Below are 144,179 nucleotides of genomic sequence, written 5' to 3' on the forward strand. Positions count from 1 at the left end.
TTTGAAATTAAAAACAAAGGATTTACACAAACTGTAGAAGTCATGTCTTAGACTCAGAAATAACAGATGAGTTTTTGTTACAGGGAGGTAAGGAGGCAAAAAGGAATGAAGGAAAGAAAGAAACAGTGCTACTTCAGGACAAATATTTTTTCAAAACATAACTGACATTCTTAACCATGGGATTCATGCGGACCTGTAGCAATGATTAAGGCATTTCACCATAAACCTGTGGTACACAATGAATCCTCCCTCCAGATTCATGCCAAAGGCAAGTTGACCCAGCTGTCATATAATCATCCAGGCTGAAACTGGGGGAGCCAAGGTAACTAATCCTGATACTGGCCATACTGCTGCCTTTGGCTACACAAACTAGAATGTCCTGGCGATGCTAGTCATACAGACTTGCATGGATCACTGGCCCCTTTTGATAAAGGATCATATTCTTATGCATGGGAATGATTTTACCTGAACATCTGGGCTTCAACTGCATACCAAGAATATTGATAGCGGTTTGTCATTAGGAGGACAATTTTGGTATACATGTGTGTGAATCCAGCACCCTTTCCCATGGAATATTGGCAGGGAATTTAATATTTTCCTCTTAAAACACTGACTATGGATCATATTTTTATAATCTCTGGATATGTGCCTATAAAAGAGGGAAGGATGATCATTCTATTGTAATATGAGTGCTTTCCACCCTTGGATCACAAATTATTGGTTCCAACAACATTATTATTTACTACTCCTACTGCAACAGCAGAGGCCGGCCTTAGCAAGGTAACAATTCACTGTGAGAACTTCTGTACAGACATAAAGTTAGTTATAGCCCCTTTTATCAAAATATATATTACACTGCAGTCAAGTGTATTATAAGATTTTTTTCATGTTATATAGAACTACTCTGCTCTTTCATAACACCTCACTGTCTTTATGTATCTTAAGATAAGAATTTCAGGTGACCTTCCATGGCTCCAATCCTAAGTGAAGGAGAAGGAGAAGGAGAAAGGGAAAGGAGCTTTATCTGCTTGTTTATCAGTCATATGAGGAAGGTTTCAGATGAATTTAGATACCTCAGTGATATGTATCCTGTGTAAGCCAAGCTTCTAGCCTTCCTCTGGTCTTAGTGGAGAGGGCTAGACACCTCCAGAAGGTGAACCATCCCATCTTTTCCAGATACCTCTATTAGGAAAGACCAAATCAGCTCTTGGAGGTGTCTAGATCTCTCCATTGGCTCTCTCCATAGTTATAAAGTTAATCTAACTGATTTCCTTAGATTAGAGCTCAAAATCCATTCTAGAGCACAAAGGGGTATTTGAGATGCCTTACAGGGTGTAAGACATCCATCTGGGGCTAGCAGATGTGACACAACTCAATTGTACGTTCACCTTTCTGGACTGGCAGCTGAAAATCGAGTGGGCAAAGACCTGCTGTAGATTCAGCGCACCCAGAGGTGGGTGAAATTGTTCCCACTCCTGCAGTTAGAAGTAATAAATTTTGCCCTTGGTTTCTAACCTATGCCTTTTGATAGCGGTTGCAGGAAGCTTGCACCAGCCTGAACCACCCCACTGTTTTCAGGACCTAACTTACTAAAATACACGCAACAAATCAATTGGACGTATATAGAAGGTTGTCTCCAAATAATGTTTCATCATTCTGCACGTTAATTCCTCCTCTGAAAAATGAGAATAATTGTTTCTCTCATCGCTTTTGATTGCGAAGCCTTTGGGGTAGTGAAGACTTTTTTTTTTTCTATATGTCTATCTACAGCAGTGTGCACAGCAGACACCCGATTTCACCTGGGACCTTGTAGCACTGCTGAGCAATATGCATTTAAAATAAAAAATGTCAGGGAGTTCTTAAATTCTGCAAGACCCTGTATTGTACTGAAATGTCTCAGTCCAAAATTTTCAAACATGTTAAAAATATCAGTGTCTGGGAGATATGGCTTTTTTTTTTTTTTTTTTTACCTCTCCCCTGTAGAGCTACAGTCGCTTGAGACATTGTGATTTTGCAGCTTCAAAAAACATGAGGCTATCTTGCTTGCCATGCTATTGTACTTGGTATGGACTGCCAGGCAATCATTACATTAGAAAAAAAAAATATATATAAATATCTTAAAGAAATAACCAGAGAAACTCATGATACTCTGGAAGTAAAAGTATGATCCATCACCTGAGCCATGCCATTTAAGAAGCCTCATGCATTAAACATAATGGAAGGGAGTAGTACAGCTCCAGTTCAATATGTGACTTGTGAGCTATCACAGGGCTTCTGACTCAGTATTACTAAGAAATGTTCACTGACTGTCACTGCAAAGGTATGCAAGGGAGATTCTCTAAGGACCAATTAATGGGAATGGAAGAAAATTCTGGTAGATTGGTTGCCAGTGGGAGGAAAGCGGGTGGAGAATGGTGAAGAATAATGTATGTTTGCAATTTACTTATTAGCCCTGCGAAAAAAAAAGCAACACATGCCAAATGAAATAATAAAAGATCTTAGCGGCATTTGTAAATACCTTTTGAATTATTTAAGCTGAATGTGAATAGGAAGCTGCTTTTTTTTTTTTTTTAAGGGACACTGTTGCTAATCAACTCAACAGCCCTATTTTATGTCATAAAACCACAGTGTTCTGCCACGGAGGAAGCTCACTGATGCAGTTTCTTAAAGCTTGTATCCTTTAATCACAGCTGAAATAATGGCATCTTAACTCTCACAAGCTCATGTAGAGATTTATTATTTTCCTGTTTCCCTTTCTGTTGATTTGTTTGTTTTTTCCACTTATGTATCAATTTCTTTTATCTGAGGATCTCCAACCACAATACAAAGGCTCATTAATTAAGCCTCACAGTATCCCATGCGAAGCAGGACTCTCAGCATAAAATTCACCCAGTGTTGCATTGCTGTAGTTCAGTTTGATGGCAAAGTGTTTTGTGATTAATTATTGCACATATTTGGTCGGCGCTGTACATTTTCTCTCCTGTTTCCATTTATGTGGTTGGTGTTGCACCTTTTGAAGGCTTCATAACCAGTTTACTCTAAATCTGATGTGCTCTTTGTAATGGAAAAAGAGTTTTTTTTCAAGCTTCTGTATTTTCAGGAAATAATCCAGCTAGCCTAATTCTATCTGAGGAAGGTAAATTGTTGTCATAAAAAAACACTTTGCTTTTGAGAGTGGCAACCCAAAGCCCAATTCTTCTTTCAGCTACACCTGTGCAAACCATTTTGTTCTCATTAGAGCTTAGGTCCTGATGCAGTCAAGTACATAAGCATGATCTGAACTATGATAATCTCATTTTTCAAGTCCAGAAGGATCGTTATTGTCATCTTATCAGGTGAACAGGATTGCAGATTAAGAATTTTAATGAATTGCTGCTATAATGTGGCCAATAGTCTAACAGGGTAATTAAGCATGAGGCTTATTTTGAATTTTGGCATTTAAATCTGGCCTGCTTTGGAAATGGTCCACTGTCACTATGGCTGGTTTCACTCAACTCCTAGTCTCAATCATAGGCAGAGTAGAAAGTGAGACGGCTTTGGCATCTGGTCCCTTAGGAAACTGCTTGCTGTGCTTATACCTGCTGCCTGCCGTGACAGTGGGAAGGAAAAAGAAAGGATCTGCTGCAGTTTCCACCAGCTAGGGAGTGACCCAGGAGATTGTTGTGGGGTTTTTGTCAATATAAACTTCCTCTGAGTTAACGTGAGAGATATGAAGCTGGTGACTTACCAAGGTAAGGGATGAGGATTAGTTCAACTAAGAAATGCCACTTCCTTTACTTTTCAGAGAATAGTTTTGTTGGCATGCTAATAGATGGCACAGTGTCTTCTGTTGCTTGCAATTTCATATAAAAAGTTATATAAAATCAGTCTTTCCTACTTAGCTGGCAAAGACTGATTTCAGTAGGCTTACTGTGTGTGGTATGAGGGCATGTGTGTATATATATGTGTGAATCAGTTTTCTCCACTTGGGAATTACAGTCAAAAAACACAATTACAAGAGACAGGACTCATCAGGGGAAATAGATGTCCCTCAAATATTGACAAATGGTGTGAATTCTGCTCTTTCTCTCAGAAACCTTTTCCTTGGGCAGAAGCTCTTACAACAAAAAACATGATTAGCAGTAAATTGAATGTAGAATGAAACTGGTCTCTGTTTGGACCTAAGTAGTCGCTAAACTTCAAATTCATGTAGAAAGAGTTAATTTGAAAAATATGAAAGTAGCAATAATAGGTTTTGGAATTATTTAGCTTAGGTATTTATGGTCTTATTTATATTTATATTCCTACAAATATGACATCTCTGTGGATGTGAGTTCTATGATTAGGAGTTCCAAAGAGGAAAAAATTGGTTTCTACAGCCCCTGTTGGTGAAAAGTGAAACAGTAGGTTTGATTCTCAGATAATAGTTCCAACAAAAGGAACAAAAATAAGAAAGAGGTCTTATCTGGTAAGAGATATATATAAGCCTGGAAGCCACCACAGTATGATTGATATATGACCTAATATTTTAGGTCTTTTCTGTTTTTCCCATCCTAAATTATGAAAATTCTTCCAAGCAAGTTTTCTTCCCTGGTTTCAAGAGGTCAAGATTTTCAGTCTAATGGAAGAGACAGAAAAAAAGACTAGAATTACTAAGTGGTTGCACCAAATACTACAGATGAAGTAACAACTATTTTAAGCAAAATTTTCCCAGTACTACACTCCCGGGAGAGGTCTCCAAGGATATCAGCAATAATGATGGACCTGTATTCTAAATGGTGATCTCAGTGAGTTGCACTGAGTTGAGAAAATTCATTTATGAGGTGAAGTCTGATGACCGGCAAAGGACCCATGATATAAAGACAGTAAGGATGGGAATGTCCATTCCAAAGATAAAGTTGAATCCTGGTTTCCCAAATCCAACTGCTTCTATTTAACTACAGCATCATTTGTTTTGCTTTCTGGTAGTACAATGGCTGTTCAACTGTGTTAGTACTGTAAACGCAAAGCAAGGCAGAAGTGAGCCAGGACTGCTACAAAACACCCCTGAGTCATTTAATGTATTGAGTAGTATTACAAAGGAGAGAAACAATCAGTTTGGGCAACTCTTTCTAAAGGTCTTTAGATGCTTTATAAAAAACATAATTACTAACAAGGTAATTTCCCCACATCAATGAATCAAAGCCAAAAACTTGAGGACAGCTTCTCTTGAAATAGAATATTAAATCACTCCACTGAAATGGTGCCATAATCTATTTGTTTGGTAATTGAAAAGCAGTTGGCAGTCATCTGCAACAAGAAGGAACACGAAGTACCAACAAGCAGTGAAAAGAACAATTAGGAGCAAAGTGGGGGAAAGTTTTATATTTGCAGCTTCCAAAATATAAAATTGCCAATTTAGGATGAGATTCACCCCCTTTAAACAGAGCCATTTGAAAGTCAGATGTTTTGTTTCATGTACGCAAGCATGTGGGATGCCTCTAGAGTTATTGGAGAGACAGGCATCTTCAAGGGCCAATTCACCCAAGCCTAAACAGATGCCTAGGCAGATGAGAAGCAGAAAACAGCCATTCATTCACAATGGTGTAAACCTCAAAGGCAATATGGAGCAGGCCCGGTGGAGGCATTTCTAGTTCCTTTAACCACCAAAAATATCTTCTAGAAAATTACTGAAAAGGATTCAGCCAAGGAGGAAACCTAGGACTACGCAAGAGTGTGGCCCTGATTGTGTCCAAGATAACTCCTGTTGGTCATGTACAGCTAAACTCAGCTGACTGACAATAAAACACAAAACATTCTGCTTTCTGGCACAAAAGTTGTCAAGCATCACTAAAGATCAAGCCTGTGGAAATCTGACCAAGCAAATTATTTCCTTTGGGGTATTCGCTTGAGGGCTGAGGATCTGAAGAAATGCTGAAGGGATATGAGTCATATACGAATATTCATTGAAACAGATGAGCAGTATAAGCTTTTCTTGGGGCAGCCAAAAGTTATAGATGAGCTGCCCATGGGCTTGAGATGGGCTTCAGATGATTTACGGTCACTAAAAGACCAACTCTTCCAACAAGGTGGAGAAACTGGATAAGCGAGATAAGCAAGAAAAACAGACCATAGATTTATCATTTTCCCTATTATGTATGGACATTTTTCTCTCAGAAACATTAATATCTTCCTAAACAGCTGGATGTGCCCCCAACATGGGCAGTAAGACACTTGGCCTTTTTTTAGAGCATTTTACACACATACAAGTGTGCGCATGCACACACACACATGAAGACCTTCGGAAAAACTCCAGAAACTCATGTTTTCCTACATGTCTAAAGATCTCCTCCACCCATACCTTCATTTGAACCTTCAGCCGTGCAATGAAGAAGATCCTAGGTCATGATGTCTGTATTCAGACCAAAAGGGCAGAAAAGGCAGGGTTAGTCCTCTTTCTATGATAACACCTGTATGGGCAAAGACCCAACAGTGACTATGTCTTGTTTCATTTCTTAGCTCCGAAGGATTAAATCCAACTGACTGCTTCACTTATTCTTGCCTGACATCCAGATGTCAGGTACATGGATTGTCTGTGCCTGGAGATATCATACACTCTTCTGTCCTGTCAGACCTCAGATACACAGGATACCTGATCGTGGCAAAGGATGTTCCTGTCTCATAGTCTCTTTTTCGCTGCAAGCACTTGTCCTTTCTTATTCCTTCAGCTCTTGGGGAAGCGAAATTTCTTTACTTTTTTATAGATGCAGCATGACCTAGAGATATACTCAGTCTTTGTGAGCATACTGCAGAGTGCTACCAAGCTGGTGAGAGCGGACTACCAGAATCTGATAACCCAAAAAGGCTCATTTAATAGAGAGCAAGCAATGCAATGAGACTGACTGTTGCATTCCAAAAATAAGATCTGAGAGTGTCTTGAAAGACAAAGAAGAAAGAGAGCAGAGAAGGCAGGGAGAAGAAATTTTCGACGTGAAATAAGTGTCCATATCAGAACAGGTCAGCCATGGCACTGGCCAATAAACTCCTGCTGTCTTTGGACAGGTTTGTGAAAGGAAGAAAAGGTTGCTTACCTGCAAGTTGTCCATATGAGGAAACCAACCGTCAAACCAAATGTTGTAGAATTCTTGGCTGAAGTACGAGTGGCTGGATGGGACAAGATGATGATGTGCATATACCATGGGAATCTGGTATAGGTGAGTGAGTGCTAAGTATTATGAATATTGTACAGGTGATATCACAGCCATCCTATTCATGCTGGATGCCACCTGGAAGCTGATGGAGGAAATGAAACCTGAGGACACAAGGGAGAGACAGACAGACACCATAGGCAAAGGCATCTTTAAGATGATGAACTGAAATGGGGGGGGGTGTCAGAAAACAGGCAACAAAAATTGCTAGAAGATTAAGTTCTGAGCAGGTATGCAAGAAGTCATTTAGGAAATTGAGGAGCTTTACACATCTAAATCTGATAGTTAATGGATTTAAACTGATAATAAATTCTCCAAATATTCCAGGAAGAGGGAAGGGAATGGTAGGCAGCATGAACTAGAGAAAGAAATTGAACTACCTAGACCGCTCCTAGGCAGATATATGTGAAATGTGAGTATGAACATCAGTGTACATCGACATGAATTTCAGATGTGTTGGGATGCTTTAAACTGGAGCAAGGATATTTAAAGCCAGATAGGAGGTGTTGGTTTCAAAGCTAATAGGATTTCATAGTCTTTTGAGTTTAACAATGTCAAGGGGATTTTGACCTCTATATGCCTTTTAGATCACTCCAAAACTTTAAGCTTGTGGCTCTTCATACAATGGACAGATTGTGATCCAGTGTTTTTCACCTAATTAGAACTGCTTTGCTTTCAGGTTAGGAATCCTTGTTAATGAATATGACCTGAGGCTTAAAGAGGGCTTAAAACTCAAAATCTGGTGACCATACTACTATTAAGGTAAAGGAAACCTCCAGTATCAGACAGCATAGCTCCTAAGACTATAAACACGATTACCTTTAAATAGTGAATTAAATCAGTATTGTTGGGATTCCATCTGCCTAATTTCAGCCCCCTAAACAAGAGAATTGATACAATATACTCATTAGGCTCTCTACCATCAATAGAAAGATGCAGAAACTCCAAAAGGTAATTCAGCAGATCATAAAATTTGTGCCCAAAGTGAACAGGGTAAAAAAAACCTTCTGGATGCACCTGTATGTTTCCATTGACTGGAATCTAGATAGCTATTTAAGGATAATTAATATTAGACTACATTCTTTTAATTGGCTTTTATGTCATGAGATGGAGTCATAATCGTAACATTAAAGCTGTCCATGTTACCTGATTGACAACCAACTGGTGCCTTTTTCGTGTGGCTACCGTGTCATGCTCCTGAAGGGACTCTTGAACCTTTATCAACAAGAAGAAGCAAATAATTTGATGGACAAAAAATAAGCCTTATAGAGGTCTCTAGGTATTAATTTGACTGATCTCAGAATAAATCAGTTGTCAATAACATATGATAAATGTTATCACTTTTCCATCTATAATCTATGCCAACCATGCTATTCAGATAGAGATTTGTTCTAAGACATCATCATCCCATAAGCATATCCAAACATTCCCAATAGTTTATATAATAAATTATTTGACTGAGCTGTTATCTTTCTAAAGAAAAACTACCTTCTTCTACCCTACCCCCAGCCAAAACTCTGGTTTCAGAACATCTCTTTTTTCGTGCTTCCTAGAAGTGTTGGGGATGAATCTCAGACAGAATGGTGATGAGTGTAGTATTAAACGCCAGGTCAAATCCTCAACTGGAGTAAATTGGTGTAATTCTATTGAAGTTACTGGTGCTTTGCTGCCAGAGTCTGATTCAAAGCCTTTGGGAATCTTTTCATTGACTTCCCTGGGCTTTGGCAGAGCTAAAGATCTGATCCTTCAAGAGAGAATTGACAAGATAAACAAGGTTGGCAGTTGTGGGAAATGTGGGAGGGTTTTCTTGCTATGGGAGCTGTGGTCAAATATATGTCAGAAGAATTAGTCCCAGTTCAAAGGTGAGACTAGTCCAGTACAAAAAAGTATGAAGGTGTGAATTTTAATGGTAGCAAGTGAATCCTTCTAGCAAAAGCAAATGAACACAAAATACTTAGCTAGGAAAATGTAAGCTTTGTCTACTTCTCATTTTGTATGAACACATTCATTTTGCAATCCTCTGTAAATCCTATTGAAACAAAAATGTGTTTACAATGTTACATATTCCATAAAACATGTTTGCTACTCAGCAATCTGCTTGCTTCTCTTAAAATGTATTTTTGTGACAAACAATCATTAAACCTCACAACCACCGTGTGCAGATAAATGAAACTAGCGCAGATATTACCATTTGGTTGACACATTTGTTTTGACATTGTAAAAAAGCGTTACGGATTTTTTTGTATAAAACTCTTCGGTTTTTTCTCAGAAACAATAATATGTTCCTGCAAGTGCTGCAAAAGATCAAAAGCTGTTCAGATCATATTTACAGTACTAAAAGCACAATGAATGCCCCTGTAAATGACATGTAAATTACCGAACGATGATTCAACTTCAGTCAGCTTTGCAGATGAATTGAAGGACCTTAATTCCACTTTAGCTTAGAAATCTGATTATTCTACTGCTTGTAAGAAATCAGCTTTAATCCTCTTTTAAATGTCATTCAACAGGTTCTTTCTGCACAAAAGATGTAAATGAATTTTCCTTTACAATATCTTTTCAAATTCATTTTCTTTCCACAGGATGTTCTTAGAAATAATTTAAATCTGGGCTATCAAACCAATAACTCTCCTTTTCTACATCTGTTCAGGAATAATAGTCAGGATGCACATCTTAGCTTTATGATAGCATAACTCCATTGACCTGCTCTTTATTCCTACTGATGGAAATGAGATCAGAATTCAGCTCCCTGATAACATTTGCAGCTGAATATATACTCAAGAAAACAAAAGAATTATCTTCCTTCACAGTTAAATCCCTAAACAAGTCATGTCCACATAAAATTGAACACTTTAACATTCTTTCATTATCACTTCGTTTTATTCCTTCAATTTCCTGCTTTCATGGAGTAATTCTGTGCTACATCGAGATGCTTCTAAATTAAGGACTGTCTTTTTGGCACCTAGCGGTACAGTAGATCCCAGTTCCTGATTAAAGATATCCTTATCACAGGCAAATGATAATGTTATTTTCTGTTCATGAAGAAAATGAAGTGCTAAAAATCACAGGCTGGCTGAGCCACATGTCCAGTGGGTGTAAAATCAACACATGTCCTTTGGGAGTTGTGCTGATTTACACCAATGGTATATCTGGTACCCCAGGTTAGAATGCTGTTATTTAAGAGAAATGTCCTAGATGATCCACTTATGCAAAAAAAGTGCAACTCCACAGACCATGTGGCATTTCAACACTTGTGCCTCCCATTTCTCACCAGAGCTTTTGCTCTCCTGGTGGCTGAAAGAAAGAAAACTCAGTCTTGGGTTAGGACTTCAAACAATGCAAAACTGCAAATGAGAGGAAGTTCGCTCCTCATTCACATGAGTTCACTCCTCATTCACTTGAGGAAGCTTAATCAACACCTGACATAGATTTATGCCGCTAGTAGTACGTAGGTAGTAGCAGGGGAGCAGTGTACTGTCAAAGAAATTCTAGGTGGCTAGAAATTCAGAGCCAGGGAGAATGGACATGGGACCAAAGGTGGGGAACTGGCACAGGTGACAAGGACTTCTAACTTCAAGCCTTATTGGGTGGAGGAAGGAAAAGGAAATATCTTTTTCCATAGAGTAAGAATATTGCTTTTGTGATAGCCAATTCAAGGGCCTGGCTGTAATTGTAATCATAGAATCATACCTAGTGGCCTTCTATGATGCAATGACTACATCAGTGGACAAGGGAAGAGCTACAGATGTTGTCTATCTGGATTTCCGTAAGGCCTTTGACATGGTCCCCCACAACATCCTTCTCTCTAAATTGGAGAGATATGGATTTGATGGGTGGACTGTTCGGTGGATGAGGAATTGGTTGGATGGTCACATCCAGAGGGTAGTGGTTAACGGCTCAATGTGCAGATGAGGATGGGTGACAACTGGTGTCCCTCAGGCATCCATATTGGGACCAGTACTCTTTAATATCTTCATCAATGACAGACTGTGGGATCGAGTGCACCCTCAGGAAGTTTGCAGACAACACCAAGCTCAGTGGTGCAGTTGACACACCTGAGGGACAGGATGCCATCCAGAGGGACCTGGACAAGCTTGAACAGTGGGCGAATGTGAACCTCATGAGGTTCAACAAGGCCAAGTGAAGGATCCTGCACCTGGATCGGGGCAATCCCTGGTATCAATACAGGCTGGGGGATGAAGGGATTGAGAGCAGCCCTGTGGAGAAGGACTTGCGGGTACTGGTGGATGAAAAGCTGGACATGAGCTGGCACTGTGCGCTCGCAGCCCAGAAGGCCAACAGTATTCTGGGCTGCATCAAAAGAAGGGTGGCCAGCAGGTCGAGGGAGGTGATTCTGCTGCTCTACTCCACTCTGATGAGACCCGACAGCTGGAGTACTGTGTCCAGCTCTGGAGCTCTCAGCACAGGAAAGACATGGACCTGTTGGAGCATGTCCAGAGGAGGGCCACTAAAATGATCAGAGAGGTGGAACACCTCACCTATGACGACAGGCTGAGGGAGTTGGGGTTGTTCAGGCTGGAGAAGAGAAGGCTCTGGGGAGACCCTATTGCGGCCTTTCAGTACTTAAAGGGGGCTTATAAGAAAGATAAGGACAAACTTTTTAGCAGGGCCTGTTACGAAAGGACATCACAGAAGGCCACTAGGTTGGTCAGGCAGGACTTGTCCTTGGTGAAACTATGCTGGCTGTCTTGAATCACCTCCCTGTCCTCCATGTGCCTTACCTTAGCTTCTAGGAGGATCTGTTCCATGGTCTTCCCAGGCACAGAGGTGAGGCTGACAGGTTGGTAGTTCCCAGGGTCCTCCTTTCTACCCTTTTTAAAAATGGGTGCAATGTTTCTCTTTTTCCAGGCACTAGGGACTTCACCTGGCTGCCGTGACTTTTCACATATCATGGGGAGTGGCTTGGCAACTACATCAGCCAATTCCCTCAGAACTCTGGGAATCATCTTGTCAGGTCCCATAGACTTATGTATGTTCAGGTTCCTCAGGCGGTCATGAATCTGATCTTCTCTTCCAGTGGGAGGGACTTTGCTCCCCTAGTCCCCATCTTGCGGTCCATCCACTTGAGAGGTGTGGGAAGACAGATTGCCAGTGAAGACTGACGCAAAAAAGTTGTTGAGTACCTCAGCCTTCTCCTCATCTGTTGTTACCAGTTTGCCAGTCTTGCTCATCAGGGCGGGTACACTTTCTTTGACCTTCCTTTTCTGGCTGACATACTTATAGAAGACCTTCTTATTACCCTTTGCATCCCTTGCCATGTTCAGCTCCAGCTGCACCTTGACCTTCCTGACCCCATCCCTACACAACCAGGCAGTGTCCCTATACTCTTCCCGGGATACCTGTCCCTGCTTCCACTGCCTGTGCATTTCCTTCTTGCCCTTTAGTTTGATCAGCAGGTCTCAACTCATCCATGCCAGTCTCTTGCCTTCCTTTTGTCCTGGTTTCAGCTATGACAGAGTTAATTTTCTTCCTAGTAGCTGGTATAGTGCTGTATTTTGGATTTAGTAGGAAAATAACGTTGATAACACACTGATGTTTTCAGTTGTTGCTAAGTAGTGTTTATACTAAGTCAAGGATTTTTCAGCTTCTCATGCCCAGCCAGCAAGAAGGCTGGAGGGGCACAAGAAGCTGGGAGGGGACACAGCCAGGACAGCTGACCCAAACTGGCCAAAGAGCTATTCCATACCATATGACATCATGCCCAGTATATAAACTGGGGGAGTTGGCTGGGAGGGGCAGATCATGGCTCGGGAACTAACTGGGCATCAGTCAACGAGTGGTGAGCAATTGCATTGTGCACCACTTGCTTTGTATAGTTTAATTCTTTTAGTATTACTATTGTCATATTATTATTATCATTATCATTATTTTCATTCCTTTCTGTCCTATTAAACTGTCTTTATCTCAACCCACAAGGTTTTTTTTCTGATTCTCTCCCCCATCCCACTGGGTGGGGGGGGGAGTGAGCGAGCGGCTGTGGTGCTTAGTTGCCAGCTGGGGTTAAACCACGACACCTTTCTTGATTTCTTACACCCGGGGATCGAGAGCTCTTGCACTCTATGGAAAGCATCCTTAAAGATCTACCAGCTCTGTTCCGCTCCCTTGTCCCTGAGGGCAGTTTCCCAGGGAGTCCTATTGACTAAGTCCTTGAAGAGCTGGAAGTTTGCTTTCCTAAAATTCAGGGTCCTGACTTTACTCTTCGCCTGACCCATATCCCTCAGGACTGCGAACTCCACCAGTGCAATGATCACTGCAGCCCAGGCTGCCTCCAATCTTGATGTCACCAATTAGCTCACTTGCGTTGGTGACCAACAGGTCCAGTATCACATCCCCTCTGGCAGGGCTGTCTATTACCTGGCTTAAGAAGTTATCCTCAGTGCTCTCCAGGAGTCTCCTGGCTTGCCTACAGCTCGCTGTACTAATTTTCAAGCAGATTTTGGGGTGATTGAAGTCCGTCAGCAGGACGAGAGCCTGCGAGCACGATGCCTCCTGTAGCTGGAGTAAGAAGGTTTTGCCAATAGGCTCCCCTTGATTGGGTGGCCTGTAGTAGACACCAGACACAAGGTTCCCTTTGTTGCCTCGTCTCTAATTCTTACCCATAAGCTTTCAACCTGCTCGTGGCTATTCTTCAGAGACAGCTCTTCACAATTTATCTATTATTTCTTGATATAGAGGGCAATGCCTCTGCCCCTTCTTCCTCACCTGTCCCTTCTGAACAGCCTGTAGCCATTGATAGCCACACTCCAGTCATGGGATTCGTCCCACCAAGTTTCAGTAATGGCAACTAAGTCGTAGCTTGCTAGCAGCACGGTGGCTTCCAACTCCTCCTGTTTGTTGCCCATGCTGTGTGCATTGGTGTAGAGGCACTTCAGCTGGGCTGTTGGCTGTGTCACCTTCTTAGATGAACACCCCTTAATTCCTTTGAGGTATTTCACTGGTGTTTCCCTGTTGGCTCCTATTACCTCAGGATCCCCTGGCTCATCTCCGTAAGACTTCAAGTGTGCTGCAGTGTAGCCAGCATGCCTCAGAGCAACAGGCTGAGGGCCCTCACTAGCACCCCATCCCTCTAACCTTGACGTGTCATCCTACAGCTTGTCATGGGCAAGCCTGATATTATCTCCCTCCCCCTTCAAGTCTAGTCTGAATAACCATACTTACTGTGGCAGTATTTCATTTACCAGTGTAGACCAACCAACAAAGTCTAAACCTTTTATCGGACTCCTCATTTCACCTTTTCAAGCAATGGAATGTCTTTGTTTGCCAATCACAGTAGCAGACTCATGCTCTTTATATGGACCTACAGGCAGGCCGTGATACAGCAAAGTCTCTCAGAACAAGTTAAAGTGGAGCAAGTCTTTAAGCAAGTCCTGATGATTCAAGGTTTCATTCTGTATGTTACACTTCTTTTCTTTTTTCCCTAAAAAGATGCAAAACTTTTACTTTTTGTATTTTGAGTGGCCTCAAGCTCAAATCAAGGTTCCTGTTCTCTCAAGCAACGTACAGTCACACAGCAAGACTCAGTCTTCACCCTGAGGAGCTAACATTGCAAAGAGATAAGACATAAAAAGAAAAGAAGAAATGGATATACCACACATGCAAAACATGAGGAACATAGTAATAACTTGGGGGGTGATTTGTCCAAGGTGACACAGAAAGTCAGTAACAAAGGCAAGGAGTGATCTTCCATATACAGCCCCAAACCTTTACTGACCCCCGCCCCAATCATCCACTGTCCTCTAATCACATGCAGTGCTTACTATGCCACATATTGCAGCACACATCATAGTGACTTGGAAAATTCTCCCCTTGGTCTCTCAAGCATAAACTTATGAAGTGTTCCTGTAACACAGTTCTAAATGCTTTGAAAGCATTAAAGAGTCTGTCTGCTAAGGATGTGGTAAGGTCACAATACCAGGAGCTGCTGCTGAAGAGGAGACATTTTTCTGCATGTCTTTGACAACAAGCAGCATCCACCTATGCTGTGTAACAGGTGTAAAAGACTTGCACTGACATTTCTCTTCCCAAAGTCCAGGGGCACCACTTGAAAATATAATCTAGCAGAAGCTGATAAAATTCAGTGACATAAATCATGATTAGTGTGACAATCCAGCCTGCAGGATAACAATAAATAATGCAAAGAAGATGCAAATGCATTGCATTTTAGCAAGCGGTGACATAACCCTATTGAAAATACCTGCACCGAGTCGAGACTGAAAAGAGATTTCTTTCATTGCAGGAGGAGCTTTCACATTTAAAATGATTGTGTATAAATACTATTAGCCAAGCCTATCTTTGGCCTGATGCTTTCAGTTTGATATGATGTGACCCGAATTTCTGCCCTAATGTAACTCTCTTATCTAGTTGTCATCCAAGCAGTCTCATGGGCAGCTGCGTTTATGCTTTGAATACAAGAAACTATTCTGTGCTTTTGAGGGGGGAAAAAAAGCACAACAAGGCACAAAGCCTCACAAAAAAAATACCCTTTATGTCAAGGGCAGGGTGATATTCAAACACCCAGAAAAATTAAATCAGGCTAAGAGGTTTAGGAGGTATAAAACACCCTAAACCAGAGGGAGGGGTTCCACAAATAAAGAAATAAATAAATATAACAATAAAAATAACAATAGTTTATAAGAGGCAAAAAAATGTCTCTGGAGTCACTGTGTAGTGAATAATATTCCTTATGTTTCTTACATCACCCAGGCATTCAGAAAGTCTTCCGGTCAATTCCCAGGAATGCTCCTCTTCCATAGTTTGCAAGAATAATGATTGGGCAATCCTAGAATAATATGTTCTCTTCTGAATCCAAAACAACTGGGTGCCTAATTTGATGAGTCTTACCCAGGCCTCACCCCATACCTCAACACTGTAGAACAATGTATTGTTTAGCTCAGCTGGATAAAATCTGAGATTAAATCTCAGCACTGAAATTATATTCCAGAGTATTGGCAGATATGTGTGCACTTTGGAGATGGGGAGTGTGCATGGTAATTTTTCTTCTGTATCTCTACACAAAGCCAGTGACACTGTATTTTTATTACATTTTTTGACAGGGCAGTCTATGTTGCTATTTCTGTAGGTTGCCTGACTCAGGATGGTGGCCAAGAGGAATTACTATGAGATTAGGTTGTGACTTGTTGAAATCACAGCAGAACTTCCAGTGAGACTACTCTTGATAGTCATAATTCCATTGATACAATGAAAATGGTTGGCTATGGGTTGTTCTCCTGTTCAGACACTGCAAAGCAAACAAAGAACTTGATGATGGAACTTGTCTTGTCTTAATCCCTTCTTCCCTTTCTATGAAAGATCCAGGGCTTCTTTCTTGGAAATAATAAATGTATAACACTCCACTGAGTTTTTTCTTATGAAATTAACAGAAATCTGTGGCAATGCACTCATTCACTTAAATGGGACCAGAATTTCACCCTTAGCTCATTTTTCACCCAAACAGCCTGAAATATGAATAAACTAACTCTTTGTTTGAAAAGCAAAGAATTTCACTGATATCTCATTCCTTGAGGTCTTTTTGAATGGATACAGCTACAGTAAGGCTGTAGAAGGAATGTCAGGACTAAGTGCAGAAACCTCTACAACTTGAGGAAAGCTTTAAGCTGTAACAGTCCATCCTCTCTCATTAGTCACAAAAAGAGCCAAGTCTCACATGCCTATGTCCTCCTGCACACCAATTGCCCTCCCCATTGAAAAGTTCACAGTAAGGCATTTCTGTACCTGCCTTCATTAGATTTATGGCCCCTGTTCCTTTACTTAGTTGAAGACAACTTCTTTTGGACCCTTGTCAAAAATAGTGTATTTTTAGCTACTACACTGAAAAAGGAGTTACAAAGGAGCTGCACAGTCGCATAGGGAAACTGAGGCTAAAAAAGGAGATGGCTTTAAACAAAGCCACCATCTCCATGTCCCAAGACCTGTGTGATCTAAGTTATTCTGTTTTCCTAAGACAACAGCTCCTTACCCCTCTATCGTCATCATCAGGAATAAGCAACAGGCTGTGGGAAGGAATGCCATGCCCCAATTCATGCTGTTTTGTTTTGTTTTACCTTAAAAGTCTCTTTGATATTTCTATACTATCAGACAACAGCTAGCTCTTTTTATTTTTTCTTTTTTTTTTTTTTTTTAAAACTTCCTCCCTCTGGACAAGTAGGATATTAATATTATCCCTGTAACAAGCAGCAGAAGGAATAAAACATCTAGGTAAATACTGCAAGTGAGATTAAAACTCTCTAGCTTTCTGATGTAACCCTGTGACATAGCGTTTCTAGTGAATTAAACCAAATGTACAAGTATTTAACGACTAATCCTTTTAAGTATTTTAATGCCCCAATGAAGATTTCTTATAGGGAGAGGCAAAGCATATGTGGTTTCCGTTAGAGTCTGCCTGCAGGCAGAGGATTGAGCAGATTGGCTTTTTTTTTTCCTCTTTTTTTTTTTTTTTTTAGCTCTCCCCCCCCCCCCTCTTTTTAATTAATTAATATTTCCCTTCTTTTGTTTTGTGGGGGGTTTTTTTTTGGCGGGCGGGCGGGCGGGCGGGCAGGCGGTGGGCGCGGGGTGCTGAATGGACAGCTCCCGCCGGCGGGGCTGAGGGGGGCCGCGGGGGGGGGGGGATAAGGAAGGGGGGGGGGGGGAATGGGGAAGGGGGGGGGGTCTGCGTCCAAATCGCAGCCCGCTTCTTGCTGTGAGAAAGAAGAGGGATAGGAAACAGGCTTTCTTCCTCCCTGGGGTTACTACAAACAACTAACCTAGCTCAGGGGGCTCTTTGAAGACGGTAAAGAAAACTTTTCGTTTTAGAAACCCCTCCTGCAGGGCAGCAGGTATGAAGCTGATGATAACATTCCATGTATGTGTCTAAAAACATATATATAAAAAATACACACACATATATATTTAAATAGATTCAGACTAGATATAAGGAAGCAATTTTTTACAATGAGGGTGGTGAGGCACTGGCCCAGGTTGCCCAGAGAGGTGTTAGATGCCCCATCCCTGGAAACATTCCAGGTCAGGTTGGACGGGGCTCTGAGCAACCTGATCTAGTTGAAGATGTCCCTGCTCATTGCAGGGGAGGTGGACTAGATGACCTCTAAAGGTCCCTTCCAACCCAAACCATTCTATAATTCTATGAATTATAGCTTCTTTTTATGTTATAGAACTTCCTAGCCATAGGGACTAATATTTTCTCCTCTATTAATAGCCAGGCCAGTGTCACGCACTGCAGGGAGAAAAATCAATGCTCATTGCTATAAACAAAATTGATCTTCTGTTTAAGCTAATCTTTAAGGGTTGCAAATTTAGGGTCAGGGTTAAGGTTACAAGGAAAGTGAATGTTCATATTTCCATCTGAGGGAAATATATCCTCTTCCTATGCACTTTTCATGCACAATAACCAAAAAGGTAATTTGGGGGAATACGAGTGTGGGTGCAAAGTCTACACTATACACTTGCATACATGCAAGCAGATGAGATTGCTAACAGTATCTCAGCACTTCCCATTGATGTGATGAGGAACTGCAAGTGCATAAGGAGTGTGTTTCTATATTTCAAAATAGTAGACCAGAGGTTCAGCTGATGCAATGGGAGGTGAAGCAGTTGCATTAACCTAGCTGTGTTGATTCGTCCAAAACAAAGATATAAAATAGCTGCGCAAATTATTGCACAATCTCTCTCTTTCTCTATCATGTATACATATATAAGCGCATGATGCATCTGTATGATGTGTATATATGTGATACATGTTTATAGAGAGGAAGACACAGGGTCTTTATTGTTGTTACAGATTTGGTTCATTAAGGAAATGGAAAAATATACATGAGTATCGTTAGAAATAGCAATGTGGAGTTTTTTTATGATAAATAATATATTAATTTGGCTATCGTTTAATACATGGCCCATGTCCCTTGCCCCTAAAACATATGAACCAAAATTATATCCTGGCCTTTGCTAACCTGAATACGAGTTTCTGTTTTCATCCTGAGTGAATTTTGCTTACTGGTGCTAAATGCACTTCCTTGCATTTTTTTTTAACTCTACACTCAGAAATAAAGTTAAGCATTTGTTTCAGCTAAGCGCTTTGCTGAATGGGGTCAGTAAGCTATAGCCCATTGTCTTTAAACTACTGAAAACATTGTACTTCAATTGCAGTCATTTTATTGTACAATCACAAATTGTTGATTGTCCATGTTTCGTTCACTGGTCTGCAAATAATCATTTCAGAACAGGCAGCCGATATGAATTGAGGGAAATTACTGCTGAAAATCACACTTTAAGTCACAGTTTAGAAACAGAATAATTAGGCTGTCCACAGTGCTAGTACATACATGTACGTACATATAATGGTGTTACTATACAGGAGGGAGGGAGGGAGGGAGGGAGGGAGGGAAGGAAGGAAGGAAGGAAGGAAGGAAGGAAGGAAGGAAGGAAGGAAGGAAGGAAGGAAGGAAAAGGATTTTTTCTCATGGTTCTCAAAAATATAATAAATGTTTTTCAGCTCTCAGACTATGGAACTAACATTTTAAATCATTTTTTAAAGACATTTTCTAGGCAAACATTATTACATTCTTACTTTCCCTTTTATTCTTCTTATATTTTAGGCACAATACAAATCCAAATACTTGTTTAGGGCATTTTCCACAGCTCTTTGAATTCCAGGGAAAGAATTCCATTGACCTAAGATGATTTTTGGATCAGGTCCCTCATGCAAGAGAGTACTAGTCTTTTACCGCCTGACCCCTCCACCTTCAGTAGTGTGCTCAGGCCCACAGAGGTCAGAGAGACAACTGGCTTATACAGGGATTACCGACTTGAGTTGAGGCTGCGGAATGGAGCTCACAGGGAACTCTATCAGCACATTCATTATCAGTCCTTTAATAGCTATTGTCAGGTTGTGAATGATGTCTCCTCTATCAGAGATATCATTCCAGAATCAGATCCTGCAGACAAGATCTTATTTCTGGAAAGAAATTAAAAAAAAAAAAAATCTCCTTCTGCCAAATGAATTTTAATGCCCAATTTTAAAGTAATGGAAATCCTAAAATCTCTTGATTTTATGCATGAGCTATTATGATCAATTGGGAAATTAAAATATGTTTTTAAAGCATAAATACCTATTCCCTCAGTGGAATCTTATGTCTCTGAAGTAGCTGACTTCAGTTTTGGGGATACATCTTATGCATTTTAATAGCAAACGCCTGAATACTGAACCAATAAAAAACATATAGTGGTTTCTTCGCACCTACCCAGGATTCTTGGGTCAATACAAGTCCCATTTTCAAATATGTTAACAAATATATGTGTTCAGTGAAAATTATATATTACTTAACCTAAATACAGATTTATTTGAGCTATTCAGAGCAATCCTAGGCTCTTGAGGAAAGAATCTCTTTAAAATATTAATACTATTACACCTCATTTTAAAGTGTTAAGGCTACAAATTAAGTGTAAGGGGTAAAAAAATCCATGAAAATGTATATCCATGCAAACACGCAGGTGGAGAAAAAATGGACGAAGCCATCAATACATGACTCATGAGCTGGGGACAAAGATGTCAGCCTTACCTTTGAATTTACTCTTTTAAGTTTGTGACACAACCTTAATGCTAGTTAAACATATAATAGAGTGCAGTGTTTAATTAGGTAAGGAAACTTGCTCACTATTGCTGCCAGTGCATAAGTATATGAGCACAGTGGAGTACACTCAATAATCCAAAGAACCTGACACTGTATTATTTATTGGAATGTCTGCATTAATTATGGATGATTCTAATATAAGGTACATCTTTAATACATCACAGTCTACAGATGTTTTCATTCTCCACTACCAGAGAGAAGTTTAATGATAAGATTTTGCCTCATATATTGAAAGGCATTCAGAAAATAATGTGGATAATGTCATCTTAGCCAGTTCACGGTCAGGAAAATTTCTAAAGTCCTAGTTTAGCTGGTTACACGTGGAGAGTTTGGTTTAAAATCGCCCTGTGGGCTAAGACTGGCAAGAGAAAAAAAATCCTTTTAATTAGATGCACTAGCTAACTGTAAGATTTCCAGTTTCATCACCAGTGTTTTCTCTTGAGCAGCAAAATGTAAGGTTGTGATGACAGTTCCCACTGAACTTTGATGGCCTGCTACAAAATCCCTGTCACATATGGATTTTTCCTCTTGCCTTGGTTGAGCATGGATATTATGCTACATCAATGAGTAGGAATATCCCATACAGCTTCCTATAGTGCTTTCTATGAATTAAGCTTCATAACTTTTCTTTAGTAGCTAGTTTAAAAAAAGTCAGTGAAAGTGTCTTAGAAATTTTGTTGAAATCAGACTGTTTTAAGGAAAGTATGGACTTCACAGCTTACAGAGCAAAGTGGAAATGTCAGAGAATAGTTCTCTTAACTCCAAATTTTTCCACTGTTCCATTCTGGTCCTGCGGAATGTCCCTGTTGAAACCCGTAAGCTTTTCCACAAATTATTAGGTCTAGAAGGACTAGGTTCAAATGTCTATATCACAAGAAAAGGAGCAAGAATTTGAACCAGGACTCCTGTTAATTTTCAAGTCACTTTTGGGGGCTTTTCACTATCATGTGGTTTTCAAGAACCTGGTTTCATTCTGCTCTACCGTTAAATTACTAACCTCATCCCATTTCATGAACAGAGCTGGTTATGTCTGTGTTTCCTTTTAACAGTTTCCCAGTGTGGCGTTAATAGTGGAAATAATTTACAACAGCAATATTGCTAGAGAAATCCTAGGTGAAGCAGTTAGAAAGTATGGTCAGAGCAAGAAAATACGTGATCACAATTTGAAAAAAAAATTGTTATCATAGAGAAAGATTCTTTAAGGGACAATTTCTGGCTTATTCCTTGATGTAAACTTGAGGGCAACAAAACATTGCTGAGATATCTGTGACTGCCTCCTTTCCCAAAATTTAAAAGCATCAGTCGCTTACAAGCAAAGAGGAATTGACTGACAAGCTACTGATGTGAAGGAAGGCAAGGCTCTCACATAGAAGAGTAATTAGAGTCTAGTTAGGTCTGTGATTATAATCAAACATCCCCTTTCAGAACAGCAAAACACAGAATATGAGACATTTGACAAATCATTAGATAGACAGGAAAAAGAAAGGCATTATTAAAGGATTCTCCAAAAATATCATGATTCCGTTGCCCACAGCAGTAAATATCTTCAGATAGCCACAGAATCAGAAAAGGATTTAAGGGTAAAAAAGGTGACCTGCAAGAGTGAGATAGATCAGCTAAAGAGAAAAGAGGTCTGGGCAGATTACCTAATGAAGGGAAGTAAGTGTAAGATATGTAAGAGGAGCCAAGTTGAGGAATGAAAGAACTACACAAGAGAGCAAGATAAATAAAGTAATAGGACATTCTTCAAGTACAGAAGAGGTCAATGGAAAATAAAAATGACCTCTAAGAGATGGCAGGAGCAATTGGCAGAAGAAGTAGCTTTTGTTTTCAAGAGAAAGCTGGAAGGAGGGAGGGAGCTTTTTCACTGTCTTGGTGTTTGCAGAACTGGAGAAAGGACAGCTGCCACAGACAGTCGTCATATTGCCCCCCTCAGGGATGCCGTAGAGACGCTGAACGAAATTAGGAACATGGCAGTAAAAGGCACTGGTAAAACCACAGTGTTATGTGAAGATTGAAAGGGAGGAAATCCCAAAAGGGCAAGAGTGGAGGCAGCCTGTTTTTCTCAATGCAGGTGCCTAAAGGAGAGAGAAAAGGCAGGTAGACAGCTTGAAAACACAACCGTGGCGATGAAATAAATGCCTTAAAGCAGGAGTGTGTGAAAGACCAAGATACACCAGAGGCTATTGTCAAGGAAGACCAGGTGGAGAGGCCTCCATGGAGCCGGTACAGCCCTAGGAGCCATGTAAGAAGGGGCCCTAGGCAGCTTCCTCAGTAGGATCTCCACACCTCTACAAGCCTAAGCCAAGAGAAGCTGCTTTCTTGGGGTCTGGCTGGAGAGCAACGACAGATGGGATGGGGCACTCAGCAGCTCAGGGAGCTGTGAGGAAACAGCCAGGAGAGGGAGAAATGAGGTGGCTGCAAGATCAGTTGAGTGGAGAAGATAAACATGAGGAGCAGCTCCATGTAAGAAGTAAATGTGTGGTTGTGGGACAGGGTGCTTGAAGGAGAAAGCAGGGAAGTCACGTCACCAAGACTCTTATCACAAGAAATAACAGGGCAGGGACAGGGACTGTGGGGCTCACAGCCCCGTTTGGCCAGCAATAGGCAGCAGCCAGCAGGGAAGAGAGAGACTAAGGAACATGAAGACAGGAGGAGGTGAACCAGAAAAAGGAGGGGAAGAGGCTCTCTCATTGACAGGAAGTCAATGGATCATCCTTACCAAATGTCTGGAAAGTCACGTTGCAATGCAGTGGCCACAAACTCTGTCGTCCTGACCCTTGCACAGACTGGTATGAATGGCATTCACTCCAAGTGAGCATTCATCTGTTTTTTTGCAAGGCAATATTGATCAATATTGTCACCTTTGAAGCCATCTCACCTCTCCCTTTTGCATATACTCTGAGTGATGCCAGACACCTGGGTTGAAATATAGCGGCCCTTGAGTCTTCCTGAAAGCCTCAGCAAGCAGGACGTCTTGCTGCCATCAAAGAAAAGACTGGAGACTCCAGTTATCCCCTTTAATTTTTGACTAATGTATTCAAAGCATTTTAATTGCTTGCAAATGCATTTTCTCTGTCCCATTATGTTGCCTTTCGGCTGTTGCGGTGAGGCAGAATACAAATTTGCAAGGAGGAGGAAACATGGTGGTGGGCAGCGGAGAGGTTAGCTATGTTCAGAGGGAAGGGGAATGGGCAGGTTTTTGCAGGACATCTCTGGTCTTACAGCTTGAAGAAACCCCCTCCAAAACTCCCCACACTCATTGCCCACAGCTACAGTCTGTGAACTCCAGTGCCAAGTCTTCCTCTCGTCTTTTTTCCCTCCTTGGAAGAGAAAAAGCAATATAATGTAACTTGTACTCTCAAAATAATGATTCTTAAAAGGAAATGAGGAAAAAAAACCCAGAATTTCTCACTACGGTCTCTTTTTGTTTCCTCCTAAGAGTGTATAGGGTTTATTTACCAGACAGGGGTTGTCTCTCTCTGTTTGGATGAATGGAAGGGTAGGCGCACAGACAGGTTTGCCTGAAAATGAAGGTGGGTAGTCTGTGCGGGCATGGGCGGGGGTGCTACCAGCTCCCTCCCTCCAACCCACGGACATCTGGGCCTCTCCCAGGGTTTTCCCTGCATGCGAAGTTCAGGGAAGGGAGATGGGGTGGTGATGCTCAGCACAGAGGGGACCTATGTTCAGATTCACCCCCTCTGCCAGACAAGAGGGAGGAGTTCAACGGAGCAGGGGAGCAGGAGGAGAAAAAGATTTGCCGAGGGGGGGGGGGTGGGATAAGACAAAGGATCGACAACAATAGATCTGCAAACAATGGGCAGGCCCCAGTGATGCACAAAAACCACCCCAGGGCTGCTTTTATTTTAGGTCAGCTAAGTGTCCCCAAAGCTCACAGCCCCCAAACTTCAGGAACCGCAGAGGACAAAGGGGATGAAAAAGAGTATTAAGCGAACAGCCTTTGCTGGCTGCTGAAGGGGGACTTCTCTTGGGGTTCTTTGCAGAAAAGGGCATCGCAGAGGATGGACCCTGCTCCAGGAATGTCCTGGCACTGTTGACCCCAGCTGCCTGTGATGGCTTGAACTGCTCTCTGGTCTCATTCAGACACAAGAAACTCCAGGAACAGTCGTCAGAAGTTTAGGTCCAGCAAGGACCAAGTTTTGGTGACTCTCAGCGGAAGAGGAGGCTCTTAATGAGGAAATAAAATAAACAGTTATTGGGCGACCAGCAAAATGCAGGAGCTAAGGCAAGAAGGAAAAATGAAAGGAAAAATTGTAATTTCAGGCTCCTAAATGCTGGGAAACATTTGTAAGTCAAACACGAGGTGAGAGAGCTCTGTGAGTCCCGGGAGCTGCTCTCATACAGCAGCCATACGTCAAGCCCAGGCTCTGTCCCTGCAGCAACACCAGCCGCTTTGCACACTTCAGTGAACTACCAGGGAAACTGAAATGATCACAGAGAGGAAGCTTTTATTTTCTTGGTTTTTTCCCCCTACATCTCCATCCCTTCCAGCAGCCCAGTCAGTTTTTTTCCAGACCCCTTCAAAAAAAAAGAAAACCCCACCAGATCCAAAAAAAACCTTTCTGTAGCCCAGGAGCAGAAGCAAACTTTAAGCAGGGCGATAAACAACGTGCCCAGCCACAATGAAACTCAACACGAAGTCTGTCTGCTCTGACCAGTAGCTCATGGCGCTGGCTGGAAAACCAGAAAGCTCCCAATTAACTTTCCTGAAAGATTTTCTTTGGGAGCAATTAATAAGTGCTTTGCAGTTTGACTCGCGTTATTAATTGGATTGGGGGGAGTTAAAAGCGCAAACGGTCTATATGATTTTTTAGGGTCTGTAAGCGAAGCTAACAGATGGAACTGACCAGTAACGTGCATCTGGCAAGCCGGGTTTCTTATAAACTTTCCTCCAAACAAAACCATTTTGGTGGCTTTGTTGTTGTTTGAAGCGAAGTTGGGCTCCGAGCTGGCCGGTGTTGTGGCTGTGGGTTTGCCCGGGCTGCGTGTGCGTGGGAAGGGGGGATGGAGGGGGAAGGGGTCGGAGCGGGGCGGAGATCTCTGGCAAGACGGATCTCTTGCAGCGGGGTGATCTCCTGGCAGCTCGGGAAGCGAGGTGGGAAGGCATCAGCCCTTGCACCGTGCGTGTCTTCCCCTGCACTCACCGGGGCTGGGCAGCCCTCTCCCCGAGGCAGCGCTCAGGTGCGGTGTGATAACGGCACCCACAGGATTCAAAAGAAGGGAATCTGCTCCCAAATCCTTTCCCCGCCTCTCCCACACCCGTAGTTTTCTTTAAAAAAAAAAAAAAAAAAAATGGCATAGACGGACACAAAGTGTCCTGTGGAGGTGACTCGGTGGGAAGCGCTGCCGCCCTGGAGCGCCGTAAATCACGGCAGGGGCTGGGCTGCGCTCCGCGCTCCCCCTGCCCGGGGCACCCCGGTCGTGTCCCCTTTCTTGTTTATTCACTGAGCTGGGCTTGCCTTGGCGAGGTCGAGGAAAATATTCCCCACCTCCCCCCCCAAAAAAAAAGAAGACCCAGACAGGACTAAAGTAACGGTGTGCAAATAGCCGGCTGGGGGAAACGTGCCGAGCTGGGGGGTGCGGTGACCTGGCTATGTGGGAGGGGGTTTGCCTTCCTCCTCGAAGGGAAGGGACACTTCTCCCTCCGTCAGGAGGGTGTGCTCAAGGTGTCTTAACTTTTTTTTGTTAGGTCCAAGCCGTCCTGCTCAAGGCTGGGGTGGCTGCTCGCACTGTGCTCGCCAGGCTCCAACGGGGGGTTGGAAAGAGCAGGGTTTGCCCATTTCTATGTATTTTTTTATTCTCTCAACTACCAAAATCTTGAGGAGTACAAACAAAATCTGAACGTGGAAGATTTCCTAGAATTCTTTCAAATCTGTATAGGGGAAAAATATTTTTATTTCATTAACAACATTAGAACTGTAGGAAACTCAAGTGAAGAGAAAGAAACAATTCCTTCCTTCCTTCCTTCCTTCCTTGCTTCCTTCCTCCCTCCCTCCCTTTCCTCTTTCCTCCCTTCCTTTTCCTCCTTCCTTCCTTCTTTCCTTCCTCCCTCCCTCCCTTTCTCCTTCCTTCCTTCCTTCCTCCCTCCCTCCCTTTCTTCTTCCTTCCTCCCTCCCTCCCTCCTTCCCTCCCTTTTCTCCTTCCTTCCTTTTCTTCCTTCATTCCTTCCTTCCTTCCTCCCTCTCTCCCTTTCCTCCTTCCTTTTCCTCCTTCCTTCCTCCTTTTTCTCCTTCCTTCCTCCCTCCCTCCCTCCCTCCCTCCCTTTCTCCTTCCTTCCTTCCTTCCTTCCTCCCTCCCTCCCTTTCTCCTTCCTCCCTCCCTCCCTCCCTCCCTTTCTCCTTCCTTCCTTCCTTCCTCCCTCCCTCCCTTTCTCCTTCCTTCCTCCCTCCCTCCCTCCCTCTTTCCCTCCCTTTTCTCCTTCCTTCCTTCCTTTTCCTCCTTCGTTCCTTCCTTCCTCCCTCTCTCCCTTTCCTCCTCCCTTTTCCTCCTTCCTTCCTCCTTTTTCTCCTTCCTCCTTTTTCTCCTTCCTTCCTTCCTTCTCCTTCCTTCCTTCCTTCCTTCCTTCCTTCCTTCCTTCCTTCCTTCCCATTTTCCTCCTACTTCCCTTTCCCCTCCAGGAAAGGCGGGGCGGGGGCTCGGGGTGGGGGGGGGGGGGGGCACACAGCAGCCGCCGGCGAGGTACGAGCCGTTTGCCGCTGACCCCTCTGCACGCCTGGATAATCGCACTTTCCCGTCTCAGACAATGCATTTCCATTCCAGTCGTGTGCCTTTGTCCATTCGTCGAAAGAAAAGGGGGCTGAATGACAGCTCCTGTTAGCCTGCATGAACAGATACCAATAAACCCTCCCCAAACCCAGACTTTTAAAAAAAAAAAAAAAAAAAGAAAGAAAGAAAAAAAAGAGGAGAGGGAGAGAGCCACATGCCTGTTTGCCTGCGGCTTGTTATTAAGACACCTTCGCAGCTTAAACGCTTAAAAGCAACCCAAATTAAATGGCAATTAAAAGCAAGTTACACCCTCTCCTATCTCCAGGCTTATCATTTGTGGAAGCTAGCCACCAGCAGAGCCACCCTGCCGGGAAATGCCATTTGGGCTGGCATCTTCTCGGAGGGCGTGTGACTGCCCCCTCCTCCCCCCTCTCCACCCCCCCCACCCACCCCCCCCCCCGCCGCCCCGAGCTCGCCTGGCAGCGGGGGGGGGGGCCCCCCCGGCCGCTCCCCGTGCGGAGCCCGCAGTCACTTCGGGGGCTGGAGAGCCAGTACCTGGGGGCAGAGGGACAGGGGAGGGCTGAGTAGGCAGAGAGGACTTACTCCCCGAGTGGCAACTCCTCGGACCGGTGTCCCTAAATCAATAAATCACGTACCCCTTCGGCTTTGCAACCCGGGGCTGCGCAGCCTCCGCGCATTCCCATCGCTAAAACACATCGGCACTTCGAAATGTCGAAGGGAAAACAGCTATCGGTGGTCTTTAGCTCATACGTTCCCTTCCCCAGTTTCCTTTCTCCTATATAGACAGATGTAATTCTGTAGATCTATATGTATTTTATGTATAATTCCATATAATATGTCACTGCAGTGATACTTTGTGGTCTCACCCTAGTTTTATGTTTGAAAATGCTATTTAAAGAAGCCTGTAAGATAGCATGTTAGGAAGCTTTAAAAGCAGGTTGGAGTGTGGGGTGGACTTAAATTCGATGTAAATGCAAGGGTAAAAAAAAAAAAAAAAACCCAAACCAAAACAAACCACATAGTTTTCATTTAGAAAAAAAATACAGTTAAACAGACACACATACGAATGTGCAACCTTAGATTCTGGTCAGTATTTAAAAACAGTATAATCAACAGGAAGGAGCACTTACCTATTGAAAAGGATGGTTTAATAATATATATTAATATATATTAGCTTTATGTCTTCCCAATAAAATGTACACAAAATACCCCCTTCGATCAGATTAGCTCCCATATTAGCCTGGGTAAGAAAAAGCATTCTAAAGAGTGGAGGAAAAAATGTATAAAAATGTTGAAAGAACCTACAGTTCCTTATTAGGCGAAGATACAATATTTATTCCTTGTCTCCTGGGATGAAGCTCCTCTATCTATTGTCCTCCCAGTTCTCAGTGCTGATGCTTAATTTTCAAAACTTCTATATTACCAAGGGACCTACGACATCAGCCAAAGAAATACCCAGCAAGTACAAAATCTGATCCAGGGAGCAGCTTTTGTGCAGAGGGAAAATTTTGTTCCTACAGGTTTTTAAGGAGGTGCATGGAAAAGCGAGAGATCTGATCTATGCAGATACATTGCAAATTCTCTCTGTCTGTAGAGATTTTTTCTAAAAAAAATTGGGGAAATACATGAACTTTGGATTTTTCAAATTTTTTCCTTTTTCTTTTTTTTTTTTTTTTAAAGTTTGGAAAGGGGAATTTTATCCAGAGTTTTTTTTTTCTCTCTCTTTTTTTTTTTTTTTTTTTTTTCGGAGAACCAAAAAATGTCAACTACCTTTCCAGGTCTCGTCCACGATGCAGAGGTATTTTGTGTGTGTGAGTGTGTGTGTGTGTGTGTGTGTGTGCGCGCGTGTGTGGATGTGTGTGTGCGTGTGTGTGCATATGTGTGTGTGTATGTGCCTGTGTGGTTGTTTCCATTTTTTTTTAAATCCATATTGGACCGTTACATTTAATTATAATCCGGCTTCAGAGATAACTTAAAGAAGTATAGAGAGAAAATTCGTTATGACATCTGTCGCCAGAAAGGGCAACTCATTACCACGTTAAAACCGTTGCCAGAACGAAAATCAGAATAATACCCCTAATAATATAATGAAGTGGAGAGAAATCACCACCAGCTCGCCAGGAATGGGGAGTTCTCACTAAAAAGCAGGACTCCCCTTTTCTTTCGAAACGCAGGAAAAGGGAGGGGGGGGGGAAATTTTGGATCTGATTCGTTATTTTAAAAAGAAAGAAAAATAGGGGTTCAAAAAAAAAAAAAAGAAGGGAAGGAAGGAAGAAAGGAAGGCAAGCAGGCGGCAAAGCTTTCTCAATGTGTAACGCTGTAACATAGGGACGGGACTTGTGTGTATTCTCGATAGTTTCCTCTGTTTGATGACTTTTTTTGTGTCAGCCCCAGATATTGCAGCTGTGATCAGGAGGTGGATGGATAGATGGATGGATGGACAGACAGAAAGATAGTTTTTATTTCAGTGCGTGGATTCCTTTCGCTTGACGGTATTAAGGGCAGGCTGGGCTGTTTATGATTTTTTGAACAGACCTTTATGGCACCAGCCCAAGGTAGGAAAGGATCTTTTGTTGCTGGGGTTGCCGCTCGCAGGCTTAGACGCTTCTGCAGGGGGAGAAGCTATGCAGGACAGCGTGCTCGGAAGAACCGCACCCGGGGTTTTCAATGACAAACCTCCAGTTTTGGGGTCTTCTTTTCACTTCTTCCTTTCAGATACGTCATGACGGATCAAACAGTTACCGTTTGATGCAGCTTGGATGCCTGGAGTCTGTGGCCAACTCGACCGTCGCCTATTCCTCCTCATCTCCTCTCACTTACTCTACCACGGGCACCGAGTTCGCCTCCCCGTACTTCTCCACTAACCACCAGTACACCCCACTGCACCACCAGTCCTTCCACTACGAGTTCCAACACAGCCACCCGGCAGTCAACCCCGACGCTTACTCCTTGAACTCTCTCCATCACTCCCAGCAATACTACCAGCAGATCCACCATGGGGAACCCACTGATTTTATCAACCTGCACAATGCGCGGGCGCTCAAGTCCTCTTGCTTGGACGAGCAGAGGAGAGAGCTGGGGTGCTTAGATGCTTACCGCCGCCACGACCTGTCTCTTATGAGCCATGGATCCCAATATGGGATGCATCCAGATCAAAGACTCCTGCCAGGACCAAGCCTCGGGCTTGCAGCCTCGGGAGCAGACGATTTGCAGGTAAATAGCATGCGATCTCCTTTCGAGGCACCTTCTTTTCCCCTCCCCCTGCCCTGGTGTCCCCCCCCACCCCCCCACCCTCCCCATTTTCCTCTGCTCAGAATAGCTCATACAAAGGAAGGAACATTCACCCCAAATCCGATCCAGAGCCCGTCCCCTCCAGAATAGTAGCAACAAAAAAAAAAAAATGTGGAAAAAAAGCAAGTGGTCTTTCTTGGTCAAACAAACAAACAAACAAACAAAAAACCCCCTCGCGCCTGACTTCCCCGCGTGGGTTTGTGTCTTCTGTGATGGCTGAGACCGTGGGACTCATCCGGAGATCTCGGGGTGCGTGTGTGCCTGTGCGGGTCCGTGTGTGCGTGTACCAGCCCTTACCAAAGTCACAGAGAAACCAAACCGAACCCACCTTCTTGCTTTTCCTAAACTTTTCCTTTCTTTCGGCGAACGGAACCGTTTAAACAACTTGCACCGACAGAGCAGGCAAACGTGTTAAGGAAGGGATGGAGCGGGAAAAGAGAAAAAAGGCTGGGCAGGAGATAAATCTGCTTTCCGACATACATACAAAGGCAAACCTTCCTTTGAACTCCGAGGCATGAGGCAGGGAAGAAATAAACGGGAGCAAACGTTCGTCAGAAATACTCAGTATGATAAAAGTCCCTCGTAATATCCGATCTAGATGTTAATAGGGAGAGAGATACAAGCAGATAAAGCTGAATTCATCTATCTATGTGTCTAATCATTCATCTATTCCCCCCTAACCGGCATCTGGACCCATCAAAAAAATTCTATTTCTGTGTATCAAAACCTCAGCTTTATCCGCTCAGAAATCCTTTCCCCCGCACTAAAAATTCACCTCCGGTAAATTGAGCTGGTTGCTTAAATGAAATCGGTTTCCAAAACTGCAAACAACGCCCTCCTGGATCTAACATCCATTTCGAAAAGTCCCCCAAATCAAAAGCAAACCTTCCTTCTCCCGACGAGCTGAGGAACTAAAGGCTTCCCGACCAGCGGGGAGAGACAAATAGGATCGTATTTACTGTACTTACTTTTCCCCCAAATCTCGCTCCCAGTCATACAAAGCTCGCTATGTTGGTCTTTCCAAAAAGATGTAGTGGTCAAAGGCTCGGAAAAAAACCCGAAGTTTTGTAAAACTACGAAGGTTTATTTTCTTCCCTTAGAAACAAAACAAAACAAACAAACAAAAAAACCAAACCAAAACCTCTATTTATATCGGAGAAAAGAAATCTCTTTTTTTTTCTTTTTTTTTTTTTAATGGAGGAAAATAATCCAACAACCCAACAACAAAGAATGTTATCTTTTACATCTCTGAGAAGGAAACCCTAACTATTTAAACCTAGCTTTCTCCATTAAAATTCACTATATAATTTTATCCTCTCTGGCCATTTTTTGTTTACATTTTTCACAAGGATCTCCTTATGTTACCCCCCTCAAAAAAAAAAAAAAAATCTGCCATTCACTGCTCAGCCCAACTAAAACCTATTTACTCCTTTTTATAACCACGTCTGCTGCTGATTTTTTTGTATCTGTACAAATTTTTTTTCTTTGGCAGGCACAAAGCCTTGTATTTTTCAAAAGAGGGGATTAGGAACGTTTGCAAGACAGCAGACAATGCCTAAGTCCCGGGCAAAAAAGCACCATAGTTTATCCAATTTTCGACTTAGTGCCATTCAACTGGTCATTTATGCAATGTCATCCGACCAAACAACATGTTTCCCTTTAAAAAAAAAAAAAAAAAAAAAAAGAAGCGGTTGGTTAAGCTGCTAGAGGCACATTCTTTTTTTTATTTATTTAAAGAAGAAATAAATCGACAGCTTTTCTTTGCAAAACATCAATTTTTCGATCACACTTTATTCGAAAGTAAAAGACTTAGGTCTTTGTACCTAATCTTTTCTTTATTTTTCCTCCTCCCTCTTTTCCCGAACAGAAGAGGGAGTGTGCTGAGGTATCGAAAAGCCTGAGTGGTGAGAAGTTGAAAATATTAATATTTGTCGTTATGATTTAGATGATTCAGAACAAACTTGGACTCTTGCGAATGTCACCTTAGGCTTAGAGGGAAGCATTTTGGTGGCGAACAGAAACAGGACTGTAGACAAATACTTTTAAACCAAAATTGTGGTCTAACCAGTCTTCCCCTTTCTCCTTGGTCTTTCTTTTTAAAACGTTCATCAGCATATGCCTCATTTCAAATGCAACAAATGTAAATATACTTTTCCCTGCACAGAATTTTAAGTGAATGTCCAATAGTTTCGAGGGCGGTTTAAGTCAGCCTAACAGATGCAAACAGTCTTGGAGCTGGAGTGGCATCTTTCAGTGCCCTAAAAAGATTTTCCATGGGCAACAAAGAAAACTGTCACACCTTTTCCCATCACCGCTTTAATTTATGCTCAGTCGCCAAGTTTTTTTCATATTGATTTCATAATCACTTTAAGGCAGAACACTTAAAATAAAAAAGAGCCTTGAAAAGGAAGGTCTTACAGGGCCAGCGCCAATATGGTGAAAGTGGGGGAGAGAGCCAGGACTGTAAAGGTTGTTTTGTAAAGTGGGGTTTTTATTATGCACCGACTCTCTCCGCATTTACTTAACTCTTCACGGGCTGTTGAGTAGGTTAACACCCTTAAAGGCCTCTTTCATGTCCAATACCTCGTTTGTTTGTAGAGGAAAATGCGTCTTTAACACATTTCCACTGGGCAAAGATTTAGGTTTGGTTTGTTGTGTTTTTTTAACCCCAACATAAGGAAAAACCCAAAGAAAACCCAACCCTTTCAAGTCTTTTATCATTCCAACAAAAATATTTATTAAGGAGGGCGAAGATCCCCAAATAATCAGCCTTGTAACAGGAGAATAAAGAAGTGAGATCTCTTCGGATGTGCACCAGAAGCCCTAGGCAGGTTTTTGGATGGTTCTTCACCCCACACTCACACATGGGTGCCTCTGTGTGTGTGCACACAGATGCATATTCATCCCCACCTATGTGCAGACACACGCGTTGTTACAACACCCTTACGACTCTGTGTAGCCGGCAAAGCCCAATAGGTCGTCTGTTGTTTGTGCTCTTTGTCTACTTCTGTGCACACTTTGTAAGTTGGTATATGCGTGTCACGAAACATATACATGAATTTAGCTGTGTGTATATACAAATATACAGCTAAACATACAAAAGCACTGTGTAGAAGTGTATTTTTACCTTTGTGCGTGCAACTGTAGAGCGGGAACACACTTCTCTCAAGAGTACTTGTTTGTCTCTGTCCTGCCACGTAACTGCCGACCTAAGTCCCCAGTTCAGGAGAAACTGGTATTTAAATGGAAATGAAAGCGATAATTATTCTGCATTTCATGGGGTAGGGGCAGACTGCAGGATGGCGGTGGGATTTCGCCAGAGCCCTTGAGTTCGCTGAGAGTAACCGTGGTTTTCCAGTTCACCTTAACTATTGTTTCCGTGCGAGGCGTGAAACAAAGCAAAAGCTATGTGATCTCTCTGTGGGTTTCTGTATCTGATTTCTTTCTTTCCTTTCTTTCCTTTTTTTCCCCCTCATTACTTAAGAGCTCAGTGGAGGCCCAGTGTGGACTTGTACTGAACGGCCAAGGAGGTGTGATAAGAAGAGGTAAGAGGTTACAAATACTTGCGTCTATCAATTTTTGGAAACATAAACCCCTCTCCATTTCTCTCCCTCTTTCCCTTCCCCACTGTTTAGCGTAGTTTGGATTTACTGCCGAAATCGTGATAATTTGACATTTGACAGAAGTACGTTCAAACTAGCTTGGAGCACTTCACGTTTCACAGTCCATTTGCACTTTACAAATGATCTGTTCCTCGGTAGCTCTCGGATACTCCCGCTGAATCCAGAGCTTTCTTGACTCGTTTTATCATTCCCCGTTTAACCGAGTTGATCCCTGATAGTTTGAGAAACGTGTTCCCTGGCGCCGGGCTGTTAAATCGGCAGTTTGATCTCGTGTGGGGAAAGGAAGGAGCTTTTTTGGAAAGGTGGTTTCAGTAGCGCTACAGACCGGTGTGGAACTCGCTTTTGAGTGTCACTTCATTTGATAACCATCTGTCAATGCAAATATCTAACGTCAAAGTTAGAGGAAAGCTTTGGAACTCTTGTTAAATACGCATTTCTTCAGCGTTTGCGAAATCTGACTGTTCTGGGGAGTTTGTTATCACCGTCATTTACCCTGAAGAGAAACAAAAGTAGTCTAAAGGCCTAACGTAGGAACACAATTCTTACAAGCTTAAACGCATACTTTCATTCGCGGTACAAAACGAATCGTGCGGTCGGAGACAGGACACTTCGCGACTCAGCCTCTTGGAACGCGCATTTCTTCTCCCATTATTGCCTTCCCTTATTCATTATACCCACCATGGAAAAGCAGACACTTAGGAGACATTTTAGGCGATGCGATGCTATTGTGGCAGGGAGCTGGTTTTAGCCATCGCTTCCCTAGACAAACTTTACGCTGAAACAATAAGTCACACCCGACTACGGTGAGTGGCGACGGAGAGCAGGCGCACGGGCGGTTCCACCCGCAGGAGGGGACGTTTCGGGGTACCCTCTCCCCACACCGGCTCAGACCAAGCTTTATCCGGGCTTTCCGTAGAGCGGCCGGCGGGAGCCTCGGGGCGGAGAGGCGGGCGGCGGCGGGGCTGCCCCGGGGCCCGGAATGATGGCGGAGGCGGCGGAGCGGTGGTGCTGAAGGGACAGCTCCCCTCGGTCCCTCCGCTCCTCCCGGCCCCGCCTCGCCGCGGCGGGCGGCCCCCGGCCCCGCGCGGCCGGCGCAAAGCGGGGAGAGCGGTGGAGCTCGGCGGCGGGGAGAGGGACGCGGGGAAGGCGGGGGGGGGGACGGACACACACACACACACACACGGCAGATCTGCCGGCCCCTCCCCGGGCACCGCTGGCGGGACGGCTGCGGGGAGGGAGGGCTGGCAGCGCCGCGGGCTTGCAAACTACCGGCCAACTCGTGCTGTCGGTGCCTGTGGCTGCCCTAGGTCCCGTGCCTGCCTCGGTCGTGGTCTCTCGGGTTTCAGCGGATTCTGATTATCCCTAGGAAGAGGGAGAATTCTTTCGGGTTTGATCGGAGGGCTGACCTCCGAGAAGCGGAGATAGTTAGCTGAAAGAGAGAAAGACAAGAGTTCCCATCAGCTGGGGTCTGCGCCTGTGGTGTTTTGCCTGCGGTTCGCATTTCCCAGCTGAAAGGCGGCTCGAATCTCAGCTCAGCTCAATTCCAGTTTATTCAGCTCTCCAGCTCCTGTTAAGGAGATTCCAATTACCTGTGCAGATGATTGTAGTCAAGACTCTCTCTTCCTCTCTCTCTCCCCCCCCCCCTTTTTAAAGCGATCAAATTATTCAAGGATTTAAAGATTGATAGTAAAGGAAATCCAGCATGAAAATGCAAGGTTTTCTCTACCCTGATCTAAGTGCTGAACTACTACTGCACTGCTATCTATCTCTTGGCATATTCAGGGAAGATATCAAAGGCGAGAGTATAAGTTTCAAATGTATATTAAAAATACATAATAAATATTTTGTCCGACTTCAAAAAAAGCGATAGGTGTTAGCAGTAATCAAAACATCCTGCGCCTAAGCGCTATACAGTATCCCATATAAATAAATCACACTTCTTTTCTAGTAATACATCAATAAGAATATATTAACTCGAGAGTGGCTTCCCTAATATTTTAAACATCTCGTGTCAGATTTTTTTATTTTATTTTTGTTACTAATATATACATATATTTTTTAAAAGGTTGCTTTTGAGTGTTTTAGATGCAATAGCAGGAAGAAAAAGGAAGAAGGGAAGAAGGGAAGAAGGGAAGAAGGGAAGGAAGGAAGGAAAGAAAGAAGGAAGGAAGGAAGGAAGGAGAAAAGGAGGAGGGAAGGAAAGAGAAATGGAGGAAGAGGGAAAGGGAGGAGAGAGAAAGAGAAAGAGAGAAGGAAAGAGAGAAAGAGAGAAAGAGAGAAAGAGAGAAAGAGAGGAAGGAAGGAAGGAAGGAAGGAAGGAAGGAAGGAGAGAGGAAAGAAAACTTCCCATATACTTTCCCAGAGGAACACACCATTGCCTAGTCCTCTCCAAAAAAAGCAATCTCTAAACAGTGCCACGGTTTGCAGTCCTGCTATTAATACTGATAGGAATGACAAGTATCATAAACACGGCTCTTCCCTGCTTCCACCTCTGGCTGCCATTGTACATATCAGTTGCCTTCTAGATTGTTTAGTGCAGTGATTGGGGTTTGCTTTTAATGAGGCTCGGAAAGTAAAAGATTTTTGCAAGGCTTAGGTGCTGGCGAGCTAATTACTAGCTAGAGAAAATATTTGCCACCGATTCCAGGGCAGAGATCCCCATGCTATCACTTTCAGTTAATGGTGTGCAGGATTTAGCCCGGAGCTTCCCTGCTCTAACCATCAGAACCAATAATCTTTACTTTTCCTACTGCTCGTGTATCGATAGCTTCTCTAGCCTCGGGCAGCGGCTTTGATATGTTAATATTTCTGAGTACCAAATTCTGCAGAGATCATATTAATGTTGTACATACAGAGTGGAGCTTTGCCTTAAAGTTGAATATTCAGATCGCTCGTTTCAAAAGAAATCACTTGAAGAAATGAAGGTTCTATTTACAGGAGTCGTCTGTGTTTTTTAATCATTAAAAAAATCCCTCCCCTCTTATACTTTCCTATTAATCATCTCAGGCTTCTATTACATACTCATTCCCTTTTAATTCCTCTCTAGGTTGCCATTTTAAAAGCAGAATAACCTGATTCTTGTTTGATTTTTCTCTCTCTCTTTTCCCTTCTCTCTCTCCCTTTTTTAATTTCTTTTTCTTTTTTTTTGGGGGGGGGGGGAGTGGGGGCTTCTTTTTAAAATGCCCTCCAAGCTCCCTTCCGCACCCACCTCTTCCCCATCCCTCGGACATGAAGTGTATGCAGGCTTGGTGTCCTCACCTCCATATATTTGGATTAAAAAGACAACACGGTGACATTTGGCCTGCATCGTTTTATGAAATCGAGATGGCAAACTCCAAAAAAAGCTCTTGTTTCGCTTTGTGATCATCCATCGTTCCTGCCCCAGGCTAATTTCAGAAGCTTAAATACTGTTATCGCCTCTGGGCCATGAAGAGAGAAGGGCCAACCTATCGGCAATAGCTCTTTTTCGATTGCCCTTGGCAACATAAAATACAAACTACTTTGAATCAAAACATTTTTGGGGAATTAATATGATCTGAACTCTGCACGTTTTAAGAGATCTTGAGTTTGTCAAATCGCTTAGAGGTGACTGACATCCGAATGCATTAGTGCCTAGCTAGGAACAACCCTCAGATCTTATTTGATTAAAAAAAAAAATTTAAAAAAAAAAAGGAAGAAAAAGAAGAAGAAAAAAGAAAGAAAGACAAAACCACCCTCTTCTTAAAAGCTCAAGTATCAGTCACCATAAAGTCTACCAATAAAATCCGGGGAAAGACGCTCCCCTTTCTCGCCTCTGCCTTTTATGCACTTAGTCGTGGTATCACCTCTCATTTGAAAGGCACTCGCTGAGCCTTGATCCTCTCCCCCATTCTAATTTTAACTTTTGACACTCAAAACTACCGCCTAATGACTCAGTCATTAAGGGCGAGACTTTGGGCAAGAGGTTGGAGGAGGCGGGTGAAGGCAGGGGCGGAGGGCCTTGCACCTCTCCCCAGGAGAATCTTCTCCCCCTGCTATTTTGTGTGCAGATGAAAGGGAAAAAAATAGGGTGCTGGCTTGTTACCACCTCCCCGCCGTCTCATCCAGGCATCCCGGGATGCAGGAATGGGCAGAGGGGACATCCCCCTACACCTTGTTATCCCCTGCTCTGGCAAACCGACTGGAGTTACCTGGGCCAGACCCCCCCCCCCCTCCCCCCAAGGGTGCCTAAGGACCCCCTCGCCGCTCTGCCAGCACCCTCCACCCCAGAGCCCTGCCGTGTCCCGCCCCAGGGGAAGGCAGGGCCGGGCAGAGCCGGGCTCCCTGCCCGCTTGGCAGCTCCGGGCGGCGAGGGCGGTCTCGGTGTGGCGGACGGGGGTCCCCGCTGCTGAACCGTCTCCCTGCGCCCAGCCGGGAGCCCACCGAGGGCAGGGCAGATCCCCTCCTTGTCTTCCCTTTGTTATCCTCTTCCTTCCCTTTTCCCGGCTCTTCTGAACCTTACAAGAGCCTCGGGACTCTTGTAATAGCCCATCATTGTGTTCAGATCTTAATGCACTGTCATTAGCACTGTTGTCTTTTTCTCTTCTCTTCTTTTCTTTTCTATTCCAAGGGCCAATTTAAATCGCATTAAAATCCTAAATAATTGGCTTAATCAATGGCTCTCGCGGCTCCAGCTGAGATAATCTCCAGCCGACTAAAGCCAAATCGGTCGACGACTTTCAGCTCCCCGGGAGTTTCGGGCTGGGGAAGGGGCCGGAGGGGGCTGAGCAGCGCGTTAAAGCGGGCTCTGTCCGGACCCCGAGCGCTTCGCCGGGCCGGGAAAGGAGCGGAGCCGGCTCCCTTCAGCCCTGGCACCAGTAAGACCTTTGGGAGAAGTTTGGGGAAGAGACGTGAGGTTGGGTTTTGGGTGCTTTTTGTTTGTTTGTTTGTTTGAGAGCTTGTTTTGTTTTGGTTTGATTTTTTGGTGGGTTTTTGTTTGTTTGTTTGCTTGTTTGTTTGTTTGTTTGTTTATTTTCCCTGCTGATCTGCAAAGGGATATTTTCCGGCTGTGCACGGAGGGGCGATGGAAAGCCCCTGGGTAGGGATCTCACCCGCTTTGGAGGTCTGTGCTTCTCCCCTCTCCTGCTAGGGGAGAGGTTGTGTATTATGTGTTTTCTGTCTCCCTTTGCTCCGTTCCGAGCTGTGGGCTGTCGTGATCCGCACAGTCCCAGCTTGGCCTGCCTCAGCGGAGATTTCGGAGCCACGCACACACGGGATACACACCACGCAGAGCAGTCCTCGGCATCCCGCAAACTCAGGCATGCACGCAGGGAACAAAGTGCGTAGAAGCACAACACAAGTGGACACACACCACACACACAATACGCACGCACACAACACACACAACCTGCCAGTGCCTCCCGCGGGGAGCACAGCTCCCCCCCCCCCCCCCGCTTCATCATCATTCGCTCTGCCCCACGCAGAGCCCACTCGTGGGACACCACGGGCAGAGCCCCAAACCCTTACCACACCCTCACACACACACCCCCCCACAACCCACACCACACACAGCCTGCTCAAGCCTTTGTCCTGCAGCCCCGCAGGCTCACGCACGCTGTCCGGCAACGCACAGCTATTTTCCCAAACCCCTGCCGTAGAGAGGGCCCAGAGAGGCATTGGAAAGTGCCGATGTGTTCTTATGGCTTGTGTATAGGGAAGAGGAAAGAAGTAGATGTCCTTTCTTTTGGCTCTGGTTTGGGTCCTATCCTTCACCCCAGGAGCTGTAGAAGTGCTCCTGTATCAGCGCTGATCCATCTCGATAACGGAGGGCTGGTCCTGGGTGCCTGAGATTTAACATCCGTTGGCATATTGATACAACCTTTAAAGCTGAGTTCCTGTAACAATCCCCCTTATTTTATTATTCTGTTTTCCGCTATAATACTTTGCTTCTCCAAAGCTATTTTTGTAACATTGTCTAAACTTAAAACTCGTAACAGTCTTAATAGCCTTCAAAACTGTGTGTTGCTAAGAGGCTGGTCTTAAAAACTGCTCACCATCCCCTCAGTCCAACTGAATCTTCTGATTCATATTAAAAAAAAATTGTCTTGTGCATGCAAGCATGCCCGCCTTCCCTTAGCATGAATGTTGTAGTGAGGGACGTTACCTCAGAACTGTTTATGTTCATGGAAAGAGCTGGTTTACATGGCTAGTTACATGATGCAAAGTTTGTTAGCTTAAGCGAAACCAAAAGAATAACTGGGAAAAAAGCAGTACTTACTATTTTTCCTGACAAACGTAGATGGGTTTTAGAATTTTGAATATTTAGTTCCTGAGATTAATGACTGGGTGATGTGAGGATAATTTGTAGAACATTTTAAATTGATAATAGACCTTTGGGAACTGAACACAGGATTAAATAGTACTGATAAATTTTATACAGTTAACTGCTTGCTTAAATTTGCTGCTTGCTAGGAAAAAAAAAAAGCTAAGCAGAGGCAGATTTTCATGTCTTCATTTTGTAACATACTGTAAACTTGCCAGAATTTCAGAACAGTGCAGAAAATATACTATAAACTGGAGACTCCCACTAGCAGCACCTGTAGATATAAATAATAGACTAATAAAAAGCATAGCATGTTATTAATATTTTATATAAGACTAATCTGTAGGCACTCAGGCATGCTTATACTTGATAATGTACACAAGCACACAAACATGTATATATCCTGAAAAACGAAATAAACAGTACTTCTGTGCTGTTGTCACCAGTATATTATGATGTTGCCTTCCATAACCACATGATATTTATGTGTGAATGTCTTGGAGAAAGGGACTACCGCGTCTTGAAAGAACATAAAATACCCATCATATTGCAGCTGTTATGATTAACAAATAAGAAATGACCTTGCAGAGTGTAAGGATGTGTGTAGCTATACAAAATTATAGACACACATTTAAAAAAATGTTTGTATTTAAAGTGTGAAAATCATCCAGTGACATCAACGGATATTCCTCTCTCTCATTCCTAATAAAGCAATAACATTACTTATGAAAAGTATAAAATATGTGACAATATGGATTTTGTCAATGAAAAGACGCACAAGTATTTAACTCTGAGGGCGTCAGGGAGACTTACATTTCAGCAGATGCCCAAGCACATAACTAAATCAGAATAAATCATCGCACTCCAGCCAGCCTATTGTCCTCTTCATCTATACAAAGGGAAGCCTACAATCAAAACAGACCAAGCGCTTTTTGCATCATGCATTATTGGGATTTTCATTGTGTTGACAAGACTGTTGAGTTAGAGTATGGCTCTGTTGTTCTTGCTGCTGTCATCTACACAACCCATCATCAGCTTGCGTTGGCATTTTGTACTGACTTGTGCTATTTGATGGGGAGACAGGAATAAGGAAGAGAAAATACTCTCCCGATGTTTGCTGTGACTACTTTTTTCAGTATCAAATATCCTAACTTTTGTTCATTCTAGGTTTGGGAAACAAAGCAAAAGCGCAGTTCACACAAAGGAGTATGTTGTGTTGAGTATGAACCAGTCAGCTAGAGGGAAAAGGATCGAGCCCCAAAAGTAAGCTAGCAAAAATGAACATAGTCTTTTGTTATTCCTCTCCCTCAGACCACTTGACAATAATCATAGAATAGAATCATAGAATAGTTTCGGTTGAAAGGGATCTTCAAAGGTCATCTAGTCCAACCCCCCTACAATGAGCAGGGACATCTTCCACTAGATCAGGTTATATATGATCTCCTGAGGTGATTCAGTAGCTGAAGTGATTCAGTATATGGCAGTATCGGGCCCCGGGTCTTTCACCCAAATGTGGTCTGCTGCACAAGCCATATCTTTTCCTCACCCATCTTTTTCCTCTCAATCATGTTTGTTGAAATCAACATGAAGATGACAGATCAGAGGGTAAAACTCTGTCATGAAGAAAGAAGTAATTGAATAGAGTTGGATGAAAGAGAAGCCCTGAAGAAGCATTTGTGTGCCTGAAAGCTTCCCTTCTTTCCTTCTTTTTTTTTTCCCCAAATCCATCAGTTACAATATAAAAGATATTCCTCCTTCATCTAAATCTTGTCTTGCTTGTGTCTTTAGACCTCTGTGGCTGTAAGAGCACAACTATCACCATTTACAGTCATCTCTAACACAGTATCTTATGGCAACAGATGATGTCAGACCAGACCACGTAATCATTTCCCTGTGAGAATAAACAGTTGTCCTAAAAAGAGTCTTTTTAACATTCACAGGCCCATTTCAGGTGGTCCTCAGAGCACGAAATTGCTGAGGCAATCAGGTGGATGATCCTACCAGTTATCTCACTTTCTGCCTGCTCTCATATTCTTTTTCCCGACGTTGCAGCAGGACCGATGGTGTGCGTAACTAGTCACGGAGCAATGGCCACAGTTTTCCCTTATTATGTATGCTGGTGGGCACATTACTTCACCGTGGCTATGTGTGGGGCTCTTCACCTGATGAGCTGATGGGATCTTACGTATCCTGGCACCAGAAGCTAGTCTGTAAAGATTTCTAATGCAAGTAAAAGCTGCTAAGAGGAATAGGGATCTCCAGGTTGAACTGTCAGACTCATGAAAGACATTATTTCCATTCTGGTTTTGAGGGCATTTTCTTCTGCTTCTTCAGCCAGTGTTTGTTAGCATCCCACCTCTCAAATGCCCTGCTATGACAAGACCAGCTCAACGGTTGAACAAGGATTGACTTTTCCAACAGTAGCTACAGTGGCATTGGGTTGACAGGAAAGAAAAGCTGGTTGTTGCCACTGCTGTTTAATGCAACTTAAAACATACCTTGTCCTCTCCCCACTGAGCTGCACTTCTTCACAAAATCATTTGTTCACTCTAATGTATGATCAGAATATGGGGGAAGGAATACACTAAAGCGTGTATGTTTGGCAAGAAACCTAACCCTTCATCTTCATCATAAGTGTGGTTGCACTCATCCTTTCCTTTCTCTTTCCAGCAGCCCTCCCTTTGTTCACTGTCATGCCTTTTTCTGTTTACCACCTGGTGTAAAGGTCAGGACTTCACCCATCTCCTCTCCAAGGTGGTGTTTGTGGTAGGAGATCCATGCCTTCAAAACTGCACACAGTTTGTGACAAAGACATAGCTTCGTCTAGAAAGCACCACACCGCCTTCTGTTGCTGTGTCGATGAATAATTAATATAGTGAAATAATTATATGCAACAGATTGTACCTTCTTATAATTTGCAACTTTTTCTCCATGTTTCTGGAAAGCAAATGACTTAGACTTGTTTTCTTTTACTTTTAACACGTACCTGGCTTACCTGGAATTGCTTTGTTTAAGAGCATGTTGCATAGGCATGATATTTTTAAACATTTTAGACTGTAAACAACCTTCTACTAAATAGTAATGAGAAGTGTTGCAGTAAATTCTGGTTAGGGTAAGAGCAGCTGCAGGGTAACAGTTTTTTGGATTAAAGGAACAATTATTTATCTGGCATAAATGGTGCACATACTGGCTTAACCTGGCAAGAAGATAAACTTTAATATGACACTGATTTCGGTACAGTCTCACTCATTATAAAATTTACAGACTTATTGAAGTAAATAAATATGTACGCATTGCTACTGTTTTCTTGACACGTATATATGTACACGTGTGTACATGTATTGTGTCGCAGGAGATGCCAAACAAACAAATCTACTCAGTGTTAACACTCTTCACAAATGTACCTGACAGACAGGAAGTTTGAAAATGTTGATTGAAAATATTTATAGGTTTCTGTGCAGCCCTGCCTCAGATACGAAAAAAAAAAAAACCAAAACAAACCCAAACACCAAAACAACAAAAAACCCAAAAACATTTGAGGCATGTGGCACCACATTTCTGTATCTGAGCATATGAGCTCATGAATTGTAGCTTTGAGTTGTGCAAAAATGTGCGTAAGTGCCCTTGATGTGTCTCTGTGTTTGGTGATGCGTGATTTGTCACTATATTCTGCCTGAGAAGTGGACACTAATATCTATCCTGTAGCATAATTAAAGAAGTCATAAAATATCCTGCTGTACTGAGTCAGGATCTCACCCATCTGGGATTTATACCAAGAGATGTTCTTTTCTGGTTTTGCTGTCAGCACAAATGTTTAAATATACCTTCAAGAGCTGAAATGTTTGGAAAGAAATTCTGTTTGCCTTATGTAAGCAAGCAATAGTCTGCCTTTAATGAAGTTTCATCCTTCAGTTATATTCCTCTTTCTCTGCTAAAACTGGAACATACATAGTCACCTTAACTTTAAGAGGGATTACATGTGGAAGAAGATAAAGTAAAGGTGTTAGGATCTTGTCTAAAGTAAGCTATTCTTTTTCTATCCTATCCTATCCTATCCTATCCTATCCTATTCTATTGGATCCGATCCGATCCGATCCGATCCGATCCTATCCTATCCTATCCTATTCACATTACAGAATTAAGATTATGAACTAAAATTTTTAAGCATAATAAAGTGAGCTCTTGCAGTGCAAAAAGATTAGGGTGTTCACAGGAAAGAAGAAATTATCATGGTAGTTTAAAAAATACAGTATCTTTCCTTTAAACATGAATAATGAGCACAGATTCATTCTGCTGTAAGAAGGTCTTTATATCATTGCCCTCACAGAAACCATCTGAACTCCTTCTAGTAGTGCATTGAATTATATGATATTTTATATCACTGTCATATGCAGTTCATTCTTTTTTCTCATCTTTCCCCCAGGGAAGAACTGTGCATGCAGTGGTAAGATTTATTTCTTCCACAGAGTTTTTTATTGTAGTTAGGTTGGAGAAGGCAGGTCAAAGAAAAGTGTTTTGCACTTGGTGATAAAATATGTGTTAGTCCTTAAGATTTTTTTTTTCTCCCCTAGGAGTTTGTACTATTCTCTTGGATCAGCTGCAGAGAAAGTTTTCTCCCTTTCTCTCTCACATATTAACTTTAAGTTAAAAGCTCGATTTTGCCTGAGGAGTTATTGATCACAGTCTTCATTGAAAGATTTGGTGATCATTCAGCAGTTTCAGACCCAGGCCAAATAATTGCCACTTTCAAGGAATAAACAATTCCAGAACTAACCTGAGATAAACTGATGTAGCTTAACAGATTTCAATCAGTAACATCAGCTGAGGATTTGACCTAACTTTAGAAGGAGTATATGAGAGTTCAAAGGCACAGAAAGCCGTTCTGGCTGCAAATCACTGCAAACCTATAGTGCCGTTGCATCTTTGTTATCCTAAACACTGCTATAAGAGTTAAAATGAACATTTCTCATTAGAACCAATGTCCTGAACTTTTCACCAACTGCATTTTTTAAAATCCTGAGTGATACCTGAATCTGATTCAGTCTTACATTGTTAATCATACTAGGTACAAGACTTGAAAATCTGACAATATGTAATTTTTACTGAGCATGAAATCAAATGAGGTAGCCATAACGATCTAATTTGACTGTAAAGCTTATAAGATCTAATAGTTCACTTTTCTCGGACAGAAATTTCAATCTGTTCATGTTTCTCAAAGCAACAATGTGATGCAACATTTAAAAACAAAACCAAAACCACCACCCCCAAAATACTCCAAAAACCCAAACAAAAACACCACCAACAAAACCAACCACAGGTAAACAACAGAATTGTTCTTCACGATTGAATTTGTCAAAACGTGAAATATGAGGTTTCCCCCGCTCTAACATTTTTTTTTGTTTTGTAGGTGGCACCTGCGTTGTTAACCCCACCGACCTGTTCTGCTCTGTCCCTGGTCGCTTATCTCTACTCAGCTCCACTTCGAAGTACAAAGTGACCATTGCAGAGGTGAAGAGGCGCCTTTCACCGCCAGAATGCCTCAATGCTTCCCTCTTAGGAGGTATTTTGAGAAGGTAAGTTGAAGGTGAGAATAACAAGTCCTAGACAGTGCTGTAATTTTATTTTCTACAGATGGGCTTTGTTCTCTTCCCCCACTTGGATAGGTGGTCACAGTTTGGGAAAACAGAAGGAGATGGATTGGGAGTGAACACTGTTTCTAGGGAAATTTTCATTAAATGAGAAGAATGAAGATTGTGTTGATATTTTTCACAGAAAGCTTACATTTTTCAGTGAACTGATTCTTTTTTTTTACCCCCTCGGTTCAGTTACTCATCAGACATGAATAGGTGTTGCTTTGCCTTGTTTTGAATGAAAAAAAAGGAAAAAAAAAAGACCCTCAATGTGTGGAAAATTTCACCAGAGCTACAAATCTGACTTCTTGTTGAGAAACTATTTCAAAGTAAATTGTTTTACCAAGTGTAGTTACAGCCCTCACTCAACAAAAAACTAAAACACGGAGGTGTAGGGATGCCTTTTTCTTCCTTTCTCCTTTGCACGTCTTTTGAGTACAAAAAAGACAGAATACGCTGGTTTTATTTTTCTCATTGTGAGATACTGGAGGAGAAGCAAGTAATTACGTACAGGTTTGCCTCTGACACTTCTCTGACCAGAGTAGACACCTGCAGAGAGCAGTAGCAGAAAGGAGGGAAGTGGCAGACTGTGCCTCACATTGCAAGTGGAAAACAAGAAGGCAACTGTAATTCAGCCAGGCATATGTAAGTCGCAACGTCCCTGAGGCGTCAACTTAGATGGCATAAGCTACTGGAATGCCCTTTGATCAAAACTAGCTGGAAAGTCATAGGCTATTTCACTGCTGTCACTGAAGGCCACACTGATCCTCGTACTTATACTGAAAGTCATTTTAACCAACCTGAGATTTTCTAAGACATGTAGTAGTCCAAGAGCTGTCTTCGAGCCGTCTTGCGGAGTAAGGACTATAGATCACAAAATTGTTTCAGGGGCACAAGCCCCATTTACCTGCCTCTATAGGCATTGAAATCCAAAATCTACATCCACAAAAGTTTTCCTCTGTTACTGCTTCACCTTGGAGAGGCCTTCAGCTAACAGTCACAGAAATATTCGCTTTAAATACTCATACCACAGGCTTCATCAATACCAGTACAAGCTAGTAAGAATGCAAGGGCATCAGCCTAAATGTGGGGACTCATTTCTCTCTTCTGTTAAAATGCTAGAATGATCCCCATAAGTTTTTGACCCAGACTAAATATCACTTTTCAAAATCAACTCTGGGCATGGTTCAGGAGTTAGCAAAAGCCAGGGAGTACTCCCAGTCAGCAGTTCGTATGCACTAATTCTGTTTTATGAGGCAGAGAATGCAAATGAATAGATTTGGACAGGCTATACCTGTAGGTGTCACAACTAGAGAGCAGACTCCTACACTCTGCAGTTGACCAGCAGAGATGTAGCAAAACCAAATCTCATTCATGGTTTGCCTGAGACCTGGCAAGGTTGGTTTTGCATCCTGTCAGCAGTCACCATCTAGGTATTTCCCCAGCTAGTTTTTCTTCAGAATTAAGTGTTCTCAGAAGACACTTCCTGACATACAACATGGTCAAAGTTGTGGTATCTCTTAGTGCATAAAAATGACCATCCAGACAGTGGTATTCCAAGTTTGGTTCCTTCCTCTGCCTGAAGGAACTTGAACCTGCACCTCAAAACATCTAGTTAGGCATGTTTAATACTTGGTGATTGGTTATTCTAAGCTGAGGGCTCCTCAGTCTCATTTGGGGCTAATTAAATATTTGTTGGACAAAAGCAAAGGTGTAACTGTAGTGATGACTCTTATCTAGTGACCAGGTCATTCATTTGGGATGGGAGAGATCTGGGTTCCAATCACTGCTCTACTCAATATTCAAGCATTTTAACATTAGTTTTTCACTGCCGGCTGACTGCTGCATTTGTCTAAAAGACATGGGTTAAAATTCCCTCAGGCTGAGGAAGAAATTCAACCTACGTCTGCTGCATAAATGGATATGTCTCAAATGCTTCAAACGCTGAGGTACTGCAGAAAAGCAGGTGTGGGCTGCACCAGGAACCATTTTGTGAGAACAAAGCGATGTAGGCATCTGGGATAGGGGCATAGATAACTAACGACGGCTGGGATTTTAGTTTCAGCATTTCCTATTGCCTTATACTTCTTCCTTGTAAGTATCAGGCTTTGTAGACTACATTTCTAAGTACCTACATCTCTACATAAATTATAGCAGGATAGCTAGAGCTGGTTCCACACAGACTTCTACATTTATCTGGCTATCTGGCTTCCTTTTATAGTCAGGTGAGAGAGATGGGTAAAGTCCCCTCATCTTAGATATCTGTTTAATATCATTCTAGAAGTGCATGTTTCTCTCTCGATTGTCTTTGGAGCCGGGGGTGGCTAAATCAGATATAAGCGACTGCACTGTCAATATTTATATTCAGTCATTGCAATCCCAGGCTCTGTGCCCAAATTAGGACCATGGATTCCACTAGGTGGAAAGCTGTCTGAAGATCTGATGACCCTGTGGCAGACATTAAAATGTCTGTCAAAGGACCAATGTGAAAGACTCACGTAGGGTGAGCAGGACGTTAAGAATACAGCTCTGCAAGATTTTCCATTGATGTCATTAGTGCAGGCATTACCCCACACATTTGTGTATTGGGTTTGCATGGCAAGGTTTTGGTAGCGGGGGGCTACAGGGGTGGCTTCTGTGAGAAGCTGCTAGAAGCTTCCACTATGTCCAGTAGAGCCAATGCCAGCCGGCTCCAAGACGGACCCACTGCTGGCCAAGGCTGAGCCCATCAGCGACGGTGGTAGTGCCTCTGCAATAACATATTTAAGAAGGGGAAAAAATTACTGCAGGAGAGAGGAGTGAAAATATGTGAGAGAAACAACTCTGCAGACACCAAGGTCAGGGAAGAAGGAGGGGGAGGAGGTGCTCCAGGCGCCGGAGCGGAGATTCCCCTGCAGCCCGTGGGGAAGACCATGGTGAGGCAGGCTGTCCTCCTGCAGCCCATGGAGGTCCACGGTGGAGCAGATATCCACCTGCAGCCCATGGAGGACCCCACGCCAGAGCAGGTGGATGCTTGAAGGAGGCTGTGACCCTGTGGGAAGCCTGCGCTGGAGCAGGCTCCTGGCAGGACCTGTGGCCCCGTGGAGAGAGGAGCCCAGGCTGGAGCAGGTTTGCTGGCAGGGCTTGTGACCCCGCGGGGGACCCACGCTGGAGCAGTCTGTTCCTGAAGGACTGCACCCCGTGGATGGGACCCACACTGGATCAATTTGAAGAACTGCAGCCCGTGGGAAGGACTCACGTTGGAGAAGTTAGTGGAGGACTGTCTCCTGTGGGAGGGACCTCACGCTGGAGCAGGGGAAGAATGTGCGAAGTCCTCCCTCTGAGGAGGAAGGAACGGCAGAGACAACGTGTGATGAACTGACTGCAACCCCCATTCCCTGACCCCCTGCGCCGCTCAGGGGGAGGAGGTGGAGAACTTGGGAGTAAAGTTAAACCTGGGAAGAAGAAAGGGTTGGGAGGAAGGTGTTTTTAAGATTTGGTTTTGTTTCTCATTATCCTACTCTGATTTGACAGGTAATAAATTGAATTCATTTTTCCCCAAGTCGAGTCTGTTTTGCCCGTGACGGTAATTGCTGAGTGATCTCCCTGTCCTTATCTCGACCCACGAGCCTTTCATTATATTTTCTCTCCCCTGTCCAGCTGAGGAGGGGGAGTGATCGAGCAGCTTTGGTGGGCCCCTGGCATCCAGCCAGGGTCAACCCACCACAATTTGTCAATAAGGTGTGTACAATTTCTAGACTTACACTAACATGGGGAAAAAAGTGCAGAATAAAGACAAGTTTCTCTCTCCTACTGTTCTCTCATGATAGAGCAAAATCCAAGAATGGAGGACGCTGCTTGCGAGAAAAATTAGACAGACTGGGACTGAATTTGCCTGCAGGAAGAAGAAAAGCAGCAAATGTCACACTCTTGACTTCCTTGGTAGAAGGTAGGATTTATAATGTTGCCATATACTATAAACATAATTAAAATGTTTCCTTGTATACAACACTTTTCAGCCACAGTGTTACATATCATAATCTGTATTTTGTACAAAGAAGAGGAGAACTGACTTGCCTAAAGCCACAGACAGAATGAGTGGCAAAATGGAAGCTCACTCTGAGACGTCTCGGCTCCCGGCAAGTGGTTTGGTCCTGCAGTTTCCTCGGCATTGATCTGCGCTTTTTGTGCTGGGATCTGGCTTACAAATCGATGATCCAAGTGTTCTTGTGAGAGAGATGAATGTCTTATACCAACTCCACAAGTAGCGGGTTTTACCCTCCTTTTTTTTTTAAACTTGTGAATTTCCTGGAGCTGATCCAAAAATGTGATGATTTTTATTTTCTCCCATGAGAAGGCATAATATTTAGACAAGACTTTTCCCCCCACATGTAAATAAATGAAATCTGTTTTCAGATAAACTCTAGACAGGCCCAGGAGATACTTTCTTGGCCTTTATTTGTTGTTTAAATATCATTTACCAAACACTGCCAGGCTCTTCAAATCTTCAGCTGGGAGATGCAGGTTCAAACCCCTAAGGCAAAGGGAAGAAACTCTACCTGAATCTCTTCTATTCTGAGTGAATCCACTAAGTACTCAGTTCGTTGTCTGGCTGCGAGTAACAGCTCTGGGAATTTCAGATCCCTCCTTCTTGATGTTGAGAGCACTCAGCTGATCCTAAAGGTCAACACCTTCTAGGATCGTAACCTGAAAGGTCTATACAGATCTAGGCAAGTAGGCTGAGGTCTCAGCACATATTTCCACAGAATCACAGAATTACAGAGAGGTTGAAGGCTGGAAGAGACCTCTGGCGATCTTTTAGTCCAATCCTCCTGCTCAAAGCAGGGTCAATTAGAAGAGGTTGATCAGGACCTTGTCTACTGAGGTTTTTATTATCTCAAAGGATGGAGACTCCACAAGGCAGAAATAGTGCTGAATCCACAACAATGGAGGTTTTTCAGCATCTAAGAGGAGGGACTAAGGTTCTCAGGGGCCACTGAGCACACAGAACTACAATGGGGCTGCTCTGAAATACAGGTATGTCCATGTCACACCTGCTTGTAATAAAAAGAAAGCTGTAAAAGAGTTACAGTCTTAGAAAAGGTACCGTTTTAGAGGAGTAAGGGCTGTTCCTATCTTCATAATCCTTCATGCATCTTGGGTCTTAGCAGGGAAGAATAAACAGAGCTATGTGACCAGCTACTCATTCATTAGAAGAGATTGAGAGTGAGGAAGCCCTCTTTCAACTGCTGGCCTGGAATTGATGGCAAAGTACCTTTACTGTAAGTTAGAATTAGATTCCTTTTTCCCAGAGATGGAGCTGTGCTTGCCTCCCTGCCCTTTACTCAAAAGCCAATAACAAACCTGTTATCAAGCCTATGGTATTGCTTTTGTTCTTGGACTGCCTTACTGTGAGTCCTAAAGACACATACTGAGGAGACTGAGCTCACTTTGACAGAGACCTGTTTGCCTAGACATGCTAATCATGAATTTTTTCTGCTGGAATTTTTGGGGAAGGCACCACCATGTGCGTTAGCATTCCAGCAGAAAAGAAAATGAAGCTCGTTTTCTGTCTATGTAACCAATCCTCAGCCAAACTCGGCAGTAGTTGTTGAATTCTTCGTGGTATAAGCCGTCCTCCCTTTGTACACGCAGATATTACTTCCAAGTGGTACTAACTTGTAGCACGGTTCCTGCAAGGAAACCATCCCTCAATGGCTCCAGCTGCTGGAGGAGGCAGAAATGGAAAGACACAGGCTTATTCCAGGTTTTAGAGGACATGAAGAAAACAACATTGGCTTTTTCTGTGGGATGTCAATACACAAATTGACATCATGATTTGTTAGTCTTATTAAATCCCTAAATATCAGGTCCACTGTGTGGACTTCTCATAAGGACCTAGGATTGTGACACTCTTGATTACTTTAGATGGTTCTAAGTTTATTATTACTAAAGGTCCTCACAGTCTTCAATGTATCGAGGCCTTTAATATCTCTGTAAGGTAGGAATGTGCTCAACCTCTTGAATATCTGTTTGAGGTGAGAAAAGGCAAAATTAGTTGTATGGTGATTAGGTATATTGACCAAAGCCATCTCAAAAGTCTCTGGCATAACTAATACTTCTCTTCCTCTAAAATAGACTAAAATCATTGCGTTTTGGGGAGTACTGCTAGGTTCAACAGAGGAACGGCAATGAATTTCTAGGCTGTGGTGGTCATGTGAAGATCCAGACTTTATGAAAATTATTCTGTGGCCCCTTGTTTTCTGCAAACTTCTTTTGGGGTTCAGCGTGGCTGCTGGGTGTTTACTGTTATTCTTGTTTTGGTCGGGTTGTGTCTTTATTGTCTTTGGTAGGGACTTCTGGGCCCCAAAGTGGGAACTGTTTGACAGATCAGTTCTGTTCTTTACGTTGTCATCCACATAAATCAGCACAATGGGTGGAAAGACAGACTGGGAGAATGAACTCAGCATTGCAAGACTCTCCACAGCAGTATGGGACATATCTTTGTGCAACCTGTAGGTGAGGGATGCCCTCTAGTGCCTAGATTAGATGAAGGGAAAGGTCATTTTTCTTACCAGCTCTAAAAGGAAAATTCCTACATCTTGGCTAATACAATAAAGGCTCCTCCATTAAATACTAGCTTTGCCAAGGCTAAGCCTTACTGCTGGCTCAAAGGAGTCAAAAGCCTCCCCAGAGGGAGCAAGAAAGAATGTGAGAAGAGAGGAGATATCCCCTTCTGTTTGGACAGGTCACTTATAAGGCAGAGACATAGCATAAATGTGATTGCAGAAGCAGGTAAAAGTAATACATGAAGGATTTTAAAACCATCAGATTTTTTACAAAAAAAACAGAAAAAGCTTTTACAAAAAATCTGGAATTTGTTTTCCTGTCAAACCTAATTCAGACACTAAATTTCCTAGACACAGAGTTACTGGCATTCATAATTTGGGGACATAAACTCTTGAGAAAAATAGGTCAGCGGTTACTTTTTTCGCCCTGCTATCAACTGTCACACTTCTCCCCCACCAGCCTTTGTTTAAATATCCTTCCCCTTGTTCCTTCTCCCTTCACACCCTACAAATAGAAAACCTTTCCTTCCACCTCCTGCCTGTCCCTCCTCTCCCTGGGTGACATTTCTGCTGGATAGAGCATCCAGAGGAGGCAAAGCCAAGGAGAGAGGAGGTTCAGATGCCGAGTGTCCTTCTCCTGGGACAGAGCTTCTGCCTTCACTCTGCATAGGAACATCTCTCATTCTTGCTAGACCCAGGAGACACGCACGCTGCTCCTTGCACCTGCCCACAGAAACCTGTCAAGGTACGCGACTGGTCTCTCCACTGAGGCTTTCCAGAGCTGTCTCTGCCAATTCAGCTTCAGCAACTGTCCTTTTCCATCATGCAAAGCTCTCTGATCAATTGTTAAATTATATAGGAAAGGCAGCGCTACCTATAGCTGCAAAGCCGTGTGCTGGATTTAAGGAGAAAGAGTCAATGATCCCCAACACCTCTTCTTTGTCTCTGCAGGAGGAAAGAGCTGGGGATATTGCACATAGGGAAATTTGATTTTAGATCGAAACAAGGCAACTGGCTATAAAAGCGAGGGATTTTAGGGGCTTCTACCTTTAATATGACTCCTCCCTGATGTAAATAATAACTAGGCAGAAGAAGGCAAATCTAAGGTAAAAGAAAAGAGGTCCATTCATCCACATTTCCAACATTTCCAACATTTCCAACACTTCCACATTCTCCTCCAGAATAAATGTTTGTCCAAATTATAATGTAGAAAAAGAAAGAACATCTTTTATGACATTTTGTACAAATTACTTTCCCCCACCAAGCAGACTTATTTCCTACTGTGCAGTAATACAAGGGACCTCTATTTAATGAGACTGAGAAAAAAGAATACGTATAGAAGTATATCACAATCCACTTCTAAATACCAAATCATCGTTTGGTCCAGGTTCAAACAGACGTCTTTGTTCAACATTGAGATATGAGAAATCATGTTCTGCAGAGTGTTTTCATGTCCATATTTGTATTTTTATTTAGAATTTGATGTTGTAATTTAGAATGCCTACTCCTTATATCATACGGAAGTGTGTGCTTATATGAATAAATACACATAGTTCTAATGTGCATTCATAGTATACATCAGCTTTCCATTTCCAGTAAAAATATATTTTAAAAATATATTTAAAACATTTTTAAATTTATTATTTCACAAAACACAATAGGTAATTCGTATCTATATTTTTACATATCTATATCCACAAGCAGATAAGTCATTCTGTTTCTTTTTGCTCATGATTTTATCTCTTCACATACCATTAGCATTTAATCACGATCACAATCCCAGCTCCAGGTAAAATGGACAAGTTTTATACTTTTGTATAATTTTCTCAGATCATCAAAACAGTTCAGTATAATTTTCTCAGCTCTAGTAAATAATATACACCATCTTTGTAAAGACTAATTTGAGTGACAATTCATATTTTCATTCCCTTTTTTTTGACATTAAGTGAAAACATACAAATTTCGGTCAGTTTGTTGTTGACCACGTTAAATAAATGCCTACATTCCATCACATAAAGTTTTGCTCTCTTGAAGAAACCAAGACTTTACCAACGGCTAAATGTTTAAATTCTTTGCTGACTACATTCCTTGCATTGTTACTTGGGTCTGACTAGGACCAGGATAGAGCTGTCTGGAGAATGGTAATTCCACCTGATGACAGCTTCAATGGGTTTGACTTTTATCTTCTTTCCACGCTGGCATGAAAACCAACCTAACAAGTGTTTTGATGGAGTTTGGTTGAAAAACAAAACCTGGTACTCTTCTGCAATTGACTTACTCTTTAAGTCTTCGTTTAAGGAAGAGTAAAAGTGTAGCTGAAATAGAAATTTTGAAGCAGCTCTACAGAAATTCAGCAGCTATGGTTTAAATTTGTACCCTTTCTCATCCATGAGAAAGTCTGGGATAGACATTTTAAATACAAAACTGGCAGTCAGCTATATGCCTGTTCGTTCTGACTCACTGCTAACATACCACTAAAATCCGTTTTAATTTCACTGAAAATTATTTTACTTTTCCAGAAGCTGTAAACTAAGTGGAAACCATTTCTCCTTTCAACTCAGAGACAGTGGTTGTTTGTTAACTTCTTATTCTTTTTAGGCATACTGGAAATAATGTTTAAAAAATCCCAATAATGCAGATGATTTTGAGTATAATCTTCAATTTTTGCATATAAAATTGTTTACAGCTGTGAAGATTGTTGTTGACTGGTGTCAGCAAACAAATTTCTTGGGAGTAGTGCATGTATTTTACTAGTACCTGAATCCAATTAGGTCAGATAAACACATAACAAAGTATTTGCTTGTGAAAACAAAAGGTATTTTTCTAGTATAATTCATCTACATTTCTATCCAATGATAGAAGGGGATACCATAAACTCTGAAAAGGTGGAGAACAGAGTCTGGAACAGAGGTCAGTGCCTGTGGGTCCTTACGCCTCATGCTGCCCCTGGCACAGGACCACTGCTCCCATGGAAGTTTTCATCTTCCTTGGCTTGGCCAGGTCTGTGCAGAGCAGACTCTGTCTTGCTGGGGATGGGATTCATCTCATCATCTCTATCATAGTTGTATCTGTCCTCTCATGTCTCACTGTAGTCAATAGGGAGAAAGTAGCACTTCTGGGTAATTAATAATCAAATTAAATTAAATTAATCATTAAACATTTGATTAGGTTGCTCAGAAAAGCTGTGGAATCTCCATGGTTGGAAATATTCAAGACTAGGCTTGAAAAGTCCATGAATAACCTAATCTAAGGCCATGCTTTCTACAGAAGGTGATCTCCTGACTTCCCTTCTGACCCGGACTCTTCTATAATTCCTCTGATCCACTTTTGCCTTCTACTTTAGTATGGGATGATACATGCTTCAAGTACTAGCTTGTCTCTGTTGACTTGAAAGTATTAGGTCAGATGTCAATACCGACATTTAATCAGAGGAATTCCACTGTGCATGTTCTCAAAGGGAAAAGTTACATGTCCTGCATCCTTCCTAACTGTTCACCTGGAGTATCAGCCTGGTCTCCAAAGAGCCAGGGTCCGATGCCACCTCTCATGACGGCAATCAAATACACAACTCTGAAAAAAAGAAAGATAAAATAAAAAAAACCACAACATCCTAACCCCAAAACTATTCTGGAGCACATCTCTCAGTCACTCATGCAGATGTGCTTCAACATACACTGCTGGTAGGTGACCTATTTCTACCTTCTACAACGAGATGAGAGCAAGTGTCAACTGGAAGTGCCTATTTCCCACCAGGGAAAGACTAACTTAGGCACAGATGTTCACACTCCAGGCATCTGTGTTTGATCAGATAAATCCCACACCAAGGTTGTCAGAGTCACAGCACGCAGGCCAGAGTGGTCAGTAAACCCTAAAATAAATTCCTGTGTTCTCTAAGCTAGTGGAGAGGGACAGGTTCTTCCAGAGGTATTTGGCACCCAGCATGGAGTTGGGTTATGGTGTCCAGTCTCTGTAGTGAGGTAGAGAGGTGCTCAGTGCCTGCCTCTGTCACAGACTTCTCATAAAGCCTAGTCAAGCCATGTATTCCCTTTGCCTTGATTTCCCCACCTATAAAACAGCAACTGTGGTCTTCTTTGTCATCCCTTTTTATTTAGTCTGGTCATTTTTTATTGCAGTCTTCTTGGCAACAGGATTGTTTCATGTGCTCTACTTTGGGGTCTGCTCATCTTTAGTGTGGGGCACTTGTATTGTGCCTGCTGGCTTAACCCCTAAGCAAATATGCTGAAAGGTATGTTATCCCCACGGCTCTCTCCTGGGGTAGAAGGCTATTCTTCTTTTAGAGACAGAGAAGAGAAGCACCAAAGGCTGAATCTCAGCTCTTCAGAGTGATTTATTCCTACCTTCCACTAATTTCCATGCCTTAAATATCAATGATGAACTGGGCTTACAAAACTTGAGCAGCTGCCCAGTACTCACTAGTGGCAGGGAAGGGAGCTAAACCCAAGTGTCTTGACTAGTATTTTCTCATGAGAAGAGAATATCTCCTATCTTCTGGCTGGCACCATCTGATGACTAAGCACGAGCAGGCCAAATGGGCTGAAATCTGTAACTGAGATTGGGAATGAATGTCTACAGAAGTGATTTATTATTGTATTTTTTTTTTAAGAGTGGAAGAAATTCTGTAATCATAATAATAATAATAATAATAAAAAACAATAACCCTAAAAACTAACGGACCCATTTTGTTTACCCACAGGGGAAGCATTACATTTGGCCAGAGATTTCGGCTACACCTGTGAAACAGAATTCCCTGCCAAGGCGGTAGGAGAGCACATTGCCAGACAGCACATGGAACAGAAAGAACAGACAGCGAGGAAAAAGATGATCCTAGCTACAAAGTAAGAAGGGAGGGGAAACTAAAAAAGAAATCTGTCTGTCACTTCTCCATTTTGGATCTGGGGGCTGGGGGAGGGAGGAGTGGGAGTATGGAGCTGGGATTGCAGTGACTGCTATCACAACAATACTGACAGCAAGTGAGAGCAATCCTCTTTAGAGATGCTGTAAGAGGAACCTTATTTACTGCAATGAGGTTTTAGTGGCTATGCTCTCATTGCCGGCGGTTAAGGGGGCACATACATTTTCTCAGATGCTTTGGTTTAGATGAGAGGAGGGGACATTATTACATGGAAAAATCTATAGGATAGAGTCTGGCTTTGTCTCCTGTTTGCGCGTGAGCAGGAGATCTAAGCTTCTACTGAAGTACTAGTTACTGTGGGATAAATGTCGTTAATCTGCTGAGGGAGAGTTGGTTTGCAGAGGGACAGATCCTCTCTGAATGGAAATTGCAAGAGTTCCCCTGAAGTCAAAGGCACTGGAACAATGTACACCAGCAGGGGAGCTTTGCTAAAGCCATTGAAGACACACAGAGACACCTAACTTTTGCTCTAAACAAGCTACTCACCTCCCTGGAGCAGTAACATCATGTTAGGATAACATTTCGTCTAGGTTAATTAGCCTTGATGAGGGAGCAATTAGCCTTCATGAGCCATGGGAAACAGGAATAAATAGTCTGCATGGAACAATGTAGACCTACACTAGGTGTGTGGCGTGCCTGCATGGGGTACCCTTGAACATATTCATACTCTTCCTGCACTTACTGCAGTGTTACACAGTGAGGCTGCAGGAGAGCTGAGGCCAGAAACCTGAGCTCTCAAACCACCATCCCAGTGCTGGAAATGTTTGGGAATCATCCAGGCAGGGATATAGTCAACAGAGAGTTGTAGGGGAGAAGACTGACAGTCAACAGGATTGTCCTTTGTATCCCAATGTCCTTCTGCTTGTCTGTTTGTGGGGAACAGGATTCCTGGCCTTGGTGTCCCTCTTGCATCCAGAGTTCTTTGCCCTGAAGGTGACCCAGAGTCGACATATTGAAACATCTCAGGCTTGTGAATCCCATCAATATCGCCTGTGATCCTCCCCTGGGGTGATAAGCAGAGCACCATGTGGCTCAGGGGCCATTTGCTGTTTGTGAAGCTGATGAGAGACCTCACGCATCACGATCCTAAGTCCCTTGTAGATTAAAAGGAATAATATAAGTGGAATATGATCTTATTCTTACCTATATCCACATTTGTTTTAAGGGCCCAAGGGGTTTCAGAGACATGAGAATAAACCAGCTGGCAAGAAGGAGCTCCTCTCTGCAAGTTGTGTCTCCCCACTGCTGTATAGCCCATTAACAATCTGGCCCCCCTGACTGTGTAAGCGCTGATTGTACTGCTGGGCAGCACAACCTCAACAAGAGCTAAGACTGCAAGTTGCCCCAGCTGGAGGATTTGCCCCATCTATAAAATGTTATTCAACCATAACGATACAAATCTTCCCCCTTCATTTCTGGCTCTAGTGAGAGATCATATTACCACGGGTTGTAATAACCAGTGGGTAACTGTTATGTCCTACCTCCACAGGCTGTCTCACTGAGGGACACATAAGAGTCTCACTACCCTTTCTCACCACTCCATACCTACTTTCTCACCCTCCTTTACTACTGAGATGGGGAGTCGTGGGCATGCATTACTCCTAACTCCCACGAACTTCGGGCTTGTAGGCTGTTATCCTGAACTTGTAAGGAACAAAATTACTTTTTTCCCCCTTCCATCAGTTAAAAGCACCAGCAAATTGACCAGAGAGGTCTGTTGATAATACAAAGATAGGCCATATCCTACTGCAGAGTGCTTGTAACGGGGACAGATGGGTCAATGTGCGTGCTACTACTGCCCTCTCCTGCCTGGAAGGAGAACAGTGATTCACAGACCAGTCCTGTCCAGGTACTACAGGAGATGCAGGTCCGTGACATCGTAATGTTAGCATGGTATTTCCCAGCCATGCTTCCATGTGTCTGATAGTAGGTACTCTAGTCATTCGTCAGGAGTTTCAATTATCCGCTAGGCATATATAAACTCTAGGTTTGTAATTTCAGTAATTTCACAACTGCCCTGCCTCATAGACTTGTGAGTTACGACACCAGAAAAAGTGGTGGACTGTTATGCTGCCACCAAAAACAACACTGAAATTCCAGGGCGGTAAAATCACTTATGGCAAGCTTTGCCTATGGAAAGAACTGGAGTGCCATTGCTTGTGTGTGATGCCACTGTCCACTCTGGGACAGAGCCAGAAGCCCATAGAAGTGTGCCTTTGGCAGAACTGGTGAGATCTTCCACATGTGGGGTCTTGAGGAAAAATAAGGGGAAAGAACAAAATTATTTCTGCAATTCCTGGTATAGAGGTGAAATTCCATTCTGGATTCAGACATCCAACTTCAGTGGCTTGATTCAGTTGCCCAAACAGAGGCACCTACTGCCATTTGAGATGAACTGGGTTATCCAGCTTGGTTACCAGCTGCTGCTCCAGAAGCACACAGGTCTCTTTTTGTCACTGTGTTGTACCTACCAGTTATTATGGATGTCTTGGGTACTACACATCTATGTGTGGGTAACTAAATAGAGCCCTTAATGTCTACAATGCAGAAGACTCTGGTGTCCAGTAGGAGCTCCCAGTGTTATCAAGAGCATCTATACCTTGTGATCAAACAATCCATCCACCCTCAATGGAAGTAGTTCAGCTGCCATGCACAGAACTGTGGCCCATGGGCTAGTGAAGGCTAAAGACTGCTACTTTAGATGCCAATAACCCTCTCTAACCCTCATGGAGGCCACTGAGCTTAAGGTAACACTCTCGTCACTACCCTGCTCAGCCCTAGCTGGTCTGAGGCTATGTTGATAGTAACACAGTGCATGAAATCAGGACCATTTTCTATCATGGAACAAATCATGCTCGTTGTGTTAAACTACTTCACCTTCCAAAACTACCTCTTGGAAATGGTGCCTCACATTTGCTAACTCAGGACCTGCCTAGGACAGTACTAGCTGTTGTAACAAGATGGTGCCATGGCCTGTTCTAACAATTTGATGGTCTAGACAAAGAAGAATCAGAGCCTTACCTGACAATTGTCATGGGAAGGCATGATTGGGCTGTGTAGCCAGTATACAGCACTGAACACAAGTGGCAAGGAGGGAAGCAAGCTTTGGTTAAGAGCTGAAAGGATAAGAAAGGGCTAAACAATGGGACAAGCTTGTCTCCTATAATTCTTTTTCTCTGCATTCACCTTCTTTGACTGAGTAGATGATTGTGTGGGCACTCCAGAGCAAGATGGTTCAAAAAAAACATTGAATTGTCATAGTTCTGGCCAAAGGGTGCTGATACTGGCCTGTTAACCCTAGACTCTTTAGAAAGGCTTCAGGACATGCCTATGCAATCAACACAGAAATGAAAAAAAAAAAAAAAAGCTGAGGCCTGGTTTTAGAGGGTCTTTAAGCATGGGTTAGTTCACCTTGCAGAGGTGTGGGAGATGCTGAATGGCTTTACAACAGGGGACAGAACCTCATCAGGTTGCAACTAGGACAGATGCAGAACTGCTGAAGGCCACGTCAATAATTCCACTTGATGGAGAGGCACGCTGTCCTACGGGAAACATCACAGAGTATGGCAGCACAAGGCTGCCCACATGAGACAGAGGGACAGATACACACACATTTACACGGACCAAAACAGCATAGTGTGAATAACAGTTTTATTGTGGGATTGCTTAAAGCCAGCACAGGATAATCTACATCTGGGCCATGACAATATGTGCTCAATTTGCTGGTTTTGTGAAAAGTGGCTCTGAGACTGGATGCACAGGACCTGCTGAACACCTTGCTGATATCTGGTCTTTGGATGCCTGGCAACTCTACCACACTTGGAATGTATCAGACTCACGGGCACACATTTGCCCCGCTCTTGTACTCATCACAAGGCATTTACTTTGGCCACAACTAGGGATAGGATCATGGACTAGATGTGCTCTTGTTCTGATCCAGTACAGAATTTTTTTATCTTTTCCCGATTGTATACTGGAACATCTGACTATCTATCACAAATCATTAGGTTCCTCCCTTGCAGGAGTGACCAGGACTTTTTTTATTAATCTGTGGCCCCTAAGACAACATAACCATTTTTCTTTGCTTTTTCAAAGTCACAGTCCAACTCAGCAAATAACTGTCAGCCCCTCTCCCTGTCACTACCCCAGGTGATGTTTTATTGGTAGTGGAGGCTCTGAGACACCACTTTGCCTAGAAATCCCCTTGAAAAAAGTAGGTTACTGCCTTTTACAGGTTTTCATGTATAATAAAAAAGTTTTTTCTTTTCTTTCAATCTGCCAACATTCAGTAAAGACTTTTGACATGTGAAGATAGAAGGGAACTTAATTGCACACTTGGTTCTGACATTTTCCTTTGTCAAAATATAAGAACTTTCAAGATGAACTTTCTCAACAGGTAGAAAGTAGAGGTTGGAGGAAGGAGAGAAGAGCGGCGCTGACAGGGCCGACTGGGGATAGTAGATTGTTCGGAAGCCAAAATGACTGACTATTTTCAGTTGTTGAAAGGAACTGTTTTTCCTCTAAGGACCTGATTCATTAAAACTGTATGCTGCATTTACATACATTTCTGCTGAATACCTCTCTTTGCCTGAAAGGCTAAGACTATGCTGTCTTTTCAAGCAGTCGGTGCCTAGGTCCATACAGATGACAAGTGTTTACAGAAATCAGGCTTGGATGAGGTCCAGCAGCACAGCAGGAAATAGTTTTCTGCATCTCCTCTCCTCTTACCCAAGAGAGAGCTGTGGTATCCAAAGTCTATGTCCACAATTTGCAGAATAGTGATGTAATGAAGGGTAAAAACAGGTTAGTATAGTTTCCTTCCTTGTAACTTGGCAATGAAGGACCTTCTAAAGACCGAGAAGCTGAGTTTACCCACTTATTTTCCATTATGCCCCTGTCCCAAAGGACAAGAGTTACAAGGTCATAATGAAGAACTCGAACTTTATCTAGGGCCAGATGTGCAAAGAGTCTTCTAACAGAAATCATGGACCACAGAGATGCTCTTTATTATTAGAAACTGGCCCCAGGCACAGTGATTGCATCTATGCTAACAAAGTAAACCATGCACACACTGAGTCATCAGATTGCAATTGTCCATATTATTAAAATGTTAGAATGGCTCCTTGAACTCTCCCAGATATCTTCTGGGCGTGTTCTGAGAGATAGCCCACACCAGGGTCCATTCTCAGGAAGCCACCCTGTTTAGGAGGCTAGAGGAGCATAACTATACGAACCTTATCAGATGGTGACAATTTGCATGAGGGTATGAGAATGACTCCTGGCACTGTATACTTTACTAGGTGGCACTGTTTACTAGGTTACATGTAGTCACTGTGACCAGTATTAGTTCAACCCAACTGAGTGTCAGGCTAGTATCAGGCAACCCAACTGAGTGTCCTGATCATCTGGAGGGCATCGTGCCCTCCTGACCCCACATTAAGTGCCTATATTTCCAATACAGTCAATGGAGAATGATATGCTCATTTGGAGAAGTCCTGAGAGAGAGAAGCAGACACTTCTTTTTTAATTAGCTGTATCATAAACCAATTGAAAGTAAGCGGGGTCTCTATTCATCCATGGTCCAGATAGTACTCTTCTGAGGACATGCACTAAATGGAGCTGATTTGGTTTCTTTTTTAAAAAGTACATTGGTAGAATATTCCTAGACTAATTTGCAAACTGGCCCAATACAACAATGTCACAAGAATGAAAAAGCCTTATTTTCAGGTCTCTCCTAGTGTTAGGTCCTATACAGAGGTATTCCAGGGGATGTTTTTAAACCTCAGGTGCCGAGAAATCCTGAGAAGCCTGAGGGAAGGCTGGAGAGGGAGAGGGAAGACAGCAAGACCATCCATCCTTTCCAAAGAAGTCAGGCTACTATGGTGGTGGGAGATCAGGCAAGACACAGCCTGAGTTCCCATTGCAAGGTGCTGAACTGAGGTCCCAGGTCCTACCTACTGAAAGCGTGTGTTGCCCAGGAAACCATCATCAAGAAAAAGGGGAGATGATGGGATTTGCCTCACTTGCCTGTCTGTTGTGTAGGCACTGACAGCTCAGTGAGTCACTGAGCTCCTCCTACCGTCACCAGAGAGAAAGAGGCACTGTTAGGATGCAAGTTCTCCGGACTGCTGTAGACATCTACTTTAGGCTGCCTGATACATGGTAGAAATGTAAAACAATTTAATGAATGTTTCAATAAGAAATTTAAATACTGTTGCCGGAATGAATTTTCACTCTGGGCAGACCTGTGGGAGAGGTCTCAGTTGAGGATCCGTCAGTTCTTCTGCCCCAGACTCTACAAGGAAGCAGAGTATGGACACAAAAGAAAACTAGGAGAGCAAAGGTAGCACTTTCCTTCACAACTCCTAGTGTTCCATTTGTCTTAAGAGTTGGAGGTCAAGAAGGCAAGGCCAAAATGGCCAGGACTTCTACTTGCAGATAAACCAGTGCACACAAGCAAATGTACAAGTAGTGGTGTATTTACACAAAGTCTTCAGGCATATTCTAATGCTAGTTCATCATTTTCTTTAATCATAAGCCTTGCTTCTAATGTAGATGAGCTAAGCCAGACTTAACACTGCCAAACTGGGTCCAATTCAGGAGAGAAATCACATTTTAAAATGTCAATGTTAATACGGTTCCAGAGGGGAGCTATTCCTGTTCAAGAGATTCTGTATGTTGCTGGCTCTCAGAATTTTGGGCAGGGAAGCAAGAGGGGGATTCGTTTGCCTTTAATCTCTTTAACGATGCCTCTGCCAAACATTTCTGCTATGAATGAGATCACTCAGGATAAGGTAACGGTGTTATGGGAATCAGCTTTATGGAAAGGATTACACCTGTCTTATTTAAGGATTTCCACTTTCCTTTTAGACAAATATGTAAAGAATTCCAAGACCTTCTAAGTCAAGACAGATCACCCCTCGGATCCTCCAGACCGACTCCAATATTAGACCTCGACATCCAGAGACATTTAACACATTTCAGGTATGATTTTGAAAGAGGAACAATTAACTAAAATCCATAATTTTGATAAAGACTACATATGATGTTAAAATGGTATTTGTTCCCTTACCTAGGAGACTATAACGTCCATAATCCCTCTGTTATCTGTCTGTAAAAAGCACGTTTGCCCAGCAATGTAGTTCAGGCTAGTTGCATTCACCCTGCTTCTAGGACCACAGTCTGAGTTTGAGTAAGTAATTTTCTACATCTGCTGGCCGAATCTCCCCATCTGGCCAGAAAGTTCTCTTGCTGTAGATGTGAGCCAAATCACAAGCCAACCAATGAAGTGGATAGTCCAGAAATGTAGAAACTCAAGTTCAGAGCCAAAATGACAATACAGATGAATCAAAGCAGCAATAAAAGGAGGAACAGTTAGGCTGCATCCTTACCAATTAACTAAATAGGTCCAGGGCCTCCTCTATGCTACTGAGACCATTTGACATCATCTCACCAAGACCATACTATTAACTCTTTGGCCTCCAAAGCAGACTGGCCTCAAAGTACACTACCTACTGGAATAGTCTCACTGCACTAATTCCTGAACAACACCCTGGAAAGGTCTGGGAGAATGCAAGCTGGCTCAGACTAAAAAAACAGAGACTGCTAATGTATTTAGACTCGGTTCCTGGGCCCATGCCCTCGCAATATTTAATTTAATGGTGTAGACAGCCTAAGAAGCTGTTACGAAGACAAAGACTCATGGTACATACATGCCAAGTACAAACTTCATCAGAATTTTATCCAAGTTATGGATAAAAGTGTATAGACAGTTTGAGATCAGAAAGATTTATCAGCCCAGGAGTTGCTGTGCAATTTCAAGTTTTTGCTTTAGGCTATGTGCTAGATACAGTCAAGACCGAGATGGGAACTTCCAGAGGGCCACTTTGAAACAGTGGGGTCATCTAAGATATTTGTCAAAGATAAGTGTGATGAAACATCCTAGAGGTGCTCCTGTCTTTGCTCAGACCACAGAGGGGAATACATGACTAGCTGAGGCTACAGATTTTTATTTTTTTCTAGCCATTAGCTGATACCTGAAAAAAAATCAACTTGTAAAGAACTGTTAGAGAGAGTTGTTTACAGGCCATAACACCAAGCAGGTTCGTTAGGCCTATAAAGCCTTAGAATGATGTTGCATATTCTTTAGCACAGCCAGCTGAGCCACTCTTCATTCATTGGCTGGACAGACAACTTTTGTGCCCCAACATCCCAATATCTTTTGCTTATTAAGATTCTGATAGAGCATGAGGCACCTGGCAACCAGGTGGTGTGATACCTGATGTTTAGTCCCTCAGACTTTGAATGGAATCCAAAATACTCACCATCCCGTTTCTTCCATCTATCTGTTGCAGGTGGGGAGAGGCAAGGATAATGCCTGGTCCACAAATCCACACATTCCTGTTTATTCTTACACATACCTGTGTGCATCCTATGTGTGTATGAACACACTTAGACAACCCCACTTCTATTCTCATGCAGTGAGGTGCACACACATACACGTACCACTTATGTCTATGTATACTTTCCCTTACATACACACACTCCAAAATACCTAACTACACCTGCACACCAAGGGAGACATACTTATTTATACAAGATACTCATAGAGAGATTTTAATGGGCTACCTAGGTTTGTGGAAAAACAGATAATTCCCCTTTACCTGCACACAAAGTAAACGTGATACAAGGTAGCTAATCCCCAAGGATTCCTGTGTTTATAGAAGAAATAGCAGTCAGGATAAAACGCTGAAGGTTTCAGCTACAAAACCTGTCAACTGGTACAGCTCCCATCCTTCTTTCTCTGCTGCACTTCAGTAGGTTGGAGTACAAAGCTTCTGTAGGCAGCTCCTGGATCATTCAGTACTTTCTTTCATGCCTGCTGTAGGCGATAAGTGTTGGACTGAAGATGGGCACCTAGAAGAGCACAGGTCTTGATCCTACACAGATTCTTCCCTGGGCTTAAACCAGACAGCCTTCTCCGATTATGCTTGGGGAATGATGAGTACTGCCAGACCCAGAGGCTGAGCTGAGACCATATTTCTTTTCCATCTGTTGTAGAGAAGTTGAGGTCAGATCCAGCTTCTGATCCAGACTTCTAACTCTACTTATCTACATGTAGGTGCCTCCATTTCAGCCAGGTGTATATCTTCTGCTGTAGTCTCTAGGGATCTCGTTTGTATAGCCTGTGAAATCTGCATTACAATTAAGCAGGCCTAACATAGACTTCTAGATTAGTGTGACTTGAATTTCTCTCTAAACTCCATTGACTGAACAGTCTGGTCTAGATCTCCAGCTGAATGGGAGCTTAGCCAACCAGTACACACTAGACATGTATATTGTAAATAGCTAAATCTAGGGTAGGCAAAAAAATCGTAATTCCCATCCCCTAAATCTGGCAGCCTTCACAGCTAGATCATCTGAACCCCTCCTACCACTACTTGCCTTCTTGAGATTAAATATCACAGAAGGCACTTAAGTCTGTCTCAGATGCCAGAGAAGATGTGAGAATGCAATTCACCATGTTTTCCAGGAGCATCAACTATTTTCTGAGGCAAGTTTTCAACACAGACTGCTTCTGACCTGTCACTTGGTTTCTTTGTCTTTCCCTGAGGGATAAGCCTCAGACTGAACCAACCTTTGTCACAGGGAATTTACACCTGATCAGTTGACGATGAGCAAAGAGCAAGAAATTCTTGGTACCCCAACACACAGAGAAAGTCCTTGTAACCCAGGAACAACATGCTCACTGCTCTGTGAGGCACAGCACAGCCTGCTACTGGTCACAAGCATAAATAACTGCTTGTCCTTATACATCAGTCGGGAATCATTTCATAAAAAGATGTTGAAAGCATCTGCCTAACAAAGCACATGCCTAACACTAAGAATTCATATACTCAAAGTACATTGGCCTTCACTTCCTTGATCATAGGTCCCACCTAAGATCAGATTTCTAAAAGAGCAGGTTGTCCTTATTTATTACAATGAAATGAGCACCATTATCATGTATCTGTATCTATAGATAAAGAGCTTTGCAACAGTATGCCAGAGAAGGATTTGACCTTCATACCATAGTCATTGTCAAATACTCTGATGACATCTACGATAGTCAGAGTCTAAAATTGGACTGTCTTTGTAAGTCGCTGGTCTTGATTATACATATGAAATTAATGTTATTTATGACCAAAATGCCCAAAAGCTGTTGGTGCTCTACAAATAGGTCTTGCAGAGGAGACATAAATCTGAAGCAGTGGCTCCATACAGTCATCACAAATTTTATAACATGCTTTTTCAATAGTGAAATTTTCATCTTCATTTCTACTTGTATTCCAGAACTGTGGGCTTTCTCACAATAAATTCTTTGTCTCTATGCTGTATAAATCTCTAGATTGGGATGGAGCCAAAATATTACGTTTGGCAAGGACAAGCCATAGTCTTTCACTGGAATCTCTAACAAGGTTTTGTGAATGTTTTTAGCATAAATATAGCATGTTTTTCAACCATTATCCAATATGAGCTCATTTTTGATCATGGGAAATCTCATATAGTTTCATACAGATTTAATATAACAAGAAGAGGTTCAGAAATTCTGCCTTCTAAACCATAATCAAGGCAGCAAAGAAACCACAAGATGAAAAGTTGGTATTTTATACATATGTGTATATGCTTATGCCATATGATGTCAGAAAGTCAAAGAGATTTTTTATGACCAGAAAAATTCAGAGGAATCACACAAATCGCTACTATTAGAATAAATTCTAAGATAATGAAAGACTTTTTGAAGCGCTATAATATCTGATACCTGCAGCAGAATCCAGCCTCTACTACCTTGGGGTAAAAGGGAGTTTTCTTAAGGAATAAATTACCCTACAGCTGGTAAGCGTAGAGTTATGTGCTCCACTTGCTTGTGATGTTACTTGTTCAACGTTAATAATTAAGACCAGGGTTCACAGACTGGCACAGGTCAGATTGAAGCAGTGTTTCCTGTTTCCTCTGTTTTAAATCTTCAAGCTCACACTTCTTTCTGAAGTTTTTCCACTGAGTCCCAATTCATCAAGATCTGTAAACATGTGTCCAACCTGAAGTACAGGACAGTCCCCATGACGGGATCAGAATTGCTGGGTTTGCTCAAACTCCCAACTCAAAGTTCATACAAAGCATAAAACAAGAAATCTTCAAAGGAGCTGCAGTGAGCCTGAAAACTGCTGAGTTTTGCACAACTTTACTAGTTACGCAAAAACCAGAGGCCCTTCTACACCTCTGGTACGATCACGTTTGTGCAGCTGCTCTCTGAGATGCCCATCTGACTTGAATACAGAAAACTCAATGCTGCCTGAAGAATGATTTCCCAATGTTGTGTGACCATGAACAGACAATTCTGTAGACCCTTACATTCATAGCAGCAACTACTGTGCACTACCTGAGCCAGGGTAGTATTATGTATCCTTTATTCAAGATTTCTCCCTTTCCAATACCTTTTGGAGTATCTTACTGCAGAGAAGTTATACTGATATTAGTAAATAAAAGCAGTGCCAGCATGTATTGGCTGCCTGTGCTGCTTTTTTGCAGAAGGCCTGGGGTTTTGTTGCCTGGTCTAACCAGCACTGTCCCAAACTATTCCTGGGCACAGTGGCACATATATATTACTAATATATACATAGCTTGAGAATTTAGGGAAGCACCAGCCCTTATTACAGCCCAGTTAGGTGCCTTACCTGTGCTATAAATGATGTACTGAGATTTAGAGAAGTCCAACCTTATCAGGTCTGGTTAGGAAGGAAGGAAGGAAGGAAGGAAGGAAGGAAGGAAGGAAGGAAGGAAGGAAAAAAATAGAGGAAGAAAATATTTAGATAAACCTTAGTTTCTTTTAAAATGCCTTCTATTACTTATAATTCAGAGGTTCTTCTCCCAAAAACCCCACAGAATCATGCAAGAATTTTGTGTACATGCTTATGTGTCTCTGTATGCAAGAGGGAAAAGCTGGGGTTTTAAATTCTCCTGAAACTTAAACCATTTTCAAATCCCACTGATGTCAGTAAAGCTGATATTACATCTTTCTTTATTTTGTCAGGACAGAAAGGTTATACAAATCTCTCTTTAGCATTGTAATTTGGTTGGTTTGGGATTCAGAACAGGTAAAAGAGCCTAATTTCATGCTCAGTGAAACTGAGAGACAGCTCTCAATTATCCAAGGTGATGGGAGGAAAAAAGGGGGTTGGAACGGTTAGAGAAAACAAAAAGATGGATGTAAACAAAATAAATATATAAGGCTTTGAAAATAATTCACTTTAGAAAATCCTGAAAGTGGTGAACCAGGGCAATCGTGACCTACAATAGATGAAGACAAGCCTGCTTGGAGACACAAGAGCTCTGAGACGCACATTCAGAGACTATATGGTGCAGGTAGTTCTGATGGGAGATGGTGAAGCCTTGGATAACCTCCAACACCCATAATCCTGCCACTAACTCGGCAGAGCTGAATGGCGACATTGCAGGCCAACAGGTTCTTCTGCTGGGTCTGGAACAAAGTTAACCAGCACAATCATCAAGCCCCATCATTTTCCTGTTCATGGCGTGCAGGTAGATCTGAAGCATGTCAGTACGGGAAATGGTTGGGATTAACTTGCATATCACTCATCTCTCTAGTATTTTTGCACTTCCCAGACATTTAGTGTGCCCAACCCTCTCCAGAGCAGAGAACCAGACCAAATGAACCAAACATTTTCAGTTGTATAGATCCCTGCTGTGAAGAAGGGAAATATTTCTGTCACATTTCAGAGAAGGAATGGAGATATGTAGAAATTAAGACCCCCCAAAAACATACTAATCTAATAAACTGTGTGGGTATGGTCCTGGACACTGGAACAAAATTGTCTGTAATGTTTGATTGCTACTGTGGTTCCTTGTATGTGTTTGGCCTAGACCAACTCTTTCTGTCCCAAACAATTCCCGGGCACAAGTCAGCCTTATCTCAGTCAAGAGGATGTTCTCAGTTGGAAGCTTAGATTTGGCCACTCCTTTGCAGGTTAAAATGGTTGAATAATGGAGCTGAGGCCAGGTTATGCCAGATCACTCATGATCAGAGGAGGAGCCTGGGCACTCTTCACTTCACTAATGCAGGTATAGATGACTAAAGGCATCCCCTAGCTTCAGTTTAAGAACCTTGAGGTGATTCACCTGTCTGGTGAATCTAGGGATCTAGGGTCAATTTGAGTGTAAAAGGACATCCTGTCTCACATTCATCTGCCACTCCCTCAGTTCAAGGGTCTTTTGTGAGTCCTGCATCACATCTACCAGCCTTACAGATACTCTAAATGCCCCATGGCATCTCTGGTAGCATGGATGAACCTGCGAGTTCACTTTCCATCCCTCCTCTTGAAGCTGTTCCCTTTTGCAGAGGAAAATTTAAGGCTGGACTGAGAATGAGGGCCCATGAGTATCGTTGTCTAATGTAGTGACTTCTCCATTAAACCAAAGCTAGAGTTCTGGATCTAGGATCCTGCTTTATTAATTTCACGCTTAAGTCTGTTGATAAAGTATCAAACCAACCTTCAGCCTAAGGATCAGAACTGAGGATATCCCTCCAACTGGACCAAATGTCCAAAACACTAAATTAATATTTTTCGTGATTTTAGACCCTACCTCTCTCCTGTTGAGTGGAGAGAGCATGTATCTACTTCTCTCTTCCATTTCACTGTTATATCTGAGCTTCCCACAGATTCAGCCAGGAACCTGAAAGTCACACTGACATGCGTCTTCTTGTCTTTGCCTTCATAACCTGCCCTTGCATCACAACAGCTTTGATTTTTTTTTTCTTATTTTTGGCAGAAGTCTTTTTTAGCTCCCTAAAATATAATGAAAATTAGATTTACCAGAAAACCCACCAAAAGTAACCTACATTCTGTGCTGTGAAGCCAAAAAACATGAGACAAAAAAACTTACAAAGAGAGGACTTCCTGAGATTATACTCAAGAGATCTGTGTTTGTTTCTTGGCTTACACATACAGACTTCCTGACCTCATTAGTCAGCCTCTTAGTCTCACTTTCTTTGCTTGTAAAATTTGGTATAGACATATCTTCTACGTCTGCTTTTGGGACGCTTGTGTCTGTAAGAATCCATAGTGTTTGGAAAGTTCGGATAGCCTACTAATGTCATCCATCATATAGAGAAAGATGAATACCCACCGACGACAGAAGTTGGATTTGATCCTTTAAATTCAAGGTTACATTTAATCAAGATGCAAAATCACATCCAGATCATCTATTTTATATATAAAAGATAAAGACAGCAAAACAGCAAAGGGAAAACTATTTTCTTGGAAGTGACACCTCTTTCAGTGCAGAAACCTTATAAAAACAGACAAAAAATAATAAGCTCAGAATATTAAAGCTAGATAATGAAAGCAATCAGCATCCTCACAGATTATTCTATGTTTTGCTATGTTTCATATCCACCTGATATGAAACACCCTTCCTATGAAACTGTTTGAGACAAGAGTTTTGTCATTTAGCTAGTCTCTGAGCCTGGAGCTGTCAGCCTCCTGCAAGCGCCTGGCATCACACAGACAAGGTGACATGAAAAGCGACAGGCAAGAAACCAGGGGCTCAGATTTTGGGAGCAGTGAGAAAGTAACATCCTTCTTTCTGAAGGGTAAAAGGGAGCAATGAAATGGGGTTTGAAGCTCAACATGTTTTTTAAATTGTAACAAAGAGCCAAGCCCAAAGCCTTACTGGGGGGTTGCCTTTACAGATGTGCTTACCCCCCTTATATATTGTTCTCTCTTTTTTACGCTCCTTTGCTTATCAGGAGGTAGAGCAGCTGCTGTCCTAATTCCAGTCGTCTTGATTAGCAGCAGCAGCATTCTGTTTGGATGCATGGACTGGAAGAAGCCTGGTGCACAATGAAGTTTGTGGTGAAACACCTCTGGTGCCCTCTAGAGTTCCCTGATTTCCATGATCTCTCTCAATCTGGCTTTAGATTCAGCTAGCTGAAAGGGACAACACTGGTTCCTAGTGTTGAGGTACTAGTAATCAACAAATTGTTCCTTTCTTTTTTCCTTTTTTTTTCCTTTCTTTTCCTTGGGTCTTTATTTACCAAAGGTATTAGAGTTCCTTCCTCTGGCATTTTTCCCTCACTCCCTTTTCCAGGGATTGCCTCTTAGATCTTTCTATAGCAAGGGTTCAATCGCCTTCTCCTGCTCTGCTGATGACCAAAATCCTTTTGGAAGGGTGTGGATTTCTAATATCACCAATGATTTTTGTCGTGAGCCTTATGATACCATGTTCCCTTAAAGTCACAATTTATGGAGTCAAGAGAACAGATCAGAATCTGTTTTCTTTATCATCTTCATTAACAAATAAGTCCCATGATTACCAAGGAAAAAGCAAATATACATTTATCAAAGATAGAAAAAAGCTTGGGGGGCTTGATTTGTTTTTCAATCCAGCACTTAAGAATTCTTAAAACATTTAAGGCACTCTCGTGTTTCCCAGAAAAAAGGAATACCATCCCCTCATTTCCAAATTACTAGGTTACAAAGTTTCATTGTCTCTTGTCATCAGTATGTTTATAATGCTTACTTCTTGGTCTTTCTCATTTGAAGAGGGCAATGGGACTTCTCAGCTACATTAGCTGCCTCACTGGAAAAAGTCTATGCATGGTAGCAAGTTGGATGAATCTCATTCATTTTTCTGCCTTCCCATAGAGCAGAGATGTGACCATTAACTAAGTGAAAGAAGAAGCTGAAGGAGCTGGTGGCTGTGTGAGGGACATGCTCACTCTTTTTCAAAAGTATCCAGTCACCTTGGATCCGTGATCTAGCTGGTGTCTTTGGCTCTGCAGGTAGTAATGGGCGGTGAGGCCACTTTTCATCCACAGTTAGCCAGAAGCTGGTACATCTGTTTGTCGTTCAAAACCAGCAAGTCACAGCGTTATCCAGTGTTTTATTCAGAGGATATAATGTGCGATGCTGGAAACATTTCTTGGCAAACATCCAAGGGCTTCTGTGAGCGCTGTGTGCACCACAGTGCTGTGGCTTAATCTTTGGTCTATAGCTCAGAAACGCTCCATAGTCACAGTCTTGGATGTTTGGGATAAGTTCCCTGGGCAATTCTCCCAGTGCGGAAAATCAGTCCCGAGGTCTACAATATACAGAGCTGAAATAGAATATTTTGGAAATACGGGGCATCAGCTCTAGCACTCTCTTCTTGCTTTTTCCATTGCTTTTACACATGGTAAAAGGAGGTCCACCTGCTTAGGAGAACATGTTCTTAATATGCTTGTTTGGTTATGAACAGAAAACAAGCATGAGGGCCTACTCTGCAAGGCAACTTTTGTATGTGCTCTTTGCCACTCTGATCCTGTAGACTACATATCCCTGTAATATATACTGGCCATGTTCCAATGTTTACCTTGACTATCAGTCTATCTTGTGTCGTGGTTAGGCCTACTGACCTTCTGAAGTAAAGTTATCGCAATTTAATTCTCTAGGCAACCTTCACAGGACAAACCTTGAAATCAACAGAAGCATCTCAAAGTCAATATAGGCACCTCTAGCTTAGGATGTTACTTGTATCAGTGAAGAGATTAAAATCTTTTTGCATTTCTGTTACAGCCATCAAAAGTCTTATCAGATCTTATTATTTGTCATCTGCCAGGTGTTGTTAAATTTGGATAATCATGAAGTGGTTTTCATGTTCAAAGTTCTGAGAAAGTGCGACCAAGAAGTTCAAGCCTGCTTTTTCTTCATTATTATTGTTTTAAAGCATTTATTTATTTTAAGCAAAGGTGTAAACATTCAGTGCAGATGGCCTCTTCCCCCCCACCGAGAGGGAATCTGTCTCTTTTGCTGCATGTCAGAGTTTCACCAGCCTGGGGTATGGAGGAGTCCTTGAGGTAGTTGCCAAATGAGAGTCCAAGCCTTCAGGCACACTTGGATCTTTTCACTTTTAAGTAAGGCCATCATTAAAACATGAGCAGACATAATTGCATCATAGTGCTGGGCAGAATTGCAGGCAGGTTTGGATGTCCTTAAGCATAAGGATTTATAATATGTTGGCCTGATATTCATTGCCTTCTTTCTGCAGCTCTCCATGCACAGTACCGAAACCAGAAATTTTAGCCTTGCCTTTTAGAACAATAAAGTTAGTTCGTAGGAGTTGCAATGAGCTGCACTACAAAGCTGAGAATACCCAGAAGACTCCATTATGAAACTACCATGTTTAATTTTAGGCTTTTAAACCCAAATGAAAGTATTATAATGAAAGCAACTCATTTCATAGGTGTGGAGCATACCAAAAAAGAACCAAGTTCAGTGGGAGCTCAGTTAGCCTGAAAAATCAGGCAACTAAATTTGACTTTCAGGAAACACATTTGAATGCTTTGCCATTAATCTTCTGTCTGTCATGTCTGATTTAAATGTAAAATCAGATTTTGTCCCCAACTTGAAACTTACTTTCATCAGCAAAGGGAAATTATCCAACTTCCTTAGATTTTTCAAAGACTTTAACTTGCAGAGAAATAAAGTCCACCAAAATTAGAGCAAGGGAATTACTGATAAAAATGTAAGATAAAGTAGAAGATACTATCTCTCAGCCTTTTTATGCTCATTACTTAAAGTGAGGCTAAAAAAATACACCCTCACAGGAGCATGGTAAGGAGGACTGGTCAGAAATTTTCCATAAAATGGTTTCTCTTGATAAGCTTCATGGGAAAACTGCTAGGCTCTGCATATCCCCACCTGTGGAGAAGAATATATTCATCAGGAACTGAAAGTAGAGTTGCCATCAGACTCTGCAGTGCCCTTTCACTAAAAAAGGGCTTTTTTATAAGAAATACAACGCTATCTTGAAAAAAACTGCTGTATTTGATGCTTAGTGGTACATAAGAGGCTAAACTGTAAAGGAGATAGACTCCTAACCCCACAAAATCCTTTTCCTATGAACACTAGTTTTCAGACCAGAAGTTTAAGATTCTGCTCAGGATAAAATACCCATATCTAGGTGTTTCAATATAAGCTGGATGTCCAAGCTTCCCATGTAGTCAATGAAGATCTAGGATGAGATATAACCGAGTAAACAGTAGCATACAGCGTCTTTTTAGATGCTATTAGGTATGCCATCAGTCCATTGCTGTTTTAAAAGGGTGCTGTTCTCCTGTAAGCCCTCTGCATTACCTGTTCACCTGACGCAGATATCTGGTGACCATAGGGCATCTCAAATAGCACCGAACACACATTTTTATTCAGCTTGATGGAGCCCTCAGGGTAGCCAGAAGAATGGTGCAGCTCACCATAAAGGAGACACATCCATTTCATGTGCTAAATCATTCTCCAGACTTCTCTGACTGTATCGAATAAAGCCCCAGGGCTCAATTCAGTTGCCTAAACATTGGCATCTAGTGCCATGTGAGATACACAAGGGTAACCTGCCTGGCATTAAAACACCTAGAAGCAAGGTGGACTTAAGTCCTATATCATATCTAGCAAATCTGTGCAGATGTTTCAGATGTCATAGGACATCTCAAATTACTGTAGACTCTTATGCGTAGGAAACTACATTAAGTCCCCTTTGATGGTAATGGGAGTTTAGGCACTGTTGATGCATACGCCTACAAGTTGACACCTATACTTATGTACCTTAATATCAGATTTTGTCCCATTCTGGTATTTTCTACAGTCTGGTTCAGCATTTGAGAACATTAAAGTTTTCTGTCCTTGTTCTTAGCCCTACAGATAATTTCTGAGACAATCTCTGTAAGTTTTCACTGTAGTGTTCCCACTTTACTCTTCAGGGTGTATTAAGCTATCAGATGAACACAGTACTATTCCTTTTGTTCAGAAGTCGAAAGGTTCAAAGAGAGCAGGTCGGAAGATTTCTTTTCTATTCAATCCTTTGTTAAACTTACTATTTGCATCTACTGGAAAGGAATGATTGCAGATATTGCCACCTTTTGAAACAGATGAACTAGGGTTTTTTGCATGCAAGATCATAAATATTTTTACATATGTCTCGGTATAGTCAGTTCCCCAAATCAAGACCCAGAAGATCACACAAGCAGTGTAAAAATCATGAGATATTATAACTAGTAATAATACGTTTCAATTTCCTTTTTCTTGTTTTCTGTTATTGTAAGCTCCATCACATTTTCATTTCTCTGGAATTATGAAGACTAGAAACGATGATAAAATGCAACACAAAATCTTGAACTGACCTGACTCCTGAAAGGACTTGAAAGGGCTAAAAATACTCTTATCTATATGCTACTGCTGATCTTGTTTTTACTGCTATTAAAAATGTGACTTACAATGACGATGATGACGAAAATTTTTATTTTCCTGGTATGTCAGGCATTTCTAAAAAAAAAAAACTTAAAGCAAAGTATGTTTACCTCTTTTTAATGCTAAATTAAAAAGATCCAGAGATTACTACAAGTCCAAACTTTGAAAGTCCAAACTTCAAGAGTCGTGTGGTATTATTAATTGATGTCTGCAAAATAGTCCATGTAAATATTTAATTATAATTTTCCTCTCATTTACTAACTTAAATTCCTGCTTTGAAAAGTGCCTGGAGACTGATGGATAAACATTCTAAAAGCAAGTTATTTGTTAATAGCCTTTGGGAGACCCTTTATAGAAGACTGGGCAACTCCCAATCTGAAATGGAGAGATATTTCCAAACTGAGCTCTCATTTTGGTTAGGACTCCCATACGTTTGGTGTCTTCCCTAGGATACCAGCTTTCCTAGCAAATAGGGTTCCCATGTCCAGCAGACAGAAAGATCACCCTAAAAGATATCTTGGAGCTTTTCCCATGATTTTTTTTTTTGATACTTCCAGCATCCTGGCAATTGTCCATGTCCTGTATAACCTCTTTTCCCTTGGTCCCTACTTTTTCACTTCTTTCTAAAACAGCTGGAAAGAGTGAGAAGCCAAAGTGCAGAGGAGAAGGGTTCTCACTGAAGTGAAATGTTCCCATTTCTGACCTACGCATGGGTCTCTGCATTAGAGCAGGGTTTACTGATGTGGCGCCTAAAAGACACCACAGTTAATGCAGCAACAAGATCTTAACTAGCATGGGATGAGAAACAGTTATTGTTTTATCAGAATCACTATAATGTTTTGTTGTGTTTTTTTTCTCACCCAAACCAATGTAAAGTATTGATTTCCTAAAAATGTCTGCAAATTCAGAAATCAGCTTCTGTTCCTCTCTTTGTCTTCTTTCTGCCCTGAGCAGAATTGGGATAACTGAAATTAGTCTTTTAAAAATTGCAATGACATTTTAACCTTTGAAATAATTTTTCATGTATGTTTCTAAATGAAAATTAAAAATCTGGAGGGTTTGGGGTTTTTTTTACTTAGTACTTATCAAAATGCATCATTATAACAATGAGAATAATTTGTTTGCTCATAATAAGGTCTTTAGTACAACTTGAGTTTCCCTGGCCCTTGCATGGACAGCTTATACTGTACACATAGTATTTAGGTAAATAGGGCTGAAGTCGATTGCCTAAAAACTGGTCTCTAGTGCCATTTCTGATATCCTAAGGTAGCTGAGGCATCCTCACAGAGATGGCATCTAAGAGACAGGACCTGTGGGAAACCTGCACACTTCTGGATCCGCAGGTGGAAGCCAGGCTGGATGCCCAAAACGTCTCAAGTGGCTGTAGATACATATGTGTGCACTGAAGTGCTCCTCTAAACTGCGATGAGATTAACCCACTATAGCTCTGCCTGGCAACTGCTTTAATACATCATTTCGGTAGCTGTTAAGTGAGGAGTATCACTGAAATTCAGCTACTTTGCAGTGCAGAAAAACAACAAGAAAAATTCAGTGCTATTTTGAAAAAACACCTTATTTAGATGAAAGGTGCAACAGGGTAAATCTACACTAGTAAATTCAACACCACCAGGGCAATGTTGTTGGAACTTGGTTATTTTTATTATTAATTGGTGAGGATGGTCCGTGAATTTAGCCTGGCTGAACTAGCCCTACGTGAAACACTTCCTGGGCATTGTTTGGGGATCAGCATTGGCCAGGGATTATTCCCAATAAGCCGTTCAGATTTCACCCTGTTAAATGGTCAGAGGGCTTAGCAGCACGGATATGGCCAAACCATGCCAACTGTGCTGAGGGTCAGAGATTCCACCCTTGGCATTGCTTGATTTCCTAGTATAGATGCAGTTATACATCCACATAACCATACATAACCATACATAACCAGGTCTTGTTCAAGAGTCTGATCTAGAAGAGTGAATAAACCGCACAGAACTGGTTTTATTTACCTGAGAAGGGGGGAGCCAAACCTTCTGGGACTGGCAAAGTAGCAGTACTGGAGAGCCTAGGGCACGGATCCTTTCTTGGCCTCTCAGAAGTCAACAACACTGTGTCAATCTGCATCAGCCGAGGATCTGTCCCACGGTGTTTCAGAACTGAGACTCCTACCGAAACCAACCTTTGAAGCTGTATGTAGTCTGCTCTTCGGCTCTACTCTTTTCTTTTCTGTTTCTCCCATAGGTAATAAATAGTTTAGGGAGCAAATCTTGAATTTCACTGTAGCAAAATGAGTGTACTGTAAACTCTTCGAGATATGTGAGTGCATTTATATTTATGTGCGTGTGTGTATTTCTTTTTCTTTTTCTGTCTCCTTCCCATTTGTAGTTTGATCACTCATGGTTTTGGAACTCCTGCAATATGTGCTGCCCTAAGCACTTTCCAAACTGTTCTCAGTGAAATGCTGAACTACTTGGAAAAGCACACATCGCACAAAAACGGAGGAGCGGCGGAATCCGGCCAAGGACACGCCAACTCGGAGAAAGCCCCCCTGCGGAAAACTTCAGAGGCTGCTGTGAAAGAGGGCAAAACAGAAAAGACAGACTAGCTACATCAAACAGAATCTATTTCAAGAGAGTCTTGCTGCTGATATTTTTTTTAAATATATATATCATTGAGGGCGATTTATCTCCAGTGGACCAAATCCAAAAAAGGGGGGAAAAAAGAAAAAAAAAAAGAAAAAAATCAAAAAAAAGAAAATAAAAAAGAGAAAGATTAAAACAGAGAGAAAGAGAGAGCGTGAGAGAGGAAAGTATTCAACCCTAAGAACAGCAGTGTACAGTAATTGTGTGATGAAATTGTCACTTTTTTAAAGTTTATGTTGCTCTAAACTACTTTTTCGTGCACGTAGTATTTGATTGTTCTGAATGATACACTAACACTGTTTTTTATAAGCACTTCTGGACTTGGCTGAGGTGGCACATGAAATTTGAAGCACTTTCTTCTCTGGCAGCAGAGTTAGGGCCAGTGCATCGGTTGTGGGACATGCAGTTCCAGCATCCTGACTTTGCTTGCATGCTGGATAGATTGAAAGAAGGGCTTCCTCTGATCCATCGGAAATGCCTGATCTACTCATCATTGGGAAAACAATATGGAAACCTGGCAAAAGAGGAATTCTTGGGTCGTGGGACAAACGAACCGTTCGGTGTTGGGGGCTGCTCATCCTCACGTGGGAATGCACAATAAAGGTGCACGGGAATGAGGCCAGAACCCGTTGGGAATCTGTCCTGACCATTCAAGCAGCAGTCGTGGTGTCTCTTGTGAAAAGAGCATGGCAGACTAAAATGAAAAAAAACCTCAATAGTTTCAATAAGAGCCCTGATCCCTCTGTGAACTTCAGATTAAATGACAGCACGGGCTTCTGTCCTCTATCTTCTCAGCTCCTGGTCCCACAACACTGCAGTCTGCCATACCTGGGTCTCTGTTCAACAGGATCAATGCAGGCAATCGGAGTCACCTTTTGTGTTGCCTTGATTTTATGATGCTTTTTTTTCTTCAACAGCTTGTTTCTGCAGCTTTATTGTCTTTAGAAATCCAGCTGAGGTGCAGAGGTCTAACAGAATCCACTCACTTACCGAAAAGAAAATAAAACCAAAATGACAAGTAAGACAGATTGGCTTGGTCCACAGCAGCTAAGTGGTAATAACCTTGCTAATGTACTTTTGAAATATTATTTTACCACCTACCACACATCCTCACACAGAAAACATTGGAGGCATAGTTTAAGCTCAAGCCTCTTTGAGGCAAGAGGCTTTTTCCAGCCACATTCTAACTCCTTCTTCAACAAGACTTTTATTCCGTTCCTTTTCTTGTTTCTCTGACATCACTTTACTGAGAAAGTTAGGAAGGATTGGTATTACAGGGTGGGGTTATGCTGGCCATCTAAACTCCTTTTAAGATCAGCAGAACCAGACCTTTTCTTCCAAGGGACAATTCATCTCTTTCTATGGTAGGAAATAATATAGTTGTCCACGTGTAAGTGTTTAGAGCCATTTGAGATGTTTTAGGGTATCTAAGACAGCCACAGAGTTTTGACAGATATGACGTGAAACCTATAGAACTGGACTCACCTGGAGGAGGAGCTGGAGGATCCCAGAAAACAGCATTAGGTACCTATGGGTGGCCACTTGACTTGCACACCAAGTGTCTAGGACAGGTAGAAGGGATCATCTGGAAGTACCTGTCATTCTCCACAGATAATAGTTGGAATGTAACAGTGGCATTTTGCATTGTACATGACTACAACGGGATTAATCACCCTCCTCTCCCTATAATCAGTAGAGAGAAAAAGGCACTTATAATATGCAGTTTATCTCACCTCAAAGTAATGATGAATCATACCCTGAAAGTGCATACTTTTCTCAACTAGGTGTAAAGGAAGCCAAGGATAAAAGCGCTCATACACGTGTCTACATCGTAGCTTTCTAGAACTAGTTAGCACGCATTACGTCTCGGATGACCAGCTTTAGACTAAACCTAGGGACTATGACAAATGTCTGAGGGCGTTTACAGCCATGATGTAGGGAGTCAAACTGAATTAGCAAGATCAGCCATGATGTAGGGAGTCAAACTGAATTAACAAGATCAGCCTCGTCTTCCAAACGTATGGAAGGAAATAGAGCGCTTATAGCACGATGCTGTTCCGCTTGAGGCCCGTAAGGACATTGCCATCATGGTGAGAAAACACACTAGGAACTAATGAGTCCCTATTTGCTTGCATAAGAAAATCTACAAAAAAAACCAAACAAACCAGAAATCCTATGATTTTGCCCAGATTTGTCCTTGCTCACAGTAGGTATATAACTTAGATACCTGCTTTAGTGCTATCTAGGCACCTCCTATGCCTCGAGGGGAACAGGTGTATCTCCATGGGACTCCATCTCCTTAACACACTAAGATCAGCTAAGTGCCTAACAGAACATAAACTTTACTGAATGAATTTTTCACTCCAGCACCTCTGGAGAAGTGCTAAAATCAAATGTATGATCCTCAGAGATGTCTTCGACAGAAACATTGTGGAACTGTTCTAGAACGTGAAATACTTGAGTGTGAAAGTAGGTAACCATGATTAAAAGTGAAAAGGAAACTTATTCTGCTTTTTCTATTGCCCAAACTGAGGGAGGGAAAAGGAGAAGGGGAAAAAAATCAAAAGTTTGTGTCAGATACACAGATTTGCCACATGAAAATGTACTGTAAAGCAATCTAATTGTGGTCCTCTACTTCAAGATGTGGATAAATTTAAATTAGATTTTGATGGAGGGGAAAAAAGAGAAGAAAAAAAGTTTTTTAAATCCTTTTCAGTTTTCTTCACTAAAATATCAGCCTTCTGGAGAAGGCGGAATGACTGGCTGGGTAGATTATTCTGTGAAACTGTTGAGAAAGCAGCATTCTATTACAATCAATTTCAAACATCTGATATTGGAAATAATATGTATACAGCATTATTTGAAATATTTACCTATTCAGGATATGGTCCAAGGTCCCAACAATAATTTATTTAAAGACTTGCATCTTTTGTTGTTACATAATCACTATGAGCCTCTGCTCTGCAGGCAATGAATTATTTTTGTCCTGGATTACCCTTTGATCTATTAATATTAATAAACCTGAGCACTCTTGAAGCCCCAGAACTTCCAGTTTTTGACTTACTGACCCCTACAGATTTTTGGTAAGGTTCAATACAGATCTGATTCAACCTGATTGAACTGCCATATATTCTTATCATTAAGAGGCCACCTGCATTTACATCCTAATCTTTCTGTTTTTTCCTTTAGTATCTTAGCACATTTTAAAAGCAAAATTCTTTTTAAAAGGTAGCTGTGAGGTTTGTTGACATTCACAGGCTCTCTGTTATTTATTTTTATCTGCACTTAACAACTTTATTCAGAGAAAAAATAATTATTACTGCCTTTTCTGCTGATTTAGCTATTGGAGCAGTTTGGTGACAAAATACCTTTGGTTTTTAAAATTGGAACTTCCAGTGTGGTTTTAAGCAATTAATTCACTGATGTTCCTGCTAAAAATCTCATCCTAAATTCTCATCCACTTATACCTGCACAATGTTCCCATGTTGGGTTTTTGTATTTTTTTAGTCCTTGTCTCTATGGAAATGCTGCCACCTCAAAACACATTCATGAATTAGGTCAGCCTGAAGGAAGGGCATGGTTTGAAGTTAGTGGGTGCTTACTGGGAGCAAATTCAAGTATATTTGTACCTTTTTGACTTTGAAATTAATCTGATCTGAAAAAAAAAAAGTTCTCCCTTTGAGAGATCATGGAATTGTTTATTCCATTCAGGTCGAAGACATCGAAGGAGTACAAAAAAGTGTCCAAACCTCCATGGCCAAAGCAATGAATCGTTATGATTTTTGAAATCCTGAGAATAGTTTCATAGTTTGAGTGCTGTCTGAGTATTTGGATCCTGTTGTACTTCAGCCCATTGCTCAGCTTTATACGCATTACACCTTTCCCATGACAAATCTCAAAACATTTTAAGTAGGTCTCTGAACTTACTTCTTATACCAAGCCCTGACACATTTGACTCACAAAGACCAGCTGTTGATACCTGGATTTATTAGCAAATTACTCATGAAGTAAACACACTGACTAACCACATGCCTTTCTTTCTAGAGCAAGGTGTTACTGTGAGTACAAACAGCTCATGTGTTGACTAAGCTTAGAAGGTAAGTCTCTGGCAGAGCCAGGAGTGACATTCTCGCCTCCAACCTCTACCCTAAGATTTGGATCTCTGCTCACACAGTCCTCCGTTAGTATCATTACATGGCAGAGATGTGTAGCAAAGGGAGAGTTTTATGCAGATGATGAGAACTGGAACAGCATTCGTATGGCCTGTAAAGAGGAGTGAATCACAGACAAGCAGTGATGACCCTGCCACCTACAACTGAAGACTGTCAAGAATTTTGTCCTTCATGCTGCCATCTTAAACCTTAACTCCTTCTAGGTGTCATTCTGTTGCCTTGGAGAACTGGCACAAGGGGTGAATTTGGACCTTTAATTTTCTTCTTTTTTAATGATAAACTCCAACATTCCTTGGGAAAAGACTTCAGCTCTCCAAATCAACATGGAATCTGCTCTTAGAAGCTTCTCTTTAACTTTTCCTAAAAACAAAAAAAATCTGCTACAAAGCAGGCACAATGTATAGTCCTTCCAAATCCTGGACCTCTGTGTAAATATTTCCCCAGCTCATCTCTTCCTCTGAACACGACTCAGTGGCGCAGCTGCAGCTCACAATTTTACAGCAAGGCTCAAGAAGGGCTGCTTTATTGTCCTAAGAGCCAATTTCTCTGACTGCTTTTGTTTGTTTGTTTGTTTGTTTCCTAATACCAACAAGCAGTTTTGGTCTTAGACATCCTAGGTATCCAAATGGGCTGCTGAAGAATTCCAAGGTCTTTTGACTTTCGTTTATCCTTTGGAGAGATAGTTCTGCTGCTCTAATTCTTTATTTTTAAGGACAAAAAACCCCAGCATTAATAGAAGACACAAGCCTGCAACACAAGGAAGAATCAATAAACTTAATTATACAGGAACTGTGTTTATAAAAATATCCTCTGCCTCTGCCCTCATTACAGGTTCAACAAGACTTCAAGTACAGCTGTGTGGGGAACAGGGGAGGAAGATAAAGTAATTTTCCTTTGCCAGGTGAAGGTCATTTGGAGAGGTCTGATCTTTTTTATTGCTCTTTACTTTTCTTTACTTTGTACAATTAATTCTGTTCTGTACAGCAGCTGTTGTGATTGTATTTAAATGTGAGTGCGCACTTGGTCACCAACAAACAATGTCCTATTTATTGGTTTGGGGTTTTGGTTTGTTTTGGTTTTTTTCCTTCCACTTAATTTAACTTAATTTATAATTCAGTGGTGAATAACATAATCTTTTATATTTCTATTTCCTATACAAGCTACCTGTTTTACATGAGTCTATGAAGATAATGACCACATTTGATCAAACATTTCACGGCAATAAAATCTATGTTGATTTAACCCTGATTTGTCTGGCGCTTGAAAATAATTTCCATCTCTGGATAAATAAAGACAATCAAACCTGGCTAGGAACCGGATCTATGACATTACAGGACCTAGAATTTCCATCCAATAGATAAGACATACAAAGCAGAGGAACAACAATGATGCTATTCCCATATTACATTGAGGAAATCAGTTTATACACAGATTAAAGGTGGGATTTATCCCACCTAATTGTAGCTATATTAAATCTAGAATTAATCTAGAATCTGTTAACCAGATTTAATGCTTGTTGTATCAAGAGAAAGATATAATGCAAGGCAATTTGTACTGTCCTAAAGCAGGAATCCAACCTAGTTGGGACGATTTACATTAGATTAGTCTCTCTTAATTGACCACAGGGGAAAAGTGGTAGGACTCCTAGTCCCTATCCATTGACAATGGACGCAGCCTAGAAAACTTGCTAACCCTGGATACGTAATATTTAGATGACCAGACTAAATCGAGATGTATGTCCTCAGAAGTGCCTTGCCCATGACTGCATAGAAAGGCTGTGACAATGCTGGCAATCAAATCCACTTCTCCACAGTCTCAAACTAATTCTTTAATATTCACCCTGAAAGCTTACAGCAGTTCATTTCCAAGTCCTACTTCAGCCAAAGATCTGGGTTAATTGCCAACCCTCCCACTCCGGACTTTGATGCCAGTGTTGTAGCACAAGGTTTGACCCTTCCCAGTAAGAAATAAAAGAGTGAAAAAAAAAGCCTTTAGATGTAAATAGCATCTTCTTTCAGGTATGACTTGAAGGAACTCTAGCTTAGAAGTTTAGCCAAACTTTCCAAAAAAAATGGATCTGAAAAGTTTTACTGAAAAAAAATCCAAAAAGATGCGGTTTTTTAAAGCAATTTCCTAGACATACTCAGTTTCAAAACTGTTTGGGAACCTGATGACAACCCTTCTTTCTGTGTTGTTTCAGTGCTTGCAGAAATGACTTTATGAGTAATTCTAGACAATGACACACCAAGGGCAAAGCTGCGATGGCAGAAACTTCAGAAGGATTTCAGGTGAAAAAAGAAATGGTTTGGGAGGCAGTTCCCACATGTTTAAACTTGGTTTATCCAACCCTTACCTCTGTTCCCTAACAAATGGACTCTCAACAATTAATTAATATTACCCCTCTAATCTTCCGGGAAATACAATTTCCCAGGTGCTGTAGTGAATTGCTCTGATCAGTTCTGTGTGTGCTCTTCTCCAAAGTCAGAGGAAACACAACTGTGACAAATTCATCAGTATTTTAAATACAGTCACATGAGAGGTTGCCTCTCCTATCTCTCTTCACTTTGGTGTGTAAATTTTCCACTCACTCCATTAAAACAAAAAGAAGACAAACCCACTGAGATTTGCAGAAGTGCAGTGCCAAAATACATGTCAACGTGCACAAGTAGCCTCTAATTTATAGACACTGCAACATACAAGAAGAGGAAAAGGAAAAAGTAATAGGGAAAAAAATCCATCTCTGTCAGATTTTAGATGCAAACTGCATATAGACAGCTTGGGCAAATTTGCATTCAAAGTAAGTGACCAGGCAAAAAAGGGACCAAATCTGTAAAATGCTGAGTGTCCTGAACTCCCAGAATTAGTAGAATTGATGAAGTATATATGGTAATATTTGTCCATGTGTTCAACAACAGAACTCCCACTTAAGTTAGAGAGGCTGAGTGTTCACTTATATTTTGCTGGAAAATACAGTTTAGTTTGTAGGTAGGCATCAAAACCCAAATCTAACAAAATGTCTGGCCTCTTAACTGCTATTTAGGTTCACCTTCCAGTAGAAAGACGTGAACAAGAAATCAATGGGAACCTCAAGCCTTAATGAAAAGGGCATTATGCTCTGAGCAAAGTTTATGTTGTTTTTTTTAATGGAAAGATATTCAAATTAGTGGTATGTGAATGCAGTTTCTGAAGCAATTCAAAATGTCAAGCTTTTGGAGAAAGGATTACTAGGATTACACCACAGCATGGGACAGAGTTCTGCTCATTCAGGATTAAGCATACTAGGCAGACCCACACAAAGACAATAAACACATAGTTTGCTGTCATTTTATACCAACAGACACACTGGAGGCATGATTCAATCACCCACATATAAGCATCAAGTGACATTTTAGACAGCCCTGTCTATCCTGTCTGGCTTCCCACTGCTTCTCCAGAAGGATCAAGGTCTCACAGCTTCACTAGATCTGTCAATCCCTTGTGTATATCTTGGATACTCAAGGAAACCTGAAATAGTACTAAATACCATCTTTCAGCAAGCATACAGGTACAGTACAGTCTACACATACAGTCTACAAGCACAGTAGTACCGTTTTGATTCAGTGGCCCACACATAAGCATCTGCTGGCATTTCAGCAGCCCAGGAGTATTCTACTTGGTGTCCATCTGTCACTCCAGAAGAGAATGGGCTTCCCACAAGATCCCTGTGGATCCATCTTAGCAATGTATATAAATACCTGATGGGAGGAGTAAACAAGACAGAACCAGACTTTGCTCAATAGCGTCCAGTGACAGTACAAGAGGTGATGGGCACAAATTGAGATAAAAGAAACTCCATTAAAACATAAGAAAAACTTTTTTACTGTGAATTTATTTGAACTCTGGACTAGGTTGCCCAGAGAGGTTGTGGAGTCTCCGTCCTTGAAGATCCTCAGAGGCTGACAAGACATGGCCCTGAGCAACGTGCTCAAGATGACCCTGCTTTGAGTAGGGCAGGTGGACTAAATGATCTTGAGGTGCCCTTTCCAACCTCAGCTAGTCTGTGATTCTGTGAACCCTTTGGGCTCAGTTCAGTTGACGACACACAGGACCTACCAGCTTTTGAGATAAATGAGATATCCCGCCTAGTCTATATGCACTTTTGCAGAGAGGACATATGTCACATTTTCCAACCTCTCTCTGATTCCTTAGATACTCTAGTCCGTAAATGCATGAAACCGTGAAAAGAGCAGCAGCCTTGCATCTAGTTATGTCTTGGTAACTGTGCCAATACAAGCCAACGTACTGATGACACATACACAAACAGCTTCATCACCTTATGAAACTCAGCTTCTGCATCTAAAGCCTCGGACTGGACATGTAATGGCAAGAGGATGAGTCCCATTACTGTTATCACCTAGAGCTATCTAGTTTTCACATGTGGGTTTTTTTATTAATTAATGCATTTAACACAAATATTAATGAACCACTCTGGGCCATCATTATGGCCAGCTAAATTAAGGAGTTATCAAAGCACTGAGCCTTTGCCAATTAACATACAGTGTGAAGCCAGTAATAAAACTACACAGAAAATTAGGAATGGTCAGTAGAGAGCATATTAGTGGAATTGGATGCTCTGTGAATAAACTGCTGGAAGTATGCCAAGATATTATCTGCTTATTTGTCAAATTTGGATCTGGGAAATAAGTGGGAAAACTTTCCCTTGAAAATTGCCTATGATGTGAAAATAAAAACGAACGACAAACAAGCAACCCTTTATTCACCAGAAAAAATGTTGCACAATGAACTAGGGAAAGATGTATCAGGAAAACAGCTTAAAAAGCAAAATAACAATTCTGATTCAGATTGAAAGGGATTAGGATGAAGTTTCTCTCCCTTTACTCCTATCAGTTAAAACTGAAAGTAGAAATGCTGTGTGACAAAACCACTTTTGAAAACTGCATCAGAAGAATATAACGCTTGTGGTGGCACCAAGTGTTTTGAGTAAGCAAAAAATCATCCATGCCTGCTTAATGAGCCAAGTATACTATGGTAGAAGAAGAAAGTTCTGTGGATCCAGTCTTGTCATTTTGGAGCAGAATGAAGAGAGAGATAGGACTGACCTTTGTCTACTTTTCAATGTTATCACAGCATTAGTTTTTAGCTCCCTTTAATCTGCCTTTCACTGAGCCCCGAAACAAAACCACAGCTTTGCACAGGTCTCTAATTTTACACATAGAAGTCAGGTATCTATTTAGACCAGTTGTTTAGAGCATCTCCATTGACTGTGGAGGAAGCCTAGCTTGACTAAATACCTAACTTTTAAGTAGAAAGAAAAAAACCACTAAACTCACCTTCAGTTAAAATTAGAGAGAAACTTTTAATCACCATTAGTTCAGCTCAGAATTGAATTGGTGCCCGTGAAGAAAGAATTGTAGCAACCTTATCTGTAGTCCATCCTGTCCTCCAGTTTTACAGGTTCAATTCATCCAACAGACTGGACAATGTTTTCAATTGCAGTTAGACAGCTGGTATTACATCCTCTGCTCCAGACTCTTCACTGTCATTAACCTGCTTAGCTAGACCCAAGGTTGTTGTCTTAAGAAAAAAAGAACCAGAACACCTCAAAAATGGTTGTCGCACAGACACATGCAAAAATCTGCACATGAAGAATATTCCTCATGACAACTAACAAGCTCATAGCAAAACTACACCAGTGGGAAACCAAGCAACCACAGATGAAGTTCTGAATCATTTTTTTGGTTGGTTGGTTGGTTGGTTGGTTGGGGTTTTTTTTCATTAGTGCTACTAAACAGTGCTTGGACTGATCTCTGGTCCTGAGGCCAACTGTCATGGTCTGGCCATGCCTGTACAATTAACCTTTAGCCACAAACCAGACAGGGAATGGTCCCTAGCCTGTGCTGAAAAGGTGTTTCCACCAGAAAACCAAGGAAGTGATCGGTTCCCTGTCATGTGGCGTCTTCTGCAAGACACACAGGTAGTGGGACCAGATGATCTAGATGTTCTTTCAGCTATTTCAAGCAACAAAACCAGTATTCAGGGCAGTGAATATATTTCGGTCTGTATTTATTGGTACATATGTTTGCAGCTTTGTGCACATTTTCGCATTAATTGCCTGCCAAAACTTTAGCTGGATTCTATTCAGTACTCATTCAATTAGGATGGTAGAAGATGGATTTTGACTATCCAGTCTCAGCTGCTATTAGTGTCTTCTGGGTAGCCTCTCTCAGGAGTCCGAGATCTCAGCTTTCATAAGTAGCTTCTTGCCACTTACCCGCTCCTTTAGAGTAGTTGATTATGTTTCATTACAGAAAATGTTCCTATCAGTCACTTCTGACACATAGATAATCTCAAACTTTGTGCAAAGTACAGTACAGACAGTCTGCCCTGAGGAAGATCATTAAAAGCTTTCCATAAAATATCTGCACATAATTTAGATCAGACAAATGTACCACTGCAACTATCAGCCAAGACCATATGGTAAGAGGGCCAAATATGAAGCCAAAGCCAGAAGAAGCCGATGATTCATTAGCTTTTGAAGTAAGCTACATATATCTTTTTTATTTATAACAATAAAATAAGTGTTACAGAATTATGATGTGGATCTCCTGTAGGTCCCATGTCATATCTGTCAGCCCCATATTTCAGGGATTCTTGTCAGGATCAGAGGAAACCTCAATGGGGTGGACATACCCAGGCTCCAAGGTATTCATGTGAAAGGCTGCATCTACTGTAGCTGCTGAATGACCTCAAGATCAAGTTAAAAGAGTCCCACCTCGCAGACAGACTAAACATGCATATTATTCAAGTGATGATTATGATTGTCGCAAGATGATCTGTTTAACTAATCTTAATAATAATAACAACAACAACAACAACAACAACAACAATAACAAACCAGGAAGACTGATTTACAGTCAATGTGTTTATATTCCAAAATGCTAAAGATTTCTTCTAATTTCAGCTGCACTCTAATAATTCTTGGGATGAGAAACAAAAGTCTGATTCACTGAGTAATATTTAAAGATAATTATATAAAGTGTGTCTATTATTTACAATGGGGAACAATGGGCTTTCTTTTATCTCCTCTAAATGCCAGTTTAAAGTGAACCTCCTAGTTTCCTGCTTTCACCTAGTTACAGAATAACCCAAAAGAGAGATAACTACTTTTATTTTCCAATATCACACTACATCCTTGACTTGTAGTATTCAGTACCTTGGGGCTATCTTAATGACCCTGTTTGGCCTTTACTTGAGTCAATAACAAAATCCCCATGGACTTCAATAGGACCAGGATTAATTCTAGACAACTCTGTTTATTAACTGTATTTTTGCCCTTTATTCTATAGGATTTCTTCTTGTACTCCTCACAACTGTGAAGTTTGCAGTGATACAGCATGACTTTTTCCCTTCAAAAAAGGTGGTTGCATCCAGATTGCACAATAGGAAAGGCCTCTGACTTGTGCTACCCCTTTTTCCCCCATGCTTGGGACACCACTAGTTAGTCCAAGCCAAAACTTTGCCAGGAGCTGTTCTAGCATTATAGATTGTAGGGCAGTGCTCAAGCTGTTTACTGTTTTCATATTCCTTCATATTTCCCCAAAATTCCCATTCTCAAAAATGATGACGACAACAAAACTGGGTTCTTCAGCACCCAGAAACCCAAGTGACCATTCCCAAACATCTTCTGTCCCACCAAAACCCTGTCCTACAACCACACTGGATGTCCACTACACGGCTGAGCAGCATTCAGGAGGAATACCATGTCTCACAAGAGTGCATATATAATTACTGATCTACAAATTCCAATTTGTATCACTGTCCTGGTTTCGGCTGGGACAGAGTTAACTTTCTTTTTAGTAGCTGGTACCATACCATGGAACGTCATGCCCAGTATATAAACAGGGGGGAGCTGGCCGGGAGGCGCGGATCGCGGTTCGGGAACTAACTGAGCATCGGTCAGCGGGTGGTGAGCAATTGCATTGTGCATCACTGGTTTTTTTCTTCCCCCCCCCTTCTTTTGTTGCATTCCTTTTCATTACTATTATTATTATATTTCATTATTACTATTGTTAGTATTATATTTTACTTTAGTTATTAAACTGTTCTTATCTCAACCCACGAGTTTTACTTATTTTTTCCTTTGCTTTCCTCCTCCTCACCCCACTGGGAGGGGGAGGGGGAAGCGGCTGCGTGGTGCTGAGTTGCTGACTGGGGTTAAACCACGACAATCACTTACATATTTTAGATGTGTATGTTATCCGCACAGAGTTTTCATGAGGATTTTTTTCTGTATTCCAGTTTCTGCTCTGCAGGGAATGTGTAAGATCAGTATAAGCAGATGTTCTGATTTCACACCCATGTTGAGGGGACATGGTGGCACAAGGAGTGGAAATGTTTCACAGTCTTTTTCAGGTGATTTTTTTTTTTTTTTGCTTACATCTAACACCTGTTTGTTTTCAAGACTTCATTTGAAATCATGAAAAGCCACTGTTTTCATCTGACTTCTAGGTTCAGAAAACCTCAAGAATAAGAAAAAAACATCCTGTCTGTTAGGTGAGATTTTCATTTAAAAGTGTGTCCGGATTTTGCTCTATACACATGAGTACTTGGGTGAAGATTATATTAGTGCGTATCAGTCCAGTGTAAGAACAGTATCAAACCAGACCAGCAGGTTCAGTAATCTGTGTCTCACAGCGACTATTACTAATGCCTCAGAAGAAGATAACCAGCGCTATGAATAAGAACAAAGGAATAACTTCATCAGTGGTTGCTCAATATCTTAGAATATGACAATCTGAGGAGTTTTCAAAGAAATGATCAGCTGTCTGGAAAATAAATATTTCTTTTTTTATAACTTGGTGAAGCATAGAAGCTAATTTGTTGCTAAAATTTTAAAAATATGAACAGAAAAATCCACATAATTAGATGCTTAACAGTCTGGCATCGGTTCTGTTCCCACTAATGAATTATCTGACTGAGGACTCAATTAATAAAAAAATTAAAGGAGGATAATATAATTAATACTAATCAATATGGGCTTAAAGAAAATAGATGCTGTCAAATGAACTTGTTTTTCTTCCTTTTAATGAGATTACAAATTTGATTGACTTCTCGAGCACATTTAACTTGCAACCACAGGGACGTTGCCTACAATTATAACAATTAGACAAAACGCTAAATGCATTAAATGGATCTAAAGCTATCTATTTGAACCTGAAATGGATGAAGAAGAGAGAATAATGACTAAACATGTAAATTCCTAATAGAGTTTCAGGTTTCAGTTCCTGCCCTGACACTAGTTTATATTCTCATCAATGAGAATATATAACATCACTGATGATAACATTTGTAAGTGACTGAAAGATTGCGGGAAAACTGATGAAGGGGAAAAATGTACCATGATCTGGATTGTTCAACAACTGGATGTCAGCAAGCAACTTATTAACAGAGGGAAAATGAATTTGTATATCTAAGAAGAAAATACATATCTTTTCCCTATGAGATGGTAGAGTCTGCTCTGGAAAGCAGTGACTCTGAAAGCGAATTGTTGGTCATAGGTGACAATCCACCAAGTATGAGCTTGAACTTGAGGGCAGAAGGGCAAGAGTGTCTTGTGTCTAAATAAACAAAAGAATATAATGTACTTATTCATAAAGGTCATGTTGCATCTGTCACAGATGTGAAGCAATGGCAGGTGGAATATTACGCTCCTTTCCGATGTGTCCCTTGCAAGAAAGCTGTTCGTGAACTGAATAAAGTGATGCGGCATCACTGATGTCATGCCAAAGCATTGTCTGAAGCTTTGCAGAAAATGACCTAGGCGTCCTGGTGGACACCAAGTTGAACGTGAGCCAACAATATGCCCTTCCCACAAAGGTGGTAAAATGATATCCTGGGCTGCGTTAGAAGGAGTGTTGGAAGCAGGTGGGAGGTGATCATTCCCCTCTACTCAGCACTGGTGAGGCCACACCTGGAGTACTGTGTCCAGTTCTGGGCTCCTCAGTACAAGAGGGACATGGACATAATGGAAGGAGTCCAATGAAGGGCTACTGAGATGATTAAGAGTCTGGAGCATCTCTCATGGGGAAAGGCTGAAAGAGCTGTGACAGTTTAGCCTTGAGAAGAGAAGGCTCAGGGGGGATTTTATCAATGTATATAAATAGCTGAAGGGAGGATGCAAAGAGGACAGAGCCAGGCTCTTTTCAGTGGTGCCCAGTGCCAGGACCAGAGGCAGTGGCTGCAAACTGAAACACAGGAGGTTCCCTCTGAACATCAGGAAACACTTCTTTACTGTGAGGGTGACTGAGCACTGGCACAGGTTGCCCAGGAAAGTTGTGGAGCCTCCCTCCCTGGAGATACTCAAAAGTCATCTGGACGTGGTCCTGGGCAACCAGCTGTAGGTGGCCCTGCTTGAGCAGGGGGGATGGACCAGATGACCTCCAGAGGTCCCTTCCAACTTCAACCATTCTGTGATTCTGTGATTCTATGAAGTATAAGAGAATCTAGCATATAATGAAAGACACAACAAACTTCATTTATTCATCTTAATAACAAGGTGATACAGAGAACTGAAAAGGGTTAACACATATACCCAATCGGAAGATTTTACTGCTTTAATCCAAGTTCAACAAAAGCAAAAACGGAAAACAGATTTGTATCTTTATCAGAGATAGTGATTAAGAAAGGAACAGTTCATTAAGTTAGGCAAAGATTTTATATCCATGGCCTTAAAAAGTAAAACCAAGACAGTATTATTATTAATTCTTCTACAAGGTACATTGCAGCTCATTCAACAGTTAATCCATGGAGATTTTCTGGCCTGCGTTCTGCAGGAGTTAGATTAACTGAGCAGTCGCAGCTTTTGTTTCTATGAAGCTGTGACTATCCCCTGCTTCCTGGTCTATCTGTGGCTATTTTCATGACTTACGCAATATAGTTTGGCTGCTCTACTTTCTACTGATTCCATATTCAGAGGATGCACAAATGGAAACCCCTAGGGAATGAGAGAAGCTGACCAAACAGGCATCACCCTTCATTTGCACAAGAGATCCTACACAGCATAAGGGGTTTTGACACAATGGGGAACTTTGCTGAATGTTGTTCTTGCTGCTGCAACATTGATCTCTCTTATTTTTTGTCAGCCAAGCATCTTCCCGATGTTCACGCCTCTAGGATGTGATCAGGTTCCTTTTAATTAATTGTGTGATAAGGACTGATGGTTAAAAGGGAGCAAGGCAAGCCAGAATGGAGCTTCAGTAAAGAAGCAGGTCTGAACCAAGGTCACGCACACGGGAGCAATACAAGTAGGGTTGGGAGAGGGAACCGTTCCCCTGAATTCCAGTCCCATCTCCACTACACTGATTAAGGTCTCTTCTTTTATATCCAATGTGTTTTAAAGGATATTTCTGTTTTATGTTTTCACTGAAGTCTAACAGATTCATCATAAACTTAGAAACAACCCTATCTATCAGAGATTAAAAAAAAAAAAAAAGATTGAGACAAGGTTGGTCATTCAGGGAACTGTGAAACTGCTCCTGTGATTTCAACATGTGATAAACCCCAGTCTAAGGCCCCTGAAACAAAAGTGGGCTGAAACTTTTAATTATCTAGTTGGAGAAAAAAATGACTGTGTTGGACTTCAGTAATGAAGACAAATGTTGGCAAAATGGAGTAGTGATTCTGTGAGCCTTTTTTTAAGGAGCACTGTCATTATATTTTTAGGAAAGTATTCTGAAACTCCTTAAACAAATCTGATTATCAAAGTGCAGGTGCTTGAAAGTTTTTGCGACATAGGTTCTCTTCTGGTAGCCAAATCAAACCATTAGATGTTCATTTCAAAACTGGCGTGGGAGAAAGGCTAAAATTTGAATTTTCAACTTTCTCATTTTGATAATGGAGAACAAAATGTTTAATTTCAGAGCTGTTAAAATGATTCATTTACACTTGCTCATTCCTACGCCTTTTAGGCAGGAAACATAGATTTTTATTGTGCTTGTGCATTTATAATAATGAAAGCAATGATATGCAATTACCTTAGGATTACAATTCTAAATTGCATGTTTATATTAATAAATTGCATGTTTATATTAATATTAATATTAATATCATATTCTATCACTAGAATGAATATTGTGTGGAAGGCAGTGAGGATGCAGTTAACCTAATCCAAACAACAAGTTTGTGCCTAATTTTTTAGATTATATCTGAACTATGTGCCATGAGTCTAACAGGCACAGAATAGCTTGCATCTGTATTATTAAACTCAGTCTCTAAACCAGGGTGGTCATATCCCATCTATGTCCTGGGAATAGCGTCTGGCCTTTGCTGACCCCCAGACTGTGCCTGGGAGCTGCCTGAAATTACTGACGTGGGCCTAAACCATGCTAGGATCCTGTGAACCGCTGAGCAATAGGAAAATTGAGTATCCAGAAATGTTCCTTGTCACTGTTTTATTTATTAACCTAGAGGGAAGGGAAGGGAAGGGAAGGGAAGGGAAGGGAAGGGAAGGGAAGGGAAGGGAAGGGAAGGGAAGGAAGGGAAGGGAAGGGAAGGAAGGGAAGGGAAGGGAAGGGAAGGGAAGGGAAGGGGAGAGATTTAAACTCCCTTAGAACCACAGTTAATGAGAATTTTAACTTAGGATCCCGCTATTACTTGGGCTAAAGTCCCTGACGGCCACAGTGCAGTATAGGAGCAAACTGAAGGGAGCATCCAGGGAACGGTGTGACTCTGGATATATTATGAGTAATTTTGGGAGCCTGAAATACATTTCCCCTATAGATACAGTTTGCTGACTGCTATGTCTCCTTTCATGTACCCAGAATTTTTTCAACTCCCTAAAGCATTGCCTATGGTCATATTATCTGAGTGCCTACTGCCAGAAAGCAAGTTAAGAAAGTGGAAGAACTAAAAAGAAAGTGAGGGAGGGTGATACTGGAGGGAAAAAAAAAAAAAATCGCAAATCAGACAACAGGCCAGGTCTTAATTTTTCTTCTCTTTCCATAAAACTGATTAACTCTCTCCTGCCATGAAATTTAAATGCTGTATCTTAAGCATAGATAATTAGCTCCACAGGCTATGTCCTAAAATGTGAAGAGTGTATTTTCTTCTATAAATATAACTTAAACCTTGTTTTTCAGCCAAATCACATACAGTTTGTATCCACATAAACATAGCTGAATTAAATTAAATGAATAAAAATGAAATCTCCTAACTTTCTGTCATATTAAACATTCAGTAAAACTGCGACCTCCCTTTAATGGCTGCAGTTTGCCTGCCCTTGATTATGTGACTCTATTTAAGTACAGGGGCTTTTGTTTGGGAATGGGAACAATAAAGAAATAAAAAGTATATGCTTTATTCAGATGAACAAGCCAGTTCCAAATGTGTCAATATCCCAGCTGAGGAAACTGAAAGATATCTTTATATGTTTAGTTTCAAATTTTTAAGGAAACAAGTTTAGCAACTTTTCTGTGTGTTTTGTTCGGCTTCTAGGAGGAAGCGGTTTTAGAAAGGATTAATTCACTTTCAAAAGGTGGATGTGGAGAGGAAGGATAACCTTGCAGCTGTGACAGCAGCTCTTGGGCGTCCCCAGACCCCGCTTTGTGTTACAAAGGATAAATCATCCAGTGGTAAATCGTGCATAAAGTCCTCAGTTTAATGTTGCATCACCTAACTCCTGCTTTTCCTGTCAATCATGGAAAGCCATGAAGCTAGCACTCAGGATCCCTGTTCAAAGAGCAAAGGCAGTTTTGGGTCCTAAGACAAGGAGACACAAGTCGGCAACATGGAGCAATCCAAGCTCACACGAAGGGACAGTAAGACATGAGCAAGACTTTGCCCTCTCTGCCTTAGGGACCCAAGCACTTATTTGAAGTTCACTACCCTTGTCTTAAGTTGAGCACCTACATCAGATCAAAATAAAGATTAAGAGAGAGTGGCATGAGAAAAAAGGCCTGAAACTCTCTTCATTCTTAACCTGGGAGATCTGATTGTCATTCCTGCTCCAGAGAGTTTGGAGTATGTAGAACAGTTCTGAAGAGGGGATGCCAAAGCTGCATCTAGGTGTTTGATGAGGTATCCCATCACATTGCCTCAAGGTCCAGGTCCTTGTTGACATCATGTACCCAGGTTTCTTGTGAAAAAACAGGTAGTACAGAGGGATAAAACACCGAGACATGATTAAGGTACGTAATTAAACTTGAGTACCAGAGTTCTCCTCAGTGCGGTAATACAGACAACACTTGGAGGGGCTCCCTTTTCCAAATAGCCCACAGACTGTGTGAGGCTTGGCCTGGGAGAACTAGATTGGGAAAAACTGGACATGAGCCAGCAATGTGTGCTCGCAGCCCAGAAAGCCAACCATATCCTGGGCTGCATAAGTTGGGATTCCTGCTATCAAAGACTGGTGGCCAAGTGAGTACCACAGATAGACATCTGAGCTCATTTTTTATCATGATTAGACAAATCAGTGTGTTCAGTTTTGGGCCCCTCACTACAAGAAAGACATTGAGGTGCTGGACCATGTCCAAAGAAGAGCAATGAAACTGGTAAAGGGTCTAGAGCACAAGTCTTACGAGGAATGGCTGAAGGAACTGAGGTTGTCTAGTCTGGAGAAAAGGAGGCTCAGGGGAGACCTTATCGCTCTCTACAACTACCTGAAAGGAGGTTGTAGTGAGGTGGGGGTCAGTCTCTTCTCCCAGGAAACAAGTCATAGGACTAGAGGAAATGGCTTCAAGTTGTGCCAGGGGAGGTTTAGATTGGATATTAGGAAAAATTTCTTCACTGAAAGGGTTATCAAGCATTGGAACAGGCTGCCCAGGGAAGTGGTTGAGTCACCATCCCTGGAGGTATTTAAAAGACATGTAGATGTGGCACTTAGGGACATGGTTTAGTGGTGGACTTGGCAGTGTTAGGTTTACAGTTGGACTCGACGATCTTAAAGGTCTTCTCCAACCTAAATGATTCTATGATTCTATGAAATGAAAAAATTTAATTGTTTCTCCAAATAGAGAATAGAGTTCTGCTCAACATGACTGACTATCTTTCAGACTGTATCAGCATGGCTTTACTGGCTATGAGTAGGTATTTGTTATTACTAGCTCAAAACAAACTTTGATGTTTTGTATCGTGCTGTTTAATTTGTACCTATCCACTTCTTCGTATTTGAGAATACTCTCATCCTAAAAAATATACCAAATTGCTGAGATGTTGTTTTAAAATTTCTTCTCTACCCACCTACTCTCTTCTTTTAAGTTTCCTCCCCTCTGCAATTTTCCAGTCGTTTGATGATTTTACAGTTGCTGCAAAAATAAATAGCACAGTATTCTCTCTCAGCTGGAAATATTTACCAAGGGTATCTTCAGAGTCTCCTTGTGGTAAGGACCAGGATTTCCATAGGGTTGTCTGATTGTCCTAAACTCCTTGATGTCATTCGTCCCTTGCAATTCCTCACCATCCCAAGAGATCCAGATGCAGATGGGAAAGACAAAGAGAAAACCCCAAAGCAAAGGCAGCAGAAATGCCCTCCTGAAAACTGACTAAATGTCTTCAAATATACTATGAACTATTTACTAACAGGGCTCCAGCCTTACTAGCAAAAAGGAGTCCAAAGCATTCCCTGAGTTTGCCAAACATCTTTATAAACGTGCTCTTAAAACTGAGAGAGAGACAGAGGCAACAAGCCAGCCGGCGGGATTTCTGTTTTGTGACTCTTGGGTTGATCGTTCACTACTGAGTCTGCCTGGTGCAGAGCTTTTTGACTCTCTTCCACTTGTACAAAAGGTCAGGAATCACAGGGAAGACTCTGCTAGCCTTCAGAAAGATAGTTCTGTCCCTTCTTTTCACAGGTGGGTAGTCCTGATGGTTGAAATGGTCACACCAGCCCTTTCTAGCCTGCTTGCTCCTATGTATGGTTATTAGGATGTTTCAGAGCCCTTTTCAGGGAAGACATTTCAGATTGAGTTACTGTGTCTGCCCTGTCCTGTCTGGCTGCAAGCAGTGGTATGAGAAGGTTGGCATCCCCAAGGCAGCGGGAGGTGGGTCCTGATGCCCAGGGGTGATTCCTTCATGCTGATCCTGGCTTTGGGAACAGTCTGAAAGGGGCTGTGGCAAAGGGTGTCCCCAGGGAGGTCACCACTGATGGGAAAGCCCACAGCCTCTTCCCTACAGGGTTATTAAAAGTGGCAAACTGTTTGGGCCTGTCCATGGGGGCTCAGCACATGTGGTTGAGCTTTCCTGGCTTGCTATAAACTACCCTGGCATCTAAGAGAGCGGGCAGCAAGGAGAGAGCTTGGTGATGTCTCTCCACAAAGAATGAGCACTGGTGGTTTGGGGAAAATGTAAAATGATGGGACAGACTTTTTAGTAGGGCTTGTTGCAATAGAACAAGGGGTAGTGGTTTTAAACTAGATATAAGGAAGACATTTTTTATGATGAGGGTGGTGAAACACTGGCACAGGTTGCCCAGAGAGGTGGTAGATGCCCCATCCCTGGAAACATTCAAGGCCAGGTTGGACAGGGCTCTGAGCAACCTGATCTAGTTGAAGATGTCCCTGCTCATTGCAGGGGGGGTTGGACTAGATGACTTTTAAAGGTCCCTTCCAACCCAAACCATTCTATGATTCTGTGATTCTATGATTCTATGATTCTATGAAAAACCCTGGTTATGTCTGCAGATGTACTAGGGAAACTAGATTTACCAGCAAACAAGATGGGAAGATGAATTTATTTTGAGATGAGTCTTGGTATTATTCACATAGAAAAGATATAAAATGCACACGAAATCAATGATTTTAGTAAATCCATGAATAAGCAGGCAGTAAATTTTAAGCTACATTTTGAGATACCTGCAATGTTATATGATTTTTTTTTCCCCTGTGAATTAAATTGCAAAGAAACTTTTTAATAAAAAATAGTGAATTCTGAAATACACATCAGAACATATGGAAGAAAAGTGTCAGGAAGAAAAAAAAGAGCTAGTTTGCAAGAAAAGGTACCAAACACGTTCAAAAAGACTGGATTTTCAGTTGGAACTGTCAGAAGCCTGCCTTTACACGAGAGCCTGCAGCGAGCAGCAGAGGGCGCTGAGATAAATGGATTTATTTCAAACTCTGGCCAACCATACGGATTTGCTGGGAGTTGGGTAGAGAGGGGTATATACTTTTTTTACAGAGACCCACGCTGGATTTAAAAGGTAGAGCAGGCTTGAAAGTCCATTTCTGAAACAGGATCTTGACTAGGTGCAGGCAAAGTTAAAAAAAAAATAAATAAAAAAATAAAAATCCCGGAAACATCGTATGAAATGAGAGGAGCATAACTTGTTGAATTAAGATCGATTTTTTTTTTTTCCCCCCTGACTTCTCACCAAAATGGCCATCACGATGTTGCAGGTCCTCTCCCTCCCAGGGCTATTAACAGACATCTCGTTGAGATTATTTGGATATTTGACTAAGGTTACACACTGCATTTAAAAGTGGGGGATAAAAGATTTATCCTAATTATAAGGTAGAGGTTCGAACACTGAGCGGTCCGCTCAGAAAAAAAAATCGGTGCAAACAAAAACCTGCAGCTTTATCCTAACGGAGGAAACGCTCTCAGCATCATTTCTAGCAGAGGAAACCTTGGGCTTTTTGTAACACCCAGCTATGGGTAGAACCGGAGGGTGGGAGGGGGGATGGCAGCAGCTTTCGGGAGGGAGCTGCTGCAGGACGGGAACTCCCATCAGAGGGCGCCGCTGCCCCGCTCAACGCCGCTCCGCCGCCCGGCTCCCCGCCGCCGCGGGGCCGCGGCCCGGCACTGCTACCGCTGCGGCGGCGGGGAGGGCTTCCTCCGGCATAAGTAGGGCTATATGGAAAGGTATCCTTTTTTTAAAAAAAAAGCCCCAAAAAAGTATAAAATATTCCTTTGCAGTTGCAGCTGCCAGGCTGAGGCTGCAGTCCCCCCCCCCCCCCCCGCCCAATCGCTGAAAAAGCCGGGGCTTTCGTTCGAAGAGATGGTAAAAGCATGCCCCAAAATTGCCGAAAAACGTCTGCTTTTCCCTCCCTTTTTTTTTTTTGTTTTGGGTTTGAAAGTATAGCTTGTAACGGTCGGTTCTGAGTATGTGTCTCGCGTTTTGGACCCAGGGTTCATGGCACGTTTCGGGTATAAATTGGTGCAAGTCTTCCTGTTTGAAATCGCTAAATGAGACTTAAGGACGCTGCGGGGGTGGGGGGGGGGTGCGAAACAAGCACAAAAAATGCGAAGAACCTTTGTTCAGTTTAATTTTCTAAATGATCACGTTTGTCATGTTTTGCAAGTGGAAGCGAAATGTAATAATAGTGGGATTGGAAAGTAAGAATTTACTGTCTATACCATTCTGTTAGCAAAGAGCCAAGTCGTCAAGTCTATTTGAGCTTCTTTTTCTTCTCCCCTCCTCTCCCCTCCCCCAGCACGCAGAGCATATTTAATTCAGGGTGCCATGAAATTGTAAAGCATTAGCTGCCACGAAGCACATTCACTCTGCCCTGTGCCAGCCTTCCAGGACATGACTCAAAGACTTTAACAAAAGTGATGGCAAACCGTCCCTTTATGAGCTTGGTATTTTTCTAAGAGGGCCATTCAGATCTATAGGTGCACGAGGGCGTGTGTGGGGTGGCTGCATGGCTATCTCTGCACATCCACATGCAAACAGCATACATCCTTTCTCCTTTTTCAACATTTTTTTACACTATTCCTTTGGTTGAAATGATCTGTCCAACCCACGCAAAGATGTGCCCTTTTCTCCTCCTCCTCTGTGCAGCGGTGGCTATGCTGAGAAAAAAAACTCGGATCTGCTTTCACAACTTCCAGCAAGACCGTTGTCCAGCTCCTGTTATAATATCTGGCTGTTATTTGTCTCTCGCCTTTTGAGGGTTGAGTTTTTAGAAGAAGATGTACACTTTGAAATGGGGGGGGGGGGGGGGGGGCGTGCTGTAGAGGTTGAGGGAAAAAGGGATAAATTTATACTTTCTGCTTTAATTTGAGGCCAAAGCGAAGAGAAAAAGAAAAGCCCACCCTTCCCACCAACCAACCAAACAGCACCAGCAGTGTCTCCTGATGAAGTTCTCTTCGTTTTCGAGATTATATATATATATATAAAAGCGCCTTTACCTGTAGGACCTTTGAAAGTACAAAGGACACTATGCACTTTCCCATAGGATCCCATGCAGAATAACAAAGATTTGTAGGAACCTTATAGACACAGCTTGAAATTTCCAGAGACAGGACCTTGAATTTAGAAACACCTTCTTTCTCTCTGTCTCTCTGTCTCTCTTTTTTCCCTCCCCCCCCCTCCCCCCCGCCCCAGCCCACTGCAAAGCTCAATTGTTTCCTTTCAAAGGCAGAGATGGGCTCTGCTCGCCTGCAGAATAGGTCGCCTTTTTGCGGTACAACGTGTTAAAAAAAAAAAAAAAAAACGGACAATGCGAAGGAAGGTTTGCCTGGGGGGGAAAAAAAAAAAAAATAAAGGTTAAAAATGGTCCAACTCCTCCTCTCCCCTTCCAAACCGAGGGCTACCCGGGAAACGCACAAATCCAACTCTGTTTTTAATCGTTTTCAGAAAGTAGCTAATCGCTATTCAAATGTGTGCAGAAAAGGGTTTGCTAAACTCCTTTTTTTCTTTTCTTTTTTTTTTTCAGAGAGCGCGTTTCCAAGTTATAAAATATACAGCCTAAGTCTGAAGTGTAAGGCTTTCAAATGAAAATCATTGATCTAAATTTACTCCTTTTAGATTTCCTTGAATGTGCTTGATGAGGCGCTGGTTTGGTGTTTTACTGCATATGAGAGGATAATTTCTGGACATGTAAATAAAAGCATATTGCATGTGGGGAAAAGCATAATATCTCGTTGTAAATGATGAATCGCCTAGTGCAGAGGCAACCTATTCTTTATTTTAATATAAATAGGATCGAAAAAATATTCATTCATTTCTCCATTATTTCTTCCTTCCTTCCTTTCTATCTATCTATCCATCTATCTATCCATCTACTAAAATAGCGGATATGTGCACTATAGAATACGTATATTTGATCAGTGTATATCCACATATATATGTGTAGATGTATAAATATATCCACAAATGTGCATTTATATACACTTCTATATAAATTGATCAGGTTTGTATGTATACATGCATATGTAACATAGTATACGTGTGCCTACATATGCAAGAATATATATAATTTACATATATAAATGTGTCAATTTATATATGTCTATACATGGAAAAAGTTCTATGTTTGGAGCTATATGTATGTATATATGCATGTATATGTACGCCTGTGTATGTGCAACTGCATATATGTATATATCTTTAAATGCCTGCATATAAGTCTAAGTCTATATATGTGTGTATATGTATATATAGTCACATATATGTCTGTAGATATATGTAACTATGTAACAGATAATGTTTTTTACTATCCGATTGAGGTAGACTTCTGCAGCCTATTGTTTCAGACAACAGATATAAGTTGCGATGGAAGAGGAACGTCGGATTTGGTGTCTGTCCCCCATTTCCAATTATAGATGGATCATTACAGACAGAGAAGTACTGAGAATCCAGACATCTGCTCTTCACATGAATGCACTCACCTCCTAGAGAACAGCCTGCCATCATGCTCTGGAAACTGGTTGAAAATGTCAAGTATGAAGATATCTATGAGGTGAGTATATAATATGCATATGAGTAAGAGAGTATATGTATATTTAAATATACTTCTAGTATATAGATATAGGCTTGACTATATAATACATATATAGCTCTACATATAGACGTAGGCAGATATGGAGACGCACACACCAACAGACACAAGTATAGAGACGGGAAACCAAGAGTAAATGCTTAAATGCTTATTTATTTACATATTTGTATTCAGCATGCCAAGTCCTAAACTTTTCTTTTTTTTTCATGGAAAAGCTGTTTGATGCGATTTAAAACATCAAAGAAATGATCTGGGGGTTGGAATGAGGCAACTTAAAGGCAAGAGTTTGATTGTTTAGACCTCGAATTAAATATAATTCGATTAAATATGGACAAATGTCGAGAGAAAAAAAGCTGAAAATAGAAGAGAAACACGATCTGGTATTCAGGGACTGGATACATTTCTTTCTCTTCTTTCTTTCATTTATTTTTTATTTTGCAATTCCAAGCTAAGCTCAACCTGAATTTGGATTTTTTTTTTCTTTTTCTTGTTTCCACAATCGGATACGTTTTTTACGACTTTTTATACCTATATACCAATAGATAAGACGTACATGTATACATATACTCGCACTAATTAAGCGGCACATACATTCTTGCACGTATGTGAGTACACACACCCGAACTAATACATTCAAAGGCAGCTCCGCACAGTCCGCGGACACGAAAAGTTGTGCGCTTTATTCAGACCTCCTCGTTATTTTCGAGGTCAAAAAGCAGACCAAGAAAAAAAAAAAATCACAGCGTAAACACCGCGAAACCTTTCTTAATTTTGCACGGTTTCCTGAGCTGGATCTTTCCCAAACGAGCTCCGCGAACGCATTTCTTGTAAGTTAACCAGCGTGCTGGATTTGCTCCGAAACGGGGGAAAAGATGTGTAAGGAAAGGCGCTCTGCAAAATTATATTTTAATTTTTTTTTTTAATTTTTATTTTTCAATTTGGAGGAGGCATTTGCACGGCGATCGCGGGGGGAAGATTTTCAGAAGGGCGCAAACCTCCAGCTCCAGCGCGGGGCAGAGCCGTGGGGAGGCGGCCGGGCAGGGAGCGGGTACCGGGCAGGGGCTAGGTACAGGGCAGGGGCCGGGTACCGGGCTGGGAACGGGACAGGAACCGGGTACCGGGCAGGACTGAGCACCGGGCAGGGGCCGGGTACCGGGCAGGGGCTGGGTACCGGGCTGGGAACCGGGCAGAGGCCGGGGCGGCCGGGAGCGCACCCCGGGGAAGCACCGTCGGGGCCGCGCCGATCCCAGCCCCGTCGCGCCGCCCGCAGCCCTCCCCTCCTGGAGCGCGTTCGCACTTACAGCGGGGAAACTCCCGGGAAAAGCGGAGAAAGAGGCAGAGGGAGGGCACAGCTCCGGCTTCTCACGGCCGGAGAAAAGACGGGATGGAGGGAAGCAGGGAGGGCATCCGCCGGCCGCACGGAAGAAATGTCTCCGCTCCCAAAAGCTGCCGTCAGGCTAATTATCAACTGGCAAAACCCAGCGTGTGTGCGTGTGTATATGTGTGTGTACGTGTGTGTGTGTGTGTGTGTGTGTGTGTGTGTGTCCCGCCGGCGATCCCCAGCCCGCTGAGCCCTCGCTGCTTTTCCCTCCCCATCCCCAGGCACAGCCCGGCCATTGTCTCTGCCCGCAGCAGCAGGCGACAAAACATCTCCCCTCCCTGGCCAGCGAGGTCGGGGAATGTCGGGGATTTGGTTTTTTTTTTTTTTCCACCCTCCTTTTGAAGGGGATTTTTAAGCCGCTGTGCGTTTTAAGAACACTCGTGTTTCTAGATTGCCGTGGGAGAGAAGCAGAGTTGGGGGAGCGGGTGGGTGGGATTTGGCTGCGGGCAGGGTATACCCAAACTTAGGGGTGCGCTCCAAGACATTTTGTAACGTGTAGCCTTAAAAAAAAAAAAAAAAATTGTTGTTGATTTTTTTTTTTAAAGACCTGAAGCCCTCTAGATTTATCTTAAAAAAAAAAAAAGTGTTTCTCTCTCTTCTTTCCAATTTATAATTAAGAACGCGATGGTAGGGGCGTCTCAGCCACTTAAACTGAATCTGTTCTTAAAACAAAAGTGTGTGTCTGTGTGTGTGTGTGTGTGCGCGCGTGTGTGTGCGTGTGCGTGCGGGGGGGCTGCTCTGAGAAGTGTGAGTCTATTTAGGAAGGAACGTAAGTTGAACTTTAACAGAAATGGCAGACAGTCCAGTTGAACGGGTTCCTGCAACATCAAAAAGGTTTTATATCGCCCCTGGCTTTGCCTCAAAACTATAAATTTACTATCCTTTAAAATTCACTGCATACATTTTACATTTGGGTGAAAATCGGGAGATATATGTACATATATATTTATTTTTTTTCGTATCGGGCGGGAGGAACAGGATTCAGGAAAAAAAGTGGAGCTCAACTTAACGCAGATTCAAGTATTTATTTGGCTATTGCGAATAAATACGATCTGTAACATGCACCAGAAGGGCTTAATCTTCACTGTAAATAGACATATATTACAGTGACTGCACATTTCTTCTTCCATTTCTTTAAAAAAAAAAAAAGGAAAAGATTAGACAAGCCTCTTTTTCCTCATTATTTGTTAAAAAAAAAAAAAACCAAAAACACTATAAGAACAAAAGCACCAAAGGCAATCAATTCCTCGTATTAGGAATGTATAATTAAATGTTAAAAAAAAAAAAAAGGAAGTATGTTTTTTTCTTCTTCTTCGCCTCTAGCACTGCTTCATCTCACTTCCTTGCTCCAGCTCAGCAGTGTCTACTTTCCTCATCTTCCTCCGCTCCAGCTAATTGAAGTTATGCCTCTTCCTTGCTAAACTTTTTCCCCCCTCTCCCTCTCCCCAAACTCTGCCTCTGCCAGCCCCCCTCGTCTGATTACATCTAGTAATTCTCCACTGAATGAACGTCATTTACAATAGTAGGGGAGCTCTCGAGCTGGCTGCCAGCTTCACGCTCCATTTGGTCCTGCATTCTCCCTTTAAAGTAGTCGTGTAATATTAATAGTCATGAATATCAATTATTATGAGGCGGTGTAGGGAAGGAAAGGGAGGAAGGGGTAGTGGAGCAGTCTGAGCCTAGCCTTGGGTTGAAGAGGATTGTATTTGGGAGCTCAAAGGGAAAAAAAAAAGGGGGGGGGGGGAGGAAAAAAAAAAAACCCAGAGAGGGAGGGGTAAATCATATATGTAGATAGAGGTTTCCAGGCTCGGTTTTGGGGGCATTGGTCTTTTTCTTTTTTTTTTTTTTTTTTTTTGATGGATAGACTTCGAAATATCTCAAGCTGTTCTCCTGTGTCCAACACGTCCCTTTGCAGATCTCCTTGATATTTTTCCCTCCAATTATTAGTATTATCACCATTATTTTATTTTTAGCTATTACAAGACTTTTTTTATTTCCAGATGTTAGTCCACACCTATTCCGCCATGGTGAGTTTGGATCCATGTTGTACTAGAATTGCATGTTCTCTCTCTCTCTCTCGATCTGTTGTCTCTCTCTCTCCCTCTCTCTCTCTTTTTAAACGCCTTTGGCTTGGTAATTTAGCACAATAATTGGAGGAGGCTTGCAGCTGCTTCTCCCTTTTTGCATTGTGTGTTCTCGATTTGAGCTAGGGGAGTTTGGGGGGAGAGCAGGGGGAAAAAAAACTTTTTTTCCTTTTTTTTTTTTTAAAACCATGTGTGCCATTGCTTGTGGGGGTTTGAGCTACACTTTGTGGAATAGATATTTTTCTTGTTTACTTTTAGCCTCGCAGCTTCAGCGCGATGGAGTTGGACAAAACTCCTCTCCCACCTTTTCTCTGAAGCCTCCACACACTCCCCCCCCCTCCCCACGTCCCCCCACACACCCCAAAGACTTTTCATTACAATTAACCCCCACCCCATTCCATTCTCTGGAATATAATACTGGAAAAGGCGACAAAAGACACTGGAGGTTGCTGCAGAAATCATAGCGACTGGATTTGTTCAATACCGATGTTTCATTTTTACTTTATTTGATTTTTTTAATTTTTTTTTTTTTTTAAGGGGTGGGCTCTCTTTGTACAAAGAGCCCCCGTGATTTTTATTTTGTTTTTTCAAGTCCTTTTTCGCACAATTTCTTACCTCGGAGTCCTCCGAGAAGTGCAACTTTCTTTTTGGTCTTTTCCACGTGAAGATGGGTTGGTGATTTCGAGTTTCAGAACTTCAGCAGAGGGAATAAAGAGATGTTTGGAAACTTTAGGCAGGACAAGGGGTGGGTTGTTTGGTAGGATGGGTGGTTTGGAGGTTCTTATTTTTTTTTAATTTTTTTTTTACCTTTGGTTTTATTTGGGGGGCTGCTGGAGGGGGAATCGTATTACTGGACTGAAGTCACAGATCATACACGCATATTTAGCACTAGTCCTACATTTTTAATTATGACATTTAGCATTTCTCCCTCACACTCCCCCCTTCCCCCTTCTTGATAGTTACTGGGAATAGACACGATCCGGGTGCAAAACGCTGGAACATTTCTAATCCGCGGCGGGGGAAGGGGGCACATCTGAACCCTAGTTTACAACTGTTTATAGTCTTATTTTATTTTATTTTGGGGTGGGTTTGTGCTCCTTTTACTCTTTTTTTTTTTTTAAAAAGTCCTCTTTTTTTGTTGTTTTTATTTCATTCCGCTTGTAGGACCGGCATGATGGAGTGCCCAGCCACAGTTCCAGGCTGTCCCAGCTGGGATCCGTCTCCCAGGGACCCTACTCCAGCGCTCCTCCGCTCTCTCACACCCCATCCTCGGATTTCCAGCCGCCTTATTTCCCACCCCCCTACCAGCCTCTTCCTTACCACCAAAGCCAGGACCCTTACTCCCATGTCAATGACCCCTACTCCCTAAACCCCTTGCATCAACCCCAGCAGCACCCCTGGGGACAGAGGCAGAGGCAAGAGGTGGGATCAGAAACCGGGTCACTGCTGCCACAGCCTCGGGCCGCCCTGCCCCAGCTCTCGGGACTGGACCCCAGGCGGGACTACCACTCAGTAAGGAGGCCAGATGTCCTTCTGCATTCAGCTCACCATGGCCTTGACTCCGGCATGGGGGACAGCCTTTCTCTTCATGGCATCGGACACCCAGGGATGGAAGAGGTCCAGGTAAGGCACGGCGTTTCTTTCTCCTGGGCAATGCAGATGCCTCCCAGGCTGGAGCCCCCATCCCTCGGCTAGAAATCATCAGTGAGGGTTTTACAGCAATGTCGGTGTGGGTTACCATCCTTTTTCCGCGCTGGGATTATAATTGTGATACCCCCCCTCCCTCGCTTTTTCTTTTTTTTTTTTTCCTCTTTTTTTAATAAGAGAATTTATTTCATCGCTGTCACGCACAGGCTGTGCTTTGTAAACCCTCCCCTACAAGGCAAGCCAGCAGAATGCAGGGGGAAGGCAGACATGCTGCTCTAAATATTCCACGTGTTTCAAAAGCTGGCAGAGTTTAAGCCTGGCTTTTCAAATTCCAGTTATTTCCCATGCAATCTCAGCTCCTCGCCCCCCGTCCCCCCCAACCAATTTCCTGCAGTTCAGGGATTTTGATGAAACTGTCAAATTACTACATTTTTCATCCAGGAGGGAGGGAAAATATAAACAAAACCCAAACCAAAAGCAATAACCGGTGAGTGGGAACAAGCCCCTCCCCCCCTCCTTTTTTTTTTTTTAAGTATAGTTGGTAGGGTAGCACTGATTTTAAGTAGTTTTATTCCTTCTTTTGGGTAACAAAGGAGTTTCACCGGGCTCAAAGCACACTATTTCCCAGCCTTCTCCCATCCCACTCGAAACTCATCATCACGTGTTATTCCCTAAAAACAGAAAGGCCCTTAACAGCTTCGGTGCTGGGGTGATTTGCACCTTGCTGGAGCAAGGCATGGCCAACCGGTGGGGACCCCCGAGCCGGAGGCTGGAGCCTCCAGGGGCCAGGTTCTGCATTCGGCTTTACTAGTCGGGATTTGGGGGTTCCCTTCCATTCCTTCCCCCCCCCCCCCCCAAATTTATGTATATATTTAGACTTGGGATAAAGATATGGGCCACTGGATGAGATACGGACTTCAAAGTTACAGAAAGGGAGAAAGAAAGGAGAAAAGAAGAGGCTGAGAAGGAAAAAAAAATATAGCCGTGAAAAAGGATCCTGCTGAACATTATAGGAGTCAGCGGCAGAGGAGCGGGGGGGCTGTACTGCATTGGCTTGAGGCTTGTTTTAGGGCTTCACGGGAAAATCTCCGAGCTTTGGCTGGGGCGAGTTGCTTTAGAAATAGAAAGGTTTTTCTGGTTGGATTTGCTCCTGCCTCCGAGCTCAGTGGCCGTCGGGTCACTGGTTTCTGCGGGTTTCCAAGCTGGTTTTGAGACCTGGGGGCAGCCCCTGACCCCCACGGGCGCGATGCGCAGGTCTCGTCTCGCATTCCTGGCTCAGACAAACTGGCTTGCAGGTCAAGGCGAGTTTTACCTCTGTGAATGCAGAAAGGGGAACGCTCTCCCTCTTTCTCTCTACAACCGATAGACGTTAAGTACTGTTTGTGCTTTGATATTTACACTTTCCCCAAAGAAAAGCCGGTAATTGTTGTGCTCTTGTGAGAAAGAGAGAAAGAGAGAGAAGAGGGAAGGAAAGGGAAAGAGGTAAAAAAGAGAGAAGAAAAAGATAAAAGGGAGAAAGAGTGAAAGGAGAGAGAAAGGAAAAGAAGGAAAGATAGAGAAAGAGAGAAAGTAGAAAGGGAAAGGAGGGAAAAAGAGAAGGGAGAGAGAAACAAGGAAAGAAGAAAAGAGGAAGAGAGGGGGAGAGAGAGGGAGAAAGGGGGAGAGAGAAAGAAAGAAAGAAAGAAAAGAGGAAAGAAGGAAAAGTCCTGCTCAGCTCAAATAAAGCAGCTCTCCCTCCCTTTTCCAATAAAACATCCCTTCTGCGGGCAGGACACAGCACTCGCGGAAAAGTGCGTCCCCCCGACGGCTCCGAGCGCAGCTTTGCGCCCCGCGGCCACCCGCCACCCGCTCGCCCGGGCGGGCCGGGGCCGGGGCCGGGGCCGGGGGCCGGGGGCCGGGATGGGCCGGGGCAGACGAGGCTGTGGGCCAGCAGGGTTGGGGTTCTTGTTTTGGGGTGCTGAGGCCGCGGGAAATGAAACAGGCCCTTTATTTCTAAAAGTTTGGTCTCAGGCTGGGGGAGGAGGGGAAGGGGGAGCGGAGGGTATCCCAAGGAGAAACACGTGAAGGCAGAAGTGTCCAACCGCAAGTTAACACAGGCAGGAGGGAAAGCAGCCCACTACTCGCTCCTGCCGTTCAGCATTTTCTCTTCTTGTCCCCCCATTAGTGACAGATCAAGTTGGGCGGTTTTCCACCCTGATTTTTAATATGGATTTATTCTAGGTCCAAGGAATCCGTTCTAGCTACAGGGATTCCTATTTAGGCGACATATACTTATTATCCACGAACACAAGAGAGAATTTCCAGGAAGGGTCTCAAATAGGGTGGGTTTTTTTTCTTTTTTAGTAGTCAAAAAAGTTGAACCGATATCTAGGTATCCAGTTGGCTAAAGATGTGTCTCTTTGCTTTGGCTTATGCATGTCTGATCAAATACGTGCCATGAGAATGGGTTGGGCTGACGAGGGAGAATGAGACCGAGAAAGAGAGTGCGTGACAGAAAGAAACAGTGGTTATTTTATAAACATCAAATCCAGGCCATGTGTGAGCCATTGTCCAGGGGTAGAATTAAGTGGTTGTAACACGATAGCGCTCTGTTATTGTAAACAGGACGTATTGTATTGCTATTGCTGCCCTTTTTCGAGAGGAATTTTCAATCTGCGATTTACAGCCCTCAGACAGGGAACAGAGAAGCCAAGACCTACTTATTGAAAACAAATTTGCATCATCTAATAGGGACTCTGGAAAACACCACTGCAATCCCAGTTGTGGTTTGTTGTTGTTGTTGGTTTTTTTTTTTTTTCCCCCGGCTAGGCAAAAGTAGGGTTTTACTAGTAAAAGATAGGATAAAGAAAATATACAGGGGGAAATCTAGATTCTTTAGACTCTTTAAAGGAAAACAAAAAGATCAGTCTTCAGGGGTTTTCCTCAGATATATCCTTAGCTGTCGAATAAGGTGTATATATATGGTATACAGGAAGCTCCGTGCTATCAGATTATTGGAGGAGGGGAGGGAGGGGAATCTTCCTCTCTAGATTTTCTAAGTATATCTGGAAACTCATCACCTTTCCCCTCCCTGCGCACACACCTCCACTCCTCCTCCTCCTCCTCCTCCTCACTCACACTGCCGTCCCCGCTCCTATGTGCTAGCTAGAGACACGGAAAGTTAAGTTGCACCAAAACACGCAAGTCTCTTATAAAGTAACCCCTGGTATCACTTTTAACTAAAGAAGTCTAGTAATTAAAAGTCTGAGTTGTTTTTCCACGTTTCCGCATGCAGTCCTAATTAAATCTTTACGATCCTCTCTGTGACTATTAACTGCCAGCATGCTGAGCGAATATCCTGTACAAAAACCCAGCAGGAGGGCGTAATTAGATAGAAAATCAGACAGGAGTCTTCTCATTAACTACAACAACTAACCCACGTTGCTGATGGAGCGAGCGGAGTGCACGCACACACATAAAGCGTGTGCACAACCATCGACTCCAGAGATAAGGTGAGATAAGGAGGGGGGGGAAAAAAAAGGAAAGGGAAGATGGCGTTTCATATTTACCTCCAATTCTGTGCCATCCAGGAGCACCACGATGCACTCCAGCAGGCTGCAGGATTTGCTCATCATCCCTCTTTGGGAGCTGCTCAGGGAAAGGAGGGAAGACTTTGTAATTTTATTTTGTGCCCTTTAGGTATGTAGCCTATTGATTATGAGAGAGAGACACGGCCATGCACAAACACACCACATAAGGAACCACTCTGTGTGTGTGTGCGCTCGTTTGAGTGTGGATTCAAGGAAAATGAAAGGAAAGATCTCATAGGCAATACTGTTCCATCACATTTTGGGGAGATGTAATTTTCTCCTAAATCATATTCCATCTTGAACGTCTCTGCTGAGGAGAGAGAGCCGGAGATAAGGGCTGGATCTGGATAAGCTCAGTCTCTCGGTGTAGCAAAGATAAAGTTAAAATAATAGGGAAGAAAATCATTGCTTTGCTGTGAAGATGTTTTCCTTATCAGGGAAAAAATGTGACAACTCCTCAAACATGCAATAACCCGGAAAAACCGAAACCCTAAATAGTAATGAGAAAAATAAAATAATAAACCCAAGAAACCCACAGGTCCTCCCTTTCCTCTGAAACCCAGAATTTACCCTAAAACGGAACCTGTCCTAATTCTGCAATAAATTGCTCTTATGACACCTCTTCTCTTTGGGAGATGTTTTTGCTGTGCCGACCGCAGATTCAGCGGTAATTTTTGTTTGTTTGTTTGTTTGTTTGTATATCCCACTTTCGTGTTGAGAAATGAAACCCGGCATTTGCTCTGTCCTCTGTGCCCGTCTTTGTTCTTTTCCCTGCTAAAGAAGTTAATGCCATAATAACAGGTGTGCTCCTAAGCGGGCTGGAAAGAAAGAAAAGAAAGGAAAAAAAGGGGGAAAAAAGGCTTTGAAAAGGAGATGGGGAGACTTCTAAGCAATCAATTTAATAGTTCATACTTTTGATAATGTATATTCCCTCTCCCCCCTCCCCGTCCCCACTAATTCAGGCCATGGAAGCAACCTCGGGAGCTGTAAATCTCTTTGCTTGTACCCGATACGATGTGGGCGTTGCGCTACACTCCGAATTGCTCAGGCTTTAATTAAAAGTCCATAATGTAAACTATTATATATAAAAAGTAAATGGCCCTTGAATTATTAAGATGTAGCAGGGTTACACAAAAAAACAAAACAAAACAGAAAAAAAAAAGGAGGGAGGGCGAGGAAAGGGGAGGGAGAATTTAAGTTGTCCTTTATCGTGTTCATTTATGTCATGCAATAGATCTTGCAGATGTTGCCAAATTGCCAGATTTTCAAAGGAAGAAATATAAAGCTTTATCGAATGCAAAGAAGTCTATGTGATATCTATGTTTTATAAGATAACAAAACCAGTATTGCACCCCATATGCTTCACACCTCTTTTTTATTAGAAGACTATATAATTTGTAAGAATTTCATTTCCTTGTCGATTTGGGGGAATAATAATAACAATAATAATAGTAAAAAAAAAAAAATCCCTCCTCCCCTAGTGAATTAATATAAATGGAAATAACAGAAACTCCAGTTTGGAATGACATGATTTATGTACGCGATTCTTTAATATCCAGTCAATTTGAATAGTGATGTTTTTATATCCACAGTCAGTTGAAGATGCCAATAACAGCGGTATGAACTTATTGGACCAGTCTGTCATTAAAAAAGGTATGGATTATTCCAACAAGCTAGACAAACTTTTACTGTGTAGCAATATCTTCATGATATATTTTTACTTTGGGGCAATTAATTTATCCGGGAAGCAGGCATACATGGCAGCAAGATGAATAGTTGATTGGATCGGCAGATAGAGTGAAGGGAAAAGGAAAGAGATGTGAAAGGAAAAGTTGATATCCCCCCTCCCCCGTCCTTCAAAGGGTTTAATTACACAAATGCTCTCTAATGGAGCACCCCGTACTCAAATGCAGTTTCCACGGGCCCCCTCCTCTTCTCCCCCCCCCTCCCGGTAGTCCTCGATGGGGACCCCCTGGCTTTTAATGGGGGAAGGGGATTGATTCCCTTTGGGGCTAAATGCATTTCCCAGGCGAATCAAAAATGAAGGGGAGAGAAACAAATGCCTATGGAAAGGCAGCCCCGACTTCTTTCCCCCCTTCCTCCAAGAATCCCCCCTTCCTCATGCCCATTTTTTAAATCTTTCTACATATGCGCACATGATTTAGTGTAACTGCAGAATCACCCCATACTGTTAAAGGGAATGTGATATTAACAAATGTTTGCAGTCTCTTGTACAGCTGTAAGCAAAATAATTAACTAATTAAACTAATTAAATGTAATTACAATAACTCATTTTGGGCGTATTGCAGCTGCTTAATTTTTTTACATTTCTCTGACAGTCACTCGAAGATGCTTGGCGATTAGTGTTGTGTTATGCTGATAGACATTAAACAGATCACACACTGCAAATGTAGGGAAAGCTATCTTTAATTATCTAAGGAGTTTCTATTTCTAGATTCAATTTTAAGTACCAGAGATGAGGCTTAGAAACGCTGTCCCTTATGCTTACTATCAACAGCACTTATCTCCAGGACCTTACTATTTGTCAAATGCGTACAAATACTTTAATAGGGATGATCTTCTAGAATGTAAAGCAAAATAACAGGGAGGGTGTTTATTTAAAATGTGTTCAAGGCAGCAGGAGGTCCTTCCGTGTATTTATTGTTTTTTTTAAATTTAAATCCTCATGTACAGTCTCTCTCTCACACACACGATCAAGTTCTGGTTATTTGAGGGAGGACAGATGAAAACTCGAAGACCATTTGGCAGCATCATTTATGACCACCGGCTGAAAAGTCGAAGGTGTTTTTGAGAAACAGAAAATTACTTACCTTTAAAAAAAAAAAAAAGAACGTTGTTTCTCCTGTTTTAGTTCCGTTTGCATGTTTAGCAGGTTTTGTGCTCAGGGTCTGTAACTTGATGGCTTCTGGTTGTATTTTTCTCTTTTTTTTCCTCACTTTCCTCCCCGCTCCTCCCCTCCCCACCCCCACTTGACACCTCATACACGATGTTTCCTCTTGGGTCTATTTGATTAATTGGTGCTTGATTTGTGGTCGAGAGACTCCTTTCTAACGTTGCTCCGTGCTCGCATTTTCCTTTCGCAATCTGTTTTTCCGCAGAACGCTCTTCTGTTGATCACTCAGTCCAAAATACTCTTTTTTACCCTCCTTCTCCCTCTGCCTGTGTCTCTCCCTCCTTCAGCTGACGAGGACAGCAGAGATATTTAATGTGCATGCTGAGGGTACAGTTAGATAGAGAGTAGCACGAAAACGTGAATGTTAATAATTATACGTATTAGGTATAGATTTAGGCGTGCTTCTTGTCTATGGGCATTGCAACGGCCCCGGGTCGAGCAGCTGCCGCATAGAGACACAGTCCCATATAGGTGGGATTACATGTGCCTATTTGCAGCCATAAGAAGAGATACTCTGAGTTTATCCATGATGAATAGGATACGTATGCGCTTTGGAAATTAGGTTACTAAAAAAGATCCTGAGATTTCATCCGTAACTGTTTTAAAGTCACTATAGCAGTATTTTCTTCCTGAGAAGTAATGCTGAGCTCTAAGAAACTTTCCAACATAAAGGAATATTGTGAGCTCGGTTTCTTTTTGCACAGCGAGTTTCCTGGGTGCAGAGGAAGAGAAAGGGGTAATAAATAGTAGGTCACGTTTGTGGCAGACAATATTTAATCAGGACGAGAGAAGGAGCAACACAGAGAGGGTTCAGTATCAATTTCGCTTTGTTCCCTGCAGTTTGTAGCTGTGAGGATGTACTTTGAAGTAAGAATAAGTTATTTAAACTCTGCAAGTCGTTATTGCAGGCGAATGGCATAGATAGACAGATAGGTATTGACTGATTTTTGTGCAGTGGAGCACTCCCCGTGATACATATTTGCTAGACGAGGGTTGGAGGGGGGTCTACTTCACCAAAACCTAGTTTAGTGCCTAAAATGCTTTAATTACAATGTAGTGGAAAAAGTAAGCTGTGGACTTGAAGTCTAAACTTAATTATATCATCCAGACTGCAAGTGTCTGTTTCCTTACGGTCTTTGAGGCCTGCAGAGGGAATTATCTATCTATGCAAAAGGATTGCCAAAAATATTAAGGAAATTATATAGGGATTCATACACAGCTATCGATTTATCTCGCGTATCGATCCCGCACAATAGATTACATATACACAGTCTCTTGTTATGTTTGCTATCTGAGCTTACTTGACATTTCTGAAGTAATTTAGTTAAGAGGAAATGAGTTGTTCCCAGTAGAGAGAGCAAACGAGTGGAGTGAAGGTAGCCAGCGTGATAAATGGCTCTTTCATTTGGAGATCTCCAGAGCTCGTTTAAGGCTAATTTTCTGTATTAGCCCCCTTTGAGCTATTAATGCAATAGGCAGGGACCGTGGCCCCTCGTCTCTTAGCTGCCCCATTAGAGCGAGCATTAAGCTACCAAGCCTGAACTCTACTGTGGTGGTGGTGGTGGCGGTGAAATAATGAAAGGTGCTTTTTAAACTCTCCTAATCTAAACTGGCAGAGGGTGGTTAATACGATTTGAAGGGGGCTGGTCAATGAACAATCAATAAACTAATAATGAGAAGGATGCGGTACATTAACAGTCTAAAAATCCAACGAGACATTAAAAAATCATCGTTAACTCCTAGTTCCATTAAGATTTGGGTGGTGGAAGTGGGAGGGAGGGAGCCAGATAAATCATCAAGATGATAATAATCACCAAGAGCATTAATACAAGATCTAACTCGGCTTTAAGAGCTTACCGGCTGCACGTTTTGAGGCCTTTCCCTCGATTTCTGCTGAAGTGAAAGGAAGGTTTTCCATGTGTAGGGAATACAAGGTCGGGTCCCCTTGTCAGCTGCTCATCTGAAATTTGCTTGGCACCGTCTATGGCCAAAGAAGTAGTCCTCTTGCAAAATCTTGCGTGGCCCGAGTCCCAAGTTAATTTTTTGTGACTCTGGGGCACAGTCAGTGACCTTAAAATTATCCTGATGTATTTATTTACTTTCAGCTGTTTCTGACGATCGTCTGGACACTCACATCTGATTTAGCACGAAAGGCCATTTTAACCCTAACACCTTCATTCATTGTCTCCTTGCAAGCACGCTCCACTGTTCATACTATTTTAAAGAAACATATGATGATAAGGAGATGTCGTAACATTTTTTTTTTTAACTCTTAATAATACAGCATGAGGTTCCTCCCCACTTCTTCTTGAAGTATCCGGATAAATGATTAACTGAAAACCACTCTGGCCTCAGCTTTTCAGGTGATAGGTCTGGGAATCGGAGAGGTTGCTTCGCTGCCACTCAGTTTCGTGCTTATTCCTGGATTACCCATTGAACCTTACGATGCCCTTTAATTGAATGCAAAACAATTTCGAGGGAATACATTTCACTTTGAAATTTAGTCCCGGCTTTCAGGGGAAAGGGACTGCGGTGGAGGAGAGGGGCGGGGGGAAGAGGAGGAGACGAGAGGGACAGGAGGGAAGGGGACAGGAACACACGCTTTCTGTATTTGTTCATTAAAATTAAAATAAGGACCGGGTCTTTTAGTGGCAATGGGTAAGACGCTGTCCCCGGACTTTCTAGGTTTGGCTACCAAGTCAGACCAAATCACCAGTTACAACAAAGTCCTGTTGTTATAATGAACAAAGAAGTTTTTAGTCATTTCAGGCCCGTAGGCAGATAAAAAAAAGATTTGAAGGCAGTTTGATAGCTGATTAATAATAAGTTAGTCCATGACGTTTGTTAGTAAGAAATATAAGAAATATTTCTTCTGATTGATTGTTTAATTGACTGATCGACTATCATATTATTCACCAGGGTTATTGCAACGATATCCATAGCTTAGAGCCTTGTTATTCATCTATTTTCAGGACATAATTCTATTTATTTGTTTATTTTTAGTGTTGCTGAAATGCCCTTTTATTTCCATGTCCCCTTGCGCGTCTGCATTTGCACCCATTTTCACGCGTTTGTGGAGAGCAACCCAACAGAGAACCACCACCAAAAAAAAAAAAAAAAAACCAACCCCAAAAACCTAAGACTTAATGTATGCACAGAAAATTGTAAACATGTAAAGAACTGAAAGCTTCACGCTGAGTTTCGCCATGCTCCATTTCCCCACCATTTCCTGCTGTCGTTTTAAAGCGATCTCACTCATCTAGAGATCCCGTTTGCAGGAACAGTATGCTTATAATTACTAACAAATCAAGCGGCTACTGTTGCTCTCCCGGTTTATTGATAAGCTGAAGAGAAATGGAAGGGGGAGAAATGACAAAGAGGCTGGAAGTAACCACGGAGGAGAAGGAGAGAAGGCAAGAGAAAGAGAGAAAGGGATAGAAAAGGAGAAAGGAGAGAGGGAGAGAGAAATAAAGAAAGAGAAAGAAAGCGAGAAGGCAGAGATTTTGGAAGGGGAAATTATGTACTTGTGAGTGCTCACATACACACAGTAAATAGAGTTCGGGAGTGAAAGAAAATCGAAGAATTTCTGCTGGGGATAACAGGAACTAAATGGGATGAAGTTAAAGCAGAAGTGGTGGGGACGCTGTGTATATACTTGTGTGTTATTCTGTATTATTTCAGCAGTTATGGCAATCCCCAACCAACTGGGAAAGTTGACATCGACTACAAATACACTCTGCATTACAGTTTATTTACATACATGCAGGGATTTGACACATGCAGCTGCACACAGGGACGTGTATATCTCTTCACCCACTAAAACCTCCACGTTATATTATCTCTGGTAATGTCTGGGCTATATCTGAAAAGCTATAGCCATGATAAACATATAGATATGATATAGATAGAGATAATTCATTCCATGGCAAACACTTTTTTGAGGCAGCATTAGGTAATTTACAGAAGATATAAAGTCTAGATAGAATACATCTCTCTGAAGCTATGAAATTGCAATAGATATGCTTACACCGCCTGGTAAGCTTCTAAAATGGGTTGAGAGTTATTAGACTCCAACTGATGGCTATGTTCATACGGTCCTTTTCGGGGAGGCAGTGGTAGGAAGAAAAGCTAAGGAGCTCTCAGCATAGCAGGGAAGGGAGCCAGCCTGCTTCCCAAAAGCAATTTGCAAGGAAAAAAATACCGAGCAGGTGAAAATCCATATTTCAAAGGTTAACTAATGTAATGAGTGCTCCAAAAGGCCAAAGCGAGTGGGGTGAGGCACATTTAAGCATTGCACGGGTCCCTTTCTCTTTAGTGAGTTTGGACTAAGATCAGATGTTCGTGGAATTGCTGCCTCTTGTTTAATTTCTCAGTTCACTGGACAGTGACCTGATAAACTGGTCACTAAATATAGCCACTGTAAAGGTGTACTCGAACCACTGAGCCCGTGTGTTTGTCCGAAGAAAAAAATGCCAGTCATGAAAATCTGTCTGGTGGCACTGCTTTAATCTAACTCTTTTTTTTTTTTTAAACTTTTTCTTGATGCTTCCCTCGAATGACGTTGCAGAATATCGTGCGTGAAATAAGTGATATATCTCTATATAACGGGAGGAAGAGAGAGATATTTTTTTGTGTATGCCAGTACTACCTCTGATAACCCAAACGAGTCTTTTCCTATAGAATCAATGGCAAAAAAAAAATCCTATTAATAGCAACGAAAGCAGGAGCGGGCCTCTAACTCTTTTATAACTGTTTCTGTGCCGTTCTCAAACTATTTGAAACCGCCTTTATGAGCTGCATAAAGTGCCTAACTAAAAATAATAGAGAAATAGGAATCCATTTCACTTTCCGATTCCCTGAAGTAAAGCCACTCAAAATAATTTGTTTATACTGGAGACTATATACAAGGCATATGAAGCAATATGTATGTCTAAAATCGACATGCCTTTTGGTTTTTAGCTGTTATAGAGCTTTTATTGTGGGGGTCTGGTCTGGCAGTAGGAAATGATCTGTAATAAAAACAGTGAAACACGGTTGTGTCTATTCCATACACTGAGGTTATAAAATTGGCAATTGCCCAGTAGTTAGCACTTGGTAATATATTAGGATACCCGATCTTATTGTTTAGCAGCTCCAGACGACTTAAATATCCCCTCAACCCTAATGGTTTGATTCTCCAGATATGTTGCAAATAAACAGGGTTTTTATGACTTAACTGACATGTATTATAACTACCTAAATAGCTGGCATATGTGCATAATAGAACCCTATTATTTGCCGAATTGGTTTTTGCAATTGATTGAGTGGAAATGGGAGACTGTGAAGTAGTATCTGCTCGACGAGGGTGTGTAATCAATTAGTCTTCTCCTCTGAAACATGCCCGCTGGACTGCCAGGACTCTACCACCAGCAAACCCCCCCCCCAATTTCAGAGTATATTTTCTATAAGGAAAGGCGCGTCGCCGCGATTCCGAGAGGAAGCAGCAGTAGCAGCTGTCAGCTCTTATTAACTCCTGCATAAAACATACCTTAAGTACGGTTTGTTATCAATTACTCGCAGAAATGAAACAACTGGGAAAATGCAGCGAGGCTCCCTATAAATTAAAGCGATTGGCTGATTGATCAGAGCGCCTGCTGTAAATCATAACAGTTACACACAATTAGGAGGCAGCTATTTAAGTTCATTTGTAACCAAAATTCCTGTCACGGGGGAATTGCTCTCATTCTTATTTTAGCCAATTTTTTTGTTTGTTTGTTTGTTTTTATTTCGGAGTGTGGCTGGTTGCTATTAGAGGAATTCGTTCGTTATAGTCCCCTTGGTTACTCTTAAAATAACCTCGCTGGTTTCTCAGAGAAAAGAAATACTTCGTTTTAGCGTGGACAGAATAACATGGTTTTATTTGGTTTAGTTTCGCTTTATTGTTCTGATTTTTTTTTTCCCCATAACTTCCTTTAAATATATGTTACAGTAACTAGATCAGCTTTATTTAGGGGCAGGAGAGTTCCCACTACTTCACGGTCAGCACAATACGATCAAGGTGGCGAACGCCATGGTTAGACCAGATGGTTGGTGGGTTTTTTTTTTTTTTTCTGGTGTTCATTTTTCTGAAGGAAAAGCCTCATTTTATTTCATAAACCAGACTTAATAAAAACACAAAGCAATAACAGAGCTGTCTTCCGGTTGCTCTATCCTCCAGCCTTGATACTTATTTAAGACAGCAACTCCCTTTGTGTAGTGAATTTATTCCTGGCTCAGCTTAGCAGTAATGGAAACATTAGCAAAAAAAAGTAAATTTTCCTTTTTTTTTCCCCTCCAGAAAGGCGCTGTCCGTTGTACAAAAGGCATCGGGGGGCTCTGGGTGAGACACAGGCTCAGACCCGAAAGTTGCCAGGTGCTTGCCAATATGTATTTTATTTCCCAATGATCAAACCCTGCATAGAGGCTGTACTGCACCACCCTTCTCTCCATCCATCATTCATGGAGCAGTTTCCTAGAGGTTGGGGGAGCAGCACCCTTTAGGTTGCTGGAGGTAGCCAGAGATTCAAAATTCCCTTTCATTTTGCTGTTCTGTGCATGTCAGAGAGACTGTGGTTATCCTGTACTCCTTCGTGGCATGATGGTTTCTCTCTCCCCTCTTCCCCTTTTCTTTCTCCAGTTCCGGTTCCTCCAAAATCTGTTACTTCTTTGATGATGAATAAAGATGGCTTCCTGGGTGGAATTTCAGTCAATACCGGAGAGGTGTTTTGCTCTGTACCTGGCCGCTTGTCTTTGCTTAGTTCAACTTCAAAGTATAAAGTAACTGTGGGAGAAGTTCAAAGACGTCTTTCTCCTCCAGAGTGTCTGAATGCATCCCTCCTAGGAGGAGTACTTAGAAGGTAAGAGGCTGGAGCAAGTGCGTGAACATGCCCATGTGTGGGCATCCATGCGTGCACCAGAAATATTTGGTCAACGGTAAAGATGATTGCAAATATGCATTGATCTTATTGTCATAGCATGTGTGTGTAACGTTCAGGATAAGGTGAAAATATGCAGTATTCAGACATTGAGATGAATGTATGGAGACTAGAGAAAGATTTGGCCTTGTGCATTTTCTATCAAAGCATCCCAAAACGAAGGAACTGAGACAAGAAGTTTTTTCGCCCTTGTACATGCACACACTTTCTATCTTTTCTCCTCCTCCTTCCACTTCTCTCTTAGCAAAAGGATGAAATAAAATGCCATGATGGGCATGTTGTAGTTAGATGTTGCAAGATGAACTGGGTGTGTTGCAGGACCTAGGGATTTCCTAAATAAATCCGTGAGACTTCCCCTATATGGGAATAACGGTAAGGCAATTAACATGGTGTCACACAAGATATCATTGAAATTAGCAGGGGATTAATAGGCAACGTGTAAGGTAGGTAAGTACCTGACTAAAGAAAAGCCATCAGCAGATAGCTTTGAAAGTCAGAAACTTAGTGCTTCATTTAGAGAAGGTTGCTAGAGGAATTACTCACAGTAGGTCTTGAGGCCTTTGCTGTTTAACGTTTGTGCAAATCACCCACTAATGTCCCGGTGCATTTTGCTGAAGACCTCAAAATAGTTGGCATTATTGGTACTGAGGAAAAGGAGGAGCAAAGGGTAACCTGGAGGCCTGGTTGCCACCCCATCATATCAAGTGGGAGATTGTGCGTTTAGGTACCAGCAACAAGAATTTAAGCTCCGAGGTCATCCGCTGGAAAGACTAACAGGAGAAAGGCCTTTATCTTCTTGCCAGTGACTGAAGGACTGTGAATTGTCAGTATGACATGTCTGTAAGAAAGGTGAGCTAAGGCTCTATCTCCATTCAGAACAGGGAAGAAACCATGATGTGATATAAGGTACCAGTTCACTCAAGCCAGTGGTAAGCTAAGAGGGGATAAGACTTCATTTTCTACATGTGAGGTATACGCCGGACTGGAAAATAAAGCATTACTCCAAGACAGAAACAAATGCAATTAATTTGGCCCTGAATAAATTTCAGATCACGTTTTAAAGTTGCTAATCTTAGAGGAGGAAATATCTTGCCAACTCCTGTAGCAGCAATTGGGTAACGTTGACTCTAAGGTGTTTTAAAATGAAGTTGTTTTTTTGTTTTTTTTTTTTTTGTTTGTTCCCCCCCTCCATGCAAAAAATACTGTGCTGATGTCAGGGGCTCCAGATCCATGTCTGGAGAGGAGGAGGAAAGTCCTGCTACACGCAGTCAGTCACCCAAAAATACATGTGAGAATTAGCGTCTCCTAAAATAGATGCTATTCCACGTGAATGTCTGTAATCAATGTTTAGCTGTGATCCTTGCCAGCGAGAGCAGCAGAGATTTTTACTTACAGATGCTAACCTGCCTGCTCATTCTGTACAACTACAAATGGAGCAGGGAGAACATCTGAGAGATACACTGTAGAAAATATAATTATCAAGGTAAAGAAACATCATTACTGAACTTCAGTGGATTTCTGGAGACGGCCCAAGCCATAATCATTGGCTGCTGCTGACTTCAGTTCCTATCTTGAATCTAAATTTTAGACAAGCTTTTGGTTCAGAGCAGATGAAATATAGAAAGCTGCTCTCTTGCAATTCTGCCATCTAGCCCTGTTTACTTTGATATAAAATGATGGGAAGCCAGTCTGGCTTCTCTGTCGTTTCTGGTTTCCTTTCGCCAAGTATGACTGCTAATTCTCAACCAAATTTTAAGTAAGAACTAAGAGATATTTGGACTAGACTCCGATCTTAGGTGCCAAAACTCTCCCTGATTTCGCAGGTGGCAAGATTTCATCCCTGGGGGTTTTACATATGTATAGGCGTCCGAACAATAGCTCTGTATTTCCCACCTATAGCTCACTCATCCTTTTATTGTCCTTATCAGTAACCTCCGACAGATATTCAAATCTTCCTTCAGGCAGTCAATTCCCTCTCTATAACGCACCCTGCCTTCAGGTGAGCTCTTCCTCTCAGCATCGCCTTTCCGCACAAGAACACACTCACACACACGCACGAAATGGTTTAATAAATATTTTCCTCCATTTCTGCTTATCCACAGGCACACACATTCTCCCTTCGAGCCTTTCAGATTTCCCCCCCCTCCTCGTTCTTCTTCCCATTCTGTCTCTTTCCTGGAATAACTGAGGATTTAATTCTCCTCCTCTACCTTTCTGCCCATCTCCTCACTCCATCTTAATACGAGTTAGTGTCATACAGTAGGAACCCATTTGCTCTCTAGATCAGGACCCTGTGCATTAATTATTGCTATCTGGCATTATTTTATTTCCCTGGATAAAACAGGGAGAAAAGTGGGTTCATCCCCACTCCCACCCCTGGGAGAAATTAAGCAAATCTCAGCAAAACCGAGCAGAAATCAACACCCCCAAAGTCCTTAACGTCGAGTGAAAACCCTCCCAGGCTCCACTGACTGCACAGACTAAACGTTTCTTCCAGGAACACTGCGGGGTTAATCACGATGTTAATTTCTTTGCAATTCTAGAGCCAAATCGAAAAACGGGGGGAGATCTTTGCGAGAAAGGCTAGAAAAAATCGGTTTGAATTTACCAGCCGGCAGGCGTAAGGCCGCAAATGTCACTTTACTCACCTCCCTGGTGGAAGGTAAGCCGAGGGTCGCAGCTCCCTTCACACCCCTGCCTGCTCTGAACTCGTGTCTGACATTTTAAGAACCAAAAAAAAAACCCCCACCAAAATCCAACAGCTTTCGGGATCAGGTGGGAAAACCTCGCAGAGGTGAAATTCAGGGCGGGTTAGGATGAACACCGGCACGTTTAAGGATGCCATCCCCAAAAATGAAGTCAATGGCTGGAGGGACATTGATCCCTCTTGGTGGCAAGAATGAAGGTGGGGTGTGTGTGTGTGTGTGTGTGTGTGTGTGTGAGAGAGAGAGAGAGAGAGATTCTACAGGGCAGTCCCATTCCTCATTGCTATTAATTTCCAGCCTGTGCTCTCCGACTCCACGTCTACTCCATCCTCCCGCTAGTTCCCTCCTCCCGAGCTTATTTATGGCCACTTCAGGATGCTCAATGAGGAAAAATAATACAGATTTTTTTGTTGTTTTAAAGAAATCAGAGCAAATGAAGAGTCGCAGAGCACGGTTTACCTTAAGGTGGCTAGAACTGCACAAAGAAACAAGCTATTCCTGAGGAAGGGGAGAGGGAAGGGGAGACTGAAGTTTCACCTCATTTCAAGTCAACTAATGTCATTTTGGTGGTCGGCGTGTTTCTTTGATTTATTGTTACTGAATTGAAAAGTAAAATTTAGAGCCACTAATATGTTTAGGATATGTGCGTGTTTATGCTAAGAGAAGTTGGACCTTCTCCAAAAACCATAACCGGAATAGTATGGATGCAATTATGAATTATATGTATCTGCATTACACATACACACCGAGAGGCGTATAAATAATCCACTTATCTCTTCTGCATATAAGCATGCATAAACATTTGTGCTAGATATTAACTTTTCAACTCTTTTGATTGAGTTATGTGAGCGATAAGACCTTACCGCATGCGGAGCTGAAGACAGGCTCGCAAAAAGACGGGGGCAGATAGAAAGGAGCTCCTCCTGGTACCCGCATATAGGTTATGCTGAGTGTGCAAAGCACAGCGTAGGTTACGGTTATAGGGTCGCGCTATAGGATACGTGAAGCATTTCGGGTGTGACAACCGCCCTTTAACACCGGGGTTAGTGCAGCTTCACCCCCCCTGCGTGTGTGAAAACCGGTGCACCCTACTCACAGCAAAATCAGCCCCTCCCTGAAGCTGCCTTCAGGTTCAAAAGCCTGTGCGGTTGCATAGTGATGCTACAATCTGTGTCAAGTGTGTAGTAAGGCGTACGTTAACCCTCCTCTCCCCTGATTTCCTTACAAATCAACAGTTTACCTTGAGAGAGCTCCCTCCTTTTGGAAGAAGCTGCACCTACCGGAGATTTATCTTTTTTCCTGTCACCAGCCAGGCTTTAGCTTTGCTGCTGTTGTATCGCCGAGAGCAGAAACGCTCCGGCCAGCCCCGGCCAGGATTACCCGAGCGGTGCCCGGGGGGAGCCTGCCCGGCGCGGGGTGAGGGCGGCGGGGACTCCCCGGGCTCCGGCGAGTGCCCCTCGCTTTCATTAAGCGATTTGGTGATTAGCGAGAAGCCTTGGAAAGCAGAAGATGACGTTAGAAAGCAACTCCTGATCGTTAAAAATAACGTAGTCCTGGAGTTATTAGACATATCTGTTCTGCGTGTTGGAAATCTTCCCCCTGGTCCCTCAGGCGGTGCTTTAAAGGGTTTAATGCTTTATTCTATAGGGGCTGAGCTATAATCTGGTAGAATCCCTCTAGAGTCTGAGGGGTTTTTCCCCCCCCTCCTCTTTTCCTCCTTTCTGCAGCTACTGTCTTCTTCTTGTGGCATGAAGTACATCAGTAGGAGTTGGATGACACGAACCTCTGGAGGCAAGAAACCTGAAACCAGGCAGGCAGGAAAAGTGACAATTAGAATTAAAGTTAGAATAATTATTATTTTTCACAGAAAAGGTTGCCATTGGTTGCTATCTTTCCACCCGGCAGAGAGGAGTTCTTGTCGCATGATGGTCACTTAAGAAAGCAGATTAATAATTTCCGTCGGACGAAATGCCGTTATCTCCATCATTTTACAGATGTGGCGATAATTGTGATAGAGGCAAGTGCTCTGTGTGTGTGTATAAACAAGTGTGTATATAATGTCCCACAAAGAACTGACATTACTATTAACACTATGTCCACGTCTGTAAAATCTTGGACAATGATCCGGGGTATCGAAACAGGAATGGTTTCTCTGCTCTTGAGAGAAGTTTGGGTCCTTTTGTCTTTCGGGATTTAACTAGTTTCCCCTCGCTTTTTTCTGGCCCAGTTACTTTGAAAGTGTAGGGGGGGGTGTGTGCATATGCGTGTATGTGTATGCGTGTATGTGCGTGTACTTTTCCCACAGTTCTGCACAATCAGCTGCGTGGGTACATACCATCACAAGTGCGTTGTAGCAAAGACAAATCTCATCAGCTGAAACTCTGTCCCCTCAACTTACTTCTGCCCCCCAAAATAGGGCTTATGGAGGGAAAACATATACCTGGAGCCTGTCCCTAAGGTACGAGGGATGTTATAAGGTTTACTAAACACGGCCCGAAAGAGCTGGTCCGTCCCAGAGGGAGCGGTGGGCAGCAGCCCGCTGCCGCCCGGTGCCTCGGCAGGTCGGAGCCAGCCCGGCCTGGGGCCGGCGGTGCCCGGCGGTGTTAATGCCCCTCTCATTCCCTTCAGGTGAGGCTGTTCATTTAGCTCGGGATTTTGGGTACATCTGCGAAACGGAATTCCCAGCCAAAGCTGTTTCTGAGTACCTGAACAGACAGCACACGGACCCCAGCGACCTCCACTCCAGGAAAAACATGCTGCTTGCTACAAAGTGAGTGCCAAGTTGACCCCCCCCCCTCCGCTTCTGCCCTCCCCCGAGAAAATCCTCCCCCTCCTTAAACCTTTGCCTCTGAGCTCGTTTTGAAAGCGGACGGAATTTCCAGTCCCTAAAGTACAACGGCCCCGCGGGGAGGAAGGATGCTTCTATCGCCCTATGGGCAGGGTAGACCCTATAGCTTCTGCGTCCCTCTGCAGTGGGGTTTCTGCCAACACACGCTGTCCCTATAGAGAAAGTAGGCGACTGTCCCCTAGCTACCGTCCATCGTTTCCAAGCCACCCCCAGGTAAAAAAATCTTTATGGAAAGGGGACCAAAAATCTGTATTTTGCTTCCACAGCATGTTTGTCTGTCCCTCCTGCTGGTCACACACACTTGTTTGTCAGCTACCGAATTGCAATGCCTTTTCCATGCGGTTTAATTAAAAAAAAAAAAAAAAAAAAAAAAAAAAGAGAGAAAAAAAAGAATAAAAAAGAAAGAAAAAGAAAAGACACACCCCCCCCCCCCCGATCCCCCCCCCCGTACTGCTAATGATCCTCGGTTTGGTCCCCGCAATCCATCTCTCTCCCTTGGGACTTTCTCGGTGGATGTGTTGTATCGGATGATTTACACTTGGCTGTGCCTCCCAGGCTACTAACTGTGTGCTTCATAGTTTGCTCGGGTCCTCGGCGGTGGGTGCTGTGTGTCTCCACACATCTCCGTCTATCCGGCAAAAAAAGGGAAAAGAAAAAAAAAAAAAAAGAAAGAAAAAGAAAAAAAAATACCAGCCCAAACAGCTCCCATTTATTTCATGCTCTGGGACGTGGCTTGCCTCTGATGACAGTGTAATTTAAAGAAATATATGGAGGGTTGAAAAATCATTTGCTCAAATTTGTCCAGATGTTTTTTAGACGTGATTGGAATTTGATTGCCCTTTTCCGCAGGGTCAGAAGATATTAATGTCCCAGAACTTTAATTGCTCACAGACCCTGCTTTGCTCTTTGAAGATGTAAAATGTTGGACTCATTACTGTTTGTTCTCCAAATTCAAAGTTTCCTCTCTTGCACTTTCTTAATGGATAATACACATAGAAGTAGACCTTTATCTTTCCCCACCCTCTGAAACCTTTAACCCACTGGGAATTTCAGAGAATTTCAGAGGACGAGAGCTGAATGTCTTTTTTAAGGGTTTCTTTTCTTCTTTCTTTCTTTTTCTTTTTCTATTTTTTTTTTTTTAATTCTGGCCTTTTTTTCTCCAGTCCCTGGGTAGGCATCTGTCTCAAAAACTATTCCCTTGGGAACCCCACCAGCCCCCAGGGTTTCTACGTTGCCCAGGTACCTGTTGACATGAAGGCCTTTTGGACCAGAGCAATGCAAAAGAAAGTGTGTGTGGGAATTCATTAGAAAAATCAAATCTGGTTTTTCAAAGGTGCGGGCAAACAAACAAGAGCCAGATGTCAACTCTGATGCGTTAACTGGGGTGCCACCCCGTCAAATAATATAGGAAGTGCTCGCTTTGCTCCTCATGCAATGAATAAGCCAGCACGGAGTCCCAAAGTCCTGATCTTTCTCGACAAGGTGGCCCAGCCTGAGCAGTCTCAGAGGAGGCTTCATTTTAGCCCTTCCCTGCACCGCATCCCTGTGCCACCCAGTAGCTCTCAGTGCATGGTTGTGCTTTCCTCCAGGAACAGCATTGGTGAGAGCTGCTTTGAGCCAGGGTCTGGCCTCCAGGAAGATGGGTGGTTGACAGACCCATGGCACATCTCCCTTTCAGCCTGGTTATTTCTAGAGCCACCAAGCAGGGCTGGGTTTTCACAGTGCTTCAGAATCATAGAATCGTTTTACGTTGGAAAAGACCTTTAAGATCATCAAGTCCAACCATAAACCTAACACTGCCAAGTCCACCACTAAACCATGTCCCTAAGTGCCACATCTACACGTCTTTTAAATACCTCCAGGGATGGTAACTCAACCACTTCCCTGGGCAGCCTGTTCCAATGCTTGATAACCCTTTTGGTGAAGAAATTTTCCTAATATCCAATCTAAACCTCCCCAGAAGCATCCCTGTGGCTGCGGGAGAAATTTCTATCTCCAGACCTGGTGTTATCCTGCAATTGCAGAAACCTCTCTGCTGAAGAACATCATCCTGAGCAGGGAGCTGCTGGCTTGCCATGGCCAGTCCGCAGGCACTGCTGGGGGAAAGGAAGGTGGCAAAAAGGTCCCATCCTGGGACCTGGGATCACCTTTGGCCTGAACCTGCCCCTTCCTTCAACCTTGGTTGTCTCAGAGAAGTGTGGGATGAGCCTAACTACCGCTTTTTTCTCTCTCCCTTCCTCTCTTTGCCTTTCTCTCTTCCGTGCAGGCAACTTTGTAAAGAATTTACAGATCTCTTGGCCCAGGACAGGACACCCATTGGAAACAGCCGGCCCACCCCTATTTTGGAACCGGGCATTCAGAGCTGCTTGACTCACTTCAGCCTCATCACTCACGGCTTTGGGGCCCCCGCTATCTGCGCTGCCCTCACGGCCCTTCAAAACTACCTGACTGAAGCTCTCAAAGGCATGGACAAGATGTTCTTGAACAACAACACTGCTAACAGGCACACATCTGGCGAAGGACCAGGTAGTAAAACTGGAGACAAGGAAGAGAAACACAGAAAATGAGAGAGAGAGAGAGAGGGGAAAAAAAAAAAGAAAGCGAGAAAGAAAGGAAAAGAAAAAAGTTAAATAAAAGGAGAAAAGAAAGAGAGAGAGATAATCTTTTAAAACAAAACCGTCTTAATTTTAGCTTTAAAAATATTGGATTGGGCTTTGGAAGAATTCTATTAGGTAGGACAAAATAATAATAATAATAAAATAATAATAATAATAATAAAAGAAAGACAATAATTTAAGATCAGAGGAGCACAATGGCGCAAGACCAGTGGTTCAGAGTCTCTTGCCAGGAACATGTGAAGACAACCACCAGGATTTTTTTCCCACTTCTGTTCTTTCACATTTTTAAAATAATGATTTGGGGGGGGAGGGGAATATAATAATAATTAATAATAATAATAAAAGAAAGAAATGAATAACTTATTGGAAGAAATCGGAGAAACATTTTTGGTGTCAGTGCTTTGATTTCTTGAGCTGCACGGTCTGTCTTGCTATTATTTTTATTTTATTCTTTTTTTTTTTTTTTTTGAACGATGTCCTGTCTCCACCCTAGCTAAAATGACCTTCCAGAGCGTTCCTTTCTGAGCAGCCCCATCACCTCATTCCCCCCAACTTTTCCCATCTCATCTCACCGCCCTGGTTCTGTCTAGACTAGGAAAGGAGGGGAGGCGAGCGCACAGACCTCTCATGAAGTCATCAACACCAGCCAGTTCGAGCTGCTTTCATGGCAGCGTCTTAACATTAGATGCCGTTAGATGGGAAGTCTCAAGTCGTCGTAACTCGGTCGAGTTAGCTGACTCGATTTTTTAAGAACTTTTTGGTTTTTCCTGGTCTAGACAGACTCTCTGTTTAGATTACCAGCGTTTACAGGTGTGTATGGGCGCGTGCGTGCCTATGTGTGTGCATATGCGTATGCACACACATAACTTGATAGGGGTGCGTGTGTATCCTATGTATGTTTGTGTATATATACGTATATATACATATATATACATATATATATATATAATATGTGTGTGTAGCCACACATATTCATGCATGCAAACATACCTTTTTAATTTAGTACTTGCCTTTGATGGTAAAATGTCTTGTCTATAATGGGTTGCAAAATTTGAAAGTAAGGTCTGGTAAAATGTCAGCGCTATCTGATTTCTTAATTTTCTGAGATCTCCTCTTTTTCTCTAGGGAGTTTTATATTCCTAACTGCGCCAATGTTTCAGTCCTTAATTTCCTTGAGTAGTGTGTGTGAGAGATATCTTCCTCCATTTTTAAAGAACTGTTAACAACAACAAAAAAATGAGTGATATGAGTATGTAATTCTTTCTCAGGAGTATGCACTATTTTATTTTCTTCTGTTTCCTAAAGCTTTGCCCGCTTGGCTTATGAGCTTCTTCAAAGAGGACTAGAGATCCCTACACAATATATCAGGTACAGAGAAAAAAAATCCACAATTCTGATATTCTGATACTTTTCTTTTTTTTTTTTGCTTTTTCAAATCAAAGCCAGTTGTTTCCGAATTCTGTAGGTGCACTTCTTTAAAGAAGCTCAAAGGGAATAATTTGAATGAGGCAAAAAAATATAAGCTGAAATCGAGGTGTAATATTGCAAAGAAAATAAGAGCTGTGTCGAATGTTACCACGCTTGCTTGGCACTAGGATTTTGTACCCAGGGAGGAAAGGGTTGCCATGTGAGCTGGCTCCTCGTGAGGGGAGTGGGGAGGGCTTGCCAGGGAGTATCCTAATTTCTGAGCTCAGTCTGAGGAAATCTGTTTCTCTTTGAAAGCTTTTTAAAAAATGTCTTGTGACTCTTGCTTTAGAACAAGTCAGTGTGGTAGGGGGAAAAAACTTCTTAACTCCAATGTTTTTCTTGGTGGTTTGGTGTGTGACAGGATGTCTTATGCATATGATTGGGGGGGGGTGGAGGGGAAGTCTGATTTCTTTCCCTTTTTTTTTTTTTTAACATACATTTCTTTGTCTTCTATGGTAAAAATAATGCTGAAGTGTAAGGGTATGAATTTCTGTTTGGATTCTGCCGTATTGTGTAATTACATGTGTTTCTCAGGGGGGTAGGGTCTGTGCAGTAACACATCTTTTTGCTTATGTCAGAACAGTTACTGGGTGTGGGTAAATCTCCTGGAGTCACTGGCAAAACTCCAGTGGGGTCAGGCCTCCCCCCAGGATCCCTGTTAAAGCTGCAGGACTCAATCCCACCAACCCAAGCAGGCACACCTGAACTCAGAACAAGGGAGACAGAGAGAAACAAAAGAGAAGCCTTAGCCTTGTTTGAGTTTCTAGATACCTCCCCAAGTTGGGTGGTGGGGGAGAAATAATTCACCAATACTCTCAACGTCCCCCAACAAAATTTTCTTAAAACAAAAAAAAGCAAACGAGCCTCTTGATTGTCACCCTTAGTGTCCTTAGCTATCTGAGGCTACAGGCTGAGGACCTGCTCTGCTTTTCAAATCTTCGTGCAGCAAGCGAAGGTCTCGGCTCTTACTCCCTACCTGTGAGTTGGACGTGTGTGTGGCAATAGAAACCCAGGAATTGTGCAGCCCCAAGGAGCACGGACCCCTCTGGAGCTGCTCCTCAGCCGTGTTCCTTTGGTTCTTCTGGGGCAGAGTGCTGTGGGGAATCTCACGTGAGAAAAGGGGGAAACTGAGGCAGACAGCTTTCTCCATGGGCTGCTGGGATGGGTTGGAGGTAGTCTTTCACCCTGGCAGGTCCCTGGCAGCGGCTTTGGTAATGGGCACACCCCTGCGGATGTCACCAGAGGAGGTGTGGATCCCTGGGTGATGTAGGTCTCATGGATCCCCCACCGGTAGTTTGGGGACCCCAAATTGAAAAGCAGCCCCCAGGCAGTCCCTGGTCCCCCAAAGCTTACCCCTTGCCAACCACCCCCAATTTCAGCAGGCTCCTGGGGAAGGACAATCCAAGCTCCAGTGCAGGGCATGCCCCAGCAGTGATGCGCGGGAAGGGGAAGGGGGCACGTGTGCGTGTATCTGGGGAGGAATGAATGGCACCATCTGAAAGCACATCTCTCTTCTCTGCCTGACGAGAATATTCTGTTTATTGAAGCAGAGCACAAAGTGTTGAACGTTGTTTTGCCTGCCCTCTGCAAAAAGCCTTTGTGAGGAGCTGATGGGCCCAGCTCTCCAGCATCACCCAGCCCAGTGGGGCTCCTGGGTGTGGGGAGACCCCAAGTTAGCTCTCAGTCTTCCACCTCCCCAGCTGCACACGCAGGGACATGGGGACCTGCTCCCTGCCACCCCGGAGCTTCCAGCTGAAGGCTTTGGGAGGATGTTGGGGATGATCCTTCATTGTCTTTGGGGCAATGTTGGGGATGTTCCTTTTAACTGCAGAAGACAGTGTCCCACCACCACTGTGAGTTAATGAGGAGAGGGAACCCACTTGCGACTTCTTGGGGAAAGACCTGCACACACACGTGCACATGGTCACACACGTCTGAGGGCCTGATCCTGCTGCTGCTGCTGAAATCTCCCCTAGGCATAGGTTTGGTCACCTGGACCAGGACCTAAACCTTGAGAAGGTTGGGGGAAGAGTCTCAGTTGACTCCTGGCAACTTTGGATCTGCCCCTCGTGCCTTCCACCTGGAAGAGACAGACAGCAAATGCCAGGCTCTGCTTCACTCAGGCGAAATAAAGCCAAATGTAAAATTCCCATTGATTTCAGTGGGATGCCCCCCATTTACTCCCCAAAGTACGGAGACAAAATCCATGAGGTTTCTGATTTAAATACAACCAGGGAGAAAACATAGCATAGGAGTATATCCATCTCTGTTCTTCCCCCTAGTGTAGTGCTGGTCCCAGAGGGAAATATCCATTGCTCGGTGGCTCCTGTCAGTGCTGAGGACTGAGGTCCTCCAAAAACTAAACTCAGCCTCCCACCGGAAGGCATTGTCCCGCTCCCCTGCACTTTCCCAGCCCGACGACTTGTGTTGGGGGGGCACCTCCGACGTTTATCTGATAATTGAGTTATTAAAAGATTTGGTTTCCTCGGGATCATAAATCAATAAACAGGAGGATTAACACGGCAGCTTTGCTTTTTAACTCAAGGGAAAAGTTTGAGGAGAGATCGTGAAAAGTTTGTTTTCAAAGCAAACAGGTGGGTTGCTGTAAATTTTATTTCATTCTTAGTCTCGCTTTTTTTTTTTTTTAATAACAATTCTCTATTTTCCGTTGGAAAGATCTTTGTTTTCCTACGCTCCCTGACTTTTTTTTTTAATTTTTCCTGGTTGTTATTCACACAAGGTGTGAAGGAAACAAGAAGCCAATTTTATGGGAATCCTTTTACAACCCGATGATTTCTTTAAAATCGGGTCGTGTCTTGTCCCACCTAATAGAAATTCTCTGTGAGAAGCTGTTTCAAGTCCCTTTGCATCCCAGACTAACCTCCCCCAAAATCCCCAAATTTGCATTTGGGGCTGGGAGGGAGAGGGGGAGGATGGTTTTTAAGACCTTTAGCTGTGCCCAAAGGGCTTATTCCCTTCCCCTGCTCATCTCTTTCTGACCGGTTTATCACGCAGACCTGTTCGGCTCTGTTTTAATACGTTTCTCGGAGAATTTGGTGCTCGTTTCAGCTGCCGTAAGCATTGCCAGATCGATCCGGCCAAACTCCCCCTCCCCTCTGGCTTCCCTGTGTGAGAGAGACCGTAGGCTTTTTACAAATAGTATATTTTCTTATACAAAGGGAAAAAGTAAAAGAAAGTATCCCCAAACACACTGGCAAACGCCTGAACACTTCAAGAGAGACGAAACATTGTGTGCCAGCGAGAAATAAAGGAAAAAAGAAAAAAAAACCCAACCCCAAACAAATGCAAAGCTCCGAAAAAGCGAATGAGAAACTGGAAAGATGAAAGAAAAAAAAAAAAATTCTCCTTTTATGCCCCAAACGATCCCTTTCACCTCCTCTTCTTGAAAAATCTGACCATGCAGTGAGAAATATCAGTTTATCGACTCTTCCTGAGAAGAAATGCGGAGAGGCATTCAGTATTGAGTTTGTATATATTTATTTATGCTTAATTTAACGGGAATGTGTAAATATGGCGAGCAAGTAGTTTTTGGGTTATTTATCTGTGAATCTATACCTCTGTGAATGGGTGGGGGAATTTAAAAACAAAAAGTAAAAAAAAAAAAACAAACAAAAAAGAAAAAAACAAAACCAACAAAAAAAATCCCGCTTGACTAGATAGTATCCTATCTGAATCTTTTCTGTTCTTTATAGACAAGCTGTTATGGTAATGGGTAGAAATTGGTTTCTTGTCCAGTGATGACCTGATTTACATAAATAATAAGAATAAGAATAAAAAAAAAGAGATTGTTGTGTTTTGTTGTATTTTCCTCTTCAGTTTTTTTGAATGTTGGTGCTGCTTCGATTCTGCAGACGGATTTACTTATAACGCCAAGAAGTCTTTATTTTCCCAATCTAGGCTTTGGGGAAATTCAGGACATGTCTCTACATTTAAAAAAAAAAAAAAAAAAAGACAATAAATATTGCTTCTCAGAAATGTTGGTATTTTATTTCTGTCTGACTCAAAGGTGTCCATCTTTTTACCACTCTTACCTCTTCATTCTAAGCAGACCTATAATAAACCTCATGCCATGTTAACGTGAGCTTTTGTTTCATTCTGCTTTTACCAGCTGAATTAGGAATTAGCTTTGACCAGCTGAATTTTCTTTTCAAAGTATTAGGCATTAAAAGAAAATATTATGTAAGCCTTCAATATTAGGAAAAGGGTTTTTTTCCCCCACTGCTCTGTTACTGTTACTGTACGTTTCACTTATGTATACGTGGATGTGAGTGTGTATATATATATACTCTTATATACAGATCGGGAGTGATGTTCGTGTTCACAACGCGGGATTATTTTCTACCTTTAGGTCTACAGTTGCAGCACCAGTAATTAGCAAAAGGAAATATTCAACCCAAAACACCTTCTTCCTCCCCCTCCTCCCTCCCCGCTTCCCCTCCGTTCCCAAATCAGCTTTATTTAGGTTTGTAATCGACACGCATGAAGAAGAGCTGAGGGGAGATCCGGATCCCCAGGGCTAACCCGGAGACACTCCGGAGTGACTCGGGGTTTAGCCTGCGGTTGGGTGAAGGAGGAGAGGGGGGGGCAGATTAGGGCCTCAGGATTTTTTTTTTTTTAATATTATTGTAGAAAGCACCATTTTTTTTTTGCCTGTAAATCAGCGGCTGGCAAGGACTGTCAATTTAACCCTCCGCACTGTCACCCTGAAAACAAACACACACGTGTGCTCAAACAGGGAGCCCTGAGGGTGGAAACCGGTTTAAAGCATCGCTTTTACTGCGGTGAACTATTTTAGTTAAATACCCGCTCTGAAGACTTGTCTGGGTCGGGTTTTATCTGTTGGTTTTTAAAGAGAGCGGTAGTTTAAGAGGGCAGACGGAGAGATGCAGGAGCCGTAACAGGCGGTAGATCGGTTTTTGCAACTCAATATTTCTTTCGGAGGGGGGTGGGGGAAGAGCAAAAAATAAATCCATCCCCACCTCCATCTCCCAAACTACCTCCCTTCTCCCTCTCCTTCCAGCTTGGACTACAGGAGCCGACTCAGCTGATCGCCCAAGGTGTCCAAAATAAATCATCATCATCATCATAATAAAAAAAAAAAAAAGAAAAAGAAAAAAGCATTGCAAACGACGACCCGAAAGTCTGTTTTATGGGGAGGCTTTCGAGGCTCGGCTGCCTCGGCTTCAGCCAGGCTTGGACTCAGCCGTGACCTACTTTCTCTCCGTGGTGTGATGGCAAAAACGCCCGGAGCGGGTTTGGGGGGTCCGGGATGGAGGGAGTGGGTGGGTGGGGGGACGGGGGCAGCAGCGCCCGGGGTCCGAGCAGAGGGAAAACGAGGTTGGGGGGAGCCGCAGAGCTGCGAGCAAAAGAGAAAAGGGAATCCCCTCCGACCCCCCCTTTCCTCCTTTTTACCGAGGCTTTGCGGGGCGAGGAGTGGGGACCCCCCAAACATCCCCTCCCCAGCCCCTTTGACCCGGCTGCGGGCAGGTGTGGGGTGAAGGATGCCCGCGGGCAGGGAGGGCTGGGAAGACCAGCGACACTGGAGCCGATTTCCAAAAGCCAGGCTACATGCCATGCTTTTTTAGTTTGTTTTGTTTTCTTTTGTTTTAATCGCACCGATGATATTATTTTTAGTAGAGCATACGTTTTGCATGAAACCTTTCAAAACAGCTCTGGCAGTTCCCAGCGGAGGCTGGGAGGGTTGTTTGGGGGACGAGGAGGGGAATCAGGAAGTTTCTCTGTTGTCCAAGAACTGTGCAACAGTTATGTAAAAGGAGGATTACAAAAAAAAAAAAAAAGTACCAGGGAAAGCTCTTTTATAACTTAGCAGAAGCACCCGCTTGTGGAAACCGAGGGCTCCCTTTAAAACGGGATCCGACGAGATGAGGAAGGGCTCACCCCGAGTTTCCCAGGCTCCCGGCGACAGTGTCAAGGTTGCAAATTCAAAGCACATATATGTATATATTTATAATAAAGTACAGTTGGCTGCTCCGGGAGGCTGCCGGTGTGCCCTGCCTCCCCCGGGGCCGGGTTCTCCTCCCGCTCCCCAGGCAGCGATGCTTGGGGTGGGCTCGCACACCAGCGGGTCTGGAAATGTAGTGTCAGGAAAGAAGAAATATTCCTGCTTATCTCCTCTGCTCTACTGCATTTTCCCAAAAGTCTTCAACAAGCCAAGATCAGATTTTCTTTTTCTTTCTTTCTTTCTTTCTTTCTCTCTTTCTCTCTTTCTCTCTTTCTCTTTCTCTCTTTCTTTCTCGCTCTCTTTCTCTCTTTCTCTTTATCTCTTTCTCTCTTTCTTTCTCTCTTTTCTTTCTTTCTCTCTTTTATTTCTTTCTTTCTCTCTTTTCTTTCTTTCTTTCTTTCTTTCTTTCTTTTTCTTTCCTTCCTTCCTTCCTGCTTTCCTGCTTTCCTGCTTTCCTGCTTTCTTCCTTTCTTTCCTTTCTTTCTCTCTCTCTTTCTTTCCTTATTTCCTTTTTTCTTTCTCTCTTTCTTTCTCTCGTTCTCTCTCTCTCCCCTCTTCTTTCCTTCTTTCTTTCTTTTTCCTTGTTTCCTTCTTTCTTTTTCCTTCTTTCCTTCTTTCCTTCTTCTCTTTCCCCCCTTCTCTCCTTCTCTCTTTCTTTCTCTCTCTCTTTCACTGTGCCCTCCCCCAGTCTTTCTCCTCTTCTAGCTTCTCCCCCAGCTAAGGTTAAAAATAAATGAATAGCAGCAGTAACCTAGCTCATCAAAACTTCCCCTCCCCACCGGTCTGATGTTATAATCTGCTTTCCCAGTCATGACCAGCGGGGACCTTCTCTCTGTCTCTCCTGCCTTGCCCCAGTCTCTTTTTTAAACTCTAGGTAGTTCTAGTTTCCATTACAAAACTTCACCTTGATTTATATAGTCATAAACATAATTTTTGTCTTTCATCCCTTTGGGGTGAACTCCTTTCTTTTCTTTCTTCGTTTTGCTTTTTTTTTCCCCTTTTCCCTCCCCACCTGCATGGTATGGCCCACATTTATGTGAGACCTCATAAATAACATCTGGTGTCCCTATGATGGAACTAGTCAAATGTCTTAAATAATCCCCAGTACCAATATATTCACTGAATTCCTTTGTTTTCTCTCTCTCGTAAACAGGCATCCACATATATTTTTTTCCCTGTAGCTGGACGTGTGTCTGTGTATGTGCACGGCTGTACCAGGACATTGTGTTACATGTCGTGTCACAACCGCGCATAGCTCCGCTTTGTCGTGAGTGTCGGTCCCATTCGTACACCGCTACTGACTTTTATGAGTTAAGAGGAAAAGAAAAAAAAATTGCTCCTCGTTTTTGCCTTCGGAATTAAACCTTTGCAATAGACTCCAGCCGGTGCAAAGGGCCGGTCCCCTCCCCAGCGCAGGGCTCTGCTTTCCGCACATCCCACGGATCCCGGGGCCCCACAGCCGGGCCCTGGGCCTGATCCGGCGCCCCGGGGCAGCGGAGGAAGGGCTGCCCTGATTTCCCTTCCAGCAGGTCGTTTCTCTGCCTGTGAACGCTTTCTTGGAGGGGGCAGAAGGAAATCTCTGAGGATTTACGAGTTAAGAGTGTCTCTGTACCCTCTCCTTAATACGAAGACCCAAAAAACTAGAATCTCACGCAATTACGAAATCACCGCAATTACTTTGGAGCTTCCTCCGAACAACAGTAAAATGAAAGGAGTGTGTGTGTGTGTTTGCGCGTGTATTTCTCACCCAAATATTCAGGGACAATAATCCTTTTACCCCACCCCCTTGCTGTGGATCGGGCAGGTGAAAAAATCCCCACAACCAAAGGAAAAAAAAAAAAACCACAAAAAAACACCCAAAAGAAAAAAAAAAAAGGGTTTAACACTTGGCAAGGTGTTTTTAAAGCAAAGGCAAACACTCTCCTGAGCGCTACCCGGTGCGGCGTGACCTCCCCGGTTCCCCAGCGTGGGGAGGTGCTGTGCCGGTGATTATTGGTGCTGTTAAATAAACAACGGCGGGCGCGGAACAGCCGTCATCTTCTGACAACATGCGAGGAGGCTGCTTTCCTCAGGTGGAGAGGAACATTTCCTTCAAAGCGGAAACGCTTGGTTCTTTCCAGCTAATAAATTCGCGCGTGGTGAGATTTACAAAGAGCATTGGGTACAATTGCAATTATATCCATAGTTTTACTCGCTTAAAACGCCGAGGTCGATGAAATGCGTGTGGACATTTCTCTTGTAGAAACCCATCAAAGTACCAGTGGGAATCTTTTGCCTCATGAAACCAGCGCTAACAATAGTTTATCTTCCTTTTGGTGCACAGAGCATCACCTGACAGTCTTTGCTCCTGCAAAACTCCCAGTGACTTAAGCGAAAGCTCTCTACAGCTCTTCCCAAAAGCTGTGAGCAACGATCGGGATGAGAGTAAGCCCCGGTCTCCCCTGTACTCTGCTTTGTTTCAGTGCAGAGTGGATCCTGTTTTGGCTGGGAAAAAGGGAGCCTGTTTCCAGCTCTGTGTAGAAAATCACAGTACAATAACTGGTAACAATGGGAAGGGGTGGTGGTGGAAGAACTGCAAATGGGGACGGAAAGCATTTTTGGATAAACGGTTTTCACGGAAATAGGCTGGATTTTAAAATCTATTTAAAATGGGAATAACGCGAGCAGGAAGGAACGAGGTGAAATATTTCAAAACGAAAAGTTCTGGATTTTAACATTAACACTTGGCGGTGAATGTGGGAGATGGTTTTGTTTGACGAGTAAAGTAAACACCGGCTTTAACCTGCCCCAGAGAGCCGCCTGTTCATCCGCGCCTCGTCCTTACGCTCACAAAACCCTGTGCAGGCAGAGGAGCGGAGAAAGTTGAGAAAGTGAAGGAGACTATCGTTAAAACCCCTCCAGTCTTGCTTTCCTGGGACCTTGCCATTGCAGCCGGAGCCTGGAGGCTTTCCCTGCGCCCGGCAGCTGCCGGGGGAGGACGGGGGCGATGGCCGAGGCGTAGCAGGGACCTCCTTCTTCCTCACGCTTCAAAGGTTTCTTTAAACTTTAACTTAGCAGTGACATGAGACGAGCGAAAGTAACTCAGCCCCGACCTGTAAACTCGCATTTTGGACACAGCGGGTTTTTTTCTGCCCCCCCTCTCCTTCCCCCCCCCCCGCTCTGGCTTGGCTTGGAAAGTTGAGGCTTGTTTGGAAAGAATAATGATAAAAAAACAAAGGGGGTGAGTTGGTTACAGAGAGTTTCCCTTCTGGACAAAAGGTGTTAATTGTAGAGGTTTTCTCGCCAATGTGGAGCAATACCCCCACCCCAAAAACACACCCTGGGCTGGGGTGTTGTGCAATTCTGGCGGATGGGTGTGAAAAGTCAAGTAAGGCTTTTCCCCTTCTCCTGGCTGTAGAAATAGTGCGTGTGTGTTTGTGTACATCTATGTACTTGTGTTACTGACCTGCGGGAAATATTTTACAGCTACTTATCTCTCCCGGTGCAGAAAATGAAGGCTACAGGGTTGTTTTCTCCTTGCTGCATTGCTTTCTCCATCTCTCTGTTTATATGCGGTTGCCCCATCCCGTGCAGGCAGCCTTTCACAGGCTCTTTTATTTGCCAAAAACACCTGACACACGGCTCCGGGAGGCTCTTTCTGCAGTTTGGGCTACAACCCCTGCCAGGAGAGACGGCCCCCGCTCAGAAACACGCTCGGACAAGGCTAATGCAAGGCGTGAATTGACAGCTGATGGCGGGGGAGGGAAGAAAAATTGAGTTAATCCCCGTGATAGCCAGGGTGAAGGTAATCCCCTGCTGAAGTTGAGAGAGGAGAGAGGAAGAGCTAGGAGGGAGCTCAGCCTTCCCCCAGCCTCACACCGAGCTCCCTTCAGCTCTGCAACCCTCTCCCCCATCCTAGTGGGGTCTGCACCGCCCCGAACCGGCCCCTTCTCCCCTCCGTGCGGGGTGATAAGGAGCCTGCCCTGCCCGCTTTGCTTCCCCGACCTCCCCCCTTCCCCTCGCCCCCTTCCCAACATCCTGTCAAGCAATAGGCTGTAAAATAGTTATCCAGCCCAGCACACAGGCAAGTGCCGTTTGAGAGTAATTTCTGCCCCGAGCGTTTGGCCGGGGGCAAAGCAAGCGTGCTCTCTAACTGATCAACCTGGATATTTCATTATTCATTAATTTACTGTTTAACCAAATCCCACTCATTATCAGAGGCAACGCTTGGCAGAGCCCAGCGAACAGTAGCAGTTGGTGTCAGGCGTGGAGAATTGGCCCATTTGATCCTGGGCTGTTTTATTATTCAACACCACTGACTGAGAAAAAGGCCCATGAATAATAAAGAGCCAAAGCGTGTTTGAACTGAGAAGCATGACACAGCCTTACAAAACAGCAGTTAGGAAATTAAAGGCGAGGTGGCCCAGGCTTTGCATTTTTTATTCTCACTGTGGGCACAGGCATTGGGATCCCACATTTTTGTTGCTCCTGTGTTTATTGTTGTCGTTATTACTATTTTCCCACAAGCCATTTGAGAGGTGTAAACCCAAAATCTTAATTGGGATCTTTTTATTGCAAAGTTTCTCTCTGCTCTATCCTGATTATAATTTTGGTTTTAATAATGGCACAGGCTGTGCTGCTTGCTTTTTCTCCCTTCCTTTACTCCATAGGAAATGAGTCCACTACAAACATCAGGTCTGGATCATTTTGGGTGGAAATCCATGAAAACACTCACAAGAGAAGGTTAACTGAGCACTGGGATGCCAATGGTGCCACAGGAACTCTGCTGAGATCCTGAAGGACCCTCAGGGCTGGGACTAGTCCATCAGGATCAAGTCTCCAGAAAACTACTACTCTGAAGACATTTTTCATATTTTGACACCACCTTAATCTTTAGGTACTGACCGATCACCAGCTGAAAAGAAGAATACACCTCCTGGACAGTGACACCATTTAAAAATTTTTTCACGTTAGTAGCAAATGATCTAATAGTAATCCTTATTGTCATCATCATGCTTTTCACTCTTCTGAACCCAGATCTTTGCTTTTTGGCCCTAATCTTTCCCTTATGTACGGCAGAAACTCACAGGTGTTATCTCAGTTACATCAGGATCAAATTGCATTTTCCAAAATGCTTCCATTTTTGTAGGATACATAAGACTGTCCTACGGAGTGGTGACATTTAACTTGTCCTTTAAAAAAAGGTTTTCTTCTCTAAGGTGGTTAAAATACGGGGTCCTGAAAAAGAATGAGGAGCAAGCAGTCACCAGCAGCTTTGAAAAATGTTGACCAAAAGCTCTCTGGCTTATAAAAGTCATCCAAGAATGGTGGAGCAAAATAACTTATC

At 42.6% G+C, this 144,179-nt stretch overlaps 2 protein-coding genes across 3 annotated transcripts; both read left to right on the forward strand.

Moving 5' to 3' along the window:
• Positions 1–29,336: 29,336 nt before the first annotated feature.
• Positions 29,337–79,758, forward strand: TFAP2D (transcription factor AP-2 delta). The gene is made up of 8 exons (XM_050894858.1): positions 29,337–29,375; positions 30,293–30,790; positions 34,353–34,413; positions 46,179–46,344; positions 50,211–50,329; positions 57,664–57,805; positions 64,753–64,866; positions 79,539–79,758. Exons 1-8 carry the CDS (start codon positions 29,337–29,339, stop codon positions 79,756–79,758), a joined length of 1,359 nt encoding a protein of 452 aa, XP_050750815.1.
• Positions 79,759–104,564: 24,806 nt separating this feature from the next.
• TFAP2B (transcription factor AP-2 beta) lies at positions 104,565–131,352 on the forward strand. Of its 2 annotated transcripts, XM_050894182.1 has the most exons (8): positions 104,565–104,645; positions 108,066–108,092; positions 109,314–109,772; positions 114,958–115,018; positions 122,935–123,154; positions 125,776–125,894; positions 128,566–128,707; positions 131,052–131,352. In XM_050894182.1, the coding sequence occupies exons 1-8, from the start codon at positions 104,565–104,567 to the stop codon at positions 131,350–131,352; spliced, it is 1,410 nt and encodes a 469-aa protein (XP_050750139.1). The 2 variants fall into 2 exon arrangements, with proteins under 2 accessions (XP_050750139.1, XP_050750140.1); XM_050894183.1 differs by lacking the exon at positions 108,066–108,092.
• The last annotated feature ends 12,827 nt before the right edge of the window (positions 131,353–144,179 follow it).

Source organism: Gymnogyps californianus, chromosome 3, assembly GCF_018139145.2.
Source record: "Gymnogyps californianus isolate 813 chromosome 3, ASM1813914v2, whole genome shotgun sequence".
Taxonomy (NCBI): Eukaryota; Metazoa; Chordata; class Aves; order Accipitriformes; family Cathartidae; genus Gymnogyps; species Gymnogyps californianus.

Excerpts from the sequence above, each read along its gene's own strand:
- TFAP2D (XM_050894858.1), top strand. The coding sequence starts at position 29,337 with ATGTCAACTACCTTTCCAGGTCTCGTCCACGATGCAGAG. Across the intron at positions 29,376-30,292 it reads GTCTCGTCCACGATGCAGAG|ATACGTCATGACGGATCAAA; the intron begins GTATTTTGTGTG and ends TCTTCCTTTCAG. Across the intron at positions 50,330-57,663 it reads CTTGACTTCCTTGGTAGAAG|GGGAAGCATTACATTTGGCC; the intron begins GTAGGATTTATA and ends GTTTACCCACAG.
- TFAP2B (XM_050894182.1), top strand. The coding sequence starts at position 104,565 with ATGCACTCACCTCCTAGAGAACAGCCTGCCATCATGCTCTGGAAACTG. Across the intron at positions 115,019-122,934 it reads CCAGTCTGTCATTAAAAAAG|TTCCGGTTCCTCCAAAATCT; the intron begins GTATGGATTATT and ends TTCTTTCTCCAG. Across the intron at positions 128,708-131,051 it reads AACATGCTGCTTGCTACAAA|GCAACTTTGTAAAGAATTTA; the intron begins GTGAGTGCCAAG and ends TCTTCCGTGCAG.